Source organism: Silene latifolia, chromosome 3 (genome assembly GCF_048544455.1).
Source record: "Silene latifolia isolate original U9 population chromosome 3, ASM4854445v1, whole genome shotgun sequence".
NCBI classification, from domain to species: Eukaryota; Viridiplantae; Streptophyta; class Magnoliopsida; order Caryophyllales; family Caryophyllaceae; genus Silene; species Silene latifolia.
In genome coordinates this window covers 1,759,833-1,901,528 of record NC_133528.1, presented here as the reverse complement: position 1 = coordinate 1,901,528, position 141,696 = coordinate 1,759,833, and the positions used below count along the sequence as shown (strand labels likewise).

The 141,696-nt window shown below is 37.8% G+C and overlaps 14 protein-coding genes and 2 long non-coding RNA genes across 21 annotated transcripts in view; 8 read left to right on the top strand and 8 right to left on the bottom strand.

Moving 5' to 3' along the window:
* LOC141646673 (NAC domain-containing protein 54-like) overlaps positions 1-1,698 on the bottom strand; it is a 5,455-nt gene extending 3,757 nt beyond the window's left edge. Inside the window, exons 1-2 of the mRNA XM_074454570.1 lie at positions 1,465-1,698; positions 284-561 (exon numbers count right to left, since the gene is read on the bottom strand). Coding sequence (XP_074310671.1) covers positions 284-561; positions 1,465-1,621 — 435 coding nt within the window. The 5' untranslated portion in view covers positions 1,622-1,698. The remainder of the gene's footprint in view (positions 1-283; positions 562-1,464) is intronic.
* Positions 1,699-20,491: 18,793 nt separating this feature from the next.
* On the top strand, positions 20,492-27,437 carry LOC141646687 (wall-associated receptor kinase-like 1). 3 transcript variants are annotated; one of them, XM_074454591.1, is made up of 4 exons: positions 20,492-23,251; positions 23,447-24,455; positions 25,220-25,336; positions 25,854-27,437. In XM_074454591.1, the coding sequence occupies exons 2-4, from the start codon at positions 23,591-23,593 to the stop codon at positions 27,101-27,103; spliced, it is 2,232 nt and encodes a 743-aa protein (XP_074310692.1). In that variant the 5' UTR covers positions 20,492-23,251; positions 23,447-23,590; the 3' UTR covers positions 27,104-27,437. The 3 variants fall into 3 exon arrangements, with proteins under 3 accessions (XP_074310692.1, XP_074310691.1, XP_074310693.1); XM_074454592.1 differs by having other exon boundaries at positions 20,493-20,667; positions 23,827-24,455; XM_074454590.1 differs by having other exon boundaries at positions 20,492-24,455.
* Positions 27,438-31,005: 3,568 nt separating this feature from the next.
* LOC141646672 (wall-associated receptor kinase-like 8) lies at positions 31,006-36,495 on the bottom strand. Of its 3 annotated transcripts, none has more exons than XM_074454568.1 (4): positions 36,259-36,495; positions 33,201-35,541; positions 32,581-32,748; positions 31,006-32,381 (listed from the first exon to the last, which is right to left on the bottom strand). In XM_074454568.1, exons 2-4 carry the CDS (start codon positions 34,282-34,284, stop codon positions 31,180-31,182), a joined length of 2,454 nt encoding a protein of 817 aa, XP_074310669.1. In that variant the 5' UTR covers positions 34,285-35,541; positions 36,259-36,495; the 3' UTR covers positions 31,006-31,179. The 3 variants fall into 3 exon arrangements, with proteins under 3 accessions (XP_074310669.1, XP_074310670.1, XP_074310668.1); XM_074454569.1 differs by having other exon boundaries at positions 33,201-35,683; positions 36,259-36,486; XM_074454567.1 differs by having other exon boundaries at positions 33,201-36,495.
* Positions 36,496-39,251: 2,756 nt separating this feature from the next.
* Positions 39,252-43,873, top strand: LOC141646685 (protein TRIGALACTOSYLDIACYLGLYCEROL 3, chloroplastic-like). The gene is made up of 10 exons (XM_074454589.1): positions 39,252-39,827; positions 40,548-40,676; positions 40,808-40,903; positions 41,251-41,334; positions 41,415-41,476; positions 41,584-41,659; positions 41,795-41,902; positions 42,207-42,382; positions 42,475-42,559; positions 43,352-43,873. Exons 1-10 carry the CDS (start codon positions 39,633-39,635, stop codon positions 43,388-43,390), a joined length of 1,050 nt encoding a protein of 349 aa, XP_074310690.1. The 5' UTR covers positions 39,252-39,632; the 3' UTR covers positions 43,391-43,873.
* A 1,801-nt stretch (positions 43,874-45,674) lies between these two features.
* On the bottom strand, positions 45,675-47,041 carry LOC141646686 (uncharacterized). Its single transcript, XR_012545593.1, has 2 exons — positions 46,668-47,041; positions 45,675-46,296 (listed from the first exon to the last, which is right to left on the bottom strand). It is a non-coding gene; the product is annotated as an uncharacterized LOC141646686 (long non-coding RNA).
* A 5,430-nt stretch (positions 47,042-52,471) lies between these two features.
* LOC141646671 (inositol diphosphatase DSP3-like) lies at positions 52,472-56,236 on the top strand. The gene is made up of 5 exons (XM_074454566.1): positions 52,472-52,951; positions 53,871-53,964; positions 55,082-55,130; positions 55,261-55,304; positions 55,620-56,236. Exons 1-5 carry the CDS (start codon positions 52,752-52,754, stop codon positions 55,875-55,877), a joined length of 645 nt encoding a protein of 214 aa, XP_074310667.1. The 5' UTR covers positions 52,472-52,751; the 3' UTR covers positions 55,878-56,236.
* Positions 56,237-56,803: 567 nt separating this feature from the next.
* On the bottom strand, positions 56,804-62,603 carry LOC141646683 (WRKY transcription factor SUSIBA2-like). The gene is made up of 9 exons (XM_074454587.1): positions 62,321-62,603; positions 62,184-62,222; positions 62,017-62,074; positions 60,967-61,458; positions 60,347-60,520; positions 58,783-59,630; positions 58,551-58,694; positions 57,727-58,454; positions 56,804-57,242 (listed from the first exon to the last, which is right to left on the bottom strand). The coding sequence occupies exons 4-8, from the start codon at positions 61,339-61,341 to the stop codon at positions 57,764-57,766; spliced, it is 2,232 nt and encodes a 743-aa protein (XP_074310688.1). The 5' UTR covers positions 61,342-61,458; positions 62,017-62,074; positions 62,184-62,222; positions 62,321-62,603; the 3' UTR covers positions 56,804-57,242; positions 57,727-57,763.
* Positions 62,604-64,613: 2,010 nt separating this feature from the next.
* Positions 64,614-67,491, bottom strand: LOC141646684 (seipin-1). The gene is made up of 2 exons (XM_074454588.1): positions 66,946-67,491; positions 64,614-65,553 (listed from the first exon to the last, which is right to left on the bottom strand). The coding sequence occupies exons 1-2, from the start codon at positions 67,381-67,383 to the stop codon at positions 64,861-64,863; spliced, it is 1,131 nt and encodes a 376-aa protein (XP_074310689.1). The 5' UTR covers positions 67,384-67,491; the 3' UTR covers positions 64,614-64,860.
* A 518-nt stretch (positions 67,492-68,009) lies between these two features.
* LOC141646670 (isopentenyl-diphosphate Delta-isomerase I-like) lies at positions 68,010-73,427 on the bottom strand. The gene is made up of 6 exons (XM_074454565.1): positions 73,063-73,427; positions 70,747-70,802; positions 69,762-69,853; positions 68,946-69,048; positions 68,724-68,861; positions 68,010-68,468 (listed from the first exon to the last, which is right to left on the bottom strand). The coding sequence occupies exons 1-6, from the start codon at positions 73,326-73,328 to the stop codon at positions 68,215-68,217; spliced, it is 909 nt and encodes a 302-aa protein (XP_074310666.1). The 5' UTR covers positions 73,329-73,427; the 3' UTR covers positions 68,010-68,214.
* Positions 73,428-80,435: 7,008 nt separating this feature from the next.
* On the top strand, positions 80,436-81,201 carry LOC141646668 (uncharacterized). Its single transcript, XM_074454564.1, has 2 exons — positions 80,436-80,595; positions 80,774-81,201. Exons 1-2 carry the CDS (start codon positions 80,532-80,534, stop codon positions 80,950-80,952), a joined length of 243 nt encoding a protein of 80 aa, XP_074310665.1. The 5' UTR covers positions 80,436-80,531; the 3' UTR covers positions 80,953-81,201.
* Positions 81,202-84,500: 3,299 nt separating this feature from the next.
* On the top strand, positions 84,501-96,728 carry LOC141646666 (uncharacterized). Its single transcript, XM_074454563.1, has 8 exons — positions 84,501-84,834; positions 86,796-86,819; positions 87,407-87,512; positions 87,650-87,718; positions 88,781-89,274; positions 89,460-89,721; positions 95,349-95,557; positions 96,382-96,728. The coding sequence occupies exons 1-8, from the start codon at positions 84,830-84,832 to the stop codon at positions 96,446-96,448; spliced, it is 1,236 nt and encodes a 411-aa protein (XP_074310664.1). The 5' UTR covers positions 84,501-84,829; the 3' UTR covers positions 96,449-96,728.
* LOC141646667 (uncharacterized) lies at positions 91,875-95,340 on the bottom strand. Its single transcript, XR_012545592.1, has 3 exons — positions 94,487-95,340; positions 94,295-94,368; positions 91,875-93,826 (listed from the first exon to the last, which is right to left on the bottom strand). It is a non-coding gene; the product is annotated as an uncharacterized LOC141646667 (long non-coding RNA).
* A 2,300-nt stretch (positions 96,729-99,028) lies between the features above and the next one.
* LOC141646682 (putative protein phosphatase 2C 33) lies at positions 99,029-103,993 on the top strand. Its single transcript, XM_074454586.1, has 5 exons — positions 99,029-100,228; positions 101,436-101,819; positions 102,170-102,287; positions 102,422-102,645; positions 103,125-103,993. Exons 1-5 carry the CDS (start codon positions 99,974-99,976, stop codon positions 103,584-103,586), a joined length of 1,443 nt encoding a protein of 480 aa, XP_074310687.1. The 5' UTR covers positions 99,029-99,973; the 3' UTR covers positions 103,587-103,993.
* Positions 103,994-104,420: 427 nt separating this feature from the next.
* On the bottom strand, positions 104,421-111,836 carry LOC141646681 (aspartic proteinase 36-like). The gene is made up of 10 exons (XM_074454585.1): positions 111,137-111,836; positions 108,782-108,911; positions 108,406-108,653; positions 107,072-107,296; positions 106,773-106,929; positions 106,604-106,677; positions 105,684-105,780; positions 105,522-105,597; positions 105,353-105,424; positions 104,421-104,838 (listed from the first exon to the last, which is right to left on the bottom strand). The coding sequence occupies exons 1-10, from the start codon at positions 111,352-111,354 to the stop codon at positions 104,687-104,689; spliced, it is 1,449 nt and encodes a 482-aa protein (XP_074310686.1). The 5' UTR covers positions 111,355-111,836; the 3' UTR covers positions 104,421-104,686.
* A 2,932-nt stretch (positions 111,837-114,768) lies between these two features.
* LOC141646665 (thioredoxin F-type, chloroplastic) lies at positions 114,769-117,016 on the top strand. The gene is made up of 3 exons (XM_074454562.1): positions 114,769-115,210; positions 116,063-116,162; positions 116,560-117,016. Exons 1-3 carry the CDS (start codon positions 114,906-114,908, stop codon positions 116,692-116,694), a joined length of 540 nt encoding a protein of 179 aa, XP_074310663.1. The 5' UTR covers positions 114,769-114,905; the 3' UTR covers positions 116,695-117,016.
* An 875-nt stretch (positions 117,017-117,891) lies between these two features.
* On the top strand, positions 117,892-122,155 carry LOC141646664 (uncharacterized). 2 transcript variants are annotated; one of them, XM_074454560.1, is made up of 2 exons: positions 117,892-120,120; positions 121,863-122,155. In XM_074454560.1, the coding sequence occupies exon 1, from the start codon at positions 118,130-118,132 to the stop codon at positions 120,089-120,091; it is 1,962 nt and encodes a 653-aa protein (XP_074310661.1). In that variant the 5' UTR covers positions 117,892-118,129; the 3' UTR covers positions 120,092-120,120; positions 121,863-122,155. The 2 variants fall into 2 exon arrangements, with proteins under 2 accessions (XP_074310661.1, XP_074310662.1); XM_074454561.1 differs by having other exon boundaries at positions 117,912-120,115.
* The last annotated feature ends 19,541 nt before the right edge of the window (positions 122,156-141,696 follow it).

Sequence of the window (141,696 nt, the reverse complement as noted above, 5' to 3'; positions counted from 1 at the left end):
TAGTATAATTATTAGTCGTTTAGATTAGTTAGTTAAAATTTGGTAGTGAATAGCGATGCCCAATTTTTCAAAAAAAAAAAACCAAAAAATTATTAATTTCTGAATAAAAATTATACTATAAAATAATTTGTACTTTAATAGTTTTCAATATCAATATGATAAGTTAGATTTTACAAGAATTTTCATGTAAAATAATGGAATAGAGTACAAATGTTCTCCACATTTTCTTGTAAGAGACGATCATACGATAAGCTTATTGTGATCGGGTTTTAATTTAAAATACCTGTAAACCATTAGCGATTTCACATTCCCTTTCATCAAGGCGATATTCATGCATAACCCAACCGGTCCGATGACCATGAGGTGCACGTCCCCTATAATAAACCAATGTCTTCTTCATTCCCACGGCTCGAACTTGAGAGTTCACCTTCCGATCTTTTCCCGTTGCCTTCCAATACCCGGCTTTTGTGGCACGGTTCGTCCTTGAACCATTTGGGTATTTTCGATCCCTTGGGCTAAAAAAATACCATTCCAAATCCTTGCTTGGTAATATCGATTTACCTGCCAAGGTTTTTGTTTAATTTGTTTAGCTTTTTTTTTTATTCTTAATGAGACGTATTTTAATCAGAAGTAAATAAATGACTGAGACGGAACGGAAGGGGTATATTCTAATCCCATCGTTATATGTGAACATACACTAGGAGATTAAACAAAGATGAAGGGAAGTGACCTAAAAGAAAAGCATATATGACAAAAATAAGTAGATATTATGGTAAAGGAAGAACCAAGAAGCTCTATAAAGTAAGCAAACCATGCAAAAGCAAAGTATTTCTCTTAAAAAGACCAAATTAATTATCCACATTTGATATATTTTTGTATTAACAATTACATTATCCTAGATGAGAATATTTTATTAACTTGCTTTATTTCTTGATCTCATCATCACAACTTAATCATTAAGGATGCTTTAATGTACTTAAAATTAATGACTTTTTGACCTTAAATTCAAGAGATCATTTCAAATTATGGTCATCAAATTAAATACAAATAACAAGCATCAAAATGTTTGACTAACATGCCAAATTTGAGAAATTTTGATCTAGATATTAGTAAATCATATATTAATCATAAATTCTCAATTCAACTAAAAATGTTGTATGACACACGTAGTGGCGCAGCCAGGCAGGGTTATCAGGGGCGGTTGCTCTCGGTTCTCGCTGAATATTGAAAAATTTGAAGCGTTTAGTTGAAAATTTTCGATTTTTTTTTCAATTTTCTCTATTTTATTAGTAGTTTGTCCAGCTGAAAGTTTTCGCCCTTCCTAACTTTAAATTCTAGCTCTATTGTTATCACTAAATGAACTGCATAAGTTATTATGATTTATGAGTACCAAATTTGTGGAAAACAAATCAAAAAGTAGTAAAACAAGCATGCAATACATGCAAGCTAAGGAAGAAAACATACATGGCAACTCCCAAGGCTCACACTTATAAAGATCAACTTCAGGAATAATCTCCAAATCAATCTTCCTACCATTGATCTTCCTCTTAAGGTAATAAGCAACTAGCTCCTCGTCTGTTGGATGGAATCGAAACCCGGGTGGTAATGAAACAGGAGCCATTTATGATGAGCTTTATTTTCTTTTGAGGAAAATGAAGAAGCTTATTTTTAAGAAGAAGATGAAATAAAGAGAAGTAGGAGAGCAAAAAAATGTTAAGGTAGGGTTTGGTTTTAAAAGGGTATGAGAACAAAAAGAAACTAAAAGTAAAAGGGTCCCTTATTGGTCTATGATTCTCTACTTTATTTTTTTTATTTTTTTATCTTGATTTTTTAAAGAGTTTTTTTTTAGGGGTTGTCCCCTTATTACTTCTTATTATGATTCTTTTTAACGTTAAATTGAAGTTATATTTTTTTTTTTATGTGTTCTTTAATCTTTATTCAGTACTCTTTCCTAGGAATAGTTTCTTAAATTGAATTGCTACATTTTTATGGCATGCCTCATATCATTTAATAATGGTTGTTAAAATTTCCCATGAATTATAAAAATATTACAAAATTTCCTATGAATTATGAAAATATTACTCCCTCTGTCCCGGTCATTTGTTGTCCTTTTCCATATTGGGGTGTCTCAGTCATTTGTTGTCCTTTCTATTTTAAGAATGAACTTGATGAGTAATTTGATCATTCTCATTCAATTTGTTCCACTTGTCATTTAGTTATTGACCCTCTCTTCTTTCCTTGGTCTTTGTGCCAAAACGAAAGGACAACAATTGACCGGGACGGAGGGAGTATAAAATTTCCCATGAATTATACACTTTGAAATATACTGTAATGTTTTTTTTTTTATGAGAAATTACTACAAAAATATACAAGTGATTGAGACGGATGTAGTGTGCTATAATGCTATATTAACAATGCTTGTAAATAGGTTTTTTAGCACTCATGCCCAAACCTTAGATTAAAAATAATCACTCACGATAGCTTGTTCGGCTTTATACTTGACCCATTGATCCACACAATGTGTGATCCCTTATAGTGCATCTTGCGCTCACTCATGCAGTTATGCGTATCGCGAGAACTTTCCAAAAAGTCACCATACTACTCCCAATCGAACATGCTTAATTATTGTGAAGTTGTTCTTATTATGAGCCTTTAAAAAAAGTGTACTTTGTTAATTGGATTAGTACTTTACATTCCTTTGATCGCTAATCATTTGAGCTTATCAATAACTAACCGCTTCAGTTAACATGAATTATTACAGGTTTTATGATTACATCTCATTTAGGCCTGTATATTAAGCTCTATCGAACTATTTTGGTATATGTTATCCAATCCCCGCTTCAGTTAACATGAATTATTACAGGTTTTATGATTACATCTCATTTAGGCCTGTATATTAAGCTCTATCGAACTATTTTGGTATATGTTGTCCAATCCCGTCAAATAAAATGTTACTTGCATATGGCGATATTATGACTATGTAAGTTGGATAACTTGATCGTAGGCTATTATTTTTCTCCCTTTGTTCCAAAACTGTCTTTGCAACTATAGTTGATTATTATATTATACCAAAATTAGTTAGTGTGAGTGATCATATATAGGTTCGATTTATGATCACTTCTACGAATATGAAAACTAAACTTGGGAGGATTTATGCATTGAGTTATTTTCAGTAACATAAAAGAGATTGCCTTAACTATCTCCTAATAAACACAAAAGAAAAAAAGTAGTTAATTACTATGGTGCATCATTTTGGTTTCTAAGGGATCGGACCTCATACATAAGTATAACAAGATGCGGGTAATTTTTACTAGAAAAGTATGAAGTTATTTTTTGTTTTAGTTCGTGTAGATAGAAAAATACATCTTCCTTATTGTTAATCTAACTATTTCACGAATTCAACTTAATTGTCAAAAACTCACATACTTCTAAGTATGTGCTCGATGGATCTATTTAAGTTAACACTCGAGGGAATATACAAACGATCTTAGGTCGAGTTTTGTTCTCATATATGTAGTGCCATGCATTATTTCAAATCGGTTAGACAAGTATTGAAAACCCATATTAAAAGTTAGTTCATTCATTGCTCTTTATTATCATCAACTGATTTAGAGACCTTAATTAAGCTGTGAATAATTTATCGCTTTTACTTTTATAAACCTATTATTATAGAGGACTCAATATGTTATTAATAAACGTACTTCCTCCGTTTTTATATGATCTACCCATTTGTTGAATATATGAGAGTAGTATTTTAATAAAATGGGTAGATCATATGAAAACGGAGGGAGTATTATTTTTTATGATAGAGACAGAATCTCAGGGCCTTCGAACTCACATCAAATACAAAATTGGTTTCACATCCAATTTTTTTTTTTTTTTTTAGAAGTGTGTGTATAATGTATTTGTTGATGATGTATAATTGTATATACGTAGGAACACAAAAAAAAAAAAGTAGAGACAAAACAAGATCCTATACTTGGAAAATGTCCCACCTTAAGAATCAAATAAGGAAATACACGTGGTTAAGTTGGATTCGATACATTACCTGCCGCCAACACCCAATTATCCTATGAATATGTTGTTGGTTTTAGAATTTCGGCTCAAACCCATTTCCCCTACCATTCACATGATCATATTAGCTAAAATTTATTTAATTAATCACACCCTATTTGTTTAATTGAGTACTTTACCTTATGATTAACAATCATAACCTATTTGTCTATTACAAATTCTCATTTGTGACACGTTATAAGCGTGTGACGGACAAATACGACCGTTTTATGATAAATAATAATTTATGAATAATTGTTTTTTATCATAAAATGGTCATATTTGCTCCGCTATAAGAGAAACCAGATATCTATTAAAATGAAGCCATATGATTAACAATCTCTTATCTTTCCCACCTTAGATAAAACATAAGGAGTATGTACTAAATTCACACAAAAAACACCACCACCAACAATAACAATAACATTAATAATAAGATTAGTTTAGATCCCGTGCAATGTATGTACGGTATTTATAAAGTTTTACATTTTAATGCACTCCATATTATTTATGGATTTTAAATTGACAATTCACTTCTTCTTTTTTCATGTTTCTCATCACTATATTTTGATTTGAGCAACAAAAAAAATCGTAAAAAGTCATTATGAGGGTATTATTTCAAAATACGATAATATTTAAATTTAAAAGATAACACACCATATCATAATATATGCTAAAAATAATAAGCCTAATTTTAGAAAATATTTTTTAGGCGGGAAATTTGAGAGCTTCTTCTATTCTTTTAATAAATAATAAGGGGATTATTTCAAAATAATACGAGCTTGATAAAGTATATTAATTCTGAAAATAAAAAAGTAAAATTCTTTTACCGAATATATGATTCAAAAAGTGAATTTGTAAAGTGTGTAAATTCGGAATGTAAAAAGTGAACTTAAATTTAAACATTTAAAATCGATTGTTGGCTAACACACAAATTCATTTGTAGACTCTACATAGTATATGAATCCGGAAAGTAAAAAATAAGAAAGGGCCAAGTTTTCATCCAATATATTAAGATTTGGCCATGGTTTTTTGGACTTAATTTCAGCTCATTTTAGTTCAGTTCAACTGTATTCTTTCCGGTTCAGCTTTATTCAGTTCAATTCAACTCATTATCTCTTCGCAAATTAACTCTTACTCTAGTTTAGTTCAGCTAATTAAGTTCAGTTCAGCTCCATTAATTTTACTTCAGTTCAGTTCAACTCTTTTCAGTAGAAAAGAACATGGCCTTACTTCTACGAATACATTAGTTATGTAGGCTCCGTTTAATAAAATTACTTGAAATATAGTTGAAATCTGAAAAAGTATGTGAAAATCGAAAAGTTAAGTGAAACCTAAATAAGGAGCCGATAAAAAATGTTTGACAAATTAGTTAAAAAGGTAGCTAATTTTTGGTGAAATGGCATAAACCGACATAATATTAATTATTATTATTATTATTATTATAAATTTAAGGGGTAAAAAAGAAAAATAAAATAAAAATAAATACGGAGTAACTTGTTTCTAACATTACCCGAGAGCTTTTCATTAGCTACCTTATTTAGTAAATAAACCATTTACCAAAATCTGCCAAAAAATAAGGTGACTGAAATTTTGACAAACCGGCTACTTCGATAAAATAAGCTAACTTATTTATCTTGTCTAACAAAGCTTTACTCCTATATACTCCCTCTAATTATACAATTGTCTACATTTAATTAAAATATTCTTAAAAAAATGTTAACTTAGGCTAAAAAGGAAGAAACAAGCAAATATATTGATGATCTTCGCATAAAAATCTTATCATCTATAATCATTGCAGGCTTTCTTTAACTTCTTGGAAACCGTGATTCTTATGTGAGACGATTTGTTCCCATTATATAAATATCACTTATTTATTAACCCTAAATGAACAACCTTTTTTATAAAACTGAATGGTCTCATGATATAAGATCGTCTTATTCTAGAGCTGTGTCTTGCACAACTTTTCTCTCGTTATTTGTAAGTAAATTGGATTAAATTCAGTGAAGCAAGCGGTCCAAACAACTTTTCCTTTTTCGAAGATGATACTTATTCACTTTTCAAATGATCTTCTTGACCACTTTAAACTTATTTAACTACTGCTACCCTAACTGTTAAACTGTTAAAGTTAGCTACCATCAACTTAGCAAATAACAAAAAGCTAACAACTTTAGACAGTTACTCACTACTTATCCATCAGTTAATTTCCAAGTATTCTGTGAATTAACCAACCACTAGATAGAGTTGTTACTCGGACTTGATTATAAGTTACTTACATTTCAAGTGTTCAATTCAACTAATATAAGGAAATAATCTCAGTTTTTTTGTTCTAAATGATATTCGATGTATGATATCCATATTGAAGTGTCGAGTATCAACCATAGTATACACGAGATACTACGAAGAGTCATAGACTCATAATAACAAATTTCAGTTTTAATTAGAGATTAAAACTGAACGGGGTAATCAAGACTTGAGAAGTAGAAATTGATAGCAAATGACTTGGATTATTTTCAATTTGTTGCCCTAAGATTTGGCTAATTCCACTTTAATGTACTGAGGTTTGCATAATTCTACTTTGTTGTCATGAGATCGATTTGAAATACTTCCCAAGTCCGAACACTTTGGTGGCTATGTATAAAAATTCTTAGTATTTTGTACTAAAAAATATATTTTGAACATAATAAAGAAAGCTTTTTTTTTTATATAGTATTATGTTATTATTCTAATTAATACTCCCTCCAATTCACAATAAACTTTTCACTATTTCTTTTTTTCGTTTATTCACAATAACTTCCTTATTTCCTTTTTAGTAAGTACTAGTTTGGATGCCCGTGCGTTGCAACGGGGTAATTAACTTAGTAACAAAAAAATGGTTATAAGGTCTTAATATTTACATCTTATGTCTAATCATTTATTTAGATATGATCAGAAGTCAAAACATCTTATTTAAGAGACACAAAAGATGTTGGGTTGATACCTAAGTTCCAAGGATGCCTCATATTTATAATCATAAGACCACCACATCTTATGTTAATCTTTCCATGTGGGACAATTCTATTGTTTTTATATAATCCTACATTATTTTTCAATGTGGGACATATAACATAATAAGAACTACACAATTTTATATATGTACAAATTATATGAAATCTATATGCTAATGAAAGCATTTTTACCACGAATCAAATTATGTTATTTTCATAATTTTCTTAACGGTATTTTTTTGCCAAATGAAATGTAAAATTTTTTATATAAAAATTAGAAACATCACTTGAATATAATATAGGAAATAAATATTATAATAATTAAAAGATTCTCCACTTTATTTTTTACATCAAAAAATATTATTTATGATACTTTCCAAAACTAATTTTTAGGATCACCCCATCTTAGGATAATTTTCTGATATGGGATCCAACTATTTATATGTAGTATATTTACCACACCTACATTATTTTTCAATATGGGACAAATAACACACGAAAAACAAAAAGTACACCATCTTTTTTGCACTTATTTCGATATCCAACCTGATTTAATAATGAGAAAATTCTATAATATCTATTTAGATTCATACATTTTTTTTTTCCATTTTTTGTCATAATTAAAATATGTACAAATGATATGATTTAAATTACATTTTTTTTTCTAGCACGACTTTTAAGATGTAATTGAGGGAGCAATAAAATGTATAAACAAATGCAAAATATTTTCTTTTTCTGGTGGGATTTTGATTAATGGTTATAAATTATGATGTGTTTTAGTTACTACTCAAATATAATGAGGCATAATAATTACCTATATTTGAAAGTTAAAAAGATTTAATTCTACTATTTATCAAAGTAAAAAAAGCTCATTATTGATTTGTTTGTGGATTCAAGATCTTTTTATGCAACACTTGATTGTATTATAATTCATAAATTTTCTATTTTAGTGTAGAGAGTATCATTATATATGACACATTAATAACCAATTTATGTATATTTAGCACCCATTTTATTTTTTAATTATGATTTTGTCTTAAATAAAGTTATTATACTATCAATTGTCTTTAAATAAACATTATAATATCACTAATATAGTAATATATAATCACTTTTATAAATATCTACGTGATTAATATTTGCATGGTATCGTTGTAACTAAGGTTTGCCGTTAATACAAACTCTTATAAGAACTCTCTAAGATAATATTTAAGCGATTCAAAAGATTTTGGGTTGATACCCTAAGTTTCAAATATGACTTCTATTTATAATCGTACGTGTGATACCTCACCTCGTGATAATCTTTTAATGTGGGACAATTCAACAATTTATATGTAGTATATTTACCACGCCTACATTATTTTTCAATGTGGGACAAACAATATACTTAGAAATACACCATCTTTTTTGCACCTAATTCGACATCTAACCCAATTTAATAATAATAAGCAAATACTATACTATTTATTAATATTCGTATAGTACATTTTTTTTTTTAACTTCTTATCAAAATTAAAAAATGTACAAATAATATTGATGGGGCATATTCTGCACCGCTGACCAAGTCAACATATTGAGCAAGGTCAAAGATATCCACAGCAATTTGAACAACTTAGACAGTCTAGCCGATGCAATCCATCGGCCGGTCACCTGGGTCTCGGCCAGACAACTAGCCAGCCGGGACACAGATTCGCGTACTCATATCCAAGACCCCTCGGCCATCCTGCCATAGGTCCATCGGCCGAGGGTAGAACGGTCTTTCCACCTGCTAGCCACTTGGCCACTTGGCCACTACGTGACAAAAGGTAAAAGCCTATAAATACTCCTCAACCTTCATTGAGGAGAGGATCCACAAATTGACCTAATAACCACTATTCATTTGGTATTATCTTCCTTATCTCTCTACTATACACTCTTAGCCAAGTTACAACAACTTCTCTCTAAGTTTACTGACTTGAGCGTCGGAGTGAGTACGCTCGGCCAAAGCCGAGCCCTCAGTTTGTTCATCGTTTCAGGACACCGCAAGGAGGATTCAAGCAAGGACATCATTCTACGAGGCACGAGTGGTAACAAATATCTGCTCTGGAATTATACCCGGAACAATTGGCGCCGTCTGTGGGGAAAGACACTAGAAGCTAGTCACATTCATTCCCAAACAACAAAAACAAAAACACAAAAAAAAACCACCCAAAAAGCTAAGAAGATGTCAAAACAACAGCAGGTAGTAGTGACCGACGAAACCGCACTCTGCCAAGACGATACTTTCCACCATTCTGGAGTTGTGCAGCCCTCCACCGGTGGAGTAATCCAACCAGAATTCGGTATGCCGATAATACTAGACACGCCGTCGCCCGCCAACCAGGTCACCATCATGGGACAGGTGGTTGACGTAGCAAAACTGAAGATGCTCCTGGACTTAATTGGGAGTACGACAGCTAACACTGTCACACCGACGGGAGCCGCGGAAACCGTCCAGGAGACCAGGGCCCAGAACGTGACTCCGAGAAATTTGAACGAAGCACTGGGAGAAGCCGGCCCTCCAGCAGAGGAGCCCAAAGTGGTCGTGGTAAACATAAGTCCTTCTCGCACTCGGGAGAGGACAGCGTCGCCGCAGCACCGACGAGGCACACCCGGAGGAACCAGAGAAGTCCGACTCAGGAGAGTCGGAGAAGAAGCCCGAGTCGAAGGAGGAGTCCCTCCCGCTACGAGGAGAGGAGCCGGACTAGGAATGCGAGGAGCCGATCGCCGCGTGTCATTCGATACGTGGTCAGACAGCCCCTCAGTACTTACGTCCTTGACACCGCCGTGCCGACTAAGCTGAAATTGCCGGCAATCACATACAAAGGGGATAGTGATCCAACCGACCACGCCGAGGCTTTTGAGTCTTACATGTATCGTATGGGAGGGGACCGATGAGGTGCAGTGCCGAGTCTTCCCAACAACTCTGCATGGGTTGGCTCAAAGTTGGTACAAGGGGCTTCCCGACGGCTCGATAGATTGTTTCGCCGACCTAAGAGACGCCTTCGTAGCCCAATACTCTTGCAACAAAAGAAAGGTCGTGGAGACGTCGGACCTCCTAACGATCAAACAGGAGGAGGGCGAGTCTCTACGAAGCTATGTAAAGAGGTTCGACGGCAAGGTTCAGCAGATTCGGGAGATCAACCCCGAATCGGCGGCTTCCAGAGCGATGAAAGGCCTCCCGACGGGAAACTTGAAAGACGAGCTCATCAAGTACGGGGGTTTGGGCCTCGACGCCGCTAGGAAGATGGCCGACCAGGCCATCAAGGTGGAAGACTATCACAAGACATGGGTAGGCCCCAGCGAGGCCGAGCCCTCAGAAAAGAAAAACCGCCGGGATGACAACCCGGACGAGAGACGCCGTGACAATAACGGGTCACGGTCTGATGAGAAACGCCGTGACAGCAACAGGTCACGGTCTGATAGATCTGCCAGGAAGCAGGACTCGACGGGCGCTGGGGGGAGTTCGGGAACGTTTTACCAAAGGCATTACCATGATAAAACCCCTCTGGTCGCATCGGCCGCCGAGGTCTTCGCCCTGAGCAGAAACGAGGGCCAGAAGTGGGAGCGGCCTCCCAAGCCAAAAGGAGACGGTGACACGAGCCAGTACTGCGAGTACCACGGTTGCAAGCCACCTCATCGACAACTCGCCGGCATCTGAAGAATGCCATTGAAGAGCTAATCCGGAAGGGAAGCCTCGACAAGTATGTGGCCAAAGGCCAGAAGACTGACGCCAGCGGCTCTGATAAGAAATCCGTTTTTCAACGGATAGGAGTGATCCATGTGGTCATCGGGGGAAACGAGAACGGCGGGTCAGCTCATGGGCACAAACGGCACCTAAACGAGCTGTATCAGGCCATCAACTTTGTGCCCAACACGGCGATCGCCCCCAACATTCCCGATATGACTATTGGGAGGAAGGACTACGAGGGAGTCATCGCCCCTCACAGCGACCCGCTCGTAGTCAACTTGGACATATCCAACCACCTGGTGAAGAGGTGCCTGATTGACACAGGCGCCTACACAAACATCATGTTCAGGGAGTGCTTCCTTAGCCTCGGCACGAAAGTGAAGGACTTGAGCCCCGCACCAATCCAGCATGCGACTTCTCCGGGCCGGGGCCGGTACCCCCGGGTTCAATCGATCGCCCGGTGATGCTCGGCGAGGGGAGTGCGGCTAAGAATGTCCTAGCTGAGTTCGTCGTCATTGACGGCTCGTCCGCCTACAACGTCCTCATAGGCCGAGTCACTCTGAGTGAGGCCGACGCAGTAATGTCCATCCGGGCCTTGACACTGATGTATATCTCGGACCGGGGGGAAGCGCATAAACTCGTCTCCAAGGACGAGAAGGACGAGGCGGTCAACGTTAAGGTATCTGCCAGAGGATGCAACATGCAATCCCTCAAAGTGGCAAAGCAATCAGAGAGGGGGAAAAGCTCATCCTTACAACAGGAGGGCGACCTCATGGACGCGACCAACGGCTGACAGGGAAGGAGCGCCACTGAAAAGGCATTAGGGAACTAGTTGACCTTGTGTAGCGGCGGAGGTGTCCAAAATGGCTGTGGACACCCCGACGCATTTTTTTTATATCTAATGTAAAAAACGGCCAAGTCTCCCAACAAAACGTTCTTTTTCCCATAATCACTAGCAAGAGGCCGACGCCGTCTCACACTGTCATACCGACAAGAGCGGCAGTCGTTATGAAGAAAGAGGTCGACGCCGTCTCACACTGTCATACCGACAAGAGCGGCAGTCGTTATGAAGAAAGAGGTCGACGCCGTCTCACACTGTCGATTCGACAAGAGCGGCAGTCGTTATGAAGAAAGAGGCCGACGCCGGCTCACACTGTCGATTCGACAAGAGCGGCAGTCGTTATGAAGAAAGAGGCCGACGCCGGCTCACACTGTCGATTCGACAAGAGCGGCAGTCGTTATGAAGAAAGAGGCCGACGCCGTCTCACACTGTCATACCGACAAGAGCGGCAGTCGTTATGAATAAAGAGGTCGACGCCGTCTCACACTGTCATACCGACAAGAGCGGCCACACTGTCGATTCGACAAGAGCGGCAGTCGTTATGAAAAAAGAGGCCGACGCCGGCTCACACTGTCGATTCGACAAGAGCGGCAGTCGTTATGAAGAAAGAGGCCGACGCCGGCTCACACTGTCGATTCGACAAGAGCGTCAGTCGTTATGAAGAAAGAGGTCGACGCCGCTCACACTGTCGATTCGACAAGAGCGGATCGTTATGAAGAAAGAGGCCGACGCCAAGCTCACACCTGTCGATTCGACAAGAGCGGCGATCGTTATGAAGAAAGAGGCCGACGCTCGCTCACACTGTCGATTCGACAAGAGCGGCGATCGTTATGAAGAAAGAGGTCGACGCCGTCTCACACCGTCATACCGACAAAGAGCGGTCGTTATGAAGAAAGAGGCCGACGCCGGCCACACTGTCGATTCGACAAGAGCGGCATCGTTATGAAGAAAAGAAAGAGGCCGACGCCGGCCACACTGTCGATTCGACAAGAGCGGCGTCGTTATGAAGAAAGAGGCCGACGCCGGCTCACACTGTCGATTCGACAAGAGCGGCAGTCGTTATGAAGAAAGAAGCCGACGCCGGCTCACACTGTCGATTCGACAAGAGCGGCAGTCGTTATGAAGAAAGAGGCCGACGCCGGCTCACACTGTCGATTCGACAAGAGCGGCAGTCGTTATGAAGAAAGAGGCCGACGCCGGCTCACACTGTCGATTCGACAAGAGCGGCAGTCGTTATGAAGAAAGAGGTCGACGCCGTCTCACACTGTCGATTCGACAAGAGCGGTGGTCTCCATGAAGAAATGTAGCGCTGTGGCAGTCACCCCAAATAGTAGACGCTTCGGCAGTCACTTAAAGTGGTAGACGCCGCGTAACACGCTATCCAGGAAGATCTTGGCTCACACTTTGTCATAGACAAGAGCGGTGGTCTCCATGAAGAAATATAGCGCTGCGGCGATCACCCCAAATAGTAGACGCTTCGGCGAGTCACTTAAAGTGGTACGACGCGCGTAACACGCATATCGTAAAGCGACGCCGACTCATGCGTAAATGCGACCGACAAGAGCGGCGATCTCCATCGAAGCGACACCGCGACAGACGCGGCCAGCGCAGTTGATAAACAACCAAAATGCCTTAGAAGCGTTAAACAGTTGAGAAACACACTCTAGAATTGCCTCGGCCAAGCCGAAGCGGAAACAAAAAGAGGCGTTCAATTAATAACGTAAGAGAACAACTCAGACAGAAACGAGAAAAGACCTCGGCCAAGACAGAGGCAAGGTGGAAACACTAAATACAGTTGAGACGCTCAACTTCCAAAAACGCAAATAAAGGAAAGAGGGTAAAAACCTCGGCCATGCCGAAGGCAAAGGAAACGAACTTTTATTAATAATAACAGGTTACAGGTGAAAAGAATGCAGGCGACGGCCGTCCCCATTGGGATAAGCCAAAACACAACCTACCAAAGTTGTACAAAATACAAGGAAAGAAAAACAAAAATTGCAAGTGTCATTTGAAGCGCCAAAAGATGGCAGAGAGAAAGGGCTTAATAATTGGCTCCCGAACAGCTGAAGCAGATCTGCTGTAAACTTGTTCTCATCAAGCAGCACATAGTAGTATGTGAGGAGCTGAAGCAGATCTGCTGTAAACTTGTTCTCATCAAGCAGCCCATGGTATTATGTGAGGAGCTGAAGCTATCTGAGACGCCGGGTGAGCCTGGTGACGACCGCCCGCCTCCCTATGCCTGTCGCTGCTCACCATCGACAGCGGTAGCCGCATCTTCTTCAATAGGCAACCCAGCAGCTTTCCTAGCAGCCTCAGCTTTGGCCTCGGCGTCATCAGCCGCCCTCATTCTCTCAGCTTCCTCCTTGGCCGCCTTAGCCTTCTCAGCAAGAGCAGCTTTCTCCGCGGCCGCCTCCTTCTCCATCTTCGCTCTCACCGCCTCCTTGGCCTTCTCCGCCACGGCTTTCTCCTTAGCCTCGAGCTTGTCGTCAAGCAGCTCGTCAAATTTGCCCCACGGAAAGGAACCATCAAGAGGGAAAAGCTCCCCGATCACTTCCCTAGCAGCTCCTTCGGCCAAGTCCCGGAATTCAGCGCACAGATTGGGGAGCATGACGGTTTGGAGCATCTCAATGTCCTCCTCCTTCTGCTTGATGATGGCCTCTTTGCCCCGAATCATCTCCGCCTGGGCCTTAAACAGGCCCTTGGATTCGTTCCTCTGCTGGAGATAGAGGTCGGCACGCCCCTGCACAAGGTCACACTTCTTCAGCAGCTTCGCAGCTTCGGCTGCCGCAGTCTCGGCCTTGGCTCTCTCAGCAAGGACCTCTTTTTCAGCGTCCTCCCTGAGTTTTCTCTCAGCCAAGAGCGCCTTCTCAGCATCTCCCCTAAGCTTACGCTCATTGAGGAGATCCAGCTTCGCCGACGCAGCCACCTGCTTAGTGGCATTACGCTCATAAACAGCTCGAGCCACGGCCTTCTCCTGCTCCATGAGACGAGCACCGGTAACCACGTTCCACCTCGCCAGCTCCTTAATCAGCTTCGTGCCTTCCTCTATAAGCTGGGAGACGGAAGCCTTCTGGGATGAGGGGACGGTGGTGACACTATGACCACCAACCTGCAGCTGGGAGAGGGAAGCCTTCTGGGATGAAGAGCTGACGGTGGCGCCTTGATCACCGACCTGCGCAGAGATCCCCTCCACTTGCTGCCCAATGAGAGCAAGAGCCGACGGCGGCTGGTCTACAAAAATTTAATAAAGACATCAGTATCAACGTGTATCGACGTATCAGAAAGCCTGGCTAAATTTGAGCCACGGGATAGATAGGTACCATGCTTGGCCTTCTTGGCCGGAGGAGGCACTTCCTCGCCAGCGGTAGAGGCTGTCTTTTTCCTCTTACGGATAAGGGGAGATCCCTCCACATCAGAGTCCCCCTCATCAGGAATATCAACAATCTCCACCTTCTTAGGGGGGGGAATAGGAGGTGGAACCGGGGTCGACGCCGTTTTCCGCGTCCGACGCACTACACCGCTAACAACCTTCGCCTGGGCCTCCTCCCTGCTCAAGCCCTTCAGCCGCTGCTCCATAAGATCATTCGGCGACGTCCTACGGTCGTGGGCTAGAGCCTTGGGATGCAAGTTAGCAACGGTTCCATCTTTGTGCAGCCCCATTCTCCGGAGAATATCCTCAGACAAGTCCGTTCCAAAGTGGTCTGCGAAAGAAACAAAGCAAGAGTTAGGTAGAGGAAATAAATCGAAATTCGAGAAACAAGAACGTTGAGAGCGGCGATGGGCCTCACACCGACCCCACTCACCCTGTGCTAGGGTCGGTATGAGGCCGACATGGCAGAGCGGCTCATCCTGAAGGATGATCTGCGTCGGGGGAATCCATCTTTTCGGCACTCCACTCTTGTCCACCTCAAAAAGCCTCATTGCCAGCCTCTCATCCTCCTTGAGATAGACACTGCTGGCATCCATTTTGAGCTTCTTCCGGGAAACCCATCTGTCGTGCTCCGCCTGAGTCTCACACCGCAAGTTAACTCGGTGCTGGAAAGAGCAGGGCAGCGGATAGTCATCCGGCACCTTAACGTACACCCACCGGCCTTGTCAGCCCTTGCAAGAAGAAAGTTTGTCAACAGAGACATAACCCGGCTCCATTTGCACACTGTGCCATCCGACGCGGCCAGAGAATGGTTTGAGATGGTGAAGCCGGCGGAATAAATTCACCGTTGGGGCCTCTCCCTTGAAGAGACAGAGCCAGACAAAGCCGATTATGGTCCTCATAGCCAACGGGTGCAGTTGGGCAACGGCAACGTTCATGGCTCTAATAATGGCCATAACGTACCCATTCAGCGGAAACCGGAGCCCATACTCCAAATGCCGCATATATACGCCGGTATGGCCCGGTGGAGGGCAACAGACGGCCTGACCCTCCTCAGGGATAACAATTTTGTATCCCCTACCGAAGAAAAAATGGCCCTCGAAAAATTTCTCGCCTGAACAACTGGCGAGCTTATGAGTCCAAGCACGGTCAAGACGGACCTTACAGGCGTCGCCGTGATCCAGGACGTACTGTCTCCCCTCATTAGGACGAGACCTCTCCGCATCGTCACCAAAATCATCACCCAAATCACCAAAGGAATCAGAGTCCTCCCATTCCTCAAGAATTTGAGGATCAACTTCAGGAGAAGGGGACCTAGGGCCCCCCGACGCGGGTTTACTAGGTCCAGCATCAGCAGAAGACATGTTCACAACAAATTACTAGCAAGATAAAAAGAATTTATTTGTTTACCTCGAAGAAAAACGCTCGCCGGATCAAAAACTCTGAAGATTGGAAGAAAAGGAAGCCCTCGAAAGTTTAGAAAGATGAAGATTTTGAAGAAAATTTGAGAAAATAAATTTGGTGGCCAAAATCACGGAAGAACTGCCCTATTTATAGGGAAAAGCCCATGAAGAAGGACCAATCAGGGCACAGCCCATGAAGCGTCAACCAATCAACGAACAGACACGTGTCAGACATGCAACCACGAAATGTCAATCGTTGCAACAGTTGAATATCAATCAATGCAATAGTGACCAAGCGTCTTCAACACGCCCATTCACATCTCTTCGCCTATTCACCTTCCTCAACAAATTCCTAGGTATCTCCTCTCCGCCGGCCACCTGATCAACCAAGCTAGGAAGCACCGGCCGGGGGCAATCAAAAACAACCGGCACTCTCAGCCCTGGTCACGGCCAGCGTCACATTCTTTTCCACATCGGATGCCCTTTACGCATCCATGTGGAGGGGGGACATGGCACGGCCTAACAAGAACCACGCCGATGCATCAGAAGGAGCCGATACAGAAAAATTTTGCAAAAATACTTACACAGAATATACGCTCAACATACATCGGAGCCCATACCACGGCATAGACTACGCTGGGGGCAAATTGATGGGGCATATTCTGCACCGCTGACCAAGTCAACATATTGAGCAAGGTCAAAGATATCCACAGCAATTTGAACAACTTAGACAGTCTAGCCGATGCAATCCATCGGCCGGTCACCTGGGTCTCGGCCAGACAACTAGCCAGCCGGGACACAGATTCGCGTACTCATATCCAAGACCCCTCGGCCATCCTGCCATAGGTCCATCGGCCGAGGGTAGAACGGTCTTTCCACCTGCTAGCCACTTGGCCACTACGTGACAAAAGGTAAAAGCCTATAAATACTCCTCAACCTTCATTGAGGAGAGGATCCACAAATTGACCTAATAACCACTATTCATTTGGTATTATCTTCCTTATCTCTCTACTATACACTCTTAGCCAAGTTACAACAACTTCTCTCTAAGTTTACTGACTTGAGCGTCGGAGTGAGTACGCTCGGCCAAAGCCGAGCCCTCAGTTTGTTCATCGTTTCAGGACACCGCAAGGAGGATTCAAGCAAGGACATCATTCTACGAGCCACGAGTGGTAACAAATATCTGCTCTGGAATTATACCCGGAACAAATATGATACTATATTATAATGTTAGCATTTATTTACCACGAATCTAATTATATAATTTTTCAAAAAAAAAAAAATTATGTTACTCTTTTGCTAAATGAGATGTATAAGTTTTTATATAAAAATTATAAACATCACTTGGACATAATATAAAAAATATATATATCATACCGTGGAGATAATGATATAAACTCTTAAGAGGTCTCCAAGACAATGCTTAAGAGACTCAGAAGGTTTTGAGTTGGTACTTAGGTCCTAAGGTTTGCCTTTTATTTATAATCACATGATTACCCATCTTATGCTAAACTTTCGATGTGGGACAATTCTATTATTTATACGTAATATATTCACCACACCAGCATATTTTTCAATGTGGGACAAATAACATACTTAGAAATACACCATCTTTTTCGCACATAATTCGACATCTAACCCGGGTTAATAATAATGAGCAAATACTATACTCCCTCGATTCAAGACCAAATACAACATTCTTTTTTTTTACATTATTCATGAACGAATAGAATCTTTACGATTCCTTGCAATATACTTAGAAATACACCATCTTTTTTGCACCTAATTTGACATCTAATCCAGTTTAATAATAATAAGCAAACACTATAATATTTATTAATATTCCTATAGTACATTTTTTTTTAACTTCTTATCATAATTAAAATATGTGCAAATAATATGATACTATATTATAATGCTAGCATTTATTTACCACGAATCTAATTATATAATTTTTCAAAAAAAAAATTATGTTACTTTTTTGCTAAATGAGATGTATAAGTATTATAAACATCACTTGGACATAATATATCATACCGTGAAGATAATGATATAAACTCTTAAGAGCTCTCCAAAACAATATTTAAGAGACTCAAAAGTTTTTTGGCTTGTATATAGGTTCCAATGATGACTCCTATTTATAATCATAGGATCACCCACCTTATGTTAATCTTTCGATGTGGGGACAATTCTATAATTTATACGTATTATAATCACCACACTAACATTGTTTTTCAATGTGGGACATATAACATATTAAGAAGTTAATCATCTTTAATATGTGCAAATCATATGAAATCTATACTCTAATGAAAGCATTTTTTTTTACCACGAATCTAATTATATTATCTTCATAATTTTTATAACGACATTTTTTTGCCAAATGAAATGTCAAAGTTTTTATTTAAAAATTAGAAACTTCTCATGAATATAAAATAGGAAATATAGATATTATAAGAATTAAAAGATTCTCCACTTTATTTTTTATGTGGAAAATATTATTTATGAAACTTTCCTAAATTATTTTTTGATGATGTGGACCAGTGGCGTATCCAGGATTTGAGTAAAGGGGGGCACAGTAAGAAAAAAAAAATTTGCGGACAACATTTATACATTAAAATTCAAATATCGTCTTTTTTTTTTAATTTTTTTTGTCACGTGAGGGCACGTGCCTCCCTCCCAAATCCGCCCCTGATGTGGACGCTCTAGAATCGCTCGAAAAAACTCTCTTTTATATAGATATATAGATTTGTGTGGTCAAAATTTAATTGTAGGGTGGGGTATTTGTGTGGTCCAAATTTAATTATTTGGTGGCGTAGTGTGTTTCCTTAATTTTTATATCAAAATGAAAGAGTAAGTTTATTGTGAATTGGAGGGAGTATGTAATTTAAAATACTGATTTGAAATTTATTATGTTAAAAATGTAATTAATTAAGATAAAAGTTGACTATTAGATGATTTAGGTCACCAAAATGAGATTTTATTTAAACATCGGGTCCCCAAAATGAAAATAATCCAAATCTGAGGTCACTAAAGTGGAATTATCTAGACCTCAGAACACTAAAGTGGATTAGTCCAAACCTTAGGGCATCAAAGTGAAAATTTTCCAAATAACTTTGCATGTAGTTTAATCTCAAAACACAATATAAAATATGAGAAGAGCCTTATAATTTGATACATACGCGAGTCAATTTATTTTTGTAGCTCCTACTTCTAATTTTAATTATCTTTACATGTCATACCTATCTTTAAGGAACTCATTAGCCAAGTAATTATCTCTTACTTAGCTTAACTAGATTTTACCCCTAAACTATTACATGCATTTCAGGCAAGCTATCGGTTAACACTTAACATCCATTTTCAACTTATGCCTATTTATTCGACGTGGTATTTGGAGTTTCATTGATGAATATTTGTCCAACAAAAATAACTTATTTCTTTCTGTAACGAACTAGCGAGAAAAAATATACTATATCTTTTTAAAGACTTTTATTTCAGCCAAATCCCAACCAAACCTTAGACAAAGTTCAAACTCCGACCAAATTGGATTAGGAAAGGTTATGCATAGTTGATTTAGCCACTAATCTAGATCTATTCAAGTTTGAGCTCGGATCGACGCGGCTATAAAATGGTCAGGGATTCAGCAACATTTGCTCTTAATTTATAAACCTATTTATCTTATGTGCCATTTGGAGTTACATCGATGAATTATTACAAGAAAATACTCCGTATATGTTTTTCCTCTTTATTTTTTTTTGGTGTAAACCATCCGGTTTAATCCGGATTTGAGCCGGGTAGGACCACTAGGGCGGTAAAGCTCTCCCATAACAGATTTAAACCGTAATTATAAAAGGCCTTTATATTCAACCAAACAAAACCTGACCAACTAGATTATGAATGATTATCGCATACCCGATCACTTAACTCTAGAGCTGTTAATGGGTCATCCACTCCATTGAACTCGACCCATCTCGCCCGCCAAATAAGCGGGTACGAACAAAGCATTTTAAGAAAAATACAAAGCCCAACCCACTAACCCGTCCCAAATCCACTAACCCACTTATCTGTGGCTAAAAATTAAGCGTGAGTCCAACCCATGTCCAACCCAAGCCCGCAGTTAATACTTAATACCCACTACTTAACTCTTACAAAAATATCCTATTCAAGTTCGAGCTCTGATTGACTCGATTTTAACCTTTTGTGACTAAAAGTCGACAAATGAGCTTCCAAGTTCCAACAATGGCGAATGATTAATCAAAGTTATACTCCGTACAATTCTTGCTCAAATTATACGTAGAGACAAGGTCAGTCAACTTCTTTATCTCAATTCCGGAATTTAACTGTTGAAAATTCAATATGCATGTCATTTTTGATTGAATACGGAGTACGGAGTACTATTTTGTCATTTTCTCTAATTCCAATTTTAATTCAATTATTCAATTGAATTGATTACTATGTTTACGCGTTGTTTGATATTGATTCTGGAAAATCGTCGTCTCAATCAATTTTAGGGTTTTATTAGTTTATGTGAGATGATGATAATTGTCATTTTAGGTTAATTGCAGTAATTGCCATTTTTTATGATTCAAATTTTAATTCAATATAGTAGAAGGGTTGGATTCTTGAAAATTGTTACTCCCTCGGTTCCAATCATTTGTTTAGCTTTTTGTATTTGTCGGTCTATTTTAATCGAAGTTAAACAAATGATCGGGACAAAGGAAGTACTCCCTCCGTCCCGCTCAATTGTTGTCCTTTAGTTTTGGCACAAAGACCAAAGAAAGGGGAAGGGGCCAATTACTAAGTGACAAGTGGAACAAATGGAGTGTGAATGATCAAATTGTTCATCAAGTTCATTCTTAAAATAGAAGGGACAACAAATGAGTGAGACACCCCAATATGGAAAAGGACAACAAATGACCGGGACAGAGGGAGTAGTATTTTATTCAATATTAGGGCGGTAACTATTAATTAGAAATGATGATAGCAGAATTCCAACCTTAGTTCAGTTGGTGGAGCGGGTGACTGTAGTTGTTTCAACAGATAATCCTTAGGTCGCCGGTTCTAATCCGGCTGGTCGGAGATTTTTAATCCTTTTCTTGGGGGTTTGTGTTATTTAGCCAATAACTAACAAATATTTTTCATACGACCCCATTTTGATTATTAATTTTTTTAATTTTTGAACATTACTTTAAAAAAAATCCATTTTTTTGGTATGTAACATTTTTAGTCGAAATCTAGCGTAAGGAATAGATTTTAGGTTAGTTCAATCACTGATTCAGTGGTACCATGAACCATATGATATCTAGGAGTCTAGGACCATGGTTCAAGTGTTGAGCACCTCTTATCGTTATCCTGCGCTTTTTGGCTCACCTTTAACTGAAAAGGACTCGGGTATTTGTAATTTATAAATGGTCCGACTCTTGAGATTAGGCAAGTAGCTTGAATTGCTACCCAGTAGATTGAAGGAGAGGCCTGCCTATATCATTGAACTTGTGGCTGTTTTGGAATTTGACGGAGGAGAAATTATTAGTACGTTTTATTGGGTTATATATTTAATTAATGCTTTTAGTTATTTGTTTATTATTATAGTTGTAAAATACTATTGGATATTTTTAATATAATTTTGATTGAGTTCTTTATTCGTTATATAACAAATACTACTATCATAAATAAGTTTTTCACATAATTTAAGAAATTTATAAAGCTTATATCTTAAAAGAAAAAAAACAGAAACACTTGTAAGTTTTTTTTTTTGATATTTTTATTGTAATGTAAAAAACATATATTGATATTAGGAGCCTACTATTGAAATTCTGCACAGGGCTCCCGAAATGTCAGGGACAGCCCTGTTAAATGGTATTCTGTAATCACAGTATAAAAGTAGAGCGTGTGGTTAAGTTCTGTACTCTGTATCTTATATGAAAGTGTATATTTCCGTCTTTACAGAGACCAACTGGTCAAAGTAAACCTTGGTCTGTGTAAGTCAAGCAATGAAAACAATAATAATTTTGGGTGGGGTTTGGAGCTTTAGCCATACCTTATCCTTTCCATTTACTGACCTTACAAGTCCTTCTCACTAATTCATTGACTTGATTACAAAATATTTTTAATGTGTTAAATGAGATTGATTTTGAACAATCGTCTTCTCACTAATTCATTGAATAATTATAGGATTTTTCTCACATGTGCCCTGAACTATTTAGTTCTGTAAGTTGTACCCTTTTGTGAGAAAAAACTATGGTTAATCATAACTTTCGGTTACGAGTTCAGTGTTTAGAGCGTACGACTGTAGATATTGCTAGAGATTACAGTATATGAAGTATATTAAGTTGAACTGGATAGTTCGAATTTCTGTCATATTTGTCTGTTATCTGTGAGGAACATATTTAGTTGAAACCTAGCTTACGGAATAAATTTTAGGCTCAGATATGGCTGTCAGTTGACTCAATCACTGGTACCATGAAACGTATATACCTAGGACCACGGTTCAAGTGTACATCACCTCTTATCGTCATCCTGCGCTTTGTGGCTCACCTTTAACTAAAAAGTACTCAGGTTAAGTCTCAGTATTTGTAAAATTGTAAGAGGCTCGAGTCTTGAGATTAAGGCAATTAGCTTGAATTGCTACCCATTATTGATGGAGTTGCCTATGACTGTTTTGGAATTTGAGATAGGAGCGATTATTAGGAGTATAAAACTAAGGCAATGATTTTATTATCTGTAAGATTTGTCTGAGATTTAATTATCCTATATGCTACTGTATTTTCAGACCATAAATCCCAGCTTTCATTTGTATGATACTTGGCTCTTGCTAGGCAATGTAATTATCAGCACACCCGTTAAAGTTGTCGGTTAAATTATAAGTAGTTTGTTTTGTTAGCAACTTGAGTGCTGTTCTATGTTACTCCGACACTTCACTTAGCTGCCGTGTCACGTATCCGATCCCTACTTGTCCGACACCGACACGATACTTCGACACTTCACTTTAGACCAAATAATTGAAAATTTTGCAAAAAATTGCCGTATCCGACACTCTACACGTGTCAGACACGACACCCGTGTAGGAGAGTCAGGGTAACACAGGTGCTGTTACTTTCATTGGGGTCCCCTTGCCTTAACCCTTGCGATGCAAACAGTTGTTTCTATAGTATCCTTGTAATCACTGTACAAAAGTAGAGTGTGTGGCTAGACTCCTTACTTGAATCTGATCAGAAACTATTAAAAAAAATGGTGTATTGGTTCTTACTAATTGTTCAGCTGTTGTTAGTGCTAAGAATAACAACTGGCTTTAGTATTTCGAAGCCTAATTGTGTTGATCATTGCGGTGATGTTAAGATTCCATACCCATTTGGCATTGGTGCCGATTGTTACTATAACCGATCATACGAGATCATTTGCAATGCGTCGTTTGGTTCCTCAAAACCATTCTTACAGCAGTTCAATCTTGAGGTTATAAATATCAGCTGGCCAGGAAGACTCTCGATTTGTGACAGTTTGCTCTATGGCACCAAGCAAGTAATTATAGTAGGCCTGCCCCGTAAAAATCTTTGTGAAAGTACCGGCATCAAGAAAGTCATTAGCTATGACTTAAAAGGTAGTCCATATCAATTCTTGATGAAGGGCAATGCTTTAATGATGGAGGGTTGTGGAAGCAAAGCTGCATTAAAGAATCAGAGCGGGGAAATCATGGCTTCGTGTGCTTCAGTTTGTGTCGGTGATGATTTCAAAATGACTGAAGCGCTTTGCAATCGTGATGGGTGCTGCACAGCCTCAACGTCATTCGAACTATTGACAGTTCCAATTCGTCATGATTTGGATTTTGTTTTTGATTTTATTGAGATAGATGTTGCTTTCGGACAACAAACAAATTCCGACTCTTGCAATGCATCGGTAGCCTTTGTTGACAAAAAATCAATGAAGAATTTCACTGGGTCATTATCTAGTTTGGCAACCTTCCCTACGGCATTACGATGGAAGTCATGTTTATCTGTATTTTGTGACGATGTCCGTCCTCACCACCCTTTTTCTAGCGACATGTCCCCATGTATGTTTCCTTATGAAGGAAACCCGTATCTTCCCAATGGATGCCAAGGTAAATACTCCCTCTTAATTTATCCCAAAATTATTATCCCCTTTCTAAATTTAGTACTCCCTCCTATTCTCTATAATCTTTTACATTTGTTTTAGACAAAAATTTCATGGTATAATAATATGTGGAGGAAAATGGAAGTAGGGGAGAGAATATGGGGTCATAAATTATAACCATAAATGATGGACAAATAAGGAAAGTGAAAGATCTTTGTGAATTTGTCATTTTAGGAAATGTGTAAGATCATATATAAAATAGGAGGGAGTTGATATTTCATTAGTGTTTTTAAATCCCCAAGTAGAAGGAGAGATAATAAAATGGGATGGATGGAGTAATATTTTTGTATCCACTTCCCATTTACTTTTGTCAATGGAGCCAAATCTGTGACTACCTGTGTGCGCTTATTTATTTCTTGAGGGCACACTCGTAAAAGTTGGAATACTCTAGACGTAATTCTCATTATGTGTCTGTGACCACGCATCGTACAAATTTGTTATAAATAGATCCCTTATATTCAATCAAATCAGACCTTTGTGTTTGTGACAACGCACCGCACAAATTTAATTTAGAAATTCGTGTCATTCAAGTCCATATAATGGCCCCAGTATTTAATTCATCAACCGAAGTTACAAAGCCATGAGTTTTGATACCATATTACTATACTAGCAATAATGTTAGGATACTATTCCTAACACCACGTAATATTGTTACTGCTGCTGCTGGCATAACCGCATTTTAACTGACAAATTGAAAATTTGTTTTTCCAGTAATTCAAGCATGTCAGAACTGCAAAACCCGTTGCGGTGCCCACTACAATACGACAGGAGATTTTGAGCATTATTATTGCAAGAAGCATGTACTGTTCAGGCGAGCTTCTTTTCTTGGTATGTATATCAGATGTTATACTCTGTATGGTGGTTGACAAATGTTTGTGAGACACTACTTTCAGATCATTACTCTCCCTCCTTCAAGTCCAAGTACCTCATCAGTTCACAATTCCTCGAGCACAAAATATATGTGACCGTACACATGAATTTGAACTGACGGAGTATGTTTTTCATTCCCTGAAAAACCAAAGTTGGTACATTACAAAGGGATTAGAACTGGCTATCAACTACAGTACATAACAGGTTTGTTAAACTGGAGGATAATTGTTGTCTCGATTTTCTTGTGTTGCTTGAAAGGCTAGCTCTATTTTGGCTTTCTTTGATGCCGCTAGTCTTTTATGTTGCGTTTTACACCATAGCACCATTGCACTTTTGATGCTTAGCATGACGTCAAATGTTGCTTGTATAATACAAGTAGTTATAATTCCTACAAGACAACATATTAAAGCCAGCTGACTCACTAACATGTCTGCTTTTCGTAGTCGTGTTGATGCTTTTGCTATGGTATTTTCAGCATTCTTCATTGGCGTGGGAGTTGTGCTGTTAGCCCTAGGTTCCTATTGGCTTTATAGATTTGTGAAGCGGAAAAGAGAGATTAAGCAAAAAGCCAAGCACTTCAAGAGAAACGGTGGCTTATTACTGCAGCAGCAAATGTCTTCTGATGAGGGTGTTATCGAGACGGCCAAAGTTTTTACCGTCACTGAGCTAGAGAAAGCTACTGACAATTTCAATGACAACAGAATACTCGGCCAAGGAGGCCAGGGAATGGTGTACAAAGGGATGTTAATGGATGGAAAGATTGTGGCCATTAAGACAGCTAAAAAGGTGGACGAGAGCCAGGTCGAACAATTTATCAATGAAGTGGTAATTCTTTCTCAGGTCAACCATCGAAATGTAGTCAAATTACTGGGATGTTGTTTAGAGACAGAAGTCCCTATCCTTGTCTACGAATTCATCCCAAACGGAACTCTTTATGAGCTTATACATGATCAAAGCGAAGAATTCCATCTGAACTGGAAAATGCGATTACAAGTTGCAGCAGAATCAGCTGGAGCAGTCGCATATTTGCATTCATCTTCGTCCGCTCCTATTTACCACAGAGACATAAAGTCGACGAATATACTTCTAGATGAGAAGTATCGAGCAAAAGTTTCTGATTTTGGAACCTCTAAGGCCATTAGCATTGATCAAACTCACGTGACTACCGTCGTTCTTGGAACATATGGGTATTTGGATCCCGAGTACTTTCAATCAAGTCAATTCACTGAGAAAAGTGATGTTTATAGCTTTGGCGTAGTCCTAGTAGAGCTCATAACAGGGAAGAAACCGATATGCCCCACAGGTAATGGAGGATGGATAAACCTGGCCACCGAGTTCCTTACAGAGATGGAAGAGGATCGTGTGTTAGATATGCTTGATGCCCGAATCATAAACGAGGGTAAGGAAGACGAGTTTATGGCTATCGCTAAAATTGCCAGAAAATGCCTGCATATGAACGGGAAACAACGGCCTACTATGAAGGAAATTGCAGTCTACTTGGACAGGATTAGATCCTCACACATTCCTATTATAAGTGAACTTGGACACGTAAACAGTAATCAAGGTGTCACAGAAGTGATATATGCAGATGACGGTTCTTTTAGTAATGACGTGTTTTTTACAGAATATGATCCCCCAATTTGCTCTACCGAGGTTCAACCGCTCATGACTACACAGTACTTCACCGGGAGCGTAGTTCGATCAAGGAATGTGATATTGCGATAATATTCTGCAATGTATATTACTTCTGAAGATTGGCATTTGTTGCGAGTTGTGACCCCTTCTTGGACTTCATAGTTCATAACACTTGCCCGCTATTCTCAATGTCGGAGTAGTCGTCTAGGGGTGTTTGGATGGTTGTTTAGATGAAAAAATCTTACTCGTCATCCATCCACCATCTAATATTATTATTTTTTTTCCGGAGAAATATATACTCCGTATAATATAAAGATATGCTCCCTCCGTCTCGATAAAATAGTTATCTACGGAGTATCTCTATTTTAGGGTGTATCAATCAATTTTATTTCTCCTTTTGGAAGTTTTTGTGGACTATCTTTCATATGCATGTGAGGTGGTAGTTTTGTGTGGTCCAAATTAACTCATTTCTCTTTTCTTGATCCGTGTGAAAAAGCAATGAATAACTATTGATTGAAACGGATAGAGTAAAATATTAGATTTTTCAATCGGGTTTTTCTAACGTATGCCCTAAGGGCACAATTCTCATTTTTACCATATTTAATGATAATATGTTATAAATATTAACATACTAGTTTGAATGCCCGTGGGTTGCAACGGGGTAATTAGCTTATTTATAATGCAAAAAAAAAAAATGTTATAAACGTTTAATGTTTACATTATATGTCTAATGATTTGTTTACATATTATTAAAATATCTCTTTCAAAAAAAATAAAAGATTAATATATACGTGGGTTAACTCTTATTTATAATCATATAATTACCCCACCTTATACTAATCTTTCGATGTGGGACAATTCTACTATTTATAAGTAATATATTCACAAAAATTGGATTTTTTTTTCTGATTTGAGACAATTCTAATATTTATACGTAATATATATTTATCAAACCTGCATTATTTTTCAATGTGGGACAAATTACATACTCAGAATTACTCCATCTTTTTTGTACTTAGTTCGACATCCAACCAGATCTCGAATACCGAATACGAGATAATTCTTTGCTCATTATATCTAATAGTTATATTTAAATTTAATAATATGATCAAGTACTCTCCATTAATATTTGTACGTTGTTTTTCTTCAAAAAAAATTTAACATAATTGAGATACGGAAATTTCCCGTGGAAAAAAATTTAACATAATTGAGATACGGAAATTTATATGGATATGGATTATTAATGTGTATCCTTAGGGCAAAAACTCTTTTCAATTTTTATTTCTCAAAATACGGAGTTATATCTAGTCAATACATACCAAAATACTAGTAAATTAAAAATCATCAAGCTTTAACATCTTACAGATAATGAATGAGTTGGATGAGATTCTAAGACGGATTAAAGTTCGGCCGACACGAACCCGTTCCCCTACCAAATGCCATCTCTAGTTAAGACTTTGGGTGAGTCTTGACCCCACCTTAAAAAGAAATTATTCAATGAGTGGACAACATGTGTCATTTTTTTTTCTTAAAAAAAAGTGGAGTGGAAAAGTAGAGTCTAAGGTGAATCTGACAGATAATGTATAAAGTCTAAGGTGAGTCTGAACAATAAAAAAATAAAAAAAATTAGTGAAAAACTGATGTGGCAGAGTTTAAGACTTAGGAGAGTCTGACTGATAATCTCAGTCTTAGATTGCTGGTTTGAATCCAGCACGTCAGATTTCTATTCTAGGGTTATTTGTGTTATTTGGCCAAAAAATAATGTGGGTTTTTATCATAATGAAGCAAGCATTAGCTGAATAATTAATCGCTTACTGGTCTAATACTACTCCGTATAATATATGCTGATTTTAATGACGTTTGTCTTAACTCTTATGTATGGAACATGTTTGGTTGAAATCTAGCTCAGGGAATACTTTTAGGCTCGGATATATACATATCAGTAGGGCAGAGCAAAAAATCCGATTATCCAAACTGATCCGATATCCGATCCGAATCTGATTCGAATGTTTGGATATCTGATCCGAAAGTTAAGTTTGGTTTGGATATCTGATCCGAAATCTTTGGTTTTGGTTTGGATATGGATATTAGAATTAAAACATTTGGATATCCGATCCGATCCGAAACTATAGTTTTCTAGTATAATTTCGAGAAAATAAAATTTTATTTGATACTACAACTTAAATAATGTTGAAAATATTAGAGAAATATCTAGGTGGTACTTAAATTTTATGTCGAGAACATCGGAATAAGAATACTAAAGAAAATCAACATGTAAGACTATGAATATAATCGTGTTTCAAACTTAATTTTAAAGTAAATTCTAAAGTATGGATATCCGATGGATATCCGCATCCGATCCGATTGTTTTGGATACCCGAACATTGGATATCCGAAACATTTGGTTTGGATATTGGATATCTAACTTCAGGATTTTTAATATGGATATCCGATCCGAACTAGCACTTTGGATCAAATACCCGATCCGTACTCTGCCCTACATGTCAGTTGGCTCAATCACTGGTACGGTATGATACCCTGGACCACGGTTCAAGCGTTTTGACACCTCTTATCGTCGTTCCGCTCTTTATGGCTCCCACCAAAGTTGGCTGGTGTGAGTGGTAAGGGCTATCATCTCTTAAACAAGTGGTTAGGGTTCGATTCTTGACTCTTGCGAATGAAAAAGACAAACTTGGAAGAGGTGAACCCATTAAATTGCCTTCAGTATCCCAAAGGAGATTGCCCCAGCTGTCGGTAGGAGAGTAGAGTGTGTGGATAAGTTTTGTACGCGTCTTAACAAAGACCAACTGGTTAAAGTAAACCTTTGATCTGTATAAGTCAAGCAATGAAGACAATAATAATAATAATTTTTGGGTGGGGTTCGAAGCTTTCCACTGACTGACCTTACAAGTCCTTTTCACTAAGTCAAGCAATGAAGACCAAGCCAGTCTGTGTTTTCAAGTCTTTCATCTACTTGATCGCTTTTGTGACTCAATTCGGTTGATACTCTAAATTCAACAATACGGAGTACCATGTTGTCATTTTCTTTTGACTTGTATTTTAATCCATTTATACTTAATTACTACATATAATTTTTTATGTGTTGCATGAGATTGATTTTGGACAATGGTCTTGTTAATCACTAGAGTATATTAATTTATAGGATTTTCCTCGTTTGTGTCCTGAACTATTTAGCATTGTAAACTGTATCTTTTCTGTGGAACAAAAAAACACTGATTTATTGCAACCAGGGGCGGATCTAGCCTTTGGGCTATATGGGCTATAGCCCTATATGAATTTGGGGATAAATAAAATTTGCTTTCAGATTTTACATGACATTAAGCTAGCACGGGTGGTTGGAGATTTGCTATAAGGGCATTTCAGTGGGTTGAATAGCGGGGGTTCATGTAAAATCTGAAAGCAAATTTTATTTATCTTCAACCACCTGTGCTAGCTTAATGTCATGTAAAATCTGAAAGCAAATTTTATTTATCCCCAAATTCATATAGGGCTATAGCCCATATAACCCAAAGGCTAGATCCGCCCCTGGATGTGGCTGTGTGGCCGTGTGGGTGCAGGGCAGCACGGAGGAGGGCGTTGGAGATGTAAATAAGTAAACAATGATCTTAACTTCAAACACTTTTGAATGACAGTTCTTTCATATTCCAGCATCAAATTAAACAATTGGTAATAATCATGTAAATTTCGGATAAACTAAACATTATATCAACCAAACTCGTGATAAGTTGTCATTCTTCCTATGACCTATCCCTTCTATTTTGTAAGGTCGGCCTGCACACGAGTTTTGCTGCTACTCTTTGGTAATATACGAAGGTAGAAATGTCTATAAAGAAAGAAAATGTAAAGAATTCGCAGACACGTCCATATGTCTGGCGGGTTACACGTTCCACTGTGCCGAGTCGTCTAGGCCTGTCCATTAAGGATTGACTGCTGTAAAGAAAGAAAATGTAAAGAATTCGCAGACACGTCCATAAAAAGAATACGAAAAAAGACTATAGTCTATAACGGGGCAAAATAGAATACTGTTTTCTTACAAATTAAACATCCATGTCATCTAGGATTGAACAACAACAACAACAACAACATCAGAGCCTTAATCCCAAAATGATTTGGGGTCGGCTGACATGAATCATCCTCTAGAACCGTCATCTAGGATTGAACAATAAAGAAAACTCAGCAGATGAGGAGCTATTTTTTATACAAAATGAGCTAGAATTAGTAATTCCATCATTGTACATGTTTGTTGTTCCAAGCATTACTTGCTTCTTAGATTCAGGCCATTTTTGCTCATCTATTCCGGGCAAATGAAGTGATCTTACTCCTTCAAGCTCTGTTAGAACTTCTTTCATGTAGGGTCTCTTCTTTCCATCCAAGTTCAAACATCGCTTTGCGAGATTTGCAATGGTAAAGAACTCTTCCTTTGAACCTTCTTGTAGGACTTGAGTATCAATTATATCAAGCAGAGTGGAATTGTCCATATTGGTTAAGAACCATGATGTTAAGCTTCTATCTTCTTCCATAATAGACCTTATTGCCTTTTGTCCGGTTAAAAGTTCGACTAGGACAACTCCAAAGCTGTAGACATCACTCTTTTCAGTAAACTGGCTTGATTGAAAGTACTCGGGATCCAAATACCCAAATGTACCCATAACACGAGTAGTTACATGGGTTTGATCAATGTTTACTGTTCTTGAAGTGCCAAAATCAGACAACTTTGCCTTGTACTTTTCGTCCAAGAGAATATTGGATGACTTGATGTCTCTATGGAAAATGGGGATTGAAGACGATGAATGCAAGTACGCGAGTGCTCCAGCTGAATCACATGCGATTTGGAGTCGCATTTTCCAAGTGATCTGAAAGTCGTCACTAGGGTAATGAATATGGTGAAAAAGGGTTCCATTAGGGATGAACTCATATACGAGTAACGGGACTTCAGCCTCTAAACAACACCCTAATAACTTGACTATATTTCTATGGTTAATTTGTGATAAGATCACAACTTCATTGATAAACTCTCCAGACTTGCATTGATCAACCCCTTTCGACTTCTTGATCGCAACAATTCTTCCTTCACCAAGCATTCCTTTGTAAACAATCCCTTGACCGCCTTGTCCGAGTATTCTATTCTCATTGAAATGATCTGTAGCTCTGTCTAATTCATCAGCACTGAAAACTTTAACTATTTCTGCAACAGTTTCGTCGCCTGCAATTTGCTGTTTTAGCAATAACCCGCCATTTCGCTCAAAATTTCTAACTTTCTGCCTGATAATCTTTCTTCTTTTGATGAACCAGTTCAGCCACCAGCCTATCAGGACCGTAAGTATTGCTCCCAATGATATTCCGAGTCCTGTTCTCCAAAAAAAAAAAAAAGTAAATATTTGAAATATTCCGAGTCCTGTTCTCAAAGAGAGTCCAAGGATGCACAAGATTAATGCAAAGGACAGTCTGCCAATTGTTACGCCGTACAGAATTTCAGATTTTAGGCGTAAATGTACATCTGCTGCCAAGTTACTGCTCAGCACAAACAGAAGCAACTGAAAGATTACCTAGAGCAACTTTCTTGAAGGATGTATTTACAATCTTAAAGCAGCCGATCCCAGATTTTAGCCCATCTCCGTAAAATCCATCAGGGCATCTGCATTTATAACTCCCCGGCGTGTTGATACAAACCGTGGAACATGGACTGTTCGAACCAGCAGCACACTCATCGACATCTGGGCAAAAAACGAGCAATTTTTTAAGAGGTAATGATAAATACAGCCCTTAGGGTTGTATTTAAGAACTAAATTACTTCCCAAAATAGAATTAAATTAGGAATTTATGACACAATTACGCGTAAATTGATGTCATTAATGCTTAATTTAAGTTTTTCTTTCCTTTTTAGTTACCTGTATGTATCATTTTCCTTTTTTAATATGAAATAATGTACCTGCAACTCATTAACTACTTTTGCCTTCTGATATCGTAAACTACAAATGATAGATGAACCATCTCAACCAAAACCTTAGTCCACTTCCAGGATTTGAACCTGTGACCTTTGGTCACACTGGCTCTGATACCATGATAGATAAACCATCAGTCTCAGTTATCTACACTGATCGCTTAATTAATACGTGGAGTAATATTAAAACAGAACGGTAATAGGATAATTAGTAAATATTCTAACCTGTGCATCCTGGAAACAAATAAGGATTACCCTCAAAGCCTGACAGACAATTGCAGTTATAACCACCAGCATCAGAATCAATACATTTCGAGTTAGACTGACAGATATACGTCGAAGCATTCTTCTTTGCTTCATTGCAGGAAACAACACTAGTACTAGTTGCATCGTCTAAATGACCCATTGACCAATCGAGTACAAGAGGGACTTGATTTTGTACTCTTTTCGGAACTACTCCGGTATTTAAATCAGACGCTCCAGAAAAATTAAAGCTGCTATTTCCTGCAAGAAATGCATACCCACAAGGCTGACCAGGAGATATTTCGCCTATTGTTGCATCCTGCAAACTGTGCACAACAACATCAAATGATTTCAATCCAGGTGGTAATGATGATTGACAACAACCCAAACCCGAACAAGATCCACGAATCGTCTCATTAGGATTAGAACATAAAGCAATACAACCAGCCCTGAAATCGGAAGCATTGTTCTTTTCAGACAGTGTCCCAGTCCCACCGGCATCATTTATATAAATAAATGCATAATCATCACACCCAACAACCGTAAGCTTGTTTGCAGTACTTGAGTAAGTAAATGGTGGACCAAATGAGTCGTAACTCGACCCACTTTTGAAGCCATCAAGCTTGGACTCATAGCATGTTGAGGCTATCTGTGAATTCTTCATCATAAGTTTAGTCTCAGTTATCTGCAATATGTAATGGTTCTGGCCTGAGCCAGGACTAACCATTAAGAAGGCTCTTGGAGGGTTAAAGGAGGTGTCGCATACGATACCGAACCAACTTTCTTGGTAACACTCATAACCAATGCCAAAAGGATATGGAATGGTCAAGTCTCCACATTTTCGCTGGCATCCGGGTTTGGTAGTGTTTCGAGCTGTGATTATGTTAGTTGGTGTAACAGATGCCTTGGTGTGAGACAATGTGGCTAGTATTGAGCTGAGGATAAGGATTTGCCATAGAAAATAATGCATGTTTACACAAACATTCATGGAAATAACAAGCTTTGTTTTTATTAACATATGTAGTATGAGAAGTACTAAACAACATGCTTGGGGACATTCAATCATGGAAGGAAGGTAGAAACTTCTCAATTGTTTAGAATAGTCATATTATACTCATGTACTTTCAAATCTTGTGTGTCAATATTGACCCAGCAAGTCGCATTTCAGACGGGTGGTACTGGTATCGCTCAAAATGTGACCATTTTACGATAAAATCTGAACATTTTTTTTTTTTGATAAAAAATGACAATTTTAGTTATAACCTTTTATCATTAAATAATCAGTTTTTATTAAATGGTGACATCTGTCTGGTTTTAAGTTAAAACCTTGTGCATTTGACCAAGTCTTGGTCTTCTCCAACTTGCCAAAAATACTTGAATAAATCCGTACAGTCTTACTCTAACAAGTTTTTATTTTATTTTTTCAAATCGTAATTCTCGTAAAGACGAGCAGTTTGAAAAAAAGAATCACCATCTTTTGAACACGTAAATACGAGTTATGATCACTTGAAAATTTTTAATTCGAAAAATTGAATATTTCGTGCAAAGTGAAAAACTAGTCTGTGAAAAACTTGAAAATAAGAGTACCACGTGAACTTTCTTGAAAAAATTAAAATAAGACTGAAAAGAAAAGGAGACATCATGCTTGCCATTTTGATTTTTGAGTGGACAAATCTAGTCCAAGTCTCATTATTAAACGCATTAAAGCAAATACCAACTCTCCTCTATACAAAGAGGAAACTTCCTCTCAGGAAAACAAAAGGGATTCACAATGAAAGGGAAGTAAAAACTCTTCATTGCATATGCCCTCCGAGTCTCCGACTAAAGAGAGTTAAAAGAACAGTTAGATGTTAACGGGTTTTGATTCCAGATTACTAAATAGTAAATATCACCCGTCAATAAATTTACCAAGTAAACTAACTAACAGATATGATCATGAAGGGTGATATGATATCCATGAGACCATGACCATGACCTGTAGTCGGACTCAAGCATGTTTCGTCCCTGACCCTCTGACCCGTTTGACAGGTAAACTCTTGAGTCTTGCCTTTGGCTGCAAAAGGGGTCAGCAGATAACCAGGAGAAATAACTATCTAAATCTACTCCGTTATGGAAGAAACGTCAAAAAAAAAAAAATCGGCCAAATTCAACTAATATACAGTTAGCAGCGCGAAATTGGATTAACCAGTATCAGAACGGTTTTCCACTCAATATCAGTCTGTATGAAATAGTGAGAAGAAAATGAAAGTCACTACCCGGGCGTTCCTTTCAGCTTTGAAGACGAATTATCTGAACTGATACAATTCCAACAGTATCTGTGAACCTGTAAAATGCAAGAAATCGGCAAAAACATGATATAGGCAGGCCAAATTGCGACCAGCGGCCACATTGTAAAAGTTTTGTAAAGGTAGAATCGGCCATATTCACATCTCGATGACCGGGAATCCAGGATGAATGTTCAACAACTGTTTCCAGATTCAAAAGATCAACAAATTCAGGTAAAACTCCAAATAAAAGATCCTGATAGCCAGTGTATGGACATTCACTGTTCAGAAGCATAGTTATCCGAACAAAACAAGGATTTCTTGGGATGCAGTGTCACGTGTTCGTGTTGTGTACATGACCTGAGCTAAATATTGTATACCAGTATGAAAATGTTAAATAGTTCCATGAGCTGAGCTACTGAAATGTAAACATTCAAGCTAAAAACAGTCCAAATTTCTCAACTTTAGTCAAAATCAAACATACCCACAAAAAAATCAAACTAACCCAACATCAACCAATTTACAAAAATCCTAAATTTCCTAACTTTTTCCCATAAATGCAAATACTCCTTCCATCTCAACCACTTTGTTAGAATATAAAACCGGTCTTGGAATGCTTAAGATGATAAATCATCTCAACCAGAAGCTTAAGCTGATGGTTAGAGTTCCAATATCGTTTTTATATTCTAATACACTTATTTATTCCTAATAAAAATACCCGTCACTCACAAACAATAAGAAAGATAAATAAATAATTGGGACGAAGAGAATATTACCCAAAAAAATTCAGGGATATCCTGATAAAATAGGTGACGAACAATGGTATCCATAACATCAAAATACAAAACAGGAAGCTTTCTATTCACATTTGTAGTAGAAAAGTTGTGATTTTTATTAACTTGCATGATTACTGAAGATCCAAGTTTTGATTTTGATGGGTTTAATGAAGGTATTAGATTGAATTGAAGGACCATTTATTATTGATTTTGCACTATTTTTTGTTCATCTGTGACAGTTTAATTGCTTATCTATGTATCATTGTAAATTGTAATCAATTGGTCTTGCTTGTGACGGGTTACCATTTGTGACGGATATTTTGTGAGATAAAATGGTAACAAAATGGGTTAGTGGAGAAAGGGGACCACATGAATAGTGTTGCAGAGAGAGAAAAAGTGGGTACATTGTGAGGTAAAATGGTATCCGTCTTCAGCTTGTGACGGATATGTCATGTCTTCAATGAGAATTTGTGAATTGTAATTGTAATTATTGAGTAATTCTCTGGCTTCCGTTATCCGATATGGAGTCGGGTGAGAACGTGAGACGATTGCTCTTAAGTCGGATTGGATTAGAGTCGCATCAGTCAATTTTGTCGAGTCTTGTTGTATACTAAGACCATCAACAAGCAAGGTCACCTTAATGACACCTTAAATTAGGATTAAGGGGTTAATTTTGGCGACCTTCAACTACTCAGGGTCAATTGGTGACCTTGAGTTAAGTTGGTGGCTCGCTAGGTGGCACTCTTCCATTGGCCGGAAAGAAAAAAAATGACAACCGTCAAAATAAAGGAAAGGTGACCTTTGGTTGAGTATTGGTGACCCGGTAGGTGGCACTCTCTCATTGATTAGAAAGTGAAAAATAATTGGGTCGATGACCTAGGTCGTGACCTTCTGCTTGAGAGGATGAAAGTGGATCAAGATAATTAAGATGTGATGATGAGGAAAAATATTGGTGATCCGATTAACTCGACCTTCTGCTTGGGGATGATCTAAGGAGAAAATGTAATGGTGTCCACTGACAAGAGTTGATTTATTTACTAGAAAATTAAAGTGTAATTATTGACTAAAACATCTAATAAGAAAAGGGTAAACTATTGACATAGACGGATGAAGCTGAAAAAGGAGGTTCCTTGTTCGAATAGAAGGTAATAAAGCTGCTCTAGGATATTCTATAATAGATCACAATGGTAAAGTCATTTTGTTGGGAGCAAAAAAGTGCGGATCAGTATCCTTGTTGCGGAAGCTCTCGCTTTAAAAGAAGGTATTTTAGCAGCTAAATACTTAGAAATCTCAAAGTTAATTGTGGAGGGTGATAATTTATGTGTTATTAACTCGATTCGAGGTACTTGGCAAATTCCGTGGAAAATTTCTAGTATTATCAAGGATGTGAAATTATACCTTCATTTTTTCGATGAAGTGATAATTAAACACAACAAGGTTGCTGACTTCATGGCTTCTGTTGGACATTCATGTCCAACTCTTTCGAGGTGGTTTGATAGCCGGTGATTTCAACTTACCTCCCTCATTCGTAAGGATGAAATAGGTTGGTCATACCCTAGAGGATCAACCTAGTTTTCTTACCTGATAAAAAAAAAAAAAAAAAAAAATTGTTTTGGTTTCATTTAGGTTGAGTTGTTTAAAGCACGGGGTTTTATGATACCGTGTTGATTTGAGTTATGTGCGTTCGCGAGTTGAATTGTGGTTGGTTGGGGCATGTAAAGACCAAAGATAGCGGTTATGACCTTTGACTCTTTGAGTATAGAGCCAAATGTAAAATATTTGGTCGGGTTTTAGGTGTGAGAACATGTCAAGCTAGTTCGACTAGTAATTTATGTAACACTTAATATGATTATATCAGGTCTTAATAATCACGACTCACAAGTTTAGGCTTTTCTTTATACTCATTGTCATTCTTTAACTATTCTTTAAAGTGGTTTTTTTCACCTTTCTTACAAGTAGGGATGGCAGTGGGTCGGGGACCCGACCCAAACCCTGAGGGTCGGACCCTAACGGGTCGGGTATGGGTCTCATTTTTTCAGACCCAATGGGTATGGGTCGGGTATGGGTCTTAAGAAAATATTTCGGGTCCGGGTCCGGGTCTAAGTTATGAGACCCATACCCGACCCTAGACCCTTTATTAAAGAAAAAAAAATCAAAATTACAACTTTTTTGAATTCATATTGGCTGACTGTAGAAACTCAACTAAAGTCTTTTTCTCTTCGCCCATCCCATAAAGTGATAAAACCCAACCAAACTCTTCTTACAATACCACCACTCCACCACTGACACAAGAAAACCACCACCACAAAGATCGATACGCGACTCCAAGCAACCACCTCTCTAATAGCTCTGCATGACCACAACAACCACTATTAATGGCAGATTAATAAACTCATAATGTTAAAGTAGTATGATTTTTTTTTTAATATTATAGACCCCATACCTGTTAATCTTGTTATTAAAGTGGTAAACTCGGGACCATGGGTAGACCCAGACCTCTACCCTTACCCATGGGTCCGGGTATGGGTCCTCAAATTTTAGACCATTGGTGCAGGTGAAGACGGGTCAAAGGAAAAATCTCGGGTCGGTCAAGTGCAGCGGACCCTACCCAGACCCTACCCATTGCCATCCCTACTTACAAGTGATATATACATTCCTATTTTATTGTGAAAACATGAACCAAATTGTTTCAAATTCCAAATCTCTTTCTTGTCAAGTTTTAATTAGCATGTGTCGTTGTGTGTGATACTGTGATTCGGTGAATTGAACCACTGATCATGTTCAGGTTATGTCGATCGCAACATACAATATCGTGTGGAGTTATATCACATCAAGTTGGGTCGATTTTTTGTGCCAAGATTATTTTACATTATCGAGTCTCAGCCGGTCCGGTACCGGAAAACTTGGTTCAATTCAGGTCTCACGAGTCGAGCCGGGTCGGGTTTTTCCACAACTAATCTAAAGGGCCAATTAAACACAAATTATGGCAAATTAGCAATTACCAAAACCAACCAGGATTCCTTTCTTCCCCAATTTACAATAATCACTTTAACCCCACCAATTCACCAATTAATCAACCAGTATTCACCCCCAAATTTCTGGGTTTTGCTCCTTGAATCTTCAAAACTTCAATTGCATTCATGGGTTCCTTTTAATTTTCAAAATTCCTTCTTCAATTCACTCTCAATTCAATCAGAATTAAAAAGCCTAATTCCACATTAAATCACCAAGAATCATCCTTTGTCAATCATAATTTAAACACCATAAACTCTAATTATTAGTTATTTCAACCTCTTGATTCAAAAATTTCATCTATTTATAATATATTAATTTTAATTTTATTTAATTAATTACAGTGTTCTTTTAAGCAAGAAATGGTTTTTACATTAAATTCACCATTGTTGTCATCACCTTTATATAATGGGTGTTATAGTTCTAGTTTATCTACTGGAATTAATATTATTTCCAACATTTCAAATTATTGGGTTTTTAGGCAGAAGAAAATTGTTTGTTCTTGTATCACACCTTCAAGGAATTTGAGTGATGGGATTTCCTCCATAAAATTAAGTGTGAGTAGTATAATTTAATGTGTAGGAATTACTGATTTAGGTAATTTATATGTTTTTATAATTAGGGTTTGGATCATAGTTTGTTGATATTCTTATTTGATGTAATTAAGTGTAAATACCATGTTAGTGTGTTAATTATGTTGTGTTTGTATAATTAGGGTTTGGATAATAGTTTCATGATAATGTGTTTGGATTGTTCTTCGACGTAATTAAGTGTAAATAGCATGATTTAATGTGTAAAAATTAGTGATTTAGGTAATTTATGTGTTTTTGTAATGTGGGTTTGGATCATAGTTTAATGGTAATTGTATTTGGATGATTCTTTGATGTAATTTAGTGTAAGTAGCATGATTTGATGTGTAGAAATTAGTGGTTTAGGTAATTTATGTGTTTTTATAATGTGGGTTTGGATAATAGTTTGAGGATATTGTATTTGGATTGTCATATGATGTGAATGTTTTTAGTGACGGAGACAGGATTTGAAGTTAGCATTGTTTATAGTGAAGGAGACGTTATTTGAAGTTAGGCGAGAAATGTGGATAAAATTGTTTTAGGGAGGCGAATAAGTGATACAATGAACTAGTTTAGAAAAGATCGAAGAATTTAACTAATAAACTCAGTTTACATGGACAAGGCCCCCGGTTCCCCAGTTCCGTTAGTGATTGGTTTTGTTATGGAGCAATTTATTTGTGTTAGTAATACATTTAAATGTGGTAACAGGATTCTTCTGATACGAAGGTGTGGGATTCTATTGATGAATTTGAGGATGATTCTGATGTGCTTATTGAGTGTAGAAATGTCTACAAGTCTTTTGGGGAGAAACATATACTAAGAGGTGTTAGCTTCAAGGTGCATAATTATGTTCTCCGATTCTACTTTGATTATTGATATGGAATTAAGTATTAAGATATATGCTTATTAGTTTGAAGATTCTTGGATCGCATTGCTAGAGTGTTCATGTTGATTAGAATTGCTTGTAGATTAGACATGGCGAAGCAGTTGGGATTATTGGGCCATCTGGTACTGGAAAGTCGACTATTTTGAAGATTATCGCTGGACTTCTTGCTCCAGACCAGGTAAAAGACTTGCCCCCAGTTCCTAGAGTTTAGATACTTTTATCTGGTGCACAAGCCCGAACGAGGTTGCAACCTTAACACCAATTGACAATTGGAATAGTTACTATATTAGTATAAAGTTATCAACTTTCCCTCTTTTTAATCAACGTATGACACTGTATGTTTCACTCCCCTTTTGTTTTTCAATTTTTCTTTTCGTTTTTCGCTTTTCGAGGTGTGCGTTCACCCATGGACGGTTCTAAAGGATGATTCATGCCAGCCGACCCCAAATCATTTTGGGATTAAGGCTCTGATGTTGTTGTTGTTGTATTCACCTGAACAATTAGAGGGATTGTTGTGCTTGACAGGGGGAGGTTTACATTCGAGGGAAAAGGAGAGACGGATTGATTAGTGACGATGAGGCCTCAATATCAGGGCTTCGCATTGGCCTGGTAATTGTACGACAATATTTGCATTTTGTCGTTGGTATGACTTTATGTGTTTACTGAGGTTTGCATGTTTTCGATGTCAGGTCTTTCAAAGTGCTGCATTGTTTGATTCCCTATCTGTGCGTGAGAATGTTGGTTTCCTTCTGTGAGAGACCGCCCTTATTGTTGTTTATTTGGTGTATTGTTAAATTTTAACCGATTGATACTAATGCTTACCCTTTTTTTTTTCTCATATCTATGGACTATGGTTAGGTATGAAAACTCTAGAATGCCAGATGATCAAATATCAGAACTGGTTACTGAAACTTTGGCTGCAGTCGGCCTGAAGGCATGTCTAAATCAATGAACTTTAATTTTTTGATTTGTGGTCAATTTTTAGCCATGTCGGTTATTGCTTCTCGGGCTTTCCTCTCCAAATGTAAAGATTCTGAACAGCAGCAGAAAATGCTATGCTTATGTGCAGGGAGTTGAAGAACGGTTACCTTCTGAGTTGTCTGGCGGGATGAAAAAACGAGTTGCCCTAGCCCGTTCAATCATATTTGACACCACAAAGAACACTGTGGAGCCTGAGGTGTGATTTATTAACTTAGATTTGTCACTAACTAGTTCATGATAAATTATTGTATGTATAACAGAACAGTAGCAGACGTACCCCGGACACTCGCCTAGCGGGGACGCCATCGTGCACCGGGCTGCCCTTTTTTTTATAACAGAACAGTAGCAGACGTAATATTTAGTAGTTAAACTGAAAATCATCTTGATTAACTGTGATTTAGCATGCTGCTGACCGTACTACTCTGAAATCTGAATACTGGCATGTATCTGAATTTGATTTTTTTGCTCGTGTGATCGATATATGCATGAACCCATGACAGGTTCTCTTGTATGATGAACCAACAGCTGGACTTGACCCAATTGCATCAACTGTAGTTGAAGATCTTATTCGTTCAGTTCATTTAAAAGGTGAAGACGCTGCTGGGAAGACTGGGAAAGTCGCATCTTATGTAGTTGTTACTCACCAACACAGTACCATCCGCAGAGCTGTTGATAGGTAATTACCCTTATTTTTTTGACCAATCACTTGGCACAGAGTTGAAAAGATGTAATTTCATTCACATAATAGAGTATTTCGATTTGGTTCAGATTGATCTTTCTTTACGAGGGAAAGATTGTATGGGAAGGATTGACGCATGAGTTTAGCGCATCAACAAATCCCATTGTTCAACAGGTATCTTTGAATCTTGTAAATTAGATCTTTCTTTATCTTTAACTATCAAAATGTGGTCTAGTTCCTCTGTTAGATGCCAGCACGGAAACAGAAGTAGTTTTTTTTTTTTTACAGTAAAAAAAAAAAAAAAAAAAAAAAAACAACAGAAGTAGTTGAGGGCCGTGATTTAACTCGAAATCATTCGTTTTCATAAAAAAAAAAATAAAATTTCTTAGACTAGATGGCAGCTTATGTCCACAATGACCACCGTCTATATGACTATATCTACAAGTCAATTCAGTACTCGACACGAAGTGTAAATTTTGTCGCTCAAACAGCTGGTGCTCCTGATGCTCCTGAGCTGAGCTTTTCTTCCATTCTTCTAGCACAAATACTACTATACATCCAGTTGTATAATAAAGCATTGTATAACCAATGTACATTTATCCGAGCTTATGTGTAATTTTTCTGAGTTTTCTAAAAGTTTATTTTTTGTATGTTTAAGTGTGTGAGTTTCAGAAACTTTATAGCATAACTCAGATTCTTTAAAACAAAACTCAAAAACTTTAGTACAGAGCTCGGATTCTACACCATACGACTGATGGTATAGTCTACTAATTGTTCTTTTAGATACCCTCCTCAAAATCTCCCCTTATTTGTCAGCGTCAACTATCACTCTAAAGGTTGAACTCGACCCTACCGTTCCTCGAGAATTGTAGAGGATTTGGGTGCACTGAAGTGAAAATGTTAATTCCCAGTTTGGTTGTTTGTAGGGTTTTTCGTTGCTTGACACTTCATTGCTTTATGTTTCAGTTTGCAACCGGGAGTTTGGAAGGTCCGATCAAGTATTAGCACATACATCTCGAAACAACTCTAGCTTATACTATACTTAAGGCAAACAAACAATAACTGCATTATGTGGAGAACAAGATGCTCTACTGTCTGATTGGTCCATCGAAGTTTTCTGCATATAGAACGATTGAATGTGACTGAAACCTTGAAGAGAGAATGAAGCGATAATGCTTGCACAATCCAACTGCACGCGGTAATGCTATCAAATGACCGATAATGTTATCTTCTCTTTTTTGCCTTTGTTTTAACGTTCTCTTTCACTACTCGGTGAAATAACATTGCATTTGTCTCCTTCAAGTGACACCCATGTGAGAAAAGGTGATACATTCAACGGTTTGTAAACGAAGAAGATCACAAAAAGTAAAAAAGAAAAAGTCGATATCGTCACTCATAGGCTAGTAGTCTATTGGAGGAGCCAATTTGTACACCTAAAATTTTTACTCTCAATTATTCATCTCTTTCCATAGAACATTTTTTCTTGTATCACTTTTTTTTCAGAAATTTTCTTCAATCTAGCTTCTTGATTTTTACCCTAACTAAGATCCGACTTTATTTGCTCTCCATTTTAATCCCAGGAGAGCTATATTTAGTCATTTATCTTAAGATTAAAGGTATAAATCAAGAAGTCATGAAATTTTCTAGAACATTATTTGAGTTTTAATTTCATGTTTTGATTATTTTAGCCCAAGTCATTAACTGGAAGTGAAACTGCTTCGAAAGGGCTTGAATAGCCCCAAGTCATTAACCATTAGTGAAAGTGACGAAAGCAATTTATTTGCTTTGTTTGGTACTTGATGCTTTAGCTTTCTTGTTCTTTTGAGTATTTTATAAGTATTCCATTCTTACTTTTGGGTTTGTTTGGATCTAGTTCTATTTTTTCTCTTACATTTCCGGATGAATTTTTGTTTTTCTTCTTTTATCGGACTTTTAAGGGTTTTGACTTTCGTTTGAGAATCTTATTTTTTGCCCTGGTTATCTTGGTTCTACTTTGATAATTTGAAAGTCTTTGTTTTTCTTTCACCGCTTTCATCCACGACAATATCATAGGTTGATTTCGATTAACCTAGTTTCTTTACCTTATAGAAAAAAAAAATTGTGCACCTAAAAAATTTGATGAGAAAACTTGATGAGAAGCTAATGTAGGGGATACATGAGGTGGATACTTGTAGGTTTAGAACATGGACTATGGTCTTTGGACAAGGACTTGCATTGATGGTACTAGACAAAGTTCTTAATTCAAATTTTCATTTCATCCTCCAACCAACTCAACCTCCACCAACCCTAACCATTAAACTATGCAGTTTGTCTTTCTTGTGACGGAAAAATTGTGACCATTTTATGATTAAAAAAGTTGAATTATGCTTAAGAAACCGTCTCATGCAAGCCTCACTAAAGCCAGTAGACAACAATAGATCCTTTAGTCTTTCCGTATAAGAACGACATAAAACCTAAACATTGTTATGAACCTGAACTGTTTTGGCAATTGTCGGTATTTTTTATAGGGTATGTCTTTGTTTAACCCTTTCCCTTCATGCTACACAAATTATCGAAACAAAAAACTCATATACAACCGTTGTATGATGTTGCTCAATATACGAGTAAGAGTTAAGACATTGTAGTCACACCGGTCTCGGAAAAGTACAACCAACTACAAGAATTGAACAATATTTTCAAGCCGGTTGTTCATGTACCCTGCAACAACTAATGTGACTTGACCTATAAATCTATAATGCACATTTGCACCTCTATTTTTTTTTTTTTTGACAATCTGCACCTCTATTTATTATAGGACATAACAAGTTACATAAAAAGGATCCGTCTCATCCTGTAAGACGGTCTTATACAATAGACACTAATCACCCTTCTTAACAAAGCAAATGCAGAACTCATGGCCCACTAGGGAACACAATTTGAACAGCATTCAGTGATCAAAAACTTTCCTTTAATACACTAAAGAGACAAATTTAATAAAGTAATTAACTTTATAATCTTAAAATAACATAATCAAAATCTCCACTAACCACCTTAATTGACTGTCATTAACATTAAGACCAAATTAAAGCTACTAAATTGTTTGGGGCATTGCTTTTTCCAAGTAAACTTTAGCTACCCGAGTCCAAAAAGACAGTAATTATCCTGTAAGACCGTTATACACCGTCTACATCTTACAACACGATCAATCCTTGATCACCTTACAGGTTAAGATAGTCTTACACGACAATTTGCGTCAAAAGGATAACCAACCAAAGACAAAAAGACATAAAATCACAACAATTAGCAAAACTTTACCTGGAAATAGCTGTCCCAATCAATAAATAATACTCTACTAATTATGATAATGTAGTACTAAAGTACAATTAATGACATTAATTACCATTAACAAAAAAAAACCAAGAACACACAAAAAAAAAAAAACAGATATTCTTCCCATTTACACTCCAATAACAGGATCAAACCTCCCAAAAAATAAAATGTTTTGAAAAAAATATCGCTTCTTCCGTCCCAATCATTTGTTTACCTTTTATTAAAATACCTCACAATGAATATAAAAGGTAAACAAATGACTCAGACGGAAATAGTATTATTTTGGTTGCGATTTAATTTCAAAGATGGCAACCAAAGCAATTACAAGTTCTAGGAGTGAAAGAACAAAAGCCAAAGGGTCTATTTGGTATGTTGCAATTGATAGCATAACAACAAGGTGAAGGCAAACAATAACCTTTAGCTCCACAACATGTACATGGTGCACATATTTGAAAACTTCCTAGCTTCCTTCTTGTTTCATTCATCACCAACAATTTCTTCATTTTTTCTCCGTCGATTAATGGATATAATTTGAATTCTTCTTCATTTGTCACATTTAGCATATTCCCATTTGATTTTGATGATGAACACAATTCATTTGCCTATTTCACAAAAAAAAAAAGAATAAACAAGATTTTATATTGATTTTGGGTACAATAAAGTAAAAGTTATGTTACTCCAACATTTCACTCTGGCCTCGTGCCTGACACGACAAGATAATACACTTCAGTTTAGACCAAAAAGCTGATAAATATGTTATTCCGACATTTCACTTTGGTCAAAATATATATACATTTCATTTTAGACCAAAAAGCTGAAACTTGCAAAAAATAACCGTATCCGACACTCTGGCACCGTATCGTGTCGGAAAATTGAAGCATAAGAATGAGTAATATAGGTAAAATCAATGAATTCTAACAATTACACAGATAAAAATAAGTGAAATTACAAGTGGGTTTTGAAGAAAACTTACATTAGCAAGATTTAATTGACTGGAATTGAAGAGTTGCAAAAATAAGAGGGACAAAACTCCCAATAATGTGAAAGTTGCCATCTTTGTTCAATGGATCTAGAAATTAGGGTTTTTTATGAGTGGGTTTTAGAAATGGAATGATTTTAGGTAGAAAAATTTATGATAGTTATTGTTAGGGTTTATGAATTTGGGGAGAGGTTGGTTTTTCAATTCACATGAATCCCATAATAAATTTAATAAAATTAGGGTTTTTTAAATTTAATGATAATGAAGTTGATCTCAATTCTCAAGAATGTGAGTAGTGTAAGTGACTAGTGTGTGTTTTTTTCCATGTTATTATACCAGAAGAAGTAGGAGTGAAGTGTATGGAAGCTGCAAATTGCATACGGAACACGTCTTAGTCTAATGGTTGAGACCGAGGTACCACGAGAATATTGTATTAGTGGGTGTGGGGATATAATGGGTGTCCTACTGCACAACTGTGAGGACTATTATTAACATCAGTATCATAATTTAAGATTTATCTGAAGCATAATCATATGCTTAATGTTGCTTTTAATATTAATTAATGACATGTGGCGGAACGGGAACGGTCGTTATTCTTTTTGTATTTTTCTTTGTTACTTGTTTTGTACTACAAAATTATTGGCAATGAACTGAGAACTGTAAGAAGAATGTGATTACAGGGAGTATAAATCAGGTCAGATCTTATCTTGTTTAATTGCAGGAAGTGGTTAACTAGTGCTCATTATTGGCATTTGCATTAATTAATTAATTAATTAACTAGAACAATACAGTTTACGGTATTAATTTGGTGCGGCGCATTTTTTTTATGAAACGGTCTCATATATACGGGTTATATACTTATATACGACATTTTTGACGTGATAGAAGGAACAAAAAGAGAAAAATCGGAACACATAGAAGCTAGAGCACCTCTTATGCTGCAAAACATTGCAAAAGGGAGTGGGAGTCGACCTGCAAAGGTCCCGACTTCAGGGGGAGAGGCTATGTCGTCACTCTGACTCGACATCATGGTCATCGCCTGATGGAATATCCCCGTTTCTCGGACACTGAAAGCTTTCTGTTGATTTCTGATTGAAGCCAGCCCTGCTGGTGTCAGCATTATTAAGCTAAGCTGCCAGATGCTGAGGATACGATCCCAGATAATGTCGTATAGTGGAGGAATTGGTGGATGTCAGGGACACGGGCATACTGTGCGCGAAGATTGCCAATTGGGTTAACAAATGCGCAATTTGGACTGAATTTGCATCGCGCTGCCAGCAAATGCACAATTCTGTTACATGTCAACGCGCCCCAGAACGAACTGCAGAAGGCAATGCAATCAAAAGGGTTGGCCAGGTCTCTCAGGGAACTCATTATCCCTTTGAAAGTTTGAGGTGAGATGACCCGACATGAACCAAACCTGACCCGATCTGGTTATCCACATGACAAAAATGACCAGATCTATTTTAACCTGACTCATAATCAACCGAGTGACCTGATTGCCACCTCTATAATATTTAGAAGGGATTGTGCCTGTTGTTAGGATTGGCTACTTAAGTTTTTGTCCGGGTCACACTATATTAGTCACGGAAAAAAGATACCGTGTCGAATATACGAGTCATTTTGAATCGGATCATTATTCGTCTCCCCTTTCTTTCAATTTCAAATAATAATTTATTAATGCCCCCTAATATCTTAATTTTTCTGATCAGTTTTTGTTGAATATTTAGAGATTGTATGATTATGAATTATGAAATGTAGAAATTTTTTGTTTGTTTGAATGAATTGTGTGTTGATTTGATAAGAAAATGTGTGAGAGAATTGAGATGGCATTTCTCAAGCTATGTGATTTATTTAATGATAGCTATAATGACTATGTTGTAAGCTTGCGACGCGATATTGCGGTTTGATTTGCACTAATTCTATTATAAGACACTCTTATACCGTGAGACGGTCCATTTTTATAAAAAATAGGAGGCAGCATGTCACTATCCGCGGAAATTTTCTGTTGTTTTGTTGCAGTTTTCTTTAAATCATTTTGTTATCATTGTAAAATATTTTCATCACTTAGTTTGTATCCTAATAGTTTTTCATTTTATGCTAATAAATGAGTTGTCTTTTTATATAATAGGACCGTCTCACAGTGTAAGACCGTCTTAAAACATAATTACTACTCCCCCAAGTTTTATAAGTCTTCCCTATTTCCCTTTTAAGTCTATTTTCATATCTTCCCCGTTCCTTTTTTTGATATGGTTTTATTCATTATTTATTCACATTCTCACTGCTAAAAATTCAACAACTTGCATTTTTTTTCATTATTCATTATTTTCTCTCTCCACAGCTAATTCTAATTTATCCGTTCTTTATTATTTTCCAAAAAACCGGAGTATTTGACGAGTTGGGAATTGTGGGAATAATTGTTGCTTGTTGAGATACTAGTGTAGATCCCGCGCAAATGCGCGGTAAATATAGGTCTTTTAATTTTTAGTGTATTAGTTATAGATTTTAGATTTATATCTCGCGAATTTTTATAAAAGATAACTAATATTAAAATTAATCAAAAGAATTGAATAATTCCATGATTTGTGTTATTTATGAAAATATTTTAACTACATCAATTTTTTTTTTTAAAAAAAAACTTTTTTCGTCGCGAAGTTAATAATAGGAGATACATATTTTATGTATAGATTATTTTAAATGGAATTAGTTTAATAAATGAAAATATAATTTTTTTTCTATATATAAGTTTGAGCACTTTGGAGGGAAAACTTTAGAGAAGTTGTATTCTCTTAATATATAGGAGGATTTATACTTTTAAAATTTGGACCTCATTAATATTTATCAGTTCACTCCATTATATTTTGATATGAAATAAAAAAAAAATTAAAATGGAAAACTAATAAAAAAATTATTTAAGTTGTGAATTTTTTTTTAGTGAATGGTTTTTGTTACAAAGCTAATACTAAGCATGTGTCAAGTTATTATCTACAGTAATAATTATTGCATTATTGAAAAATTTAGCAACTTATACTTTATAATTTAATATCTATTTTATTTTATTTTAATGAAAAAATAATAATTATGAATTTATTTAAAAAAAATTAGAGTTTATTTATCAGAATATATTCATCGAAAAGATAATAATATAATGAAAGAAAATTTTATTTATTACCTTCTTTAGCTAGATGCTTTTTGGAGGGAAAAATAAGAGAATTTTTATTTTCTCAATAATAGGGGGATTGTCGTAAGAATAATATCATAATAATATATTAATGTCTTGTGAAATAAGCTATAGAAGATTCTAGATCTAGGTTTGGTAAATTTAGGAGCATTATATATAGCCTTCTTAAATCTGTCAAACCTAGATCTAGAAACTTCTAATCTTCAATACCTCATAGCCTTCTTAAATCTGCCAAACCTAGATCTAGAAACTTTTAATCTTCTATACCTTATTCCACAAAACAGTAATATATTATTACGATATTATCAAGGTTGATTCGACTATGTGTAAGCTTTTGCCATCCCTACATAGCCTATGTAAGCTTTTGCCATCCCTACATAGCCAAGTGGTATTCTCAGTTACACATGATCAAATTGGTGAGCCTTACCCATTTTGCCTTACAACTGCAATTGCAAGGCTTATTTGCGGATGGAGAGGCCTGTCCAACATATGATGAAAGATGATTTTGAAGTTGGTGATGAACAGAAAATTGAACATCCCAAAAATATGTTGAAGGCTATTTTACCGTTTCCGAAGCAAATCAATCTGGAACAGATGAACGAAAAGGTCATAGAGGCTAAGATTCCGGGTGTATTAAGGCTCCTGCTATCGGATTGCACAAGCCCATCTTGGTTCTTAGGTCGATGACAGCCTCTCTTTTCAGCACGAATTTCTCGGCAACACGTGAGACAAAGATCATATGAACAGTCAGAATATACCCCGAATCTTAGCCTCTATGTCCTTTTCAGTCATCGTTCCATATTGACTTGCTTCAGAAACGGTAAAATAGCCTTTAACAGATTTTTTGCAATTTTCAATTTTTTTTTCATCACCAACTTCAAAATCATCTTTCATCATAGGTTAGACAGACCCCTCCATCCGCAAACAAGCCTTGCAATTGCAATTGTGAAGGCAAAATGGGCAAGCTTCAACAATTTGATCATGTGTCATTCCGAGTATACCACTTGCCTATGCAAGGATGGCAAAAGCGTTTTGTTTTCGCACTTGGTGATTGCAAATCAATCCTTTGTGTTACAAATCCATCCCAACTCATCCTGTCAATCTTATCCCCGTACGCGTCTTATTTGTTCTGCACTGTGCCGCTAATGGCTTATTCATACTGTTATGAAATATATTATGTATGAACTATTAAGTTCTGCACTGTGCCGCTAATTGTATCTTTCATGTCTTTAAGCTACACTGGTCTTTTTTACTGTAAACTTGGATCTAGAGCTGGCCATCAGCACGGGCTGATCCAGCCCGCCTTGGCTTGTTATTTTATGCAACTTGGCTTGACCCGTGACCTGCCTTAGCCCGAGCATGGCCCGGGCCCTAATATTCCAGTCCGGCCCGGCCTTGGCCCGACATTTTAGAAAAAATAATAAGAAATAAAAATAAATTGGTAAAACCTGTCAGCCCGGACCGCCTCGGGCCTGGTCCGGGTCAAGCATATCCCAGCCTGACCCGACCCAACCAAGCCTGTCCCTCCCCATGGCCTGGCCCGTGTCTGACTAGGAGAGCCCGGCCCGGCCCAAGTACAGGCCTACTTGGATCATCTAACATAATTTCTTAAATTTATTTCCGCAGTCATTTATCCATTCTTACCATCTTAGCTGAATGGGGAGATCGTAGCCAGATTGCGACCATTATTGCTGTAAGTTCTGTCTTTGATTGAACCATATTCTCTCTTTGTCTTAAATTCAGTTCCCATGAGTAAATACGGTTCCATCTGCGTAAAAGACAGCGTAAACTAAACATACGAGTAGTCATATAGCCGAGTTTTGCTCCCCAAGTCGGCTAGGCATTGCTGGTGCTGGTGAAGAATGGCAAGAGGCTAAAAGATGAAATTGTAAATTAAGATTGAACTTCTACTCTACATTAGTTATAGTTACCTTCGGGTTTTGAATAAGACGATCTCACGTGTGAGACCTACCCAATTACTTGTATATAATTTGTCTTTCGTGGTTGTATACGAGGCTAGTGTGAAAAAAAAAGGCAAAATATAAAGCCACTATCATTTTGCTTCTTCCATGGGACACCAAGTTATATTCCTAATCATTTGTTTGCCTTTGACTAAAATATCCGTCACAAAAAAAAAAAAAACAAATGATTGGGACAAATGGAGAATTAGAGATCCAAATTTTACTATGCAAGCGAATATAGAGCTCCATACAACCACGCAAAATAACAAAACTCGTAATTTGCGACCGCTAACATTTAACCAGATGTATACCGGGTACCCCCGTCTCCCCGAGCATATGTGGTAGCCTACAAATAGGTTAACCATCATTTTTATCTGATAGGCTCGAAATTTAGAAAGCGTAGTTTCAATCTATTAATAACCTCAACAAGATTGTACTCGAATGGATTTGAACCCGAGTCTCCTCATATTTTCAGCCGAAAAGGTATCAAGTTCAGGGATACACGTGAATTTTCCGTAAAATAATTACCCTTGTTACATATCGAGTAAAAAAAAAGTCTCATTGTAACACGATCATGTTATAAAAACGTAAAAAGTCGCCCAGAGACATACTGAGACCGTCTCACGCAATAATTCGTATTAAAGCTAAAAGGACCCCCTTGTGCGCTCAAAAGAAATCCCAACGAACACCAACCTCTGTTTCATGAATCATGCTCCAACTATAATTGTCCGTTTTCCTCATCACATCATTCATAATAAATCCCCAATATAATTTCATCATACAATTAGGTCATAACAATTTTACAAAATTTACAATTAATTAACAATGAGGAGGTTCAAATTAATCTGGGTTTTATGATAAAGGGTGAATTTTCTTTCTTTCTTCTTCTTCAATCAACAATTTTCTGGGTTAATTTTTCAATTAATTTATTGAACAATGAGTGTCACATTGTTGAAGAAGGAGGAGGAGAAGAAGGAAGAAGGAGATGAAATCGATATCGAAAGCGAAAGCGAAAATGATGATGTTTTGATAGCACCAACTAATTTTTCAATGGTGGAAGAAGGGCTTTATCGATCTGGGTTTCTTGAATCTAATAATTTCGCCTTTCTTGAAACCCTAAATCTCAATTCTATTATGTGAGCTCTCCTTTAATTTTATTTTTATAATTTTATATCCTCCCTCTGTTCCGATCATTTGTTTACTTGGATTAACATACCCGTTGCAAGGATGGAGAAAGAAATGTAAACAAATGATTGAGACGGAAATAAGCCTTTTCTATGATTTTTTTTATGTGGGTAGTTGTTTAATTAGGTTGTAATTAATGGGCAGTTGTTTAATTGAGACCTTCTCTTTTCTACCTTCTCATCTACCTTCTGATTAAAATATGTTTATTTTGCTTCATCCACTTGTTTACCGACCCCTATATATACTAAATTAATGGATTGTGAGAGAGTGAAGGGAGAAGGTGGAAGAGAAGGTTGGAGGGAGAAGGTCCATAGCACCTCTCTGTTTAATTTGTTGGTAGTGTCCCGATCATTTGTTTATCTATGATTAAACAGTTGGTCTCTCTTTTAATTATGGGGTATTACAGATATGCGCGAACTTTTCGTTTTTACATGGTGTACACCTCGTTTTTTTAAAAACTTTGACCGACAATAATTTCTGCATTACGAGTTGGAAAATGGTAATTTTTTTTTTCAAACCAATTATCTCGTCAAGGCCTTCAATTTGAAAAAAAAAAATCACCGCTTTTTAAACACGTAGCCGGTAGTTATGGTTGGTCAAACATTTTTTAACGAATAAACTTTGACCGACCATAATTCCCGACTACGAGTTGAAACGTCGGTGAATTTTTTTTTAAACGGAAGACCTTTTAAAGAAGGTCAATTTGAAAAAAAAGTTTAACGTATTCTGAACTTGTAGCCAAGAGTTATTGACGGTCAAAGTTTTTTTGCATGAAAAGAGGGGTATATCATAGAAAATGAAAAAGTTGAGGGGTACACGAGAGAATATCCCTTTAATTAATTAATGGGTAGTTGTTTAATTTGTTTGTAGATACTTGTGTACTGAGCCATACCCAGAAGAGCATTGCAAGTTTCTTGAATTGCATAATATTAGGTTGTTTCAGTTTGGAATTGAGGGTACAAAGGTAATTTTTTTTCTTTTGTTTATCACTAATTGTGGATTTTGATGAAATTGGTCAGTTATAGTTCTTTAACATGTATGATAATATGGTTGTTTTTCGCGATTTCGAATCTTTTTTTGAACGAAAAATTGGTCGATATTAAGTATCGTATCCATGTTACGAGTGTCCAGTGTTGGACAAGGGTACGATGAGGTAATATGAAGGGTTGGAGTAACGTAGGTATTTAGTTGATTACGATATGTTTCTCGAATGGTTTAAAGTTAATGCTACTATGATTTTATGCAAATGTATTTGTGTATTGTCCTTTATGTAGTAGAGTAGTAATAAGTAAAGGTGATTTTTCGTTCGTCTTACAATGAACTTATTCCCTCCTAGCTTTCGCCCTGATTTAAAGTCCATGGCGGGAAATTCTGAAGTCCTCAGATGGTAGGTGCCTAAGTGGAGAACTGGAGATATTTGAGGTTAAGAGACGTTTTAGGAGTAGTTGATTTGCGAGAATCTTCAAAGTGTAACTGCCGCTTTCTTAGAGGTGGTGGAAAGTAAGACAATTGCCGTTTTTTTTCTACTAGAGGATCACACGAGTGGGCTTAAAGTCATTTTAGCCGTTACCCCAGCGTGATCAGGTAGACTCATATGTGGACTGTGGAATCTAAGGGGGCCAAGATGTGTCGATAAGGTAGAAAACATGACAATTTGCTAAATTCCTTGACTGCACAACTGCGAGTTAACTTATGTCATGTTTCGACAATCAACACAAACCTTAGCACGGACTGACGCTTGCTTAGTACGGTATTTGTTTCTAGCTAACCAATCTTTAGTTAGTGACATTTAGTGGTTCTTTTGTATCTTGGCAAGGCGGAATTAAGTTGAAGCGATAGTTTGACTTGTTAGAATAGCTAGCTTCGAGTATAGTCTGTATAGTGCTGGTTAGTCTGAACTCTGAAGGTTCTCCTGAACAATGTTATTGAATGAGAACTTCATAGTTCATGTCTAATGATCATTCAGTCTCTGCTAAAAAATTCGTCCATGAATTGGCCGGTGTCAATCCTGAAAGTAGTAGGCAAAATCGGGACAGAGTTTCCCCAAATTTCTTATACTACTGCTGTTTGCTTCCTGGCAGGAGTCTGTCCCTGAGGAAGTTGTCTCTAAGGCTCTTAGAATTTTAATGGGTAAATTTCATATGAATTTATCTAGCAAACATCTTAATGTGTCATTCTAGTTCTCCTTTTTTTTTTCCCCGATTTAATCGTTTTACTTTTACCCCCCTCATTCTTACATTCCTAGCTTGTTTGTCTGCAGATGTTAGAAGTTACCCGATTCTGATTCATTGTAAACGTGGCAAGGTAAGCTCTATTTAACTTCTTTGAGTTCCATTTTCATATATTCTCATGAGACGATCTTATAGTAAGATTATCACAAGAATATTGTATATTATGGTAGTAAGGCCCTGTTCTTTTGGATTTAATGGAGCTGAACTGAACTGAACTTATAAGAACTGAAATTAAGTCCAAAAGAACAAGGCCTAAGTAGTTATTTCGCCATTTTCATTTTTTAGCGAGTTTATGGGTGTATCATGTATAGGTTGATCTAATGGTCTCACCTTGTATATGAGACGGTCTCTTAGGAGCTAATTGTATAAATTGGCCATTGTCTTACAGCATCGAACAGGTTGCGTTGTTGGTTGCTTGAGGAAATTGCAGAACTGGTGCTTGTCTTCAGTGTTGGAGGAATACCAGCGATTTGCAGGCACCAAAGCTCGGATTTCTGACATGAATTTCATTGAGGCATACGACATTTTACGTATTAGACAATCGCTTTATAGCGTTATCTACCAATACCATGGTTATGCTTCTAACAAAAGGCGCTTGCTTGACTTTGGAGAAAACTCACCTCAATCTCGCATCAAATCAAACTAACAACCAACGGATTTTGGGTTTTGCTCGCCTCAATGACCTTTGCTTTGCTCTTCTTATTTTTATAGAAACGGAGTTTTTTGGTTGAGCTTAAGCCGATGGATTTTTCTCATTGTTACCATTAGAAAAATGTGAATATATCATTTTTTTTTTTCCTTTTTTTCGTTATTCCGGATCATTTTGATGTAAATCCTCGTACCTTTTGGAGGGAAAAGTACTTTTATTTACGTAAATTTTACCCATAAGAGAAATTCATTATATACCCTCTTGTATCAAGGAAAGTTATTTGTTTGTTTACTTCATAACGTTTTGTGTTTTAGTTATCGATTACATGTAAAAATAACGAATGGATACCCTTGCTTGCATTTGCCATAATATAACCTCGCTCCAAGCCTCCAATGTTCTCGATGCTAAACAATATTCTTGCTACACCAACCAGCGTGTAGCCGCCGTGGTTAAGGCGTAGGTATTGTGGAACTACGCAATTAAGGTCATGTTCTTTTAGACTGAAACTGTCTGAACTGAACTGAATTTAACTTAATGGAGCTGAACTGAACTGAAGTAAGAGTTAATTTGTGATGAGAAAAGCTAAAGATGAACCAAACTCAATAGAGCTGAACTGAACTAAAATGAGCTGAAATTTTAAGTTCAAAAGAACGGGGCCTAAGTCGCAAATTTTATGCATTTCATTGAGGTTCAGCTTTGTGTTGGCCCTAACAAATTAACAATGGACGGCAAGGCAGGCTATAATAAGAAATCTCAAGTAGGTTAAATTATCATTGAGAAATATAAAGAAACCCGAATTTCGTGCTATTATGACTGCTTTCAATCTGCCATTTCTAATTTCACCCCAGCCTAGCAAGAGTATCAATTAACAAATCAGTTTCAATAACACATTTACAGTAGCAGACTAGCAAGAGTATCAATTAACAGATCAGTAAAGATCAGCCATGGCAAATCGCCTTTGCAGAACAAAAATGACAAAATTCAGCATGCTAATATTCCGGCAGATTGCCAATTTATCAGAGCCTATCGGTCAGCCATAACAGAAACTCATATAGGCCATAATAAACTGTAAATAAATAAATAAAAACTTGATCGCCAACCCGGATATTCCGTACCCAGCTAACTAATTATAAAGAAAATGGGAAAACTGTGAAACTACAAAGAATTGCTGAACTTCAAGCTAACAATAATAATGATGCTATAGAGTATAGACTAAAACATCTTGAGTACACGGCACCATCTTTACGGCATGTCCTTGCAACCGCAACACTGGAACTGTCTACCAAAATATGAATCTCCAATGTGCTTAGGTGAGACGACTCAAGGCGAAGAACAGCAAGAACAAAACTCATTTAGCAGCCCCTGGAATACATTCCTGATAAACTGAGAAAATGTAGAATGGCATATGGAGATAGAGAAGCCATCAAGAAAAGCTAATACGATCTCCATGCCAAGTTAACTACTTCCTCCGTCCCGGTCAATTGTTGTCATTTGGTTTTGGTACAAAGACCAAGGAAAGAGGAGGGGGCCAATTATAAGATGACGAGTGGACCAAATTGAGTGTGAAGGATCAAATTACTCATCAAATGCATTCCTAAAATAGAAAGGACAGCAATTGACTGAGACACCCCAAAGTTGAATAGGACAACAAATGACCGGGACAGAGGGAGTATCTCCATTTGACTTCAGGGATCAAGTCTCAGTTTCGACCATGTTAGATTTATCAAATTATTTTCATATCATGTTAAAAAAAAAAAAAACGGAGTCACCACAGTCAAATGAGGAAAGGGTAGATTAGATGAAATTGGTACAATACATGAACATATTAAAGGCGAAGATGCTCTACCTTATTGTTGACTTGAATCCAGAGGTGTAGGAAGCGTTTAAGATGGAAACTTTCCCATCATGTTGTTGTACATGGAAGAAGAAGAAGAATCATAGTAGTTAGCATTTTGCATGTCTACGGCATAGAGCGACTCATCTCCCTGTTCCTGCTTTGGCCTGATGGGTTTGACATTAGTATCCTCAAATTGCTGCTGCCCCGCATACATGGGTTGAAATGAAGAAAGCATTCTATCGGGATTGGAATAATTAGTAGTAGACTGAGGAGGAAATCCTACTGACAGCGGCATGGAGAGATCCGTCATAGTTGGCATGATACCACTGGTATAACCCGGGTGGTGACTCGGCAAACCATATTGACCATATGGTGTGGTATTAGGTAATGTCGGGTATCTTACTTGATAAAACGGGGGAGCTCCCGCACCAAGAAAGTTTGATCTTAAATAGTCATTACTGCATCCCATTCTCGAATCAAATGGAGGAGGAAGATCTTGAACATGAGGTTCAGGCTTTGGATGAGGATTTCGGTTTAATGGCAAATTGGTGTTTGTATTAGGTGCAGAAGTAGGCAAAGGCCCGGCTCCTGAGTTGGCATGGCTGCTATTTCGCGCAGCTGGTACTTCATGGTTGTGCTTTCCTTCATACGTTGTTATCACAAATTTCAAATTGTGTGAGGCCCTCTCGACATGCTTCCTGACATTACATCCAGCACTAGTGCATTTGTAGTAACTCCTGCATATACGGAGTATATATCGATTAAAATGACCTTAAAGAATGAAATATGCTAATATCTGAAGAAATGAATGAAAAAACGGAAAGTAAAAGTACCTAGGGTTTGGATTTCCCTTGACAACCTTTTGCCCATACTTGCGCCAGCGATACCCATCATCTAGTATATCCACTTCACTCTCTATTTGGACAACTACTCTGGGTGCACGTACAACCCTAGAACCTAAAGTAGTATCGATGTTCCTGGAGAAAAGTCCAAATCAATTCAAAAGTTTCTTTAACGAAAAAGATAAAATATTAGCCAAATAGATGATGATCATCATTGTCATACCTCCGTTTTAAGTCTGGTTCCTTCTCGTCATCATCTCCAGGCAAATTGTTCCCATGTGTGGCAGCATCTTCTTCATCGTCGTCATAATTGGCCAATGTCGATGAGAACTCTGGAGTGCCTGTTGATTCAAGCACACTTAAGGATGTCTTTTCGGGTAAATCAGAAATTTCAGTAATGCCTGATGCTGAGGATAGCCTCTCTAACCCATCAGTTTGCCAGTCTCCCCTGACATCCAGCTGTGTATTTGTCCAGACTGAGCAGCCTTCAGCTTTTACACAAGTGCTACTATCAAACCCCGCCTCTGATGTCTCGTTCAGTGGGAATGCACCAAATGGCGATCTTCGACAGGGTTGTGGCTTAGGATGATTATGGGTATTCTTATAAATGATTTCAGTAATTTGGCCATCAAGAGAACGTTCTACCTTTTTTTTCACTTGACAATTTGGATGTGTGCATTTATAATAACTCCGAGGATATTCACTACCCTTGACCTGTTTCTGTCCATATTTTCTCCAATTGAAACCATCTTCTGTAGTTCTGGCAGAGCCTGCAGATGAAAAACTTTCTTTCTGGTCCTCCTCCAAAGAATAAAGGGTTCCTAAATCATTTTGCATGAAAGTTTTGTTCTTCACAGGCACTTGAGAACAAAGTAATGCATTTGCTCCGGATGGTGGCAATGTAGACGAGTTGGAATTTAGAGTCCGGTCATCTGAAAAGTTTCTGCCAGGTGGCCGAGGAGCACTGCAATTGTGCATGCTTCTTTCATTAGACAGCCCCACAGGAAGTTTAAAGTCCGCTGGTTGTTGCATAGAGGTAAGAGATTGATGATCAATGTGAGCTACCAAATTCTGGCCAAACCACGAAAAACATTATCGATTAAATATTTAGAACTGAAAGTTCATCTTATGCTGAAAAGCAAAAGTACATCTTAATCAACAAGCTACGTTACTAAACACTTCACTTTGGCACGCACCGCGTGTCACACTTCAACAATTTATTTTAAGTCAAAAAATAAATGTGCCAGACGATCCAACACGCATCCACCCGTTTCAGAAACTTTTACTTTACTGTGAGACTCACATACTCAACAAGATAAATGAGTCAACAAAGAATATTCATCTGAGCAGTGAAACAGTGTAACATACTCAACAAGATAAATGAGTCAAACAAAGTATAATTATCTGAGCATTGAAATTACATTTTAGTTTATTTGCAGAGATACCATATGATTTATATCACAGGTAACTATTATAGGTATGAAACATTGACTGCAGTAGCTAATATAGATAATGTATCCCAGTTCATTTAACACTAAGATTGACCAAGCCTGACTCTAGTGCTTGAAATAGTTTGTTGGGACAAACTATGTTCACCAATCCTCCGTTGACTAATACAGAGAATAATGTGGATTTTAAACTAGTGCCTGAATCAGGAAATCAAATGCTTCCTGATGCAACATAAATTGCAGCATCGGAACATCAAGAGATACGGTAGGTGTAGTAAATATCCCGGTGCTACATCACTGAACATGTCAAGGTGCTAAAGTTCGCACATATGCAAGTACCTGATTTTGTACATCACTGAAAGACGCTAGAGAACTGATATCAGTGTGGGCGTTAAACATGGAATATAAACCGCCATCACAATTATAATCTGCATCTCCAGGTAATGATGGAATCATCATTTGACTTTCTCTATCAAATGATGATACTGCAAATGTCCCAGTTGTCGGAGAAAGCTGCAAAATGAGAGAAAGAGCAACGTCAACAGGAAGATAGAAGTCCAGTGTTCATTGATTCAACGACCCGATGGACATAAATGAAATATTCAGCATTCCTAGATTCTACTAACAATATCCTTCACAAGTATGCATTTTTTTTTCAATCAAGCTGTTGTAGAAGCTTCATAAAAGAAAGCCGATTATTGGAGTACAAGCATCTTATGTCATCTTGGCTCGGACATCACAGTTTCATGCCCTAATTTGCTAGGGCATCATGATCATATTTCACTAAATTTACGTCAAGTAATAATATATAAACCCCCTTTTAAGATAGAGGTGTGCCATAGAGAAAGCATCGCATAGACAGTCATATATAATAGTAGAACATCATTCAATCGTTACAATCTCAGCCATTTCAGCATTAGCCCATAAAATCAAAACAATAAAAGGACAGAAAACACCACCTGTGAATTAGGCAGCAAAATCGGGGAATCAAGCAGCAAGTGGGGACTTATACCAGCAGGAATAGTCAAATAAGGCGATTGAGAACAAGGCGAGGGCAATGAGCTACTACTCCTAAACCGGGGCGTGCTAATCTTTTCAGCATTGAACCCACATTTCCTAGCTCTCCTCTCCGCTATACTTTCCCCACGCTTACTCGAACCACTCAATTCATTACTGTCACCATAACCATTAAATGGACTCTCCTTTACCACACCAAAGCTCGAATTTTCAACATTGTTTACATGATCACTAGCACCTAAATTACTCTCTCCACCACTAACAGAATTATCTCTCGATTCATCTAATCCTTCCATGCTTTCCTCCATTTTCATCATATTAACCCTATGTTTCTAGTTTCCACAATAAAACTGTTCCACAAAATCCTACAATTCTCACTTAATGCTACCTTACTGCAGCTAAAATTACCGCGACTTCTGGTTTCCTCTGATTTTCTGAAACACGGAAAAAACAGCTGTGTCAGACGAAAAATTATATCTAATCACCCAAAAAAATTAAAAATTTGTATTGTAAATTTGTAACTGCGTGAATATTCATAAATTCTGACTGATAACCTCCAAATTAAGGCTTTAAAACCTAAAGTGTACCTCAGTGAAGCTGAAATTACTGCAATTTTTCGACAAGATTCTTCGTCTTTGTCAATTTCTTTGAACGAATATCAACAAATACAAAATAATACATTCAACAACAAGAACATTTTTCTGTCAAGTAAATAATCGGTACTTAATTTGTCTGTAATAAATTACAGTAATTAAGCGATGAATTCTAACTAAAAACCTCCAAATTAATGCTAACAGTCAAACCAAAGTAAAAATTACTGCGATTATCGACAAAAATTTTCGCCAATTTCAAAATCATAAAAATATTCAACAACAAATTTTTATCAAGAGATTACTAATACTCTTAGTATCTAAATTACAGTAATTAAGCGATGAATTCAAATCAAACTAATAACATCCAAATTACCGCTAAATAATCATACTAAAGTATACCTTACTGAAGCTTGGAATTACTGCGATTTTCAACAAAATTCTTCGTCTTCGTCAATTTCTGCGAACATTTACAATAACAAGAACAATTTTTTTTCAAGAAATTACTCGATACTTAATTAATATCCAAATTACAGTAATTAAGCAAAGAATTAACGCTAAATAATCACACTAAAGTTACTGCGATTTTCAACAAAATTCGTCAATTTCTGCGAACAATTTCAATTACAAGAACAATTTTTTTCAAGAAATTACTCAATACTTAATAACGTCCAAATTAACGCTAAATAATCAAACTAAACTATACCTTACTGAAGCTTGAATTACTGCGATTTTTCCAGAAAATTCGTCAAATTCTGAAGAACAATTACATATCAACATTTTCAAAATCGGAATTAAGTACTTAATTAGTTTACAAATTAGATTAATTAAGTAAATAATTGATTAATTAAGGTGCGAAAATCGAAATTGATTTTTCGAGTTTCGAAGAAAAAAGAGGAAGGTTTCAGAATTTTTCAGTTCAGTGTTTTTAATTAATTAATTAATTATAATTAACTTTACTAATTACTTAATTAATCAAGTGTTCACACACGCTGCTTGATTTTTTTTTCATTTTTAATGGCGGATTTTCGGAGTTTTCGGAGGTTTAGTTTCCACGTGTTAGAGGTTTAAAGGACTCTTGTTTTTATAATGTACGGATTAAAATCGATAAGTCTCCCTTAAGACGGTATTATCGTACTTGACCCGTCTGAAAATTAAAACGGATATGACCGTATTAAATGAGAATTTTATTTTATTATTTTTTAGGGAATAGAATTTGTGATTTAACACGGATACGGTATGATTTAATTACACGAATTTCTATATACTCCGTATATGATATGAATTTCCATATATATGATACGGTTCTGAATACCGTATCGGGTTAGGGTCAACCAAAAACGAAACCAGGTATACTGTTTCTGCCATGGTTTTTAAAAAAAATAAATTAAAAATTAAAAAAATATTACGGAAGTAAATAATTTAAGAATAATCATATTAATTTGGCCATTTTCTTTTTCCCCAATGCATTTGTATAATGAATATTGAAAATTTTGATTATTTGAACATGTAGCCTATTATTAAATTTAAGTTTATGACGTGCACGGTTTATCCGCGAATGCAAGAAACTGAACACCGAATATCTGAAATCTGTATCCGGGTATGCGAAAACCGGATACGAAAACAACCGTGTATACGGTTAAACCAGGTCAGTTTTGTATCGGCAAATTTCTGAATTTTAAAAACAGTATATACAATACGTTTATACTTGTGTTAATGTCATTTTGTATATTCAAACAATTGAAATGGTGGTGTGCAGGATGTTATAACAAATGCGAGAAAAGATAAAGAAAAAACTTAAAGAAAATAACACAGATTTATGGGGTTCACTTACCGATTAACGATGTGCTAGCTAGCTAAGTTCAAAGGGTGAAAGGGTCCTTCTGTGCTAGTCGTTCAAAGTGGCAACTAACAAACTTAAGGCACAAATACAACACATAATTAAAGGTCTTGAGGCACAGATACAACAGATGAAGGTAGTAGTATATAAGTAACAAAAATTTAATACTTGGTTGCTTGATTAGGTGAGAAATCGTTTATTTTAGTAGTAAGTCTTCTATAAAACGGTTTTACAATAGAACATTGTAACACAACCCGTAAATGACCATGATGCGCTTATTGCAAAACATAGTAGTGGGTGAAAGTTACTTTAAATAGGGTTAGTGGTGTAAAATGCACTTAATTTTACAATAAAAATTATGTAAAACCGTTTTACACAAGAATTTGTGTATTTTTAGGTACATGGCTATCTCACTTCTCTGCTAGTTTTTTTAGTATAAGATCAATGAGATTGTGTATTTGTCGTGTTGCGATTATCCTGTAACAGATAGAAAAATGTCAAAAGTCAATATTATTATAGGACTGTTATCTATGATTAGTGATGAAACGCGTGACAGGATAACTGGATAACATTTATTAGTTGAACAATTAATACAAATACTAAATGCGTAACAAATACTCGTATCCTAATATGTTATATGTTATATCTGTAATATCTTATACTATATTTCGGGTTTTCCCCTCTCTTTTGCCAATATAAGAGAAATAATGTATAATTGAGTTTATTTGGTGTCATGAGTCTCATGTTCTAATTTATCCGCTTTATAATAGTTTCTCCTACATATAAAAAAATAATAGTTTCTCCTACATATAAAAAAATGGACAATGATAGGACGTCACATACAGTATGTGAGAAGGTGATATCGAGATTGGGTACCACCTAGTGACGCCCTATAGCATTGTCCTAAAAAATGCTCATGACCAAAAAAAACTCCCAATTTTGGTAGATTAATGAATTAAATATATACAAGTACAAACAATGCAAGTTGTTCTTATGTCCGTTTGGTATCCCGTCACCCGACTTTCCATGCAATAAGAAAATTAAATAGGATGGGACTTGTAACTTGTCCGTGGTTAGCTATACGATGACATGATACACTCAGAATACCAAAGAATAATGTCCATATACCGAATATCTCAACAAAACTATCAAGTAATTATTTTCCTAAGGGAGCGAATATTAACAACCTTAACAAAGTTAACAAGATTACCCAAATACATAGGATTAATTAAAGGAGATCAAGCAACATGCAATTATACAACTAATAACAAAGTTCCCTCTTATTCGCCCTTATGCGGTAAAATTACTCTTGTTTTTCTTTTACCACCAATTACTACCCCTTAAATGTAGGCATACAACACCACCATATATGGACTTACAAGTAATTTCAGTCCACTACACTACAACTAAGCTTCTTTATAAACCGATTCCGAATCACCAACATCTTCTTCAACGCTCGGAACAATGTCGTCTTTCGTTACGGTGTAACTCGAGGCGGACATCGAGCTACCAACGTTCTCGTCGGAGACGGTATCATCTTTCGTGCTTAAAAGTTCGGCTTTTCGCTTTTTTCTATATTGTTGCCATTTCCGAAGTGACTCGGTAAATCCTTTTTCTCCCGGGAATTTTGACTCGGACGATCTTTCTTCTATTTCGAGAGTGCGGACTACGGGAGCACGTGTAACCGGGTACACTAGTAGCGGCATGAAGAAGTAAACTAGGATTAGAAGTAATAATATGTAGATATATGATGAAGTCCACACGTAGAGCGTCCATCTCCAGTTGTAGATCCATTGTTTTAGTCTAGGCAACTTGGACTCGATTAGGATTTCCGCCTCGTAGAGTTGAGGTAAGTATGAAGTCCTGGCTCGAGGCATTAGAGTAATTACGATGGTTTCCGTGCGTGAATGGACAGTTTCCTTGTAGCTTAGCGCGTTGATGGAGATCATCTGAGTCTCGCGAGTGAGTCCTAGTACAAGAGGTAAGGCCCTTGCAAATGTGCGCATTAGTCGTATAGGATGACTTTGGAACCGTAACATTGATGGTTGACTTGATCTCGCTATTACTTTCCCGTTTGTCGATATGACTTCGGCCACTAGCTGTTAATAATGGAAAAACATGAAGATTAATTAGTACTTAACACTTAGTACAGTATGACGACAGTATGAGCTTATGAGCTTCAATTCACATAAATCAGGAAAAAGAGAAGGGCGGGAGGCCGGGAGCGTGCGCAGGAGAGGGGGAGGGGATTGCTCGCGATATACTTGCTTTTATTATAGTAGAGATAATTGGTGGGTTTTTTGCGTTGTATTTTTGCAATTTATTGGCTGCTTATGTGGTGGTATGAGGGTGCGAGTGGGTTTTTTGCGTTGTATTTTTGCAATTAATTGGCTCCTTATGTGGTGGTAAACTGGTAATCGGGTAATCAGGTGCGAGAGCCTCATCCGATTTCCAGGTCTTTTAACGATGAAAATCTATTTTGTGGGCTTCAAGCCTTCAACAATTATATTTATTTCCTATTTTTTTATTAGATTTAGCAAGAAACGACTTAAACAAGTGTCTTTTTAGCCTTACGAGCAGTGGCGGAACCAGGATTTGAAATTAGGGAAGCAAGTGATGGCATAAAATAACTTGAAAAAACTTTGGAAATTTTAACTAAAACTTTTACTTAAATTAAAAGCATTTTTAGATTTTCTAATTATCTTTTATTTGTAAAAAAAAAAAAAAAAATTACTATCGACGATTGAATAAAAAAAGACTATTATGATTTCAAACAAGCCGCTATGGTGAAATTGGTAGACACGTTGCTCTTAGGAAGCAGTGCGAGAGCATTTCGGTTCGAGTCCGAGTGGCGGCATGGTATCTTAAAAATTATCAAATGAATAATAATGAGAAAGAAAATTTCTTTCATATTTTTTTTAATTGAAGTATTTCTTTTTTATATATGTATAGATAGAGTTTTATATGATATTTTCGACTTTAGAACGTATTTTGACTCATATTTCGTTTTCAACGGTTTCCGTTGTAATTACACTCCATTTGATAACTTTAGTAGTCAATGAAAAAGTATGGCTATATAATTCATTAGAAAAAGGCATGATAGTTACTTTTTTATCGAATTTTAACATCCAAACATATTTAACCTCGTGGCTCCTTTATTACAAAGAAAGATATACTAGTCCAACAAATTGAACAACGCAAATTCTTATTTTAGACAGGCTTTTTTCCCGTCTTGTTCGGCTAAATTGTTGTCATTTTCTTGGCTAAATTGTTGTCATTTTTTAAGAAAATGTAACCATTTAATCCACAAAATACTATAACTAGAGGCGTCACTTTTTACACTGAAAATAACGCCTGAAAATGACATAAAAAACAATGGAAACATGTTATCAGAAAATAACATTGTAAAATGACAACATGTTGCCGTCTGAAATATCAGACGGAAAACAGCCATCTGATTGAACTAAGGCAATAAGGATATGCATGCAAACCTGAAAAACACCAATATCACGATTATACTCCGAATCCGGAACCAAAAGCGAAACCGAAACCCGAAACCTATGACCAACCGGAACCACACCCTTACCACCATCAAACACCACCACTGCCGACGGATTAACCTCAGTATAATCAAAATACAGCTTCTGACTAACCAAAACCGGTTCTTCAACCCAATAATTAACCAAAACAAAACCGGCCACGGCCGAAACCAGTAAAACCAAAAACAACACCATACCTGCATACAACGCACCCAAAACCCCCTGACATACCCTCTTCACGAGCTCCGTCACCGGGTTTTGAGCTTCCTTAAATGAGAAGCTGCTGGTGAAGAGGTTGGTTAAGGTGTTTGGTAACCAGTTTATTAGTTGCATTATTATTCCTTCTTCTTTATATGATGAAGGATTATTACTGTAACTTTGTTCATCCATTTGCAGAAAAATTAAGGTAAGAAAAGCTTGATAGTAATGGTGAAAATGATGAGGATAATTGTGAAGAGGTTGTGTGTCAAATCAATGGAGGTTGTTGTAAATTGTAATGCTGAAATACTGACATGTGTTGGCAGGAGTCTTATGTGTGAGTGTTCTTTTGCATGCAGTTCAGTTTTTTTAATGTTTTGTTTTAGACCGTCTTAAATTTAAAACGGTTTTTACTTTAAGACTGGTCGGGTTAAAGAATCTTGAGTGATTCTTGACCCTGAACTGGCCCAGTATCAATGTCAGGTCCGGTCCGGTCAGGTCATAGACTGGTCAACTGGGCCGTGGTTAAAGAGGACCCAAGAGGCTGGTCAAGGCGGGCCAGGCCGGCCAGGCCGGTTTGTATAAATGGCCTGTTTCACATGAGGAGGTGGGGGGTTAGCATAGGCGATCCTCCGAACAAAGGAAAATCACAAATTCTCATTGAAGACGGGCATATCGGTCACAAGCTGAAGACGGGTCGAGTAATACCCGATAGATAAGACAAAAGCAGAATGCTAGCTCCGCCTACAGCCTACCCATGGCTTATTGATGAACCATTTTGCTCAAAAAAAAGGTACCAAGAAAACAATGGACACACATTTCATCTTCAAATAGCTTCTATTGAGGTCTCAAAACAAAGACCGAGACGGAAAGAGTACTAGTTTACAACCAAAATAGAACATCAGGCAAAATTCATGACAACCTGCAATCTTGATTATTCAACCAGTGAATCAGTGATCCTGCTACAAGACCAATGTGAAAGAACATAAGCAGCATAGGAGAAAAGAACAAAAGATCTTAGACCTAAATCAGCCTGTGAATGGTCTCCATATCGACGGCTTCCTTGAGTGTGCCGTTTTCAACATGGTCCCACCATTTGTACATGAAGTTATCCACAACGAGTCTGAACCAGGGCGATAACTTTATACCGTCTTCCCCTGCATCTGCTTTACGGCATATCTCCTTGAGCTCTTCTCGGTTCACGTACTTGATGTCAGCAACTTCATCGGGGTTGGGGTTGGCTGTTACGTCTTTCACTATGAATAGTAGGTAGTCCACTGCAATATGGACCGAAATTTAAATTAGAGTTTATAAGAAAGTTTGTTCATTGAGGAAAATAAAATCGCTCGTGATAGATACTCTAACACACACCATCCTAGATAAAGGCTCGGTTTTTCATTCTTCCACAGTTTCATTACAACTAACAATTCGGCAATGAATCAAACAATTTTGGATAAAAAAAAATACTCGAGATATTATCAGAAGCGTGTAAGAAAAAGACGAGAACAAAAGGGGTAAAAGAATATTATTACATTCATGCTCTCCCCATTTCCCATCTGATGGTGCTTTGTACAGCATGCGACCAAGTGGAGTGAATTGATCAACGGGCACATCTTCAGCCTTGATACCGAGTTCATCCAGAAGCTTTCTTTGTGCAGCATTCCTCACACCTAATAATAAAAGTTAGAGTCGAGATGTGCTTAATATACGGAGTAATTAATAAACTAAATTTGTATTAAGGTCAAGTTTAGTACCAAGGACATCCTCCTGGATCAACTCAGACTCACGGTACAGGGGATGACTGCAGCAGGTATTGGTCCAGACCAGCGGGAAAGTTACCTTTGTGGCGGAACGTTGCTGTAAAGAGAATGGAAAGTTACTAGGGTTAATTATAAAGATCAAAGCTCGACACCAGAGATAATCAAAAGCATCAAAAGTTCAAGATATCCCCATTGAATGTGGGCGAGGCCGCAAGGGCAAAGTCCTGAATAGCATTGTTATTTCTTTTCAAGATTATGTTATGGCCTATGGCCCATTGGGGTATCTATTTTTTATTCCTTTATTTCGGAGCATGTTATGAGTACCTAATATCCACTAAAAAAATTGGAGAGCGGGTGTGTCAGGGCCAAAGTCTCTTGTGAAGCGTGGCTAACGCAACACAAAACATGAAAAAAAAATGCAAGAGATAAGAAGAGAAAAAATATTTGACATCAATTCAATTTAAGCCCAATACTTCAATCCTTTTCTTACTCATGATTAAAATTGTGGATTAATGAATTCCTAACCGCCCGACACCAAACTATATACTCCCTCTGCCCCAGTCATTTGTTGTCCTATTCCATTTTGGGGTGTCTCAGTCAATTGTTGTTCTTTCTATTTTAAGAATGAACTTGAAGAGCAATAAGATCATTCACACTCAATTTAGTCCACTTGTCATTTAGTAATTGGCTCCCTCCTCTTTCCTTGGTCTTTGTGCCAAAACCAAAGGACAACAAATTACCGGGACGGAGGGAGTACTTACATAGTTACACAGCCAGTTTAACTTGGTATATATGAAGCAGATCACAAACCTGAAGCAGTAGTTCATATTTTGAGTTAAATAGAAATACACTGAAAGCTCTGTGGAGTGCCTTTCCTGCATTGATGGTCTCCATCAGGTGACCTGTGTGGAAATAAACACAAATAATAAGTAGAAACAAACTGACGAAAAAGCATAAATTCAACATGAACTCATCATTATACTGCTGTTTGAATGGAAGGATTTGGAAGAAAGGGGAGGGGAGCAATTTCCATTGATCGGTTAGTAACCTAAGGCGGGAGGCAAAATGGAGGGTATCAAATTTACTATGTTCACCTCATCTCAAAAACCAGGTCTAATAAGATTTTTCCAGTTTAACGATGCAACCCACAACCGTAAAGCATAAGGAAAACTATAAACCGGGAAAGTGCTCTATATCCACAATTTAATGGCTTAACATATGGCATTGCTGAGCAATGCAAAGCTAAAACTAATTCTTTGTTAGGATGGGAGGGTTTGGGTAGAAAGGGAGGGGGAGGGAAAACGAAAGGGAACAATTTCGCTTTTTTGGTTAGCAAAGTTAGGTTCGAGGATAATCGAGGAAACCGTATTCTTCCATACAAGACAAATTAAATTCCATCTAATATAGGCACGATTTGGAAGTAAACACCATGCTCCATTCTCACTGCTTTAGACTGGCAAATTGTGTGGTAAGGACTTCGGCCAGACAATTTAGGAACTTCATCTACAACAGTTACCCCTAGAGTTTCCACCGGTATACCTCAAAAACCCGTTCTCATCTTCATATTCCAAAAGTTAACACCGATATGTATAGTAACGACTTCAGTCCTCAGAGAAGTTAGTCTAAGTAACATGATAATTGGACAGGTAAAATATCAGGAATATCATCCTATCTAAAAGACCAGCAATTTTAGCTGGACTATGAACCCAGTTTTAACACAACGCGAAAATCATGGCTGATTTCAATCAATGAACAAGACACATCTATAAACTCTATGAGCAGTTGAAATACTCACAGTTGTACTTGCTATCATGACCAACAACATTATCACTCTCATCAACCAAAATACACCTGCAATACGGTTAATAAAAGTAAAAATCAGAATATCAAGAAATAAAAGAGTAGAATACCCTATATAGATTTTGAATCTAATTGCAGGAATATCCAGAGAAAAAAAAGGCACCCGATTCTAGCAAGAAAATCTATGTTCAAAACTAAAAAGACTAGAATTTAATCGATATACGAGCAAATCATTCAGTCATGAAATAAGTGTGGCTGTGTGAGCACTGCCAGCTAAGGCAAGTGCTTAAATGGCTTCCTTACTTACTGATTCCGAATCACCAAGAGACCGAAAACAAATGAAATGAAATGAAATGAAATGCAAACAATCACTTGCGACAATAAAACTCCTCTAAAGATACCGTTGATGTCACGAATCCAAAGAATCATCAAGGCTTAAAGTGTGACATAATATCATTGAATAATGATGGCAACAAAATTCATAAAAGATCACATTTTTTACGGCATATATATGAGATTTCCTTGATGCAAAACTGTATTTAACAACCATCACAATATCATGACCTTGAGAGTGAGAAAGATAGCAGATTTACAGGGCTATAGATTTCATAAGATACTCACATTGACTTCCATTCAACCGTTTTAACTTTTAACTCACCAAAAATTCGCAAATAACATAGAAATATCACTCAAAAGGTTCGTCTTTTATAAATTTGAGTATAAATTTCCTGTATACATTCAACAAATAACGGCAGCAGCAATTACCAACACAGGTATAAATGATTCTCATACTGTTAGGGAAGCGCCCTGAACACATACAAGATCAGTAACATGGCTATAATTCAATTGATCTCTTATAACACGGGTTTACACTAATATTGTATAATACTGATCCCACCAACATAGATTAAGGCCGCCTTACACAAGAATAATACCCCAAACTCATGTAAACCATCTTTTATGTCATTGACTAAACAACTATAAATATTTCTCATACAAAAGATCAAAATCTCCAGCTGACAAAAACAGCACATTTACCATAACCCCAGATAAATATTGTGTAAAACGAATCCATTTATACAAACATCATAATAATAAGGCGGTTTTAGAAAGGATTAAAGATGGATAGTGGGTGTTTGGAGCGTATTAGTAGCGAGTTTTGAGACTTTGAGGGTCTGTTTGGATAGGAGGATTTGGAGGGAAAGAGAGGGGAGGGAAAGGAAGGGATGATAAATCCTTTGTTTGGTTAGCAAAATGGCGGTGGAGGGATTTTGAGGGGGGGGGGGGGAAATGAATCCCTCCACTTCCCCACTCCAAGCCAAATTATTTCCTCTCCAACAAAGGCAAGATTTGGAGGGAAAATGACCTCCTCCATTCTCCCTCCCCTTCCCTTCCATCCCTTTCTCTTCCCTCCTTCTCCCTCCCCTCCTTTTCTCTCCACTTTTGTTATCCAAACACACCCTGAGGGTTTGTTTGGATGGAAGGATTTGGAGGGAAAGGAAAGAGAGGGAGAATAGGGGATTTGAAATCCCTTGTTTGGATAGCAAATAAGAGTGGAGAGAAATGAATGGGGAGCGATTTGGAGGGATCCATTTTCCCTCTGCCAAGACAAATTAAAATCCTTCCACCATTGCAAAGATTTGGAGGGAAATTGTATCCAAACATCCACTGTCTATTCAACCTCCCCTTCTCTTTCCTCCCTTTCCCTTCCCTCTTTCCCTCTCCCCTCCCTTTCCCTCCTCATTTGGTATCCTTGGGGTTGGATAGGAAAAAAGGAGGGAAAGGGAGGGGAGGGGGAAGGAGGGAAGGGAAAGGAAGGGGAGGGGGAATGGAGTGTGGGTGTTTGGATACAATTTTCCTCCAAATCTTGCCTATTGTGGAGAGATTTTGATTAGGCTTGGAGGAGGGAAATTGAATCCCTCCAAATCCCTCCTCATCCATTTCCCTCCACCCTCATTTGCTATCCATACAAGGGATTTTAAATCCCCTACTCTCCCTCTCTTTCTTTTCCATCCAAATCACTCTACACACACCCTGAGTGAAGTACTTACAGAAATTCTGATGAGGGTCGAGTCACTTTGGAATCGAGTGTACCAAATAAATCCGCTTTACTAACTTCTTGTATAAGACCGTTTTACACGAGAATTTATATAACAAACATTTAAAACAACAATCAAATCAACCAATTAAAAACAAATCAAACAAAACTAACCAAAACCCAGATACAAAAACACAACAAAAACTCAAAAAAATACAAAAGATTCAAACTTTATAATAATAAAAATAAATAAATAAATAAGTATTCACTCACTCATCTTCAAACATGAGTCTTCTTTGAACAGCATCCATGGTTGCATCAACAGTTGTATCTCCCATTGTAAAGGTGGCAAGAGATCGAACAAATGAAGAAGATGATGAAGATTTAAGAGATAAAGATGAAAAAGATGAAGAAATAGAGAGAGAATTAGGAATAAAAGATGAAGAAAAAAGAGGTTTATGAAAGATAGACAAAGGTGAAGGGGTGTGATTAAATATATAGGAAGAGGTGGCCATTAATTTAAGTGTAATAGATGCCATTATTTTTGGATTTCACTAGTGCTACTACTTGTTGGGACGACGATGACAATATACTAAAACTAGATTATGATTTAGGAGTATGATACAATGAATCAATATGATCATTTGGTGACTTTGAAATCTTAAAGTTAATTGTGCAGGGTGATAATTTAATCGGCTATGTGTTATTAACTCGATTGGAGGTACCTGACAAATTCCATGGGAAATTTCTAGTATTATCAGGGATGTAAAATTAGACCTTCATTTTTTCGATGAAGTGATAATTAAGCATTGCTTTCGTGAAGCCAACAAGGTTGTTGACTTCATGGCTTCTATTGGACATTCATGTCCAACTCTTTCGAGGTTGTTTGATAGCCGGTGGCTTCAACTTACCTCCATCATTCGAAAAGATGGGATAGGTTGGTCCTACCTTAAAGGATCAACCTAGTTTTCTTACCTAATCAAAAAAAAAAAAATATGATCATTTGGTCTCTCTTGTGGGTCGGGTATGTGTTGTTTGACTCGTTTTAACTTTTAAGTTTAACACGGAATTATTGGTCTTACAAAAAAATCTGTATCTGATCGTGGTAATATATTTTGGACTGTTGGCTTAGCCGATAAAGTCATAGTAGTATGTTGTACTCTCTCTGTCCTGGACAATTGTTGTTCTTTGGTTTTGGCACAAAAATCAAGGAAAGAGGAAGGAGCCAATTGTTAGATGACAAGTGGATTAAATTGCGTGTGAATGATCAAATTGTTCATCAAATGCATTACTAAAATAGAAAGGACAATAATTGACTAAGACACCCCAAAATGAAATAGGATAACAAATGACCGGGAGGGAGTAATAATAAACTGGGTAACTGAGCTCAAAGTCCTCTCAACATAACGTTCGTTCTTGTGACTTTCTTTGCAACAAAATAAATTATACACAGAATATAATTTTACTGTTTTACAAAAGTATCAACTTTCTAAAATATAATACATGAAGATGATAAACACATATAGAGTATGATATACTCTCTCCGTTCGGTCATTTGCTTACCTATTTCATTTTTTGGTGTCTCGTTCAATCGTTTACCTTTCTATTTTGGGAATGCCTTTAATGCACAATTGGAACCTATACACTCAAGTTGGTTCATTTGTCATCCAATAACTGACTCTCCCCTTTTTTAATTTCTTGGTCTTTGTGTTAAAATCAATGGTAAACAATTGACAGGGATGGAGGGAGTACAACAGATGGCTTGTGTTCTTTTGCCGTTAATTTTTAGTAGAAAATAAACCGAAAGCTTTAAATGTTTAGTTGAAAATTGTACTCCGTATATTGTTTACAAAAAGCTTTAGCGAAGATAGCGATACAAATGTACTTTTCTTTTTCTTTATGCACCAATTAAGAAAAAGATTAGTGAAACTCATTTCTTTAGGAAATATATTTACAATTTCATTTTTTATATTATAGTAATTCAGATCTCTTAACCTTTATAGAGATTTTATTGCATAATCTAGTCACGTTTGATTTACTAAAACGGGAAGAAAATTAAGGATGATAATTAACAAGTCCTATTTAAGTTAATGAAAATCGAAGAAAATTAAAATGAAATGAAATGAAAATGGATACAATTCAAATTACTTTGGTTGACACCAAGACGACTTTGAAGACACTTTGATAAATTTAATAGACAATTCAAACCAAGTTTTCACATAACAACATTGTATCTAAAGATTTTGAGTATCATCAATCCATCATACACAAAAAAACAAATCTGAAGTTGTGCTGGCATGAAGATTGTTTAATTAGATCATTGATATTGTTAATTCTGTAATATATACTCTCTCCGTTTAAATCATTTATTTAACTTTAACTAAAATACCCCTCATAAATAATAATAAAAAAAAATAGGGAAAATGCACGCGTGTCCTTGAAGTTTCGATTTTTGCCTGAAATACCCAATTTTTTGTTTCGGAAAACTTTAAGAGACTATAACTCGTGTCTACGAGTTCAAAAAGTGATAATTTTTCTTTACAAAAAGTGATAATTATTTCTTATTTTGATTTCTTATTCTATGCTTAGTGGGCATAGGTTAAAAAATCTCATATAATACATGAAGATGATAAACACATATAGAGTATGATATACTCTCTCCGTTCGATCATTTGCTTACGTATTTCATTTTTTTGGTGTCTCGTTCAATCGTTTACCTTTTCTATTTTGGGAATACCTTTGATGCACAATTTGAACCTACACACTCAGCCACTAAGGTTGGTTCATTTGTCATCCAATAACTGACTCTCCCCTTTTTAATTTCTTGGTCTTTGTATTAAAATCAATGGTAAACAATTGACAGAGATAGAGGGAGTACAAGTAGGGGTGCTAACGAGCCGAGCCGAGCCCGAGCTTGGCCTTGCTCGGCTTGTGCTCAAGAACCAAAACTCGAGCTCGAGCCGATCTCGAGCTTAGCCGAGCTTGAAAAAAATGTGCTCGTTATAAAGCTTGCGAGCTTTAACGCGAGCTCGAGCCAAATTCGAGCCCAAATCGAGCCTATATAAAACTGTTTATTTTTTTTATTTTTTTTCTTTCAATATTTTCAATAATAAGGCTCAAGGGTTATATCTAAAAATATTTGGCAAATCAGCGAGACATTTGATATGTGTGATACAAAAATATAATTATGATGAAATATTTTTATAAAATATAAGTAATATCTTATGTAATCACACAAATTCGAGCTGCTCGCGAGCTTTTCGAGTCGAGCCAGCCTTTGCTCGGCTTGACTCATTAAGCTCTCGAGCCGTGTCCGAGCCCGAGCCGAGCTCGCACGAGCCGAGCTTTGACCGAGCCTTGACCGAGCCGATCTCGAATTGCTTGCGAGCTGTCTCATCTCATTAACACCCCTAAGTACAACAGATGGCTTGTGTTCTTTTGCTGTTAATTTTTAGTAGAAAATAAACCGAAAGTTTTAAATGTTTAGTTGAAAATTGTACTCCGTATATTGTTTACAAAAAACTTTAGCAAAGATAGTGATACAAATGTACTTTTCTTTTTCTTTATGCACCAATTAAGAAAAAGATTAGTGAAACTATTTTCTTTAGGAAATATATTTACAATTTCTTTTTTTATGTTATTGTAATTCAGATCTCTTAACCCTTATAGAGATTTTGTTGCATAATCTAGTCACGTTGTTTGATTTATTAAAATAGGAAGAAAAATGAGGATGACAATTTGACATGTTTTATTTGAGTTAATGAGAAGCGAAGAAAACTGAAATAAAATGAAAATGGATACGATCTAAATTATTTCGTACTTCGGTTGATACCGAGACGACTTTGAAGCAGTGGCGGTTATGGAGGGAGTGTAGAGGATGCACCCGCACCCCCTTTGTTAAAAAATAAGTATAATTTTGTGTATTTAGGAGATCTATTAGGTGTTGTTTGGCCTAGTTTATGTGAAATAACTTTTACTTTCTAGAATGAGTTTTTTCATAAACTACTTTTTGAAAAAGTTGTGGTTGTTTGGCCTAACATTTGTAAAAGTAGTTTCTTAATAAATTGATGTGTTTGGCCTACTACTGCTTTTTAGTTTTTTTTTTAGTTTCCATAATTCTAAGAGTTTTTGGGAGAAGTAGAAGCAGAAACATCAATTTGGTGTTTCTGTTTCTAGTAGCTTTTTATTAACTTTTGACTTTTCAAAAGTAGTTTTTTATCTCCCTAAATTATAGTGTTTGACCCAGCTTCTACTTTTACAATTAGAAAAGCACTTAGAAAGCTTGGCCAAACACCTCCTTAATTATGTTGGTTTAGTGGTTGTGTGTAGTTTTTCTTTGTTCAAGGTCATGGATTCGATACTTCTACTAAACATTTTCTATTCAATGTTTTTTTTTACCATTTGTGTTATGTATATTTTTCTCAATCACACAAGAAATTTTATGTTAGAACCAGATTTCTAATTATATAAACATAAATTCGCAACTTTCGTAATTTCGTTAATTTTTTTTTTTTTTTTTTTTTGACAACAAGCGCTGAATAACTTACATTATTTCAAATATTACAAGGTAAGCTATTCGACTAGGTAACACCAGAGACTTACCCACCAAATCTAGTGTTACCAAGCCAAGTCTAAAGATTACATAAACATGAAAAACGATAACAGCAGCCAGAAGAGCAACAAGGACATGATGGTGAATGCAAGCGAAAGAGCCATGGGCCGTAGAACGAGCTTCATGAACACGGAAGACCTCCAAAATTCGCCGATACAGACGAGCCGCAGAGTGACAATAGCAAGGTGTACTTACAATCTTGCGAAAAGATTGTAGAAAGACAATGTGGTGAGCAAGACGACTAAGTCCGCCCCCGATGGAGATAAAACTCCTACACCTTAGAGATTGAACCCTTTGATCGTAGGACCAACAAACAAAGAAATCCGACATGCAATGTCCAACACGACCACGAACCCAAAGGGACAGGACACCCACGCTCAAAGTCAGGTGCGAATACACCATAACCCTAGTTGGAAAAAGAGACATGGCCCAACGAGCCACCCCAAAGATTAAGGGACAGGACACCCATAACCCACAAGCTGTTATTATTATAAACAAAAGCATAGAATAAAATAACAGCATGAGATAAAAGACAAAGGCCACCGAAGCCATTCAATCCAACGCCACAACCAACCCACCTTAGACCAAACCGAACTCACCTCAAAAACGAGTCCAACACCAACACTAACCCACACCGGTCAAGACCACAGCGAAACATAACAACATCCAGGGCAGACCAAGGAACAACCCGCCAACGCCACAGAACCCAAACGCCCAACGATGACCACAAGAATCCCAAACGAAAACCCGACAACATCACCAAAAAAAGACAAACAAGCAACCCCACTCAGAGACAGAGACCTAGACATGACAAAAACCACGCACAAGGACTCAGAAACACTACACCGAAACCCGTTTCACCAACCTGCACCTCCCAGGACCACCGTCAAACAACCAAACAACCTACCAGACCCAAAACAACACAGACGCACAAGAGAGGTGAAGGAAAAGGGACCGAAAGGTGGGGGGAATGGGGGGATCACCAAAACAGACCCAAAACACGCCCTCTAGGAGCCACAGACAGATGAGCTACACTCATCGACTCACACAGAAAAACATACAGAGAGAACCAACCAAGAGGTGGGGGGAGTGGGGGGATCACCTCAGGGATGGAACCGAAAGCGACGGTGACAGGACAAGGTGACGGAAGGGCGGAGACGAAAGTGCACCAAGACTCAACGCGAAGGGAAAAACACAACCCAAAGGTCGAAAACGACCTAAACGCAAAGAAAGGCACCTTATCGGGGGCGGGGGAGGACCCCAGGGGCCGAGAAAAACACCTCACAGACGCAAGCACGAGCGAAGAAGCAAGGAAAGAGGGTATCGTTGGGGAAAAAGCGGACCACCAGGCAACCACCACAAACAACCCCCATACACACCCAAGAACAACCCCGGATCAAGAAACAACCCGATGAATAGCCGTGAAATCCAAAGAGACCGATTGTCAGATCAGTGAAGGGGAGACAAAGCCGATGAGACGGACGACCGCCGGAGATGGGCCAAAAGAAGACCCCATCTCCGGCGGAAGGGTGGCAGCAAGTGGGAGGTTAGGGTAAGGATGGAGGCGGAGGCTCAAAGAAAATTAGGTTTTTGGATTTGGGGGTTTTTTGAGAGAAAGAGGGAAGTTGATTTTTAGAGAGAGAGCGTCTTCAGAAGGAATATTTAATTTTTAATTTCGTTAATTTTTAACCCCGTTGATACACAAGAAAACAAATCTGAATTTGTGCTGGCATGAATATTGTTTAGATCGTTGATTTGTTAATTGTGTAAAAGTGTAGCAATCAACAACAAATAATAATGAGCATTATAATAAACCAAAGCATGAACAAGTGATCTGGAATTTTTGGCTGTTCTATATCCCAATTAATTGATGATCGGATGCACTCATGCACCACACTTTGCATATTTCTCCCGTGATTTAGCTCGTGAGCCACGAGGGTCATATTTTGTTAACTATGGTATATTTTTACACAAATTCTAATTGAAGACGGGCATATCCGTCACAAGCTGAAGACAGGTCAAGTAATACCCAAAATAGGCATGATGCTTTTGTCTTATCTACCCATGTGGGAATTACTTGACCCATTTTCAGCTTGTGACGGATATGTCCGTCTTCAATGAGACTTGCTGGTATTTGTATTGTCGTTTTAGAAAAGATATAAATGGTTTCTCTATTGTATTGTCGCTTTACATTTTCCATAAACTTTGTAAAATAATACGGAGTGATAATTTTCAATTAAAACTTGCTAAGGAAAAAAAGGCAAAAAATGTTTCACTAAGAATCGGTAATTTTTCATAACTCATGTAAACTTCGAGAGAAATAAAATAATCTTGTGACACCTTAATTATCTACTTGACCAATATGTATTGGCGCGAACCTTCTTAAATTCATCCATCCATTCGACATGTGTCAGTCTGTCAGATGCCTAAATAGAAGTAGACCTGACCATTTGAGTGGGGTAAGCCGACTTGCACATGATCCATGTTTTTTACAGGCCGCCCCATGCCGGTCTAGAGTCAAAGATTTACAGGGCTTGTCCCTGGCTCAACCCATCCACATCACCCGATATATGGACATGCGGTGCCCGAGCCAACCCGATCCATTCTACCCCGGCGCGCTGTTTCAGGTTAGGTGAATTACATCCGACTCGATTTGTGGCAAGGTCTACCTATAGCCTAGAAACACATCAAAATTATAGCTGGCAAAAGTGACCCGGCCCCATAAGTTTGATCAAGGACTTGAAAATGACCCGAAAAGTGTGTCCCGAACTCGACTCGGTAGATCAAAACTGTCCTGACTCGAAATGGTTTATTTATAGGAAAATCTTAAACCCCGAAACGACCTACAATGACCCGACCTGAAATGACCTGACCCAAAGATAACCCGTCCTTAAATGACCCAATAATTTTAACAAGAAAACGACCCAACCCAATTCCGACCCGAATATGGGCTCAATACGGAATTGTTTCAGGATCATATACACGGGCTACAATTTCATTATCAAACTAAAAAGCCCAAAAAATAAAACAAAACTCTGATATTTCCCATTTGCAAGGTTCACCATAACTGCAGTGAAACAGCAAACACTGAAGAACTTGAAAGAGGGAAAAATTAGTTAAACAAAAAAAAATGTGGAAAGATAAACCAACTGGAATTAAGATCCTTTGGGTTTGGACCATTGGAACTGCTGTTGGTAAAATCTAATTCCTTTAACATCTGTTATAATTGCATTTTTCTATTATATCTTTTTTTGTCGAGTCAAAGCGTAGTTTGTAGACTATCACGTATATCTAAGCGTGTTTCCGTCTTTTATTTAAAAAATTGAAATGTGGGTGAAGGTTGATTTTTGTTTTTTTAATTTGTGATTGCAGTATTGTTTTCAACTGTGACAAGGACTAGGGTCCGTGATATGGAGAAATTTATCAATGAATCTGATCAACAGCAACAGCAACAACAGCAGTACAAAGATGGAGTATCTGCTGAGGTTGATTCTGGTATGATTGATGGTTCTTCATTCCCCTCTGGTGATAATATCATTAGGGATGACTAATGATCTCTTGCTGTTGTTTTCCGGGTTTCGGGTTTAGGGTTTTAGATTTGTTTGCAGGGATAATAAATGATCTTTTGCTGTTGTTTTTCCGGGTTTAGGGTTTTGGGTTTTAGATTTGTTTGCTGGGTTACTTGGTTTTCTTACAGAAAATTGTAAGTGGATCTTGGAAAAGTATGTGTTTGATGTGTTAGACTTGTTACTTGTATGCTGAATTGTTGTTTTGTTGGAATAAAGTTGAGATTTTGCACATTTGTGTTGTGGATTGTTGTTGCTGGTTAAGGTTTGAAGTGTTTTGTGAGGTGGTGTGTGATGAACAATGCTGTCGAGTGTCGACGTTCTCTTTTCGACCTTTGCTAACCTTCTCCACACCTGTCAATAGGCTAGTACTCCCTCTGTCCCGGTCCTTTGTTGTCCTTTTCCATATTAGGGTGTCTCAGTGAGTTGTGAGTTGTTGTCCTTTCGATTTTAAGAATGAACTTGATGAACAATTTGATCATTCACACTCAATTTGTTCCACTTGACATTTAGTAATTGGCCCCCTTCCTCTTTCCTTGGTCTTTGTGCCAAAACCAAAGGACAACAATTGACCGGGACGGAGGGAGTACTATATATTCTGCCCGCTTGTTACCAATTACAGGTGACAAAACAAATTGTATTTTAGTGGTGTAGTAGAGGAGAAGGTTGGTAGCATCGTTCTGGTCTTGTGGATTCTCGACTGAGGTGTCTACGATAGCATATGTAGTGTTAAATGTTTGTTCTGAATGAAATGTTGAAATGTTCCTCTTGCGATTACATTGATTTTGCCATTTTGTTTATGGGGTACTTTGAGAGTTGGCCCAGTTGAGCATTGTATACTGTCGTACTGCAAATCATATGAGTTTAGTTTGAGTTCTTTGCTATTTAGCGGGAAATAGACTAAAAAAGACACTTTGTTGGAGTTCGAGATGGAGTTTATGTATGCGAAAGGAAGGGTAGTATTAATGGTCTCAAGGGAGGTGCAAAAAGATGTTGACGATGTTATGTATGATGAACGAGCATTAGCGGACATCTGAAGGTGGCACGAAGAGGTGTTGGGAGTATAGTTTTAATGATAAAACTTTTGAAGACCGATATCCGGGGAGTGGGTGTGATGTGACTGTGTGACTCTTAAACGTAAGGATTTCAATTGAGTCCGATATCAAAGGATAAAGAGGTGGACGTAGCAGGTATGAAATCCGAGCTTTAGCAAACGATGAAGGTGACACGAAGAGATAGATACTAGGGAGCTTTATTCTGATTGATAGTGGGACTCGTGAGGAATGCAGGACTGCAGGCAAATCCAGGTGGTTGTGGGATGCACTGCTCCTTGAGTCGGATGCATACTTCGACTGAGTTGCTCTTTCTTGTTTGTTAGTAAGCTGCTAATTCTTTCAAATCAGTCAGCTATAAACTGAGCAGAACTGCAGAAAGTGTTAAGAAAACTAGATCTACGGATCTTTAAGATGCTTTGACTGAGTTCTGGTTTGCGCTTGGTTGATGAGGTAAATGGTGGCTAACCACGTCTCACCTATTGCAATCTTTGCACTGTGGTTATGGTCGGAATTTTATAAGCCTCAGTAATTCAGCATATAGTATTCTGCTGACATTGCGGCAGAATAAGAAGATTTTCAGGCCCCGATTTGGCTGAATTAGAGGAATTGGAGCAAATGCTGAAGCGGTTTCCGTGCTCTCTAGTTTAGACCTTGTAAATCTGGCCCAATCTGTATTTATCCAACCCAAACCCAAACCCGAATCAATCATGGAAGAACCAAAAGAAGACCTGTACTTGGATGGGCTCAGTCCGAAAAACGCGCGCCAGATTCTAAATGAACCCTACAACAGCGAATCAATCATGGAAGAACCAAAAGAAGACCTGTACTTGGATGGGCTCAGTCCGAAAAACGCGCGCCAGATTCTAAATGAACCCTACAACAGCGCGCGTGAAACAACACGAATTCACAATACCCCAATCCGACCATGATCGGAAATCTGAATGTAGAAGACTTTATGTTCATTCCAATTATTCTATGCTGATTTGATGTAGATAAGAATCTAGTACGTTTTTTTTCTGGTCCAGAATGCAACATAGATGCTGGCTGCTGCTGCCTACTCGGTCAGATTGTATACGGTAGGAGTGTCTACCACATTTGCCATCACAGGAAGAATACACCTCAAAATCTCAGTTGCTCAAGGAAGTCGAGGCTATTATCGATCTCGAGTTAAGGGGATCAATTCTTATCTATGACGAGTTAAGGGGATTAGATAAACATAAACCTGGCCATCAGCACGGGCTAACCCGATCCGGTACATTATTTTATGCAGCTTCGCCCGGCCTGGCCCGGGCTCTAAAATTCCAACTCGGCCCGCCCTTGGCCCGCCATTTTAACAAAAAAGGTAAAGCCCGCCCCTGGCCTTGGCCCGGGTCAAGCATTACCAGCCCGACCAAGCCCGCCCTTCCCCTGGCATGGCTCGGCTCTGACCAGGAGAGCCCGGCCCTAGCCCGGCCCGGGTATAGGTCTAGATAAACATAATTACTCAAATGTTGAAGATATATGTTGATTGTGTTTGAAAATTGGGCGAGGTTTCAAAACGTGTATTTCACTCAACACAAATTCTCATTGAAGACATGACATATCCGTCACAAGCTGAAGACGGATACCATTTTACCTCACAAAGTACTCACTTTTTCTCTCTCTGCAACACTATTCATGTGGTCCCCTTTCTCCACTAACCCATTTTGTTACCATTTTATCTCACAAAATATCCGCCACAAATGGTAACCCGTCACAAGGGAGACCAATTGTTCACTCAAAAAACACACTTTTATGAGTAAATCCATTTACGTAAATAAAAGTTGACTAGATATTACCAACCGCTAGTTGACAAAACGGCTTTTTTACTTAAGAATTAGGAAAAAAACAAGTTATAATTGATAAACAATTAGAAAGAAAAACATGTACTTTTAATCAGTAAAATTCATTTATTTCAACTATGTAAAATAGGAAGTTTGTACTGTTGTACATATGATAATTTGATTTTAGTTGTAACTCGAAAACATATACTTTTAAAAGTATAATTCGTTTAACTATTAGTATCAATTAATGAGTATTTTTAAACGTATGATAACATTTTTTATTGTACCCTGTAAACGTTATTACACGGTAATTATCGGTGGTCGAAAATTGTGATTGAGGTTTCAACAAAATGGGAAATTCTCATTTACAATAGTTTTAATTTACAACGAGAAATAAAAAGTCACAACTAAAGCTTTATTCTTTTCGGTTGAAAAGAGTGGAACTGAATTTAAGGGAGCGGAACTAAATTGGACTGAATTGAATGAAACATAACTGAATTGAGATAGAAATTAATTTGTGAAGAAATGAGTTGAACTCAACTGAATGAAGCTAAACCGAATAGTAAACCGAATGAAGCTGAACTGAATAGAGCTGAACTTAAATGAGGTAAAATTAAGTTCAAAAGAACTTGACCTAAAACCCGTCACTTTCTAATACAACGATAAATTGCTGGTAATTTTTTTTGTCGTAAAACATTTACATTTTGTCATAAAATAATTACATTTGATCCGTCATAACTCGTAATTTCAGACCGTTATAAGAGAGACCAATATTTTAACAAAATATCTAGGCAAGGTCGTTAAAAAAGGCAATAACAACAAAGAAAGGTGTGCAAAGTTACCAAAAGTAAGGTCTCACATTTTCACACAAAAATCCGTTTACTCTCCTCTTCCGTTCGCCTCTTCCTTCGTCGTTCTCGTGCTCTCTCTGCTAACACACTTCTCCTTCAACGAACAACGAACAACAACAGAGCTCACTTCTCTCGATCTTTCTCCACCTTGTTTATGAGGTATACTATTCTTTCAATTTCAATTTTAATTTCAATTTCATTTTCAATTATTCTGCAATTTTTGTTCAATCTTAGATCTATGTTCTTGATATTATTGCATGTTTAATCTAAGTTTTTCAGCACTTCTAACGATTTGTTTTGATGTTATATTGATCGCTGAATTATTGCATAATGAATTAATTGTTGATTTCTTGTTATTTTCGCGATATGTGATTGTATATAAGTGTTTAATTGAGCTGAAATTTGTAATAGTTCGATGAGTTAGGGTTTTCGATGTTGTAATACTTTTATTGTTTTGATTTTATATTGATCGCTGAATGATCGCATGTGAAATAGTTGTTAATTTTTTGTTATTCTTCGTGATTTTGTGAGTGTTTAATTGAGGTGATTTTTTAATAGTTCTATGAGTTAGGGTTTTCGATTGGTACTGAATTGATTGAATCTGTTGGTAATTTTGATCGAAGACGTGACTAATTTTTTTTTTTTTTTTTTTTTTTTTTATCTTTTTTTATCTATGTTTTTGATATTAGTGCATGTTTAATCTAAGCGTTTTAAGATTCTTCAACATTTTGATGTTATTGTTTTGATTTTATATTGATCGCTGTATTATCGCATATGAATTAATTGTTGATTTGTTGTTGTTTTTCGTGATTTGCGAATAAGTTAAGAAAATTAGGTTGATCATCTAGGATAGGACCAACCTATCTCATCCTTTCGGATGACCGAGGTGAGTTAAAGCCATTGGCTATCAAACCTCCTCGAAAGAGTTGGACATGAATGTCCAATAGAAGCCATAAAATCAGCAACTTTGTTAGCTTCACGAAAATAATGTTTAATAGTCACTTTCTCATAGAACTCAAGATCTAATTTCACATCTTTGATAATACTTGAAATTTCCCAAGGAATTTGTCAAGTACCACGAATAGAGTTAATAACGCATAAATTATCACCCTCAACTATTAGCTTTGAAATCCCTAAATATTTAGCTGCTATAATTCTTTCTTTTAATGCTAGGGCTTAGGTGATTTTGTAATAGTTCGATGAGTTAGGGTTTTCGATTTTGCAAGAGTTTTATTGTTTTGATTTTATATTGGTTGCTGAATGATCGCATGATACAATTGTTGATTTCTTGTCATGTTTCGTGATTTGTGATTATTATATTTAAGTGTGTAATTATTATATTTAAAGTTTGATGAGTTAGGGTCTTCGATTGTAGTGAATTGATTGAATCTGTTTAATTTTGACAGAAGATGTGATTAATTTGCTCATTTTTTTAATATATGTTTGTGATATTATTCCATGTTTAATCTAAACTTTTCAAGATTCTTCAACATTTTAATATTCTTGTTTTGATTTTATATTGATTGATGAATGATACGCATATGAAATGATTGTTGATTTCTTGTTATTTTCGTGATTTCTGATTGTAATTATTTAATTGAAGTGATTTTGTAATAGTTCGATGAGTTAGGGTTTTTGATTTTGTAATAGTTTTAAATTTTAATGTTTTGGTTTTATATTGATCGCTGAATGATTGCATATGAAATAATTGTTGATTTCTTGTTATCTTTCGTGATGTTGTGATTGTATGCAAGTATTTAATTCAGATGATTTTGTGATAGTTAGATTAGGTAGTGAATTCAGGGTTTTTTTCTGATTTTGTTGATAATATTGATGGAGGGCGGGATTAATTTGCGCATTTTTTTTTTAGTATTTTAGATGTTTAATGGTGATTTTATGATAGTTTTATGAGTTAGGGTTTCAATCTTTTTTTCGTTTTAATTTTATATTGATCGCTGAATGTCTCACATGAAATAATTGTTGATTTCTTGTTATTTTCCGTGATTTGTGATTGTATGGGAGTAAAAGTGAGGTGATTTTGTAATAGAAAATGTGAATAATTTGTTCGAACTTTGCAGTTCTCAATGGTTACCTAATTTCTTTGTTTTGTTTGGGTGCAGCTCGAAGGAGAGACCCACTCTCGGGTGAGTTCTGTTATCTCTGCTTGCTATAATTCTAATTACTCCCGCCGTTCTAATTATTTGATTACCTTTGAATAAAATAGGACGGAGGGAGTATCATGTAAGGCTATTGTTGGAGATATTTAGTACTGAGTAAATTCGTTAGTTGTTGCCTCTTGATTCAGTGATTACTTTCTTTAGATTGTTGTTTTAATTTGTATGGCGACTTTTTTGAATTTTGTTCGCCTGTTTGGATAGACGCATCTTTTCTTTTATGATTATGCTTATTAATGGTACATGAAGCAAAATACATAGGAGTATATGCTTACCTGCCTTGCCATGATTCCAAGTTTTATGACCCTTAGTCTAATATTCATGGAAATTATATGTCTAGACTTGTGTAACTGTGTAAGCATGAATAATGCATGGCGTTCTCGTGTGTGGCAGTGGGGGCTACATGCGATGAATCTATCCAATATGGTTGTAGTTAAGCTTTTTTTGTTGATCAGCAGCTTTACTTGTACTCCTTTGTTGTTGTTTTAGATATGGTCATGATTGTCATGATGATTTTATGAGAATTCAGTGTAATTAGTTTTGATTTTTCGGCACAGTGGTACGCGGATTAAGACCCGCAAACGGAATATCGCTGCTCCTCTAGACCCTGCAGCTTTTTCTGATGCAGTGGTCCAGATTTATTTGGATAATGCTGGTGATCTGGTAACTTCTATTCTCAATTTGTCTCCCAGTAAAAGTGTTCCACGATTAATCAAATAATGAGCCATCGAAACTGCTGATCTTGATTTCTTCTATGACACGCAGTAATGTCATGATTTCTATTCTGTATTTCTGTGCAGGAACTTATAGCTAAGAGTATTGAATCTTCAGAACTTGACTTCTCAAGATACGGTGATACTTTCTTTGAGGTAAGCTTCTTCTGTGCATACTCTTTTAGTTGAATGAGTTATACTAGAAGTTCTAGTACTCGCTTTAGTTTCATAAGGGACTTGGTGCCATTGGTCGTAATCAAGCACCTATTTCCATTCTGTCTTGCCCTTTTTTGTACAGTCTTCAATCACATTTTGCATATATCTTCTACTGTAGGAGCTAAGTTATCCTATTTGCTTTATTGTTCCCGGATGTGTTTTTATGGTTGAATTAGAGGTGGTCTTAGCATGAGACATTGTCCTAGTTAATAATGATAACATGACTCTTGACTTTGTGAGTGCGAATGATTCAAGCTTTTTATAGATCTCAGCTAGCAAAAGAAAACTTGTGATGATGAAACGAGTCCATGCTTTATGGTGAAGTGTTTACTTGAGATATAATGCTTTAGTAGCTTACCTGCTTATGTCCTTTGGGGATCACTCATGCTGTCTCCTTTATCTGGGCTCGTGATTGCAATTTAGTACCACAAATGCAAATTATTGGATTTGTTGTGGACATACATAGAACTGTAGAAGTCGCTTGAGGATTTGCGCAATTTGGTAGAACCTAGTGCGTCTATTAAAATTTTTATTTGTCTAGGTTGTTTTGGTGTTTGTGGCATTTGTTGAGTGACGTAGTGTACTTGAAAATTGTGTCTGAAGAAATATCGCTTTGGATGGGTTGGACGAAAGCAAATTTATGTGGGTGAATATGATAAGGCCTATTTGGGATTTCCTTCATACTTGTCAATGTGCTTTCTCTTATCTATTTCCCACTTTTGTTGCCTTTTCTTCTCCAATTTTCCTTACCTTTTCTTTCTGCTTGTTTTCTCTTTTGAGCTGCTCTCTTTATTTTTGTTTCTCTTCCCATTTTATCGCTTTGTACGCCTGATCCCTCTTACCTACTTCAGTTGGGTAAAGTTGTCGTTCTTACTCATGGTGGTTTAATGTTCGCTGTCTGGACTAAGGCTTTGTTGTTGATCATTTGTCCTTTTCTGTCATTAAAGGGAAATTTTCTATTTGTCATTCTCTGCAATGTAACGGTATCTAATCTTTGTGCAGGTAATCTTCATTGGGGGCCGCACACAACCCGGAACGGCGAAATCTGATGAGGGGGAGCGCCACACTTTCTCTGTGATTGACTGTGAACCTAAACGTGAATCTATTCTGCCCTTTGTTGTCTACATTCAAAAGATTTTACGCCGAAGGCCTTTCCTTATAAAGAATCTTGAAAATGTCATGCGAAGATTCTTACAGTCCCTTGAGCTATTTGAAGAAAATGAAAGGAAAAAGTTGGCCATCTTTACAGCCCTTGCATTCTCCCAGAAGCTGTCGGGTTTGCCACCAGAGACTGTTTTCCAGCCTTTGCTCAAGGATAATCTTGTGACAAAAGGGCTAGTTCTTACATTTGTAACAGACTTCTTCAAGGAATACCTTGTTGACAACAGCTTGGATGATTTGATTGGGCTCCTTAAACGCGGGAAATCTGAGGAAAATCTACTTGACTTCTTTCCGACATCTAAGAGAACTGCTGAAGCTCTAGCTGAGCATTTCAAGTAAGCAATGGATCTGTGTTTTATTTGTGGTTTGTAGCAATAGAACTGCAGCCCTTACCCCACGTGGGAGCCCTAAGGCTGTTTTAATTGACGATTAGTAGCTACATCTCGTTGCCATCTTCCTCTCTATATCTATATTTATCCTTTCTGGGCTCGTTCTGATTTTGTTTTCTCTGGTGTCTCAGCAAAGAAGGTCTTCAGCAATTGGTCCTGTACAATGAGAAAAAGATGTTTGAGGTTAAACTTGCGGAAATGAAATCTGCTTTAACAACTCAGATAGCTGAGGAAGCTGATGTTGGTGAAGTAATTGAAACCGTGAAGCATCATGTAAAGGAGGCTAAGCTTCCTGATATTGACGTTGTGCGCCTTTTATGGGATGTTATCATGGATGCTGTGCAATGGTCTGGGAAAAACCAGCAGCAAAATGCCAATACTGCTCTGCGTCAGGTAGGCTTTGAATTGCTATTAGTGGTTGGGTGATGTTACAATTTCGTATACGTATTACTATTGGGTAACTTGTGCCGTTGCAAACAAGATTTGTTTAGTTTTTTTCATGACGAGGTCATTTTTTAAATGATCATGAAGTTACTTGATGATGCCCAGTATAATTTCTGCTTTCTATGTGCTTAGTTTAGCTGTTTTCAAAGTTCATGGAAGTAATGATTACCAATTCAGCATATTACGGAGTACAAAGCAATTATCTATTTTTTTTCATCAATAATCTATTTGTTGGAGGCTCTTGGAAGTGTTCCTGAAGCTCCCTTACTGGTCTTTTTTCTTGGGTCAGTAGTGGTGTATACTGTATAGTGTTGCATTTCTCCATGAGGTTACTTCTTAACTAGTGTAAATCCCGTGCATAAATGCACGGTTTTTTTAGATCGGGATGTTAGAAAGTTTAGCAAATAAAGATGATAAAATTTATAGCGAATTTAAATATTTACACACTATGGTTAAGAAATACTAAGTTAAATATAAGAATATACTTCGTATATATTTATTCGGAAGTTTATAGTATTAGAAGGTAAAGCTCTTTGTGAATATTTACCATAAACAATGTCAATTTAAATTTCGTAAAGCATTTAGCGGAGAATATATGAATTTACATATTTATAAAATTTAGATTAAATGGAAATTTCCATTTTTTAGCATGATCACAAGTGTCAAAATTATATAAAATTATAATTTTGAATTTAAGCAAAAGATTACAGTTTAATTATAAGATTATACTTTTAAGGGTAAATTGATAACTTATACCTACTATAACACACTTTTTCAAAGCTTATACCTAAGATAATTTTCTTTCAAAACTTATACCAATAATCTTATTTTTTCCCTTACTTGCTACCAAATCACAAAAAAGTGATATGAATTGACTATTTTATCCCTAGTAATTATCATCACCACCATTTTCTCATAACATTAATCCTAAGTCATAATCTCTCTCCTCCACTACTTCAACCCCACCACCATCACCACGGCTGATCTCCTCTCCTTGCCGACACCACCAGTCCACCATCGGTGTCGGGTTGTCACCACACATGTCCTACCGCTGACTGACACTTCTTGTGCCACCCCATTAAACACCAACAACGGACTCAGTACTCATAACCTCCCCAAACCCAAACTCCTATCACCCATCTACACTACAAACCTAAAATCACAACTAACCCCATGAGAAAAAGAAAAAAACGTTATCCCACCACCTAAAGCCCTTCCTTATCCTTAATACGACTGTCAAATCTGATATTTTTAAGTATGGGGGGAATGATTTCGATGGTAAAAAATATTTTATTGGGTAGAAGGCGGTGGTTAAGGATTGGAGTTTGGCGAGATATAGAGCGATTCTGGGTGTTTAAGAAAAAAAAATTATTGGGTAGAAGGTGGTGGTTAGGGATTGGAGTTCGGCGGGATATAGGGCGATTCTGGGTGTTTAATTGGGTGGCAGTAGCAGGGTTTGCCGGCAGGAGGGCATTTGCGGTGGAGCCCAACGCCGGCGGTGGCGATGGGAGGAGGATCGTGGTGATGGGTTGTAGGGTGTGTGGTTGATGAGAGATTAAGGATTGATATTGTGGGAAAGTAGTGGGGATGGGTTAATTATTAAGGGTAAATCCGTCTTTTCAGGTCTTTTTTGGAGGTTTGGTATTAAGTTTGGAAGAAAACAAGTTTTTTGGTATAAGTTTTAAAAGAAAACTAGTTTAAAACCCGTGCAAAGTAGCACGGGTATATATAAAACAGTATTTTAATTTAGTTTCAAAATTATTTTTGAGAAACTTCAAGGACTTAGATATAAGTATGTATGGAACAATGAAATATTGTATTCCCTAGATGTCAATGATGGTACATGTAAAATACTATTCCCTTCATTCAACTCCACTTTACTTGTTTGTTTTATCACGTTTGCCAACACGATTTTTACGCGGTAAATATCTTTAGCAACGTATTTGCAAAAATTATATCTGGTGCTTGTTCAAGAAGCTTGAATAGATTAAGAAAATACTCACTGCGTTCGAATCATTTGTTTCATACTCGTATTGGATTAAAACACCCCTATAAAAATATAAAAGTAAGACGGCAGGAGTAGTTCTCTAAGCGCTGCACAAGCGGCAAATTTCTTCATTACATTTGATAAATTATGCTATTAAAGATAATTTACACAATAAGACAACATCTAATGACACCCAAATATAATCATTAAATTACATGGAATAGGCCAAAAAAAAAACTCTGGGACTGATATTAACTGAACTCAAACTCATCCTTGACCCCTGGGCCCTGAGAGTATTGATGAATCAACTTAAACAGGATGCGCATGAATTTGTCCCACCATTGTTGTGTATAGCTAGCAATCTGGCATTAGTATTGAATGTTCTAAAAAATCATAAAAGAAAGAAATCTTGAACATTTCCATGGCCTAAACCGGCCTAAACTATGAACCGACTGTATAATTGCAAAAGAAATAAGCGCAAGCTGCAAAATTACGACATGAAGTGTTTAATTCTCGTAATAAAAATAAGCTCTTGAAATAAAGTCTTATTAAAAATGTGTAGTAATAAAGCATTAGGAAAAATTCGACAAAACAAAATCTGTAAAATGTTAATTAAATCACTATGTGAAATTCGCATATGGTGTCACTAAATCTGCATTTTTGCATGATAAGATAAAGATGTTCCCAAAAAACTTTTAAAAGTATAAAGTCTAATAGAATTTGCAGATATATAAAACTTATATTGAACAAAACTTTCCCTTAATAATCCCACACATAACCCAGTTAGTATTGTCACTCTTTTTAAAGACGTTCATGTATAGTTGAGTGCAAAAGTAAGTCGTAAGGAGAGTAATGGAGAATTGGACACTTATCCTACAAAGATAAAGACTAATAGATAGAACATGACAATTGCAACAAAATTATCATACTATAGAGATGCATAAACAGGATGCTTAATTAGTTCGATTGGAGAGCTACTCATTAAAGATGATCAAGCATTGTTACTGAGGAATATAGTTAATTAAATCTTATAATCCACATTAAGAACGGAAATTACATAGGCTAGGGTAAAAAGAATAGAAATAGAATACTCCCTCCGTCCCAAATCCATAAAGCTAAAGACTACGAAGTATGTGTAAATTATAAATGCAAGAGAAAGCAGGGGAAAAAAGATGAAAGATTAAGATAAGATATTTGGAGTGGAAAAATAGGAGAGGCAAAGGTATGAAAGTTTGACTCTTGAGTTCACTGTATTGTTTAGGAAGTAGTATTATTATGGTAAAATATTTGTCCTATATACTCAAGTGGGATGATATTTGGCCGTTTCAATGTTAAGACGGATCTATTAGGCGGAAACTTTTTCATCCATGAGCTGACGTGTTTCATAAAACGGTGTATAATTTGGTGAAATCTAATCATAAAAGATGCATCAGAAAATTAATGCTGGATACTTACATACCAATTCCCAAATCTAATCACTATTTTAAGAACCGAAATCCCAATAAATCTACAATGGTATAAAACACAAAGGTTAGTAAGGATATCTATAGTACAAAGTTGTGTATGAATTTTTTTTGGTGTGAGATTCGAACATAGGTCATGTGTACTCCTCGTGGCTATACCACGAACTAAGCTAGCTAGTGCAAAATGGTGTATCTATATCTACTTCTAAGAATATTTGTTGTCACACCATTTTATCCTCACAGACCATTCTTCCCTCTCTATATAATAAATATTCAACTTAAACATTTGACATATTCATCTATTGAGCTAATACAAAAAAGAGACTTAACTCTAACATTTCAAGAATAATACTTATTTGATATGCAAAAATACTTTAAAAGAGCAAATGGTGTAGAGAAGCCTATCATAGCTCAAGAGAAGGAGCATTTTGTATAGTTCATCTTTTTAAATTACCTGAAATCATTAACACATAAATCATATGGCAGCCCACATAAAATTATTTTGATCATGCCACAGGAGCCATGCCAACCATTCTTATTAACAACAGAGTTTGCGTAGTAACCGCTTCCTTTGATTACAGTGAAAGTTTGAGATTGCTAGCTTCTAAAAGATCAAAATGGAAAGCAAAATCAGTTGATATTATTTCACACACTCACTATTATCAAAATCTTAATTGATTACATCACACTGTCATTATTATCAAAATCTCATTTGATTACATCACACTGTCATTATTATCAAAATCTCATTTGATTATCAAAATCTCAATGGAAAGCAATATTTCACAGTATCAAAATCTCAATGCAAAGCAATATTTCACAGTATCACTACTATCAAACCTTAGATTTGCAAAAATTCCATAGATTAACTCTGTTGTGTAATTTGTTCATTTTCGCATGAAACTTTTCTAAAAGGTAAGAATTGAAATGGCAGACTATCTGTAGATATATTTTGTAGAATTGAATTTCGAAAAACATAGGAAACATTAAAATGATAAAATGTCGGAGAACCATATTCAAAATCATTTCTTGAATATGCGATAAAATCAGATAACTTCGAAGGCTAACTAACCTTATGTAATCTCAATCAAAATCATAGATTCATAGCCTCAATTATGCTATCATCATGGGACTAAATAATCAAACCTACATCCAAATCCAAAAATTAGAATGTAATTAAAATTAATATACTCAATTTTGTAAGCGATTATAGTTTAACGAATTTAAAGGGTAAGTAGTGAATTTACCGGAAATAGAGCATTACCTTTGATTTTGGGCAAAATAATTAATCAGAACCGAATTTATCAACATCAATTAATAATCCATCTTCTTCGATAGATAATTACACTTGGATGTAACTTTGAGAAGGATAGAAGATTGGTGAATGAAATAAATTATCAACCTCAACTTCACCGTGAATGGTAGAAATTTGGTTTAGCTACTGGATACATCATACATGAGGAAGGCGACGGCTAAAACGTTGGATGGAGATTTTTCTTTTATAAATAGGGTTGAGTAGTGTTTTGAGTTGAGCGGGAAAATTAGTGTGGAGTGGTTCTTGTTTTATAATTTAGTATAGATTATCTTAGGTATAAGATTTGAAAAAGTGGATTATAGTAGGTATAAATTATCAATTTACCCTACTTTTAATGAAAAGAAAATAGTTTAATAAAATGAAGTTTTACTTGTTTCCTTAGATAGATGCATTTTGGAGGGAAAATTAAGACGTTGCAGTGTTTTGTTATACTGGTGTGATTACTGATTGTATGTTGCAGTGTTTTGTTATGCTTCTGTTGAGCAAAAATAGTGTGAAACTTGCAAGTTAGGACGTTGATTGACACATTTTACGATGTGAAATAATACTCGGACATGCTAGTGCCAGGATACAACCTGCCTACACTAAATACCACTCCTCACCTAGCTGCCGTGTTTCTAGCCCTTTTTTAGTTCGGCTAGCTGTTCACTTACTCCTCCTGCCATTTATCACAGCTTAGGTTTGAGGTGTTGTGTAGCCTCCTTCCATAAAATACTTGTTTAATTATTGTGAAATATCATTGCTATATAGCCATTTGGGCTTTTGAGGCATTCTAATAATTAGCTGTTACAAAATTCTGTCTTGCTGATAGGTCAAAACTTGGGCTGAGCTCTTGAACACCTTTTGCACAACCGGAAAGCTCGAGTTGGAACTGATTTACAAAGTTCAAATCCAATGCTACGAGGATGCCAAATTGATGAAATTGTTCCCTGAAATAGTAAGGTCTCTTTATGACCAGGATGTGCTTGCAGAAGATACCATTCTACACTGGTTCCGCAAAGGAACAAACCCAAAGGGCAGGTACGCTTTGGAAACCACATAATTCTGTTACATTTCAGAAATTCTTTTATTGTTTGGACTTCATTTTTTTCATCCATGGCTTTTTGCCCCATAAAACGTGTTTGGATTTGAGAGATTTGGAGGGAAAGGAAAGGGAGGGAGAGTAGGGGATTTTAAATCCCTTGTTTGGATAGCAAATAAGGGTGGAGGGAAATGGAGGGGGAGGGATTTGGAAGGATTCATTTTCCCTCCTCTAAGCAAATCAAAATCTCTCCACAATAGCCAAGATTTGGAAGGAAATTGTATCCAAACAGTCAAACACCCACACCTCATTTCCCCTTCCCTTCCCTTCCCTCCCTTTCTCTTCCCTCCACCCCCTCCCCTTCCTTTCCCTCCAATTTTGTTATCCAAACACACCCTACCTTCCAAATCTTGCCTATTGTGAAGAAATTTTGATTTGCCTTAGAGGAGGGAAAATGGATCCTTCCAAATCCCTCTCCCTCCATTTCCCTCCACCCTTATTTGCTATCCAAACAAGGGATTTAAAATCCCCTACTCTCCCTCCCTTTCCTTTCCCTCCAAATCTCTTAATCCAAACACACCCTTAGTTGAACTCGGAACGGGTTGATCTGGCTTGAATTAAGGTCTTGAGTTCGATTCTGGGAATATGCAACATTGTTAAAACTTGAAACTCAAGAGCAAGAATTTTGCTGCTTTTGTATTTCAACTCTGCCTCAAGAACGAGAATTTTGCTGTTTTTGTATTTTGAGTTTGCTTAAATCTGGAGGGTAACCCACTAACCCCGCGAGATTGCTGAAGTTTGTCCTTCCGATCTAATTTGACAGGCAAACATTCGTAAAGTCGCTAGAACCCTTTGTGAAATGGCTGGAAGAGGCAGAAGAGGAAGAATGAACTCTGTAGTTTCGCTGCACCGTTCCCCTGCCATCTCTTCAAGTTCCGCAGTCTTAATCTCACTCTCCAGTGTCCACTGCGGATTTCTACTGTTGTCTGTATCGCTGTTAACGATGATTCACTTGCATTAGTCGTCTAACTACTGTATCCTTGTTGAATTTTCTTCCCTTATGATTCACCCTGTTCTATATCGTGTTCCATTTCGACAAAATATCGAGAAATATTTGCTGTAATGACGATGTTTTTCCGTGATACTCCCTATTATTTTAGTTTTTTTTTTTTTTTTTGTCAGATTATTATTTTAGTTGGTTACATTAATAAGTTTGTAAGATTGCGGACCTGACCAGGTTGGCAACAGGATATGACAGATGCACCGACAGTCTGTGAGTAAGATTTGTTCCTGAACCAATAGCAATTAAAATGCATTAAAATGCATCTACTTTGTCAAGTTGTGATTCTCTAGGGTTTCGGTCAGGTCGGGTTGGGTCCATATATTTATGGGCGCTTTTCATCCGTGAAAACCTCAAAATACACAAATTTTTGTTTCAGAAGGACATTTGTCGTCTTATTTTTCAGACGGGCATATGTGACCATTTTATAGTTAAATGTATTGTAACTGGTTTTTTAATAGTGGTCACATTTAACTGTAAAATGGTTACAAAATCCCTTCTTATTATTTCAGACCAAAAAGGCCAGTCTGAAGCAAGACGCACTCTCAAAATAATGTCCTCTCTTCAGTTATAAGAATACTATTGGGGTTGAGATATTGATTGTCGATTATTTTAAACAAACGATTAAGCCAAATGTAGTATTTACGGATACGTAGTTGTTCCTATTGAGATTGTGTGTTTTATATGATCACAAACGGTCCGGATTTTCTCCATTACTCTTCTCTCCATTACCTATCCATTAGTTATCAATGGACCGGATTGCTTTTGGGGACAAATAAAGGGCTCGGATTAGTTTTGGGCACTTCAATCTCCACCTCAATTTTTATACAATCTTGATAAATCTAAACCGTTAATTTTTTCTTCAAATCAAATCCTGCCTATTAATAGGTAATGGAGAGGAGGATGTAATGGAGAGGATCCATATGCGATCACAAAGGGAATACCTCATATGTACAATTACTCCCTCGATAAACAAATGATTAAGATCGAGGGAATATTTACAGATAGTTGAATGTTCCTATCGAGATTTTGTGTTTTATTCGCTCACTAAAGGTTGAGTATTCCTATAGAGGTTTTGTGTTTTATATGCTCACAAAAGGATCGAGTCCTTATCGTTTATCGTTTCTCTCCTCTCTCATGGACCTATTTATGTTCACTCAAAGAAACCCTATTTATGTTCTTTCACTCTCAAGAAAACAACTAGTACTAATTTCCAAATTAGTACAATTGGTGGATGAACATTGAAGACATACTTTCTTCAGAAAACAAACAAACATAAACTATACTTGTAAAGTGGTACGGTCTAATAGTTTGGAAATGCCGGCCATTTTTTTATAATTTTGGGAAGCAGATTCGGTGTCTCCTTTCTAACACCCAATTGGTCTTCCGTCTTAAGAGTAAAACGGGTCGAATAATACACCTTTTATTTAGCTAGATAAGATAATTATTTTGCTAGTTCCTAGGAATTTTCTTTTGTCTTAAGAGTAAAACGGGTCGAATAATACACCATTTATTTAGCTAGATAAGATAATTATTTTGCTAGTTCCAAGGAATTTTCTTGTCTTATTCCTCCTATTTGACCTGTTTAAGATTAAGATGGATATGTCTGTCTTAAATGAGAATTTGTGTTTAACCTCCTTGTACAATGTTAATATTCAACTGGAAAAAATAATTACGGAGTAACAATTAATTTTACGACTATTACAAATGGTGTCAAGACTTTGATGTAATATAAATTTCATAAAATTAACCTACTTAAAAAGAGGGCTATAGCTAAAATATAACCCTTCTTATAATTAGTATTGTCTTATGATTAGTGTTCCTTAATGAGGTGTAATGAGTGTTGAAATGATTTAATTTTTATTTAGTTTTTATCTAGCCTGATAAGTTGTAGATGGAAATTAGACATAATCTTATGAACATTCCTAAAACCAGATATAAGTAATTGATCGTTTGACGACCATAACTATATGGGCGGAATAATCTGAACATAGTCAGTTAAATCAGAATTTCTATTATGAGGCACGACACAACATGCGGTACGAAACGCGCAAATCCATCTAATAAATTGAATTCGTAAACTGAGTACTAAACCAAAATTTATTATCCACATCAAATTAAAATTTAAAATGTCACTAGAAAAAGTTAAAGGGTCACAAAAACTATAACATTTCAATAGATATTACCCTTTTATACCTGAATTACTACAAAAATAAAAACAGATAAGATAAAAACGCAAATATAACGAAAAATAACCCCATAAAATCAGCCTCCACCTATATTATCCTCATCCACTTAATAATTATCTTTAAATCTTAACAATAATCCTCTACCATAAACTCACTTAATCAACACTTAATCCACATTTCTTGTTAATAATATATCACTATTAAAAATTAATTTAATGGTTGTGAAAATTCCTACACTAAATTCCCTACTCCATACTTCTCCTAGTTCCTACTAAAGTTGAATTTCTATGGTAACCATTGTTTTTTGGGTAGTTTCCCTATTTATCTCTCTTCTTAATCTACTTTCTCTCTCTACATTGAATCTTTCCATAAGTATATTCACCAAATTCTCCTTCATTTTCTCTCTCTAAAAATTAATTCTTTAAATATTTATCTTAAATTAAATATTATCTGAAATATTATCTTAAATAACAGTTTCTTTAGCTTATTAAATTACACTCCTATAACACACTTTTGGGGTTGTTACTTGATCTGGGTTGTCTTATTTTTCCTTGAATTGAATTGGGTCGATGCTTGATTGTTTGATTAATGTTGTTATTCCTAAATTTGAGAATTTAGGGTTTGTAATTTGGTGTAGAAGGTGATTTTTGGGGATTTTTGATTGTGGGTGGTGTTAATAAGTTGGGGATTCTTATGATATTTGTTCTTGGTATGAAAAGTCAGTAGCTTTTAGATCACTTTTTAGATTCTTATCTTTTGATTCTTCAATTTTTTGTGGAATTTTATATTCTCTTGATTATTTATGAACTTTAAGCATAAATTCTCAACTTGGGTTTGATTCTATTGCATAAATTCTCAACTTATTGGAGTTTATGTGTTGAAGAATTGAGAATTTGAGCATTATTTCTGTATGATTGTTGTATCATTTTGTGAAATTTGTCGAAAAATTGCGGAATTGTGGAGTTGACAGTGAAAAGAAAGGAGGGTTCTGTATGATTGCTGTATAATTATTGTGAAATTTGTCGAAAAATTGCGGAATTGTGGAGTTGATAGTGAAAAGAAAGGAGGGTAGTTTAGAATTAGTTGTAACGGATCCGATAGAAGAGAGGTGTTGTAACTGTGTAGCTGGTCTGGATTGTTTAGTAAGTATAATCAGGGCCCTTAGAATGGGGTCCTGCTTATCTGCTGAAAGCAGGAGCCCTGTCCCGGGGTCGCCCTCCTCCCCGGGTTTAGGGCTCAGGAGGAGGAAGAACTCCAAGAAACGGTCTGGTTCTCGGAGTTCCTCCTTTGAGTATAAGAAGGATGAACATCTGCTTAAAATCCCTGGTAGGTTGTTTAGTAATGGCTCGTCTGAAATCGCCTCGTTGTTTACACAGCAGGGTAAGAAAGGGACCAATCAGGATGCCATGCTTGTTTGGGAGGTACATCCTTTACCTCAATTTCGATATTCATAGTTATTTAGTTGATTACAAGTTTATTGTATGACTGATTGGGACTTGGGTTAATTGATTCTATGATAGATTTCGGTTAAATGAGGATGGTATCCGAGATTATGTATTAATTCAGCTGCTGCATAGTTCATACTGAATCATTGTTCATATTCTGGCATTGCTTCTTCAGTAGACATTAGTATTGCTCGTTTTTGCGCCTTTTTCCTTGTTTTGAACTAATATTTGATTGAACTTTACTCGTATTATTGATGGCTGATTAATATATAGATGGTGGTATTTAAAGGTATTATTGATGACCCCTACCCGTCTAGTTGTGATCTTCTTGTGTATTGAGTAATGAATGTATGATGTATGTCATGTATCCTTATCCATGGTTAGGTACCTGTGCACTATTTGCTGCATATAGTTGTCATTATCCTGCATTTGCTAACGATATTTATATTCAAAGTATTCCTTGCGGAGCATTCATCTATGTATTTCTGATCTCTAATCGGTTTACTAGTGATATTTTAACCCAGGGTTGTCTAATTCTTATCAGACCCAGAAATAATTTTTAATAGAAATAATAGATTTAAATTTTTCAGCACCAAAAATCAGGAAGAATACACAGAAAATAATTTGTCTTACGGTGTCTCGTGGCCCCATGTACTTGCACATGCATCCACCAAATTGTTGTCATTGAGTTGACCATTATGTGTGGTAGCCTTCAGTGGGGGTTGCCTTTGAAAATGTCACTTTGTTTGGGGAGTAACCTCTCCCTCCTTCGCTTTCAGTGAATGACGCTTGTGCTTGTATTTATCTAAACACGGAGTGATGGTTCACTGATGTCATCTGCTACAATCAGAAAAAATTATGACAACTCTTTGAATTACGCATTGGCAACCGTAGATTACATCAAGTGTTCTTTCTTTTGTAGTTTTGTTAATTACCTTTCGTTTTGCCATTGTATTTTTACTTTCTTCGTCTCCCTGACGCTGATTACCATGTTTTCTCTCTGAATAAATAAATTTTCTGTATAACATGCTTGCTATTCGGAGTTCTACCTGACCATAAGTAGTCATTGGTCTATCACGACTGCTCCTCGCGACTGCATGGGAGCAGTCGACTTCTTGTTTCATGTGTCTGTAGATTTGCCGTGCTCTCCTTATTAACACGTGTGTATTATCCGGATTTCTAGAATTTCTGTTCAAGAACAGACACGCTTTTCTGCGGGGTCTTTGACGGCCATGGGCCATATGGCCATATGGTAGCTAAGAGAGTAAGGGATTCTCTTCCGCAAAAACTAAATGCTCAGTGGGAAGTGAATGTTAAAGATGAAGTTCTCAGGGATATTAGCATGAATACCAGCAGCATAAACTCTGAAGATACGTCCTTTGTTTCTGCTGATGACGAATCCAGGGTCTCTGTTGATGGTGAAGATACAGAGAAGCAACCAGATATCTTCCACGTTCTAAAAGAATCGTTTTTAAAAGCGTTCAAGATCATGGATCGTGAATTGAGAGTACATCCGAATGTTGATTGCTTTTGTAGCGGGACAACAGCCGTGACTCTTATCAAACAGGTTTGTGGAATATTACCTCTAGAGTCTGAATACTAATGCCCGAGTGTTATGCAGCTTAAATCATGATTTGAGAAAGTAATGTAAAAGGGAAATGGTTCACTAATGCGATATTTCAACGCAATTCTCATCGTGCGTCTTTGGGAAACAACCAATCTGTGTTCTTAACACAAGGGTTGAACTCAAGGGCAGGCAAAGTACATCCAACCCCACTTACTCGCCATTTTCGGGACCCCGTTTGTTATTGTTGATTGCAACTCGAGATAAATATTAGTAACAAGTTTGATTGACTTGTGTGTTATGTACTGTTCAGCATGATACAAGTGTTTAACTCAATATTTCCTGATGAACAGGGGCTAGACCTTGTTATTGGACATGTTGGCGACTCAAGAGCTGTGCTAGGGACAAGAAACGGAGATAATTCTCTAGTTGCTGTTCAGTTGACCGTAGATCTCAAACCAAATCTTCCTGGTACGTTTCTCATTCGTTTGTACAAACTCGTATATTCTGTGACACAAGCCTTAAGTTTTGCTCTTTAGGGCTCTGGCTATTTGTATGTTTTGGTTTGTAGGCTTATGTGACATATTATGGTTACCTCTTAACAGCTGAAGAAGAGAGGATTAGGAAGTGCAGGGGGCGTGTTTTTGCTCTTCGAGATGAGCCGGATGTTTCCCGTGTTTGGCTCCCTAACAGTGACTCCCCTGGCCTTGCTATGTCTCGAGCGTTTGGAGATTTCTGCCTCAAGGAATTTGGTGTCATAGCCGTGCCTGATATATCATATCGGCGTCTCACTGAAAAGGACGAGTTTATTGTTTTGGCTACCGACGGGGTATGTAACACGCTAATTCCACCCTTCTCCTCCTCATCTTTTTTCTTTTTCCTTCGCTTTTTTCTTTTTCCTTCAAGGAATTTGGTGTCATAGCCGTGCCTGATATATCAGTGACGTGACGAGACGAGTATGAGACAATTTCACAAGCGAGATGAACTCAAATGTTGTCGTACAGATTCTCATGTGAGAATGTATCAAGATCTATGTTTCTTCAACTCGTCCATTTTAGGCTATACCCTAGTGTCCGACACGACACTATAGGATATGGGTATGACTTATGAGATCCCTGACACTTACATATCCGACACACTACTATCTCCTCTAAAAGAAGTGTCGGGTTAGGGTTCAGTACCAAATGAATTTTCTCGAAGGAAAGTAATTTCTTATACTGTGCATGTGCTGCTTTCTCATGCAAGAGTGTAAGACTGTCTCGTCTCATGTACGCTTTTGTGACACTTTACATGGCAACCCTTCAACAGATTTGGGATGTGCTATCGAACAAGGAAGTTGTTAACATAGTAGGGGCAGCCCCTACAAAATCCACTGCTGCTAGATCTTTGGTTGAAATAGCCGTCCGAAATTGGAAAATGAAATATCCGACATCCAAAATCGACGACTGTGCTGTCATTTGTCTCTTCCTCGACTCCAGTACCAACAATCTATCATCTGCATCTAATGGTCAAAATAAACATGACCAGTCAACAGCTGCAGGAGACCAAGATCTCAGTAACCGTGAGAAAGGTGTCGCTGAGCCGACCGGACTCAACCGGTCAGGGACGGTTAGAACAGTCCAGGGCATTCTCGAGAAAACTAGCAAGGACGCGGACGACAGTACTGATGAGGATGCCAAAGAAGATGACCTATTGTTAGAGGACTATTCAGCATTAGAAGGCGTTACTCGAGTTAATACATTGATGAATTTACCAAGATTCACACCCTAGTGAAAACAAAAACCCGGATGATAAAAGTGCAAACGGGTCAGGTGGAATTCAAGCTTCATTTTTTTTCTTGCGGTTTCCATATTTTTTTTCCCTATTAGTTTCCTTTTTGTTTTTTATTTCACCGAGTCTTGTATGAGACAATTGTGTGCATACAATCAAGTTATCAATCCGATAACTAAAAGAGGGTTATAACATTAAAATGGCGTGATTGTGTGCATACAATCGTCTTATATACGTTTTCGTATTTTTCTTTTTTTGATGTTTTTTTTTGTCAACAGTCACAAGTGTTGTTATTCGAAAACGAGGGACTTACCCAGTTATATTAGTTGTCCTGGGAAGTTGTCCCCTCCAAATGTAGTGTTTGTAGCCTTGATTTTTTTTTTTTTAATTATTATTGTTACTATTATTTTTTTCATAATGTGTTTCGGAAATTGTTATATTTGTATGTCGTACAGTATGGGGAAGAGGATTCGAACCCATGTCTAAGACCTCTTCGGTTTGGTATTGTGTTGTATAATCACATTCTTTTACAGTGAAATTCTATGTAAATTAGCAACATCTCTTGAAGACGGTCTCATAGCATGAAACGGGTATATAAAGTCAACTGATTCTTTTTTTTCTTGTTTTAATAATTTGATATTTTGCACTAATAATGGGTATATAAAGTCAACTGATTCTCGATTCAAAAATGTTCGAACAATAAATACAAGATATCAAAATAAATTAATTTGCCAAAAAAAAAAATAACTTTCATATTTGCACTTTCCTGTGCTATGAGATCGGTTTGTAGGAGAATTGTTAAATTTTGTCTGACTCGGAAAAACCCAAACAATACTTGTATAAAAGTGATAATACAAGTAGATAGATTGATCAAAGACTACAAAGGGCGGCAAAAGTAGCTTGGCCTTTCGTCTAGGGGACTCCTTTCGGTAAGCTTCACCGTCATCAAAACATGAAAGAATGAGGAAACTAGGCCGAGGGCGAACACAAGGGAGCTCGTCATAGTTACAAGTTACAAGTGTAAATTAAATGAAATTGAATGGACTAACTCTATATACATGTTGGGTGTAAGAGAACAAAAAAATTTGGAAAAAAAATAATCAATGGCTAATTGTAAGCAACAAATTAATTAGCACAAACACAACGAACAAGCTCGTGCTGGAAACCAAAGCGTTGGCAGACGAGAGATTGTGAGCGCTCACAGTGATCCCGGCTGCTGAATCTTTGTCCTTCACTTTGATACTGGATGAGCCTGAAGGTACACATCAGTACAGTTAATAACAAAGACGGTTTACGTAGACCAGCAGTGGCGGAGCCAGAATCGTTTACCTGTGGGGTTTATACTAATGTAATTGTTATTCATTTCTTATTACAGAGTCTTAAAGACAAAATTTTCAAAACAGACAAATTTTAATGATAAAAAACAATCGTTGAAAAGCTGTGGGGTCTCAAGACCTCACTACCACATATGTGGTTACGCCACTGCGTAGACGTAGACCTAACAAAACTAACGGACCCTCATGGCTAGACCCGAACAGAAAATTTATGTGACCAGCTAACAAAATTGACCCAATTCAAACAATAGCTGACCCAAACACTTGCTGTACTCGATCTGATATGACCTGATGCCAAATGACCCACCTTAATCTACGACTGACCCGAATAGTATGTTTTTTAGGTATACAGTGTTATGAGACGAGAAAAAATCATTCAATTTCGATCTTTACTTTCAAACAAATCAGTGATTCGGTAATTTAGATACTTACAGTTGTATGGAGTCCATCCGAGAGTTCCATTCTCAAGGTCATAGTATACCAGTTTGTTAGACAGTACAATATCTGCGCCGAAAGTTACAAGCAACAGTCAGCTACAAGTTTGGTCTTACTTAACTATTATACAATTTCTGTGATGAAGTAGTTAGTTAGGTCACTATACCTCCCAAAATAGTAACATCTTTCCCGTCTCGAGACTGAATTCCACTGTTCATCCAACCCAAACACCATTTATCTTCCTGCAACACCGTATAAGATTAGTACTGCAAAACTGGTCATGGAACATTCGCCTCACTGATATACAGAAAGATGAGTACACACTTACACTCTCATCGAGCCGGAAGAAATATTCATGAGGATATATAGTCATGTTGAGTGAATCCTCGAACGAGAAAATAATATTCGGGAAACCATCGTCAATACTGCAACATCGGTGATATATGTAAAGGTTAAAATGAAATTTCAATCCAGCAAAAAGAATAGTTACCTGAATTAAGCACTTACAAAAAGTGAATTAGATAATGACTTAATGTTACCATAAAGACGGACAAATAGAAAGCCGTGTCCAACACTCAGACACGTGTCAGACACGACACTGTGTCGGAGAGTCAGAGTAACACAGGTTTAAGTTGGTCTGAATGTTACTTTTTTCCCTTTTAAAAACAGGTGAAAATATGTAAAATTTTTGCACACGGCCCCCAAAATTTACAGAACGGCGTTATATTCAACCAGGGTTACCGGATTTGCAATTCGTTCAATCCGCTTTCTTAATTCTAATTCGCGATTCGCTCAATTTAGCGAATTCAATTCGCTTGCGAATTACATTATTTTAAAATTCGGTAATTCGTCGAATCCAATTCGCAAAAGGATTATCCTTTTATATCAACAAAGCTAAAAAAAAATCATCTTCCTGTCAGAAATCAAAATCAAATTAAAGCTAAATCTACAAATCTACAATAGTGAATCAAATCATTGTGCTTGGCTTCAAAGTTCAAACTTCAAAATAACCAGGTATCTTGTCTATACTTCAATTTTTCCTGATTTTTTTTGGTTTTTAGCATAATCATATAATTCGCTCATCTCAGTGAATAATTCGCGAATTGGGACGAATTAAGATGAAAATGAATTGCGAATTAATTCGTTCGAATTAATTCGCAATTCGGAGGGGGACGAGCGAATTAGGTAACCCTGTATTCAACGCAAAGGTAGTGTACCGTGAATCCAACAAGAACGGCAGAACCTTACTTTTCAGAGTACTCAAAGCATTGGAATTGGTCTTCAACTATGTGTAATTTTAGATCAGTACGCTTTGTAAGAACCTGATATTTTAAAACGGAGAAAAAACATTAAACTTCGGAGTGACATACCAATGATCTAGTCAAAGGGTATCAAGATGCATCACGTATTCACGTACCTTGTCGACAATCATGTTATAAATATCATCTGGAAGATAAGCCAGAGTTGTACCACTGTCGATCACTGCCCCTCTGTCGCTCCCAAAGAAATCTGTAGAAAGTTGTAGAACATCACCAGCAACCTCTATACTCTTCATCACGACATTGTAATGCGGCCTAAGAGGGTAGTAGCACTCTAATTACCACAAATAATCGGCTTTAATAGTCATGCTAACAAACAAACAACGCAACAAAACGTAAACACACCCACAAATGAGAAACACTTTGAACGGGAAAAGTGAGGGACAATAAGACGTACTGATCAGGGATCAATGGAATGGTTTTTAGGTTTGGCTCGACTAATTGCCCGATTGCGAAGATCCCACCTCCGTATTCATTATCCAGACAATGAGAGAAACTTTTTCGGACCTTCCCTGCTGCAGCAAGCTGTGAAAGTACAGACGATTTTGCTTGTCCGAAACCTATGATTCCATCAAGTGCTTCGTCATTGGAACTCAGCTGACCAGATTGTTTAGCCCCGCAACTGACAAAAAGAGTACTTTTTTAGCACCAGGCAGCATCACTGTATAGCTTAATTCAGCACGAGAAAATGAAGTACAATTTAACCACGTGGTGTTAGTCCAGTGATAGTCGAGTTAAACCTTGAAGCTTGCAAAAATGCAGGAGTTGAGAGGTCTCGGGTTCGACTACCAGCTGGAGCGATGATCACTTGGCCACTGCAGCCCCCGAAGGGGGTGGCTTACATGGTCCATGTGGTGGTGCGGGAATGCATGGGCCCGGGGGGATTCAAGTCATTTAACCCCCTCGTCATCAAAAAAAAAAATGAAGTAGAATACTAGGCTCCGAGCAACAAACATTATTACGGTGTGAAAAAAGCAACAAAAATCAGTTTTCTAAGGTTAGAATTTCGGATCCTTGTTCCTTTCTTCCCTCTTTTAGTCTTCTACGAGAAATTCTTGCGTCCTCTTGGAGGACGTCCTCCCTACACCCAAAGGAGGATTAATATTTAACTAGTTTAGATCCCGTGCAATATTATGCACGGTATTTATAAAATTTTACTTTTTAGTGTACTCCGTATTATTTATGGATTTTAAACTGATAATTCACTTATTTTTTATGTTTCTCATCACTTTATTTTAATTTGAGCAATAAAAATTAAAATTGTAAAAAGTCATGAAATAAATATTTTAATGAAAGTTTTCTTTTTTACCGAGAAATTAATGATGTTATTTTTAAAATATTTTTACTATTAACATTTTTGTGCAACTTATTATCATTAAAAGTTAATGAATTTTTATGTACAATTATTTAAAAAAAAAAGTATACAGTTTTTTTTATCATATAATAATGGAGATAAATTTATGTATAATGTGAAATAATATAGAATGTTTAAATATTAAATTTATTAAAAGATTGTGCCATTAAAAGATTGTGAGATAATATATGCTAAAAATACTACACTTTATTTTAGGAAATATTATTTAGGCGGGAAAAATAAGAGTTTCGCCTATTCATTTAGTAAATAGGGGATTCCCATTTTGGTCATCCTCCTTTGGGTGTAGGGAGGGAGGACGCAAGAATTTTCCGTCTTTTACAGTGCACGCTTTAGATAAATTGAGAAACTGGCAATACCCGAATACTACAGAGCTATTTCCAGTTGCTGATTGCTGACTGCCAGACACTTGATCAAAATGAAAGGTGTCTTCAACGAAGTAGCCAGAAGTAGTGCTACCATCTCCATACGTAACTTCATACTGACAAAGCATATTTGGCTCGCAGCCGTTTAAGGTTCCCTGGTATATCATGGCACACTGCTTTTGCTCACAATTGATTAAGTCGGCTGTAGATGAACTCTTTGGATTATAAAAATTTAAAGTTATCTGCAATTTTACGAAACCAACATTACTTGCTGATGAACAGGATCGTTAAATAACTGAGCAGATGTACTGAAATTCTGAAAATATGAAAGCATTATGAACAAGGGTCAAACAAAAGGCAAGAAACATACCCCTAGTCCACTTTTCTTCGGGCAAGTCTCGCATCCAACACAATTAACCCAAAGAACATCACTTCCTGTATCGACTTGAACGTGATACTCCTGAGGAGGATTCCCAAGCTTAACTTTGGTAAAATAGAGCCTAAAAACACATTACCACACTCAGCCAAAAAAATAAAAAAATTGTATCCTCGTCAAAATCAAGAAAAAAAATGTAAGAACAAGACTATACATACATAACAATGTTTTTCCTACTAATCAAGCATTAACAACAACATTGCTATTCTTCATCGCATGTCTCGAGTTTTTATTTGCCACATCGCTTCTCTTTCCCATATTACATGATCACATTTTGTCTAACGAATCATAAATCCAAAAAAATGTCGAGAACAAATATATATTCATCTATAAGTTCAATTGCTTTCCTAGATATACAAAGCTTCTTAGACTAACATGGTTCAAGAAATTACGTGCTCCCGACAATAGCGAATTCAGAAAAAATTCTTTCTGGGGTCCTGATTAATATTTAAAATCTATATACACATAAAAAAGTTATAAATTTATTTTTTTAGCCTGAAATTTAGACAAAATAGGCAAAAAAAAATTTTGTTTCCAGTGTCCGCGCACCCCGGAATATTGTTAGTAGATCCGCCACTCGCTCCCGAGCTCTGTTGCAATAACCATCGAATAGATGGGTATTTTTTAAAAATATCTCGTAGAGTCGTAGATCATTGCAACCACCTCACATTTTATGCCAAACAACTCACGACTAAGAACTCCGTCATCCTAATAGCTCTTGTGATGTCGACTTTCATATATTAACAGCGAAGTTTCTAAACCACACAATCCGAAAGGCTAAAACCATCTCAAATCAAAAGAAAAACGAGGCATCAAATGTCCTATACAAATCACATGGGAACATGGCATGACAGCCTCATAGAGTCATAGTACATTACATAACTTCAGTTTTGACTTTTGAGTAAAGAAGCTGCTTTTGAGCCAACTTCTAAGGGGTCGTTTGGTTGCATATAGGAATTTGTATTGCCTAGGAAGTCATAAAACACATGAATTTGGAATTCATGTGAATTGCAAAAAAATGTTTGGTTGCCATGGAGGAAGTGCGATTCATGTATGCATTCTAACTTACCTAAGGGGCCTAGGTAAGCAACTTCCTCCATTGTGGAGGAATTGGAATTCATAGGAACTTCCAATTCATGTGAATTGGGGTAACCAAACAACATACCCATTTTGCAATTCACATGAATTTAAGTTCCTGCATTATTTAGTGGGTAACCAAACAACCCCTTAAGATTACAACAATCTAATACAATGAATCATCCACATCTATTCGAAAACATCACAATCACAATCTTCATTAGATTATGCAATTTTTTTCAATGTTAGATGAGGCGCAAGGCTAGTATAATAAATGGGGAAGGGGGATTCGAACATAGTAACTTATTGTCACGATACCTCCGTCTAAAGCACTAGGTATTAACAGTACTATATATCTATTGATTGGAAAAATTATCAAATAGGATAAGAGGATTGTTATCTACCTTCTCCTTTCCACCTTCTCTTCCACCTTTTCCCTTTATCCTCTCACAATCGATTAAGTTAATATATATCGCGCGGGGTCGGATGACAAGTGGATGAGACATTTCATTCAATTCCATACATTTGCCTTTGAACACTATTCACAAGTAGGAAGAATTTTCGATACAACTTCTAATATATAGCAAAAAATATAGTCAGGTGAGATCTTTTTTAATTGTATTACTGAGTACATTGTAAATAACAAATTTTTATAATTTTTACTAATATGTAACTAAAGATATGAACAAAAGAAAATGAGCATTGATATACGTGTATAAAGCAAATATATGGAATTGAATGAAATGGAGAAAGTATATTTTAACCGGTTATTAGAGGAGAAGGTAGAAAAGAAAAGGTGGATAACAATTCTCATAGGATAAATACAACCATGATCAATGAACTAATACACTCTCTATCTCTTGTCTCCGTCATTCATAAAAAATAAACAAATGATTTATCTAAAATTCATCACCTCTCCTTAAAATTTACACCTCCGTCTCAATCAATAGTTATCTAATGCTTTATTATTGCACATGACTTCAAACAACGATAACAAATGACTAAGACAGAGGAAGTACGTATCAACAATTCATGAAAAATAAACATTGAAATTCGAACACAACAAACAAACAAACAAACAAACACCGACAAAAAAAACAATTAACCCAAAAATTCAAATTACAAGTCATTAAAAAACGACAGAATATAAAATAAGACCGTCTCACACAATAAATAACGACTGTTAAACAACAGAATTGAGAGAAAACAAACCCGGTATCGGAGGGCTGACCATTACCACCAAGAGGAAGATCGACAGTAGCAAGAAATCTACCATGGCGACGTTGATCATGAGCTCTAAGCTCCTTAATTGTTCTTCTTCCTCCTTTAAATTTATGCTCAACTTTAAAAACTGCATTTCCATACACCATTGAAATTTTCCATAATATTATACACAATCCTACCACCATAATTTGCCTTAAATCCATCATAATTAACACCTGAAATTTCCCAAAATTCCTCAAAATTCAATCTTTATATTTTAAAAATTACCCGCAAAAAATAGATTCAAAGTTTCAATCTTTTTGAAGTTTAGGAAATAACAATTACGTTTTTTTTTTTATGTAATTTGCCTTCAATACATTATAACACCCTCAAAATTCAATCTTTTTTAGTTTTACAAACTACCCACAAAAATTTAGATTCGAAGTTTTGATCTTTTTGAATTTTTTTGCATATTTTTTTTTTGGGTTATTTTTTTCTTTGTTCTTCCATTGACCAACTTCCTTTTTTTTTCAATTGGATGTGGAAAAAGGGAAGAAAACTTTTGAGAGGAAAAGGGAGAAAAAATTGAAAATATGAGGAATTTGCAAGAAATTATTTGATGGGCAAAATTATGCGTGATTTTCTGCTACGCCGACTATTTTTTTAAGTTTCCAGAATTGCAGGGACTTGGTACAAGAGTTAAATACGTAGAAGTGTTCATGGGTCTTCCCGTCTATTAAACTAACTTAACCTTTTTCTCTGACTTAACCCGAGAAGTTATCCATATAATTTACGAGCATTTTTATTTCATGACCCTAAAATTCAGAAAACTGTGTATTATACACTTAAATTTAAACTATTTGGGAGATTGTACAGGGTCAACTTTCTTTTCCTACCATTATTTCCACCACTGGGTCATTTTAGGAGTGACACTATTCGATTTCAGCCTTAGATAACAAATTATCATTTATTTGTAAGAACTACCCGATTTTCGTCCGAGACTAGTTTATTGCCTGCACACACAAATGTCCTATGTTTCTTCTCAAAATTTGTGTGACTTAGTTAGCTGACCCGAGGAACTGTCCATATGATTTATGAACGTTTTTGTCCCGGGACCCTGAAATCCCGAAAACCGTGTATTATATATACACTTAAATTTGAGCCGTTTGGGAGCTCGTGCCGTGCCATGTTTCTTTTCCTCCCAGTTTTCCAACCATGTGTCAGGGGGTCGCTTCATGAGTCACCGTATTCGATTTTCAGCCCTAAATAAGAAGTATTCATCTATTTTTAAGGAGTACCTGATTTTCGTCTTAGACTCGTTTGTCGCATATCTACCCTCTCAAATTTCCTTTATTGCTTTTCAAAATTTTTGTGGCTGCTTTATTTGACCCGAGAAACCATCAGACATTTTTGTTCCGGGACCCTGAATAACTGAAAACCGTGTATTATACACTTAAATTTGAGCCATGTAAAAGCTTGTACTGGCTCATGTTTCTTTTCCTCCCAGTTTTTTTTACCACGTGTCAAGGTTCGCTTCATTAGTTACCGTATTCGATTTTCGGTCCTAAATAAGAAGCATTAATCTAGTTTTAAAGAGTACTTGGTTTTTATCCAAGACTCGTTTATCGCGTACCTGCACCCTAAAATGTCCTTTGTTGCTTCTCAAAATTTATGTGGTTACTTTAACTGACCCGAGAAACCATCCGTATGATTTACGGGCATTTTTGTTCCAGGACTTTGAAATCTCGAAAACCGTGTATTATACACTTAAATTTGAACAGGAGAATTGGGCTCGGAGGTGTGGTGGCTTAATTAATCCCGGTTGCAGCTCGTGTGCCAGATGGATCGAGGTGTATGATTCCATGTCGGGTTTTGATTCCGACTAGCCTGAATGTCGATGGTGGTCAGCTGGTTGCGAGGGAGCCGAGGTGAGCTCTAGACAAACTTAATCCCACAACACGACCAGAAAGTGGTGCAACTGAATTGCTTAATGTAAAAAGGAACAAAAATTATTGTGTAATACCATTTTACACATAAGACTAAACCAAAATGAAATGCCCAAATAAATTACTTATTATATTTGTAAGAAAAATATTTTTATTTTAATAACAAATTTTTTTATATTTGTAACTTGCATATTTAAATATGTTGGTATTGGTCATATAATATCGGGTTGTTAAAATAAAATTAAAATATAAATTAAACACAAATTGTTCTACAAGACCAATTTATCAATAAGATTAGTCCAATAACCAAAATCCAATTAAAATAGTTACTATAGTTATACAATTATTTTTTATTTTAATAACATAATATTATAATATTATAATTTAATAACTTGCACATTTTAACATGTCCGTATTCATCTTAAGATATGGAGTTATTAAATTAAATTTAAAATGTAAACAAAATTACAAAATTGAGTTTATGCTAATCGCATATTGGGTCAATCCTATGATATAAAATGATCTTATAGAAAAGTTGGTGTAAATTAAATTAAATCCTATAGAAAAGTTACTGGAAAATAAAATGGAGATGAATAACATGATAGTGCAATGAATGTTCATGGGTTTTCCTCAAATTATGAAACTGATGCAACTCAGGCCCATACCTCTTAAGTCTTAAGGCCTAATCTCAATATGGGCTTTGTTGAACAAATACACATTACATTTGAGGCCCATGAAAATAACAATCAACGATGCTATAGGTCATAAACTTCACATTAGCCACTTGTTCATGTGCCAAAAAACTTCACCTGAACCTGATTCAGATTTGATCCGAGAATATAGCGAAACCGTATAATAATAAAAATAAGGGTAATGATAAATACAACCCATTGGGTTATATTTAAGCAACTAAAAAAGGAAATAAATACTTAATACATGCATTAATTGCATTGATTTATGTGCACTTTATTCTCTAACTTCTAAATTAATGCCAAATTTAGAAGGTTATTAAATGTTTAAATACAACCCATTGGGTCCAAATTTATTTTCTTATTTGTTGTGCAAAAATGGGAGGGGAAGAAAAGAGCGAATATGAGAGAGTAAGACATTTTACTCTCACCGTTAACATAGCATAATTTTAGAGAAGGCAATGGGTCGTGCCGTGCCGCAGTTTTGGCTCGGCGCAGGCACGATCAATCGTGCTTTAGGGCCGTGCTGTGCCGACCCACTTTTCTTAACCCCCACTGTGGCTCGTCCTTGGCCCAGTCGAAATCGGATCGTGCCGGCCCGTCGTGCTTCGGGTATTATTAATTGTTTTTTTAATTATTTATCCCTAAAACCATCGTGTCCATCGTGCTTCGCCCAACGGGCCTCGTGCATTATCCCCTCTCATGCATCGTGGCCCGTCCCCTAACCCGTCGTGCCGAAAACGGCCTGGCCCGCACTGTTCCTCCGGCTCGTGTCATGCCAGGCCGGACTCGTGCCCTAGCCCGAAATGCCAATTCTACATAATTTACTAAAACACTTAGGCTTTTTATTATTTAGTTAACCTGATTCGTAAAACCGTCTTATATAACAATCCGCCGAGTCAAAACAGATCAACCTCATTTGTACAAGTTTGTGATAGGACTCATAGGAGTACCAATAATACCAAACAATAGAATGATACTATAGCATCTTAAATTTCAACACACTCACTCACCACCACAAAACTACACACAAATCCAACATCTTTATTTCTTCCCTTCACTTTCTCCATACACCACAAGAAAATTCCTTACATCTTTTCTACCAAACAAAAAAAAAAAAAAAAACATACATCAAAACATCAAATGGCTCTCCAAATATCATCACTTGGTCACCAAACATGGTGTAAACCAACTCATATGACTTCACCCGACCCGACACGTTGTCTGGGACAACGAGTCGGGTTTGGGTGGAGTAACTCCAAGAGTGGTTGGAGTAGTAGTAAGATGGTCAGTGAAAAAGTGAGAGTTAAATGTGCTAGCAGCTTAGAAGTTAATAATGAAACTGATAATCTTGTAGGAAAAGTTACTGAGGTTAATAAGGATACTTTTTGGCCTACTGTTAATTCTGCTCAAGATAAGACTCTTGTGCTTGATATGTACACTCAATGGTATTTTTCTTTTTATTCTTTTAATTATCGCGTTTTATTATATGTTATTATATGCAGATGTCAACTAGTTTAATTTAGTTGGTGAAATCATTAGCGGTGGTATTCATGATCTGGGTTCAAACCTGTCAGCATCAATTTAGCTAAAATGTCTTTAAATTTTAATTTCTTGATATGTACACTCATTGGTAATGTTTCTTTTAATTTTTTTTTTTTGTTCTTTTAATTTTCGCGTTATATTATACTGTGTTATATGCAGATGTCAACTAGTTTAGTTGGTGAAATGATTAGCGGTGGTATTCATGATCTGGGTTCAAACCCGTCAGCATAAATTTAGCTAAAATGTCTTTAAATTTTAATTTCTTATGAGCGACAGTCCCTACTAGCCCCTCGCTCCATCGTTGAATCCTCCACACATTTGTCGTATTGTGACGCTAATTGGGACAATTGGATTTGTTATTAGACTATGAAGCATAGTTGTTAGTCTAATGCTATCTGAAATAGCAAATTGAAGCCCTGGTGGGCTACTTGCTGTAGGATGTCATGCTGTTTGAACTGCTGCAGACAAAATTCTTGGAATGTTTTCGATATTTTTACTGAAAAACTTGCTGTTTTTGAACGTTTAGCCGAGACTGCAGTCCCTCCCTGTACCCTCATCTTCGTTCTGTCTGTTGATGCTTTAAATGATCGAAGAACGAGTCTGAATTCTTGTTATGCTTGACAATTTAGCGATTTCTGAATTTACAATTCTGGTTTTTCATCTGTGTCGATATTAGTACAGAGTTACAGACTACAGACTTGTGCAACTTCAAATTTTCTATGAAGCTCTAACTTGATGGCTTACTTACTGTGAAGGTGTGGTCCTTGCAAAGTGATAGCTCCTAAAGTTGAAGAACTTGCTCAGAAAAATCACGATGTCATTTTTCTGAAGCTCGACTGTAATCAGGAAAACAAGGTACAATGTCGCGACATCTATATATATACAGTTCTTTTCACTGCCATCATACAGTTCATGTTTCATACATCCGACTCCTTTACCTCATCATAGACAATGATGATCCCAACGCGGTTTATACTGTTATAGTTGGACGAGAAGGGGTCTGACCCTGCTAGCGTTTTAAATTCATACTCCCTCTTATTCTCGATAACTGTCCCATTGTCCATTTCCGTCATAACCCATCCCACCCTTAAGTCCTTAACCCATCCTATTAGTACTTTTCATTGTCCATTTCCGTCTATTCACTCACTTTCTTAATTCTTGTGCCATTTCAACAATGGGACAGGTATCGGGAATATGAGGGAGTATATTGTAAAATTCTCAAACATGAGTTTATTGTTATTGTTGTTGGCAGGCCTTAGCAAAGGAGCTAGGTATTCGGGTGGTACCAACATTCAAGATTTTGAGAGACGGTAAGGTTGTGCAAGAAGTAACCGGAGCCAAACTCGAAAACCTGGTTAAGGCCATCAATGATGTAAGAGGTTCCTAAACTGCATTCATCAAGATCAGATTTGTATATATTCTGTAAGAGCTTTGGTTGCAATTGACTCAAGAAGAGTTAAGGGAAGGAACACATGGCTTAGTGGTCAATGTGAGTGCTTAGATCCTTGTATTAGATGCACATTGCAAAGCTTGTAATCTCGTAGATACTAGATACCCAGTATCTGCACCTTTCGAAAATCACCTTCTGAATTGTATAATTTTACAAGGAGAGAACAAATGGGGATTTATGTTGGTTTTCTTATCATCCTATGTAACTTGTACTTGTTCCTCCAATTATTGTCATCGGTAAACTCGTTTTGAAAATCCAAGATTAGTACGTGTTCAAGTATCTGATTCCGAAATTTTTATTAGAAACATACGTATTTTGGTTTAATAATAAAAACATGTTAAAGTGTTATGTCCATGTTTAGTTGGCGAGTGCTTAATTACCTACACTCTACGTGTTTTTGTTGGTCCTAAAGCAAAGATGCTCTGGTTACACTCGGTGTATCGAATCTTCTAATAGAATTTCGACATATAGCAGATTCTATTATTTGATGCTAGAGTAGTGAGGGGTATAAATCCCGAAAATAGGAAACTAATTAACTCTTACTCCGTATTACACATGACCACTTTAAGAGTGTCTTTACGAAGGACGAATCTCAATTTTGCCGATAGATAATTGAGACTCGAGAGTAAAACACGATCGTTTTGCAAAAATCTTTAATTAGCAAGCCATTCACGGGCTCTATTAGCCACCCCTATACATGCTTCATCACCAAATGCCATCTGTCGCTATTTACAGAGTACGGAGTATAATAAAGTTATAACTCGTTACATATAAAATATTTTTTCTATCCCATTCTAAAATTAGAATACGTAATTACAACTTAATCCATGATCAAAGTTGTCGAGTACAAAATACTTCTCTATAACTAAATACATTACCGATATAGAGGGTAATGAACTAATGATTATTGATTGAATGATTATGATTGTGTGTTATTTTCGGAAAAAAAAAATTTTAATCATATAAAAAGAATTCTCATAATAAATAAATAATAATTGAAAAATAACAGGATACGACACGAAAATGAGACCAAGGTGAAGATCGGTTTGGGGCTTAATAATTTGTTGAAAATAACGGATGAGACACGAAAATGAAACTGAGGTGAAGACCGGTTTTGGTCCAAGCCCAGTCAGTATTACACGATTACTATGTTTACGGCACAAATCTATAGCTTCGGCAGGAAAAAATTAGGGTTTTACGAAAAACCCCAAATCAAATTGCAACAACACCTACAAATTACAAACCCTAGTTCCGCCTCCTTCATCTATTTCCGTCGCCATTGATCCCCGAAAAAGCTCGAAACTTACTTCACAAACACAGAAAACTCAATTCAAAACCCTAATTTTTGAATTCAACTCAATTTCATCGATTAATGGGGATGAAGCTATTCGACGATGTCGGCAACGACGAAGATGTAGAAAAAATCGAGATTGATCAGGAATTCGCAAAACGATATGAACACAACAAGAAGAGAGAAGATATGCAGAAATTCGAAGTAATGAAGAAGAGAGGTGAGATTGGGTCAAGTTCCGAGTCAGAATCCGAGTCGGAATCGGTTGACGATGTTGATAATAAAGATATGAAAGTCTTTTTTACTGGACTTAATAAGATTAGGGATAAAGATCCGAGTTTGATGCAAAAAGACGTTAAATTGTTCGAAAGTAGTGATGATGATGATGATGATGATGATGATGATGATGAAGATGATAGAGAAAGTGTGAAGAAACCGAAGCCAACGTATTTGAAGGATTTGAATGCGGTAAATGTGATTAAAGAAGGTGCGGAATCCAACGAAGAAGATGATGATGAGGAGGATAAGATTGTGGAGAAAAAGATGAAATCTTTTGTTGAGGAGCAAGAGGATTTGAGAAGAGAGGTATTGGCGGCGATTGCGGCGGAGGAGAAAGGCGGCGAAAGCGGTGGCGATTTGTTGATTGAGAAGGTTAGGAATGATGGTGAGAAAGATGATGAAGATATTACTCAGAAATTAGACGAGTTTTTCGGCGAAGACGAGAAATTAAATGAGAATGATATGTTTTTGAAGGAATTTTTCAAAAACAAATTGTGGATTGATAAGGGAAAGGGCAATGTAGGTGAAAGTAATGAGGATTTCGGGTTATCGGAGGACGAGGATTTGATAGAGAAGCAAGAGGAGTATGAGAGGGATTATAATTTTCGGTTTGAGGAGAGTAAGAGTGATAGGGTTTTAGGGCATTCTAGGATTGTTGAGGGATCAGTTAGGAAGGAGACGAATGCGAGGAAGCAACAAAGGGATAGGAAGAAGGAGAGGATGGAATTGGCTGAGCTTGCGAGACGAGAGGAGGTTAAAAGGTTGAAGAATTTGAAGAGGAGGGAGATTCAAGAGAAGCTTGATAAGATTAGGGAGATTGCTGGTGTTGATGAGGAAGGTATTCCTTTGAATGAGGATGATTTGGAGAAGGATTTCGACCCGGATGAGTTTGATTTGAAAATGAAGAAGGCTTTTGGTGAAGGGTATTATGAGGCTGAGGATGTTGATCCTGAGTTTGGTAATGTTGGGGGTGATGGGGTTGAGAATGAGAGTGATTTAGAGAAACCGGATTTTGATAAGGAGGATGAGTTACTTGGGTTGCCTAAGAATTGGGATGTGATTAAGTCGAAAGACGGGTTTTTAGCGAAAAGGGGTGAGAGGAAGAAGGGTAAAGAGGTAATTGTCGAGGAGGAGGAGGAGGAGGAGGAGGAGGAGGAGGAGGAGGAGGAGGAGGAGGAGGAGGGGAAAGTAGGAGAGGGTAAGAGGAAGAAGAAGAGAAAGTCGAAATTGGGTGAAGCTCTTAAGAAGGAGTTGGAAGAGGAGTTGTATAAGTATGATTATGAAGATGCAATTGGGGATTTGAAAACTAGGTTTAAGTATAGGAAGGTTAAGCCTGATAGATATAAACTGAGTGCGGCCGAGATTTTGTGGTTAGATGAACAAGAATTGAATCAATATGTTTCATTGAAGAAGCTTGCTACTTATAGAGAGAATGAATGGAAGGTGCCCCAAATGAGGAAAAATATGCTTCTTCAAGGGGCTCTTAATTTGCAGAAGGAAAAGAAGAGGAAAATCGAGGGTGAAGGTCCTAGTGATATGTCTAATAGTAGGAAATCAGAACAAAAGAAGAGGAAAATCGAGGTTGAAGGTCCTAGTGATATGGATAACAGTGGGAAATCACAAGAGGGAGAGGAGAATAACGAGGAGAAGAAAATGTTGTCTCGGAATGCTAGGAGAAGGAAGAATAAGCAAGAGAAGAGCTTGCCTCCGTCTAGGCGTAGTGCTTATGGGATCACTTCTGGTTCCAAGAAGTCAAAGACTTGAACCCTATTTGTGGATGCTAGTTTGGTGAAGTAATTTTAATCTCTTGTTGCTCAAATTGCTTGCATTTTTTACGTTTGTGCTCCCATTTTGTGAATTTTGATTAGTGCCGTAATTTTGCCATGTGTTGAGTTTTGTTGTGTGCTATGATATGTGTATGCTGCAAATTTCAGGCCGGTTTACTGAAACTATGTTTGTCTCTTGGTACTGTGTTAGAGGTCAATTCATTAGATCTCATAGTCTAGGATCAAGTGATCAACAGTTTACGTGAGGTCTCTTGTGAATGTGGAGAACCCTGTTATGATATATAAGCCACCCGCTTTTTGGGCTGGTGTCATATAATTAGTACCGGTTCATAGTAGAGGAGCGCGGAAAGCTAAAAGTAGAGTGGCCAGGTGGGTGTTCAGTATCTGCAGATTGTTTGCTATGCTGGTTGCATAATTGGTAATCACTGAATCGATACTGGTGACGTAGTTCCTTTTGGTTTGTCTAAGAATGATACAGATTTATCACGGGTCCTTTTAGCAAAGAGGCATACTTAGAGATCACAGTGTGGCACCTCTTTGTTACTGTTGCTAGAAATAATTAGGTTGGTCTTCTTTTTATGCTTCAAAACCCATTCGATCCCTGAGCCTCTATTTTTTATATGTCGTATCAATGTGTCTCAATATTCTAGATGATTCCTATTTTCCCCTTCCCTTGAATGAGAATGGCTTGTCTAGAATCTTTTAAGCGGTAACATGACAGGGCACCTGACTCCTGTACAGTCGGTGTGGATTGGCTGGAAATGTCTGATGTAATACAGTAGTTTTTTGAATGTATTACTGAACCAATAGTTCTCTATGTAGTACGGAGGAGACGACTATGCTTAAGGTTTTCCATTTCAATACAGCTGGTGGAAGCAACCATGATATGTAGTGTCTCATGGAGCAGCCTATTGCTGTCCTCACTCCGACTTAATTTTATACAGCCCCCTCCCCTCCCCTCCCCTCCCTCTGTTCATAAATTGTTGTATAACCACTTTACTCTGTCACTAAGGGTTACTAAGGTTGGATTGATGGATTTGGAGGGAAAGTAGGGGACTTAAACTCCCTTGTTTGGATAGGAAATAAGGGTACAGAGAAATGGAGGGGGAGAGATTTGGAGGGATCCATTTTCCCTCCTCCAAGGCAAATCAAAATCTCTCCACAATAGGCAAGATTTGGAAGGAAATTGTATCCAAACACACTCATCCCATTTCCTCTCCTCTCCCCTTCCCTTCCCTCCCTTTCTCTTCCCCCCTTCTCCCTCCCCTCCCTTTCCCTCCACTTTTGCTATTCAGGGTGTGTTTGGTTTGACGGATTTGGAGGGAAAAGAAAGGGAGGGAGAGTAAGGGACTTAAAATTCCTTATTTGGATAGCAAATGAGGGTGGAGGGAAATGGAAGGGGAGAGATTTGGAGGGATTCAATTTCCCTCCTCCAAGCCTAATCAAAATCTCTCCATAATAGGCAAGATTTGGAGGGAACTCCATTCCCCCTCCCCTTCCCTTCTCTCCCTTTCCCTTCCCTCCTTCTCCCTCCCCTCCCTTTCCCTCAAAATTTTGAATATTGTTATATCATTAGTTATTGTTTTTACGTGTTCTGGTAACTGGTGGCGCTTTAGCATTGTTGGGGGTACCAAGTTTCCCGGAGCTATGTAACATAAGGCCAAGTTTATGTTTGTTTGCTTGACTCTGTTTATTCTCAACTCTACTGTTAGACTGCATATTTATTTGGGCCGTTGGAATATCTACAGGTAATTTATATACAGGTCAATAATGGTCTCGTTAGAGCATGGCATGGGAGTTTTGGGTGATCGCAAGCTGTCATAAGTCGGAACTCGTAAGTCTGCAGAAGTGTTGAACATGGAAGCTCAACTTACCTGATATGATAATGACACCCAGCTGATCTTTTGTCCAAGGCTCATCATCAGTTTTGTCAATTTATGTAGCAAGATTTTAGTAAAAACAGCTATATGAAGTTTTTTTTTGAGATCGTGAATTTCTTTTTACTGTTTTTGAGAGAAATGGCTATTGTTTTTACTGTTTACCTTCTTGCTGCTTGATGTTGGTTAATCCCTTGATTTCTCCTTGTTTGTAGACAGGTGAAGTAAAATTCAGTTGGGATTGAAATTCCAAATTATATCCTTTTTGTATAAAAAGAAGCCGCTCATTTATTGTTTTTTTTTTTTTTATACAATTGGACCGTCTCACAATAATTACCGATTGAAAATATAGTGATATTATATGCTAAAATGTAAACAAATATTCCTAGACAGCAAAAATGAAAGAAATAATGATATAAATAACTTCTAGAGTAAATTAATAATTACTCCCTTTTATATATCACTTTTCTAAGTTGCACCCATTTCGTCTTTCCGGTAACATATTCCGTCAGTTTTCAAAATTTCAGGTTAGAAAATTTACTCGGTTTTCTATCTTTACTCGGTACCGTCGTATGCAAATGCAATCATCAGCATTTTTGAAGATCCTGAGAAAATACTGGACCAAACTACTATTGAAATGAACTATGATTTGACAAAGATGCGTCAATCAACAGCGCAAATATGGCTCCTTTGTTTCCTGTTACAACTGCGTAGAATATTTTTCACTTTCCTCTTCCGTCTTCTCCTCATTTCAACTGTTGCTGAAATGAATGATGATTTGAGGTTTATGGCTTAATCAGGCTTTTATTTTACATTTTTCTTAATGATACAGGTTTTGGCATCACAAAAACAATTGGAAAACAAGTACTCCCTCCATTCAACTCCACACTACCACTTTCTTTTTTCATGTTTGCCAACGCGTCTTTTACGCGCTAAATATCGTTAGCTACGTATTTGCAAAAAATATAAAACTCCTCATGGATGATTAGGGTGTCCTGTCCCTTTATCCTTGGGGAGCTTCTAGGTATAATAAATCGGTGTCTGGTTCGGGTTGGATCCGTCGCTAGACGGCGCTTTAAAGCATTTATGGACAGAAAACTGGTCAAAGGGAATCCTTGGATGTGGTTTGTGTACGTGCTGGGTTTGTTGATCCGTCGTTCGTGTGACTGTAGAGTTCGTTTGCCTTGGTGTAGGAGCCCATGCTTCATCGGATGCAGCCTTTTGCCTGTCATCCACCATCTCTTTCTACGCTCTTGTGGCGTAAGTGCACTATGCCCTCGTCACTCCGCATCTCACATGTATCAGAGGCTTTCAGGAGATGTTAGCTACTCGCACAACGTCGATAAGGAGACTTTCGTCCACTTTTTCGTACTCCACCAACTTGATGTTTCTATCCGACATGGTCTTTTGCTAGTTTTTACTATTAGTATCGTAGTGACGGTTACTTGCATGTGTAATATGGGCAATGTTTGCCCGAACTTTATGTAGGTATACCTTTCTTTACTGCTGTCAAAAAAAAAAAAAAAAAAAAAAAAAAAATTTAATGTACTCGTAACGACGAATAAAACAAGATCCCACATGAATATATTTCCACTTATGTATCGGGAGAAAATTGAAATTGAATGTTTAACTATAAATAGTGTACAAAATAGATAATGGTAGTGTGGAGTTGAATGGAGGGAGTATAAAGCTACGCAGAAACAGAAAGCCGCGGATGATTGGTAAGGTTTTAGTTTAATGAAAATTTCAGAGCATTGCCCTGCAGGCTGCATCGCTACATGCAGTTTTATAACACGGATCATTACTGAAACTCGAATGTCTACTTCTTGCTGGGTGCAGTCAACTAGAAAAATTACCGTTGGAGATATTCAAGTTGATAAGTTTAAGGTTTCTTTTCCTAACGAGTACTCAAAGAAGCTTTGTTGGTACTAAATTTAATAGATGGACTTCTTGAAGCATATGTTGTTCGCTTCTTGTAGGAGGTTAAATTTCTTATGGGATATTATACACTTCAATTTGAGCCGTTTGGGAAGTCGCACCGGACCTAGTTTCTTTTTCTCCCGGTTTTTCTATCACGCGTCCGAGGTCATTTCAGGAGTTAACCTATTCGATTCAGCTTCTAATAACGAGCATTAATCCATTTTTCACGATTATCCGAGGTTCGACGAATGCTGGTTTATGGCATACCAGCACCCCCAAATGTCTTCCGTTGCTACTCAAATTTTGCGTGGCCGCTTTATCTGACCCGAGGAACTTTCTATGTGATTTCCGGAGAACTTTGTTCCGAGACCCTGGAATCCCGAAAAACCGTGTATTTATACACTTCAATTTGAGCCGTTCGTGAGGTCGTACCGGACCCAGTTTCTTTTTCTCCCGGTTTTTTTATCATGCGTCCGAGGTCATTTAAAAAGTTAACCTATTCGATTCAGCCTCTAATAACGAGCATTAATCCATTTTTCACGATTATCCGAGGTTCGACGAATGCTGGTTTATGCCATACCGGCACCTCCAAATGTCTTCCGTTGCTACTCAAATTTTGCGTGGCCGCTTTATCTGACCCGATGAACTTTCTATGTGATTTCCGGAGAATTTTGTTCCGGGACCCTGAAATCCCGAAAAACCGTGTATTATACACTTCAATATGAGCCGTTCGGGTGGTCGTACCGGACCTAGTTTCTTTTTCTCCCGGTTTTTCTATCACGCGTCCGAGGTCATTTCAGGAGTTAACCTATTCGATTCAACCTCTAATAAAGAGCATTAATCCATTTTTCACGATTATCCGAGGTTCGACGAATGTAACGACACCCCCAAATGTCTTCCGTTGCTACTAAAATTTTGCGTGGCCGCTTTATCTGACCCGAGGAACTTTCTATCTGATTTCCGGAGAATTTTGTTTCGGGAACCTGGAATCCCGAAAAACCATGTATTATACACTTCAATTTGAGCCGTTCGGGAGGTCGTACCGTACCCAATTTCTTTTTCTCCCGGTTTTTCTATCACGCGTCCGAGGTCATTTAAGAAGTTAACCTATTCGATTCAGCCTCTAATAACGAGCATTAATCCATTTTTCACAATTATCCGAGGTTCGACGAATGCTGGTTTATGGCATACCGGCACCTCCAAATGTCTTCCGTTGCTACTCAAATTTTGCGTGGCCGCTTTATCCGACCCGAGGAACGTTATATGTGATTTCCGGAGAATTTTCTTCCGGGGCCCTGGAATCTCGAAAAACCATGTATTATACACTTCAATTTGAGCCGTTCGGGAGGTCGTAATGGACCCAGTTTCTTTTTCTCCCGGTTTTTCTATCATGCGTCCGAGGTCATTTCAGGAGTTAACCTATTCGATTCAGCCTCTAATAACGAGCATTAAACGAGCATTAATCCATTTTCCACGATTATCCGAGGTTTGACGAATGCTGTTATATGACATACCGGCACCCCCAAATATCTTCCGTTGCTAGTCAAATTTTGCGTGGCCGCTTTATCTGACCCGATGAACTTTATATGTGATTTCCGGAGAATTTTCTTTCGGGGCCCTGGAATCTCGAAAAACCATGTATTATACACTTCAATTTGAGCCGTTCGGGAGGTCATACTGGACCCAGTTTCTTTTTCTCCCGGTTTTTCTATCATGCGTCCGAGGTCATTTCAGGAGTTAACCTATTCGATTCAGCCTCTAATAACGAGCATTAAACGAGCATTAATCCATTTTTCATGATTATCCGAGGTTCGAGAATGCTGTTTTATGGCATACCGGCACCCCCAATGTCTCCCGTTGCTACTCAAATTTTGCGTGACCGCTTTATCTGACCCAAGGAACTTTCGATGTAATTTCCGGATAATTTTGTTCCGGGACCCCGGAATCCCGAAAAACCGTGTATTATAAACTTCAATTTGAGCCGTTCGGGAGGTCGTACCGGACCCAGTTTCTTTTTCTCCCGGTTTTTCTATCACGCGTCCGAGGTCATTTCAGGAGTTAACCTATTCGATTCAGCCTCTAATAACGAGCATTAAACGAGCATTAATCCGTTTTTCACGATTATCCGAGGTTCGGCGAATTCTGGTTTATAGCATACCGCCACCCCCAAATGTCTTCCGTTGCTACTCAAATTTTGCGTGGCCGCTTTATTTGACCCGAGGACCTTTCTATGTGATTTCCGGAGAATTTTGTTCCGGGACCCTGGAATCCCGAAAAACCGTGTATTATACACTACAATTTGAGCCGTTCGGGAGGTCGTACCGGACCCAGTTTCTTTTTCTCCCAGTTTTTCTATCACGCGTCCGAGGTCATTTCAGAAGTTAACCTATTCGATTCAGCCTCTAATAACGAGCATTAAACGAGCATTAATCCATTTTTCACGATTATCCGAGGTTCGACGAATGCTGGTTTATAACATACCGGCACCCCCAAATGTCTTCCGTTGCTACTTAAATTTTGTGTGGCCGCTTTATCTGAACCGAGGAACTTTCTATGTGATTTCCGGAGAACTTTGTTCCGGGACCCTGGAATCCCGAAAAACCGTGTATTATACACTTCAATTTGAGCCGTTCGGGAGGTCGATGGACCAGATTTCTTTTTCTCCCGGTTTTTCTATCACGCGTCCGAGGTCATTTAAGAAGTTAACCTATTCGATTCAGCCTCTAATAACGAGCATTAATCCATTTTTCACGATTATCCAAGGTTCGATGAATGCTGGTTTATGGCATACCGGCACCTCCAAATGTCTTCCGTTGCTACTCAAATTTTGCGTGGCCGCTTTATATGACCAGAGGAACTTTCTATGTGATTTCCGGAGAATTTTGTTCCGAGACCTGGAACCCCGAAAAACTGTGTATTATACACTTCAATTTGAGCCGTTCGGGAGGTCGTACCAGACATAGTTTCTTCTTGTCCCGGTTTTATATCACGCGTCCGAGGTCATTTCAGGAGTTAACCTATTCGATTAAACCTCTAATAACGAGCATTAATCCATTTTTCACGATTATCCAAGGTTCGGCGAATGTGACGACACCCCCAAATGTCTTCCGTTGCTACTCAAATTTTGCGTGGCCGCTTTATCTGACCCGAGGTACTTTCTATGTGATTTCCGGAGAATTTTGTTCCGGGACCCTGGAATCCCGAAAAACCGTGTATTATACACTTCAATTTGAGCCGTTCGGGAGGTCGTACCGTACCCAATTTCTTTTTCTCCCGGTTTTTCTATCACGCGTCCGAGGTCATTTAAGGAGCTAACCTATTTGATTTAACCTCTAATAACGAGCATTAAACGAGCATTAATCCATATTTCAAAATTATCCGAGGTTCGACGAATGCTGTTTTATGGCATACCGGCACCCACAATGTCTCCCGTTGGTAGTCAAATTTTGCGTGGCCGTTTTATTTGACCCGAGGAGCTTTTTATGTGATTTCCGGAGAATTTTGTTCCGGGACCCTGGAATCCCGAAAAACCGTGTATTATACACATCAATTTGAGCCGTTCGGGAGGTCGTACCGTACCCAATTTCTTTTTCTCCCAGTTTTTCTATCACGCGTCCGAGGTCATTTCAGGAGTTAACCTATTCGATTCATCCTCAAATAACGAGCATTAATCCATTTTCACGATTATCCGAGGTTCGACGAATGTACGTTTATGGCATACCGGCACCCCCAAATGTCTCCCGTTGCTACTCAAATTTTCCGTGGCCGCTTTATCTGACCTGAGCAACTTTCTATCTGATTTCTGGAGAATTTTGTTTCGGGACCCTGGAATTCCGAAAAAACGTGTATTATACACTTCAATTGAGCCGTTCGGGAAGTCGTACCGGACCCAGTTTCTTTTTCTCCCGGTTTTCTATCACGCGTCCGAGGTCATTTCAGGAGTTAAACTATTCGATTCAGCTTCATATAACGAGCATTAAACGAGCATTAATCCATTTTTCACGATTATCCGATGTGCGACGAATGCTGGTTTATGGCATACCGGAACCCCCAAATGTCTTCCGTTGCTACTCAAATTTTGCGTGGCCGCTTTATTTGACCCGAGAAAATTTCTATGTGATTTCCGAAGAATTTTGTTCCGGGACCCTGGAATCCCGAAAAACCGTGTATTATACACTTCAATTTGAGCCGTTCGGGAGGTCCATCCTGGACCCAGTTTCTTTTTCTCCCGGTTTTTCAATCACGCGTCCGAGGTCATTTAAGAAGTTAACATATTCGATTCAGCCTCTAATAAAGAGCAATAAACGAGCATTAATCCATTTTTCACGATTATCCGAGTTTCGGCGAATTCTGGTTTATAGCATACGGCGTCCCAAATGTCTTCGGTTGCTACTAAAATTTTGCGTGGCCGCTTTATCTGACCCGAGGAACTTGCTATGTGATTTCCGAAGAATTTTGTTCCGGGACCCTGGAATCCCGAAAAACCGTGTATTATACACTTCAATTTGAGCCGTTCGGGAGGTAAATGCGGACATAGTTTCTTTTTGTCCCGGTTTTTATATCACGCGTCCGAGATCATTTCAGGAGTTAACCTATTCGATTCAACCTCTAATAACGAGCATTAATCCATTTTTCACGATTATCCAAGGTTCGACGAATGTAACGACACCCCCAAATGTCTTCCGTTGCTACTCAAATTTTGAGTGGCCGCTTTATCCGACCGAGGAACTTTCTATCCGATTTTCGGAGAATTTTGTTAGGGACCCGGAATTCGAAAAAACGTGTATTATACACTTCAATTGAGCGTTCGGGAGGTAAATCGGACCCGTTTCTTTTTCTCCGGTTTTTCTATCATGCATAAATCGAGGTCATTTCAGGAGTTAACCTTTTCGATTCACCTCTAATAACGAGCATTAAACGAGCATTAATACATTTTTCACGATTATCCGAGGTTCGACGAATCTTTGTTTTTTATGGCATACCGGCACCCCAATGTCTCCGCTGCTACTCAAATTTTGCGTGGATCGCTTTATCTCGACCCGAGGAACTTTCTATGTGATTTCCGGAGAATTTTGTTCGGGACCGGAATCTCGAAAAAAACCGTGTATTATACACTTCAATTTGAGCCGTTCGGGAGGTAAATCGGACCAGTTTCGTTTTTCTCCGGTTTTTCTATCACGCGTCCGAGGTCATTTCAGGAGTTAACTTATTCGATTCAGCCTCTAATAACGAGCATTAAACGAGCATTAATCCATTTTTCACGATTATCCGAGGTTCGGCGAATTCTGGTTTATAGCATACCGCCACCCCCAAATGTCTTCCGTTGCTACTCAAATTTTGCGTGGCCGCTTTATTTGACCCGAGGATTTTTCTATGTGATTTCCGGAGAATTTTGTTCCGGGACCATGGAATCCCGAAAAACCGTGTATTATACACTTCAATTTGAGCCGTTCGGGAGATCGTACCGGACCCAGTTTCTTTTTCTCCCGGTTTTTCTATCAAGCGTCCGAGGTTATTTAAGAAGTTAACCTATTCGATTCAGTCTCTAATAACGAGCATTAAACGAGCATTAATCCATTTTTCACGATTATCCGAGGTTCGACGAATGCTGTTTTATGGCATACCTGCACCCCCAATGTCTCCCGTTGCTACTCAAATTTTGCGTGGCCGCTTTATCTGACCCGAGGAACTTTCTAAGTGATTTCGGGAGAATTTTGTTCCGGGACCCTGGAATCCCGAAAAACCGTGTATTATACACTTCAATTTGAGCCGTTCGGGAGGTAAATGCGGACCGGTTTCTTTTTCTCCCGGTTTTTCTATCACGCGCCCGAGGTCATTTCAGGAGTTAACCTATTTATTCAGCCTCTAATAACGAGCATTAAACGAGCATTAATCCATATTTCCTGATTATCCGAGGTTCGACGAATACTGGTTTATGACATACCGGCACCCCCAAATGTCTTCCGTTGCTACTCAAATTTTGCGTGGCCGCTTTATCTGACCCGAGGAACTTTCTATGTGATTTACGGAGAACTTTGTTTCGGGACCCTGGAATCCCGAAAAACCGTGTATTATACACTTCAATTTGAGCCGTTCGGGAGGTCGTACCGGTCCCAGTTTCTTTTTCCCCAGTTTTTCTATCACGCGTCCGAGGTCATTTCAGGAGTTAACCTATTCGATTCATCGTTTAATAACGAGCATTAATCCATTTTCACGATTATCCGAGGTTCGACGAATGTAGGTTTATGGCATACCGGCACCCCCAAATGTCTCCCGTTGCTACTCAAATTTTCCGTGGCCGCTTTATCTGACCTGAGGAAATTTCTATCTGGTTTCTGGAGAATTTTGTTCCGGGACCCTGGAATTCCGAAAAAACGTAAATTAAACACTTCAATTGAGCCGTTCGGGAAGTCGTACCGGACCCAGTTTCTTTTTCTCCCGGTTTTTCTTTCACGCGTCCGAGGTCATTTCAGGAGTTAACCTATTCGATTCAGCTTCATATAACGACCATTAAACGAGCATTAATCCATTTTTCACGATTATCCGAGGTGCGACGAATGCTGGTTTATGGCATACCGGAACCCCCAAATGTCTTCGGTTGCTACTAAAATTTTGCGTGGCCGCTTTATCTGACCCGAGGAACGAGCATTAATCCATTTTCACGATTATCCGAGGTTCGACGAATGTACGTTTATGGCATACCGGCACCCCCAAATGTCTCCCGTTGCTACTCAAATTTTCCGTGGCCGCTTTATCTGACCTGAGCAACTTTCTATCTGATTTCTGGAGAATTTTGTTTCGGGACCCTGGAATTCCGAAAAAACGTGTATTATACACTTCAATTGAGCCGTTCGGGAAGTCGTACCGGACCCAGTTTCTTTTTCTCCCGGTTTTCTATCACGCGTCCGAGGTCATTTCAGGAGTTAAACTATTCGATTCAGCTTCATATAACGAGCATTAAACGAGCATTAATCCATTTTTCATGATTATCCGATGTGCGACGAATGCTGGTTTATGGCATACCGGAACCCCCAAATGTCTTCCGTTGCTACTCAAATTTTGCGTGGCCGCTTTATTTGACCCGAGAAAATTTCTATGTGATTTCCGAAGAATTTTGTTCCGGGACCCTGGAATCCCGAAAAACCGTGTATTATACACTTCAATTTGAGCCGTTCGGGAGGTCGAACTGGACCCAGTTTCTTTTTCTCCCGGTTTTTCAATCACGTGTCCGAGGTCATTTAAGAAGTTAACATATTCGATTCAGCCTCTAATAAAGAGCAATAAACGAGCATTAATCCATTTTTCACGATTATCCGAGTTTCGGCGAATTCTGGTTTATAGCATACGGCGTCCCAAATGTCTTCGGTTGCTACTAAAATTTTGCGTGGCCGCTTTATCTGACCCGAGGAATTTGCTATGTGATTTCCGGAGAATTTTGTTCCGGGACCCTGGAATCCCGAAAAACCGTGTATTATACACTTCAATTTGAGCCGTTCGGAAGGTCGTACCAGACCCAATTTCTTTTTCTCCCGGTTTTTCTATCACGCGTCCGAGGTCATTTCAGGAGTTAACCTATTTGATTCAGCCTCTAATAACGAGCATTAATCCATATTTCACGATTATCCGAGGTTCGACGAATGTTGGTTTATAACATATCGGCACCCCCAAATGTCTTCCGTTGCTACTTAAATTTTGCGTGGCCGCTTTATCTGAACCGAGGAACTTTCTATGTGATTTCCGGAGAACTTTGTTCCGGGACCCTGGAATCCCGAAAAACCGTGTATTATACACTTCAATTTGAGCCGTTCGGGAGGTCGTACCGGACCCAGTTTCTTTTTCTCCCGGTTTTTCTATCACGCGTCCGAGGTCATTTAAGAAGTTAACCTATTCGATTCAGCCTCTAATAACGAGCATTAATCCATTTTTCACGATTATCCAAGGTTCGATGAATGCTGGTTTATGGCATACAGGCACCTCCAAATGTCTTCCGTTGCAAATCAAATTTTGCGTGGCCGCTTTATTTGACCAGAGGAACTTTCTATGTGATTTCCGGAGAATTTTGTTCCGGGACCCTGGAATCCCAAAAAACCGTGTATTATACACTTCAATTTGAGCCGTTCGGGAGGTCGTACCGGACCCAGTTTCTTTTTCTCCCGGTTTTCTATCACGCGTCCGAGGTCATTTCAGGAGTTAAACTATTCGATTCAGCTTCATATAACGAGCATTAAACGAGCATTAATCCATTTTTCACGATTATCCGATGTGCGACGAATGCTGGTTTATGGCATACCGGAACCCCCAAATGTCTTCCGTTGCAACTCAAATTTTGCTTGGCCGCTTTATTTGACCCGAGAAAATTTCTATGTGATTTCCGAAGAATTTTGTTCCGGGACCCTGGAATCCCGAAAAACCGTGTATTATACACTTCAATTTGAGCCGTTCGGGAGGTCGTACCGGACATAGTTTCTTTTTGTCCCGGTTTTTATATCACGCGTCCGAGATCATTTCAGGAGTTAACCTATTCGATTCAACCTCTAATAACGAGCATTAATCCATTTTTCACGATTATCCAAGGTTCGACGAATGTAACGACACCCCCAATTGTCTTCCGTTGCTACTCAAATTTTGAGTGGCCGCTTTATCTGACCCGAGGAACTTTCTATCTGATTTCTGGAGAATTTTGTTCCGGGACCCTGGAATTCCGAAAAAACGTGTATTATACACTTCAATTGAGCCGTTCGGGAGGTCGTACCGGACCCAGTTTCTTTTTCTCCCGGTTTTTCTATCATGCGTCCGAGGTCATTTCAGGAGTTAACCTTTTCGATTCAGCCTCTAATAACGAGCATTAAACGAGCATTAATACAATTTTCACGATTATCCGAGGTTCGACGAATGCTGTTTTATGGCATACCGGCACCCCCAATGTCTCCCGCTGCTACTCAAATTTTGCGTGACTGCTTTATCTGACCCGAGGAACTTTCTATGTGATTTCCGGAGAATTTTGTTCCGGGACCCCGGAATCTCGAAAAACCGTGTATTATAGACTTCAATTTGAGCCGTTCGGGAGGTCGTACCGGACCCAGTTTCGTTTTCTCCCGGTTTTTCTATCACGCGTCCGAGGTCATTTCAGGAGTTAACTTATTCGATTCAGCCTCTAATAACGAGCATTAAACGAGCATTAATCCATTTTTCACGATTATCCGAGGTTCGGCGAATTCTGGTTTATAGCATACCGCCACCCCCAAATGTCTTCCGTTGCTACTCAAATTTTGCGTGGCCGCTTTATTTGACCCGAGGATTTTTCTATGTGATTTCCGGAGAATTTTGTTCCGGGACCATGGAATCCCGAAAAACCGTGTATTATACACTTCAATTTGAGCCGTTCGGGAGATCGTACCGGACCCAGTTTCTTTTTCTCCCGGTTTTTCTATCAAGCGTCCGAGGTTATTTAAGAAGTTAACCTATTCGATTCAGTCTCTAATAACGAGCATTAAACGAGCATTAATCCATTTTTCACGATTATCCGAGGTTCGACGAATGCTGTTTTATGGCATACCTGCACCCCCAATGTCTCCCGTTGCTACTCAAATTTTGCGTGGCCGCTTTATCTGACCCGAGGAACTTTCTAAGTGATTTCGGGAGAATTTTGTTCCGGGACCCTGGAATCCCGAAAAACCGTGTATTATACACTTCAATTTGAGCCGTTCGGGAGGTCGTACCGGACCCGGTTTCTTTTTCTCCCGGTTTTTCTATCACGCGCCCGAGGTCATTTCAGGAGTTAACCTATTTATTCAGCCTCTAATAACGAGCATTAAACGAGCATTAATCCATATTTCCTGATTATCCGAGGTTCGACGAATCGGTTTATGACATACGGCACCCCCAAATGTCTTCCGTTGCTACTCAAATTTTGCGTGGCCGCTTTATCGGACCCGAGGAACTTTCTATGTGATTTCCGGAGAACTTTGTTTCGGGACCCTGGAATCCCGAAAAACCGTGTATTATACACTTCAATTTGAGCCGTTCGGGAGGTCGTACCGGTCCCAGTTTCTTTTTCCCCAGTTTTTCTATCACGCGTCCGAGGTCATTTCAGGAGTTAACCTATTAGATTCATCGTTTAATAACGAGCATTAATCCATTTTCACGATTATCCGAGGTTCGACGAATGTAGGTTTATGGCATACCGGCACCCCCAAATGTCTCCCGTTGCTACTCAAATTTTCCGTGGCCGCTTTATCGACCGAGGAAATTTCTATCGATTTCGGAGAATTTTGTTAAAGGGACCCTGGAATTCGAAAAAACGTAAATTATACACTTCAATTGAGCCGTTCGGAAGAAGTCACAGGACCCGGTTTCTTTTTCTCCCGGTTTTTCTATCACGCGTCCGAGGTCATTTCAGGAGTTAACCTATTCGATTGACTTCATATAACGACCATTAAACGAGCATTAATCCATTTTTCACGATTATCCGAGGTGCGACGAATGCTGGTTTATGGCATACCGGAACCCCCAAATGTCTTCGGTTGCTACTAAAATTTTGCGTGGCCGCTTTATCTGACCCGAGGAACTTGCTATGTGATTTCCGTAGAATTTTGTTCCGGGACCCTGGAATCCCGAAAAACTGTGTATTATACACTTCAATTTGAACCGTTCGGTAGGTCGTACCAGACCCAATTTCTTTTTCTCCCGGTTTTTCTATCACGCGTCCGAGGTCATTTCAGGAGTTAACCTATTTGATTCAGCCTCTAATAACGAGCATTAAACGAGCATTAATCCATATTTCACGATTATCCGAGGTTCGACGAATGCTGGTTTATGACATACCGGCAACCACAAATGTCTTCCGTTGCTACTCAAATTTTGTGTGGTCGCTTTATCTGACCCGAGGAACTTTCTATGTGATTTCCGGAGAATTTTGTTCCGGGACCCTGGAATCCCGAAAAACCGTGTATTATACACTTCAATTTGAGCCGTTCGGGAGGTAAATCGGACCAGTTTCTTTTTCTCCCGATTTTTCTATCACGCGTCCGAGGTCATTTAAGAAGTTAACCTATTCGATTCAGCCTCTAATAACGAGCATTAATCCATTTTTCACTATTATCCAAGGTTCGATAAATGCTGGTTTATGGCATACCGGCACCTCCAAATGTCTTCCGTTGCTACTCAAATTTTGCGTGGCCGCTTTATATGACCAGAGGAACTTTCTATGTGATTTCCGGAGAATTTTGTTCCGGGACCTTGGAATCCCGAAAAACCGTGTATTATACACTTCAATTTGAGCCGTTCGGGAGGTAAATTAGGACACGTTTCTTTTTGTCCCGGTTTTTATATCACGCGTCCGAGGTCATTTCAGAAGTTAACCTATTCGATTCAACCTCTAATAACGAGCATTAATCCATTTTTCACGATTATCCGAGGTTCGACGAATGTAACGACACCCCCAAATGTCTTCCGTTGCTACTCAAATTTTGCGTGGCCGTTTTATCTGACCCGAGGAGCTTTCTATGTGATTTCCGGAGAATTTTGTTCCGGGACCCCGGAATCCCGAAAAACCGTGTATTATAAACTTCAATTTGAGCCGTTCGGGAGGTCGTACCGGACCCAGTTTCTTTTTCTCCCGGTTTTTCTATCACGCGTCCGAGGTCATTTCAGGAGTTAACCTATTCGATTCAGCCTCTAATAACGAGCATTAAACGAGCATTAATCCATTTTTCACGATTATCCGAGGTTCGGCGAATTCTGGTTTATAGCATACCGCCACCCCCAAATGTCTTCCGTTGCTACTCAAATTTTGCGTGGCCGCTTTATTTGACCCGAGGACCTTTCTATGTGATTTCCGGAGAATTTTGTTCCGGGACCCTGGAATCCCGAAAAACCGTGTATTATACACTACAATTTGAGCCGTTCGGGAGGTCGTACCGGACCCAGTTTCTTTTTCTCCCAGTTTTTCTATCACGCGTCCAAGGTCATTTCAGAAGTTAACCTATTCGATTCAGCCTCTAATAACGAGCATTAATCCATTTTTCACGATTATCCAAGGTTCGATAAATCTTTGGTTTATAACATACCGGGCACCCCAAATGTCTTCCGTTGCTACTCAAATTTTGCGTGGCCGCTTTATATGACCAGAGGAACTTTCTATGTGATTTCCGGAGAATTTTGTTCGGGACCCCGGAATCCCGAAAAACCGTGTATTATACACTTCAATTTCAGCCGTTCGGGAGGTCGCAGGACCAGTTTCTTTTTCTCCCGATTTTTCTATCACGCGTCCAAGGTCATTTCAGAAGTTAACCTATTCGATTCAGCCTCTAATAACGAGCATTAATCCATTTTTCACTATTATCCAAGGTTCGATAAATGCTGGTTTATAACATACCGGCACCCCCAAATGTCTTCCGTTGCTACTCAAATTTTGCGTGGCCGCTTTATATGACCAGAGGAACTTTCTATGTGATTTCCGGAGAATTTTGTTCCGGGACCCTGGAATCCCGAAAAACCGTGTATTATACACTTCAATTTGAGCCGTTCGGGAGGTCGTACCGGACCCAGTTTCTTTTTCTCCCGATTTTTCTATCACGCGTCCGAGGTCATTTAAGAAGTTAACCTATTCGATTCAGCCTCTAATAACGAGCATTAATCCATTTTTCACTATTATCCAAGGTTCGATAAATGCTGGTTTATGGCATACCGGCACCTCCAAATGTCTTCCGTTGCTACTCAAATTTTGCGTGGCCGCTTTATATGACCAGAGGAACTTTCTATGTGATTTCCGGAGAATTTTGTTCCGGGACCTTGGAATCCCGAAAAACCGTGTATTATACACTTCAATTTGAGCCGTTCGGGAGGTCGTACCGGACACAGTTTCTTTTTGTCCCGGTTTTTATATCACGCGTCCGAGGTCATTTCAGAAGTTAACCTATTCGATTCAACCTCTAATAACGAGCATTAATCCATTTTTCACGATTATCCGAGGTTCGACGAATGTAACGACACCCCCAAATGTCTTCCGTTGCTACTCAAATTTTGCGTGGCCGTTTTATCTGACCCGAGGAGCTTTCTATGTGATTTCCGGAGAATTTTGTTCCGGGACCCCGGAATCCCGAAAAACCGTGTATTATAAACTTCAATTTGAGCCGTTCGGGAGGTCGTACCGGACCCAGTTTCTTTTTCTCCCGGTTTTTCTATCACGCGTCCGAGGTCATTTCAGGAGTTAACCTATTCGATTCAGCCTCTAATAACGAGCATTAAACGAGCATTAATCCGTTTTTCACGATTATCCGAGGTTCGGCGAATTCTGGTTTATAGCATACCGCCACCCCCAAATGTCTTCCGTTGCTACTCAAATTTTGCGTGGCCGCTTTATTTGACCCGAGGACCTTTCTATGTGATTTCCGGAGAATTTTGTTCCGGGACCCTGGAATCCCGAAAAACCGTGTATTATACACTACAATTTGAGCCGTTCGGGAGGTCGTACCGGACCCAGTTTCTTTTTCTCCCAGTTTTTCTATCACGCGTCCAAGGTCATTTCAGAAGTTAACCTATTCGATTCAGCCTCTAATAACGAGCATTAATCCATTTTTCACTATTATCCAAGGTTCGATAAATGCTGGTTTATAACATACCGGCACCCCCAAATGTCTTCCGTTGCTACTCAAATTTTGCGTGGCCGCTTTATATGACCAGAGGAACTTTCTATGTGATTTCCGGAGAATTTTGTTCCGGGACCCTGGAATCCCGAAAAACCGTGTATTATACACTTCAATTTGAGCCGTTCGGGAGGTCGTCTAGGACCAGTTTCTTTTTCTCCCGATTTTTCTATCACGCGTCCGAGGTCATTTAAGAAGTTAACCTATTCGATTCAGCCTCTAATAACGAGCATTAATCCATTTTTCACTATTATCCAAGGTTCGATAAATGCTGGTTTATAACATACCGGCACCCCCAAATGTCTTCCGTTGCTACTCAAATTTTGCGTGGCCGCTTTATATGACCAGAGGAACTTTCTATGTGATTTCCGGAGAATTTTGTTCCGGGACCCTGGAACCCCGAAAAACTGTGTATTATACACTTCAATTTGAGCCGTTCGGGAGGTCGTACCAGACATAGTTTCTTCTTGTCCCGGTTTTATATCACGCGTCCGAGGTCATTTCAGGAGTTAACCTATTCGATTAAACCTCTAATAACGAGCATTAATCCATTTTTCACGATTATCCAAGGTTCGACGAATGTAACGACACCCCCAAATGTCTTCCGTTGCTACTCAAATTTTGCGTGGCCGCTTTATCTGACCCGAGGTTCTTTCTATGTGATTTCCGGAGAATTTTGTTCCGGGACCCTGGAATCCCGAAAAACCGTGTATTATACACTTCAATTTGAGCCGTTCGGGAGGTCGTACCGTACCCAATTTCTTTTTCTCCCGGTTTTTCTATCACGCGTCCGAGGTCATTTCAGGAGCTAACCTATTTGATTTAGCCTCTAATAACGAGCATTAAACGAGCATTAATCCATATTTCAAAATTATCCGAGGTTCGACGAATGCTGTTTTATGGCATACCGGCACCCACAATGTCTCCCGTTGGTAGTCAAATTTTGCGTGGCCGTTTTATTTGACCCGAGGAGCTTTTTATGTGATTTCCGGAGAATTTTGTTCCGGGACCCTGGAATCCCGAAAAACCGTGTATTATACACATCAATTTGAGCCGTTCGGGAGGTCGTACCGTACCCAATTTCTTTTTCTCCCAGTTTTTCTATCACGCGTCCGAGGTCATTTCAGGAGTTAACCTATTCGATTCATCCTCAAATAACGAGCATTAATCCATTTTCACGATTATCCGAGGTTCGACGAATGTACGTTTATGGCATACCGACACCCCCAAATGTCTCCCGTTGCTACTCAAATTTTCCGTGGCCGCTTTATCTGACCTGAGCAACTTTCTATCTGATTTCTGGAGAATTTTGTTTCGGGACCCTGGAATTCCGAAAAAACGTGTATTATACACTTCAATTGAGCCGTTCGGGAAGTCGTACCGGACCCAGTTTCTTTTTCTCCCGGTTTTCTATCACGCGTCCGAGGTCATTTCAGGAGTTAAACTATTCGATTCAGCTTCATATAACGAGCATTAAACGAGCATTAATCCATTTTTCACGATTATCCGATGTGCGACGAATGCTGGTTTATGGCATACCGGAACCCCCAAATGTCTTCCGTTGCTACTCAAATTTTGCGTGGCCGCTTTATTTGACCCGAGAAAATTTCTATTTGATTTCCGAAGAATTTTGTTCCGGGACCCTGGAATCCCGAAAAACCGTGTATTATACACTTCAATTTGAGCCGTTCGGGAGGTCGTACTGGACCCAGTTTCTTTTTCTCCCGGTTTTTCAATCACGCGTCCGAGGTCATTTAAGAAGTTAACCTATTCGTTTCAGCCTCTAATAAAGAGCAATAAACGAGCATTAATCCATTTTTCACGATTATCCGAGTTTCGGCGAATTCTGGTTTATAGCATACGGCGTCCCAAATGTCTTCGGTTGCTACTAAAATTTTGCGTGGCCGCTTTATCTGACCCGAGGAACTTGCTATGTGATTTCCGGAGAATTTTGTTCCGGGACCCTGGAATCCCGAAAAACCGTGTATTATACATTTCAATTTGAGCCGTTCGGGAGGTCGTACCAGACCCAATTTCTTTTTCTCCCGGTTTTTCTATCACGCGTCCGAGGTCATTTCAGGAGTTAACCTATTTGATTCAGCCTCTAATAACGAGCATTAATCCATATTTCACGATTATCCGAGGTTCGACGAATGTTGGTTTATAACATACCGGCACCCCCAAATGTCTTCCGTTGCTACTTAAATTTTGCGTGGCCGCTCTATCTGAACCGAGGAACTTTCTATGTGATTTACGGAGAACTTTGTTCCGGGACCCTGGAATCCCGAAAAACCGTGTATTATACACTTCAATTTGAGCCGTTCGGGAGGTCGTACCGGACCCAGTTTCTTTTTCTCCCGGTTTTTCTATCACGCGTCCGAGGTCATTTAAGAAGTCAACCTATTCGATTCAGCCTCTAATAACGAGCATTAATCCATTTTTCACGATTATCCAAGGTTCGATGAATGCTGGTTTATGGCATACAGGCACCTCCAAATGTCTTCCGTTGCTACTCAAATTTTGCGTGGCCGCTTTATTTGACCAGAGGAACTTTCTATGTGATTTCCGGAGAATTTTGTTCCGGGACCCTGGAATCCCGAAAAACCGTGTATTATACACTTCAATTTGAGCCGTTCGGGAGGTCGTACCGGACATAGTTTCTTTTTGTCCCGGTTTTTATATCACGCGTCCGAGATCATTTCAGGAGTTAACCTATTCGATTCCACCTCTAATAACGAGCATTAATCCATTTTTCACGATTATCCGAGGTTCGACGAATGTAACGACACCCCCAAATGTCTTCCGTTGCTACTCAAATTTTGAGTGGCCGCTTTATCTGACCCGAGGAACTTTCTATCTGATTTCTGGAGAATTTTGTTAAAGGGACCCCGGAATTCGAAAAAACGTGTATTATACACTTCAATTGAGCCGTTCGGGAGGTCGTACCGGACCCAGTTTCTTTTTCTTCCAGTTTTTCTATCATGCGTCCGAGGTCATTTCAGGAGTTAACCTTTTCGATTCAGCCTCTAATAACGAGCAATAAACGAGCATTAATACATTTTTCACGATTATCCGAGGTTCGACGAATGCTGTTTTATGGCATACCGGCACCCCCAATGTCTCCCGCCGCTACTCAAATTTTGCGTGACTGCTTTATCTGACCCGAGGAACTTTCTATGTGATTTCCGGAGAATTTTGTTCCGGGACCCCGGAATCTCGAAAAACCGTGTATTATACACTTCAATTTGAGCCGTTCGGGAGGTCGTACTGGACCTAGTTTCGTTTTCTCCCGGTTTTTCTATCACGCGTCCGAGGTCATTTCAGGAGTTAACTTATTCGATTCAGACTCTAATAACGAGCATTAAACGAGCATTAATCCATTTTTCACGATTATCCGAGGTTCGGCGAATTCTGGTTTATAGCATACCGCCACCCCCAAATGTCTTCCGTTGCTACTCAAATTTTGCGTGGCCGCTTTATTTGACCCGAGGATTTTTCTATGTGATTTCCGGAGAATTTTGTACCGGGACCCTGGAATCCCGAAAAACCGTGTATTATACACTTCAATTTGAGCCGTTCGGGAGATCGTACCGGACCCAGTTTCTTTTTCTCCCGGTTTTTCTATCAAGCGTCCGAGGTTATTTCAGAAGTTAACCTATTCGATTCAGTCTCTAATAACGAGCATTAAACGAGCATTAATCCATTTTTCACGATTATCCGAGGTTCGACGAATGCTGTTTTATGGCATACCTGCACCCCCAATGTCTCCCGTTGCTACTCAAATTTTGCGTGGCCGCTTTATCTGACCCGAGGAACTTTCTAAGTGATTTCGGGAGAATTTTGTTCCGGGACCCTGGAATCCCGAAAAACCGTGTATTATACACTTCAATTTGAGCTGTTCGGGAGGTCGTACCAGACCCAATTTCTTTTTCTTCCGGTTTTTCTATCACACGTCCGAGGTCATTTCAGGACTTAACCTATTTGATTCAGCCTCTAATAACGAGCATTAAACGAGCATTAATCCATATTTCACGATTATCCGAGGTTCGACGAATGCTGTTTTATGACATACCGGCACCCCCAAATGTCTTCCGTTGCTACTCAAATTTTGCGTGGCCGCTTTATCTGACCCGAGGAAC

Excerpts from the sequence above, each read along its gene's own strand:
- LOC141646687 (XM_074454591.1), top strand. The coding sequence starts at position 23,591 with ATGGTGTATTGGTTCTTACTAATTGTTCAGCTGTTGTTAGTGCTAAGA. Across the intron at positions 24,456-25,219 it reads TCTTCCCAATGGATGCCAAG|TAATTCAAGCATGTCAGAAC; the intron begins GTAAATACTCCC and ends TTGTTTTTCCAG. Across the intron at positions 25,337-25,853 it reads CAGGCGAGCTTCTTTTCTTG|CATTCTTCATTGGCGTGGGA; the intron begins GTATGTATATCA and ends TGGTATTTTCAG.
- LOC141646672 (XM_074454567.1), bottom strand. The coding sequence starts at position 34,284 with ATGATTGAATGTCCCCAAGCATGTTGTTTAGTACTTCTCATACTACAT. Across the intron at positions 32,749-33,200 it reads TTTGTTTCCAGGATGCACAG|ATGTCGATGAGTGTGCTGCT; the intron begins GTTAGAATATTT and ends TTTTTTGCCCAG. Across the intron at positions 32,382-32,580 it reads CTTCAAGAAAGTTGCTCTAG|GACTCGGAATATCATTGGGA; the intron begins GTAATCTTTCAG and ends TTTGGAGAACAG.
- LOC141646685 (XM_074454589.1), top strand. The coding sequence starts at position 39,633 with ATGGTTTTTACATTAAATTCACCATTGTTGTCATCACCTTTATATAAT. Across the intron at positions 40,677-40,807 it reads TAAGAGGTGTTAGCTTCAAG|ATTAGACATGGCGAAGCAGT; the intron begins GTGCATAATTAT and ends AATTGCTTGTAG. Across the intron at positions 41,903-42,206 it reads AGAACACTGTGGAGCCTGAG|GTTCTCTTGTATGATGAACC; the intron begins GTGTGATTTATT and ends AACCCATGACAG.
- LOC141646671 (XM_074454566.1), top strand. The coding sequence starts at position 52,752 with ATGAGTGTCACATTGTTGAAGAAGGAGGAGGAGAAGAAGGAAGAAGGA. Across the intron at positions 53,965-55,081 it reads TTGGAATTGAGGGTACAAAG|GAGTCTGTCCCTGAGGAAGT; the intron begins GTAATTTTTTTT and ends GCTTCCTGGCAG. Across the intron at positions 55,305-55,619 it reads TTCATTGTAAACGTGGCAAG|CATCGAACAGGTTGCGTTGT; the intron begins GTAAGCTCTATT and ends ATTGTCTTACAG.
- LOC141646683 (XM_074454587.1), bottom strand. The coding sequence starts at position 61,341 with ATGATGAAAATGGAGGAAAGCATGGAAGGATTAGATGAATCGAGAGAT. Across the intron at positions 60,521-60,966 it reads TTTTGCTGCCTAATTCACAG|CTTTCTCCGACAACTGGGAC; the intron begins GTGGTGTTTTCT and ends CTCATTTTGCAG. Across the intron at positions 58,455-58,550 it reads AAGGGAAATCCAAACCCTAG|GAGTTACTACAAATGCACTA; the intron begins GTACTTTTACTT and ends CCGTATATGCAG.
- LOC141646684 (XM_074454588.1), bottom strand. The coding sequence starts at position 67,383 with ATGGATGAACAAAGTTACAGTAATAATCCTTCATCATATAAAGAAGAA. Across the intron at positions 65,554-66,945 it reads GTGATATTGGTGTTTTTCAG|CTAGTGGCCGAAGTCATATC; the intron begins GTTTGCATGCAT and ends CATTATTAACAG.
- LOC141646670 (XM_074454565.1), bottom strand. The coding sequence starts at position 73,328 with ATGGCATCTATTACACTTAAATTAATGGCCACCTCTTCCTATATATTT. Across the intron at positions 70,803-73,062 it reads AGACTCATGTTTGAAGATGA|GTGTATTTTGGTTGATGAGA; the intron begins GTGAGTGAATAC and ends ACCGTATTGCAG. Across the intron at positions 68,862-68,945 it reads GATCCAGGAGGATGTCCTTG|GTGTGAGGAATGCTGCACAA; the intron begins GTACTAAACTTG and ends TTTTATTATTAG.
- LOC141646668 (XM_074454564.1), top strand. The coding sequence starts at position 80,532 with ATGTGGAAAGATAAACCAACTGGAATTAAGATCCTTTGGGTTTGGACC. Across the intron at positions 80,596-80,773 it reads GACCATTGGAACTGCTGTTG|TATTGTTTTCAACTGTGACA; the intron begins GTAAAATCTAAT and ends TTGTGATTGCAG.
- LOC141646666 (XM_074454563.1), top strand. Across the intron at positions 87,513-87,649 it reads TGGATAATGCTGGTGATCTG|GAACTTATAGCTAAGAGTAT; the intron begins GTAACTTCTATT and ends ATTTCTGTGCAG. Across the intron at positions 89,275-89,459 it reads GCTCTAGCTGAGCATTTCAA|CAAAGAAGGTCTTCAGCAAT; the intron begins GTAAGCAATGGA and ends CTGGTGTCTCAG.
- LOC141646682 (XM_074454586.1), top strand. The coding sequence starts at position 99,974 with ATGGGGTCCTGCTTATCTGCTGAAAGCAGGAGCCCTGTCCCGGGGTCG. Across the intron at positions 101,820-102,169 it reads CCGTGACTCTTATCAAACAG|GGGCTAGACCTTGTTATTGG; the intron begins GTTTGTGGAATA and ends CCTGATGAACAG. Across the intron at positions 102,288-102,421 it reads TCTCAAACCAAATCTTCCTG|CTGAAGAAGAGAGGATTAGG; the intron begins GTACGTTTCTCA and ends ACCTCTTAACAG.
- LOC141646681 (XM_074454585.1), bottom strand. The coding sequence starts at position 111,354 with ATGATGGATTTAAGGCAAATTATGGTGGTAGGATTGTGTATAATATTA. Across the intron at positions 108,912-111,136 it reads GGTCAGCCCTCCGATACCGG|GCTCTATTTTACCAAAGTTA; the intron begins GTTTGTTTTCTC and ends ATGTGTTTTTAG. Across the intron at positions 107,297-108,405 it reads AATAGCTCTGTAGTATTCGG|TTGCGGGGCTAAACAATCTG; the intron begins GTATTGCCAGTT and ends TCTTTTTGTCAG.
- LOC141646665 (XM_074454562.1), top strand. The coding sequence starts at position 114,906 with ATGGCTCTCCAAATATCATCACTTGGTCACCAAACATGGTGTAAACCA. Across the intron at positions 115,211-116,062 it reads CTTGATATGTACACTCAATG|GTGTGGTCCTTGCAAAGTGA; the intron begins GTATTTTTCTTT and ends CTTACTGTGAAG. Across the intron at positions 116,163-116,559 it reads ACTGTAATCAGGAAAACAAG|GCCTTAGCAAAGGAGCTAGG; the intron begins GTACAATGTCGC and ends TGTTGTTGGCAG.
- LOC141646664 (XM_074454560.1), top strand. The coding sequence starts at position 118,130 with ATGGGGATGAAGCTATTCGACGATGTCGGCAACGACGAAGATGTAGAA.